At 38.2% G+C, this 136,861-nt stretch overlaps 1 protein-coding gene and 1 long non-coding RNA gene across 2 annotated transcripts; one reads left to right on the top strand and one right to left on the bottom strand.

The window, feature by feature from the left end:
• Positions 1–11,816: 11,816 nt before the first annotated feature.
• Positions 11,817–21,001, bottom strand: LOC142161132 (uncharacterized). The gene is made up of 3 exons (XR_012693353.1): positions 20,597–21,001; positions 17,216–17,716; positions 11,817–11,921 (listed from the first exon to the last, which is right to left on the bottom strand). It is a non-coding gene; the product is annotated as an uncharacterized LOC142161132 (long non-coding RNA).
• Positions 21,002–24,402: 3,401 nt separating this feature from the next.
• Positions 24,403–108,290, top strand: HTR7 (5-hydroxytryptamine receptor 7). The gene is made up of 3 exons (XM_075216420.1): positions 24,403–25,588; positions 95,623–96,372; positions 108,031–108,290. Exons 1-3 carry the CDS (start codon positions 25,062–25,064, stop codon positions 108,089–108,091), a joined length of 1,338 nt encoding a protein of 445 aa, XP_075072521.1. The 5' UTR covers positions 24,403–25,061; the 3' UTR covers positions 108,092–108,290.
• Positions 108,291–136,861: the final 28,571 nt, after the last annotated feature.

The raw sequence follows: 136,861 nt of genomic DNA, 5'->3' as shown, positions 1-136,861 counted from the left end.
TTATGGTGTATTAGTGAGTCTAGTAAATAATGCTCACTGAAGAATTAGACCAATCAAAGTGCATTGAATGTAAAGAGGCAAGTCAGCAAGCATCAACAAATGTCACATAGGGATGGCCTCATAAAAGGAGCTTACAGACCCTCCGACACTCATTCTTCCTCGATTTCACTAGGGGACAACACCTGTGGATGTCCACTGGGATGGTGACTACCTGCAGCCCAGACTACTCTCATATGTGCACTGTATTTGCTACGTAGCTGTGTACTGTAGCATTGCTTGCCTCATTTTTACACATTTTACACTAACTACAACCTACAGATCACTACCAAACATTAATATTTTCTTTATTTTCATTATGACCATTACCTATCTAGATGTAGAAGTACACAAGTAATTGATTATGACCACACTTGGTGCAAAACACCTTTTGTTTATATACTTTCATGATTAGTGCTATGTAAGAGTACAAATAACCAGGAAAACGCTGTGATACCAACTGGTGTATTTCTTAAAATGCATCTATGCGTTGCCAAGAAACGTATAAAGAAGCTTATTTATAACTGGACATAACTCCATTTGGCATAAATACATGCATTTTTTTATTGTGCATTTGTAACAAAATGTATCCTTATTTAGAGCTGAGCGAATCTTAGACCTGCGGCCCCTTGCTCCTGGAGAGGCAGAAGGGAGGTAGGCAAGTGTAAGTAGACTACAGTACGGGTGTATACATGTAAGTGGAGCACGCCCCCTGGAGATGTGTGCTAATTAGATATAGCTTAATGTCCAGATACGCTTCTTAGAGGTGTATCTTTTCCAGGTATTGGAGGCTTGGTGTAAAGACATGTGAAGATGATGATGACGCCTGCAGCAATATCTAGCTGCTTTTAATTGGCTGTTTGAATACTGACAGATTTCTTATTTGTTATTTCTACTAGTCAGTACTACTGAACTAAAGAAGATCACTCTTGGATTTTTATAGCAGTAGTTAACGAATGTGCGGGTGTTTGTAATTAATGATATTTTATAAGAAAATATGCATTTTATTGCATTTTATACTAACACTGTCAACACACTGTTCTCTCTTGTGGATCTGACAATTCATGACATACTATTGTGTAACAATAGGGTATTGTAATGTTTGCATTACATATAAACAATGTAAATACACTATTCTCTCATGTATATAACACTACATTGCATTGTGGGAATGCAACTTTCACATTTATAAAAAACACCTAAATACGCTATTCTCTGTTGTGTAAGTGATATACCTGTATAATATGCCAGTATTTCTTAATTTTACAGAGACAATTTTTTATGAAAATATTGAGCATTATGTGTATTTCCCTAATTTAAATTATGTTAGTTGATTTACCGTGGTGGTGTATCCATTTATAAGAGCCGCCTTTTATGACATAATTGAGGCAATGGTGCAGACAGCGAGAACACCAATGCGCGTTTTGCTAAGGACTGTTTTGCTAAGGACTGTGACTAAGCAGACCTTAGTGGAACGAGCGTCTGCATTCTTGCTGTCTGTGACTAAGCAGACCTTAGAGAAACGCTTGTCGACGTCCTCGCTGTCTGCACCATTGTCTCAATTATATGATAAAAGGTGGCTCTTATACATGGATTATAGTAGCTCCAATAACGCCACAGTTAGTTTGGAGCCAGGATTAGGCAAATTCATTTTAGATTACTTAGAAGACTTGTTTGGTGCAGACATCAGTTTTAAACTCACTTTTTGTTTATGCACTTACACACACATTTTTCCTATATTTCGATAATTTTAAATATCGGATTTTAATGAACACTTAATAAAGGTTAAATTTTAATTCAAAGATACTCCCTTTAATTTAACATATCTATACTACAGAGTTGATAGTGCACTTGGGTTGGCAAAATTCTTCTTTCTTTCTCTTTTCATTTTGAACAAGTGTAAGGTTGCACCTCAACTCTCTACAATTAGTGCAATGGCATTTTTTCGCGTTTCCTTTAACTTTACTTAATTTCCAAGCTATATTATTTCAAGTTGTGGCCATCTATTTGCAGTATTATTAGTCATTTCCATTTGAACTACTGCAAGAACGTAAATTCCTAAATAATTTGAAGGGGTAATGAACAGATGTGGAGGTGTTTGTATTTCATTACATTTTAAATGAAAAATGCCATTTTCACATATATTAATAACTGTTAATATATTCTATTGTTTGAATAGGAGACTTCATTACACTATTATGCTGTATACATAAAGGGTAATGTGCCATTTGTAATTACTAATAATACTGTCAATCCAAATCTCTTACACACACATTTACTGACCTATGCCTAGTATAAGTACTAATGTTTTTGAGCTAAATGTATCGTTCTTGGTTCCGACTCAACAAGCACATGTAAGTTAAAAAAAAAATTGCATATGTCTTTCCTTACATTTGTTCACAGTGCAAATGCATCAGCCCTATGCAAAGGGTGCCATATGGCCCATTAAAACCCGGGTCAAGCCAGGGAAGCTGCTAAAGCAGACCCATATATGTTTTGTTATTTTAGGTCCAAGAAGGACCAATATCATATGTCTGTTTTTTTAACAACAAGAAATACTCTGGAGCCTTCTGTTCCTCTGGCGCAGGAACATTCACTCCTTAAGAAACAGGGGACCAAATGGCCTCTCCTAGATTGCTTCTAGGTTTTCTCCTTTGGAGAGCAAGTGGAAAAGAACCTTCTTTGAGAAGGCCCTTGGAGATCTAGGATGTAAACTCTCTTTCTCATGCCTTTCACCCCTATATCCAAAGAGGACGTTATTTAAATGTTCCAGAACAACAGAAGACAGGCTCCTGCCACAGAAGAAGCCTGTCTTGCTTTCTGTTTCTCATGTGGTTTAGGCCCCAGGTGTTTAGATGCCCAAGTATGTTTTCCTCTCTGGTATCTACCTTGTGGAGTGGAGGAATGACCTCATGCCATTTACTGGAAGTGTGTAAAGTACACCATCATTGGACTCTGGAGCAGTGGAAATGCGCTTTCTGGAGTGGGAAATCATGTTTCAAAATCTGGCAGTCTGATGGGTGAATCATGGTTTAGTGGATGACTGGAGAATGTTTCCTACTGGAATGCGTACTGCCAACTGTTTTAATCAATTGGCTTGGGCCTCTAAGTTCCAGTGAAAGGGATTTTTAATGTTACAGCATACAATTACATTCTAGAGAATTGGGAGCTTACTTTGTGGCAACAGTTTGGGCAAGACCCTTTCCTGTTTCATGATGACAATGCCCCCATGCACAAAGCGAGGTCCATAGAAAAATGGATTCCTGAGAGGGGTGTGAAAGAACTTGATTTGCTTGCACAGAGCCCTGACCTCAACCCAATCAAACACCTTTGACATTACTTGGAATGCAGAACGCAAACTGGACCTTATTGCCCCACATCAGTGCCTGACCTCACTAATGCTCTTGTGGCTGAATGAATGCAAATCCTCACAGACATATTCCAAAATGTAGTGAAAAGCTTTCCCAGGAGAGTGAAGGCTGTTATAGCAACAAATGAGGTGAACGCAACTCAATATTTATTCCTATGGTTTTAAAATGAGATGTTTAACAAGCACATATGGATGTTATTTTTAGGTGTCCACATAGGTTTGGCCATGTAGTGTATGTTCATAGTTCTCAGTATATGTTCACATTTCTCAGATAAAGATATCACACCTTTCTCCACCTTACAACAAACATCAAAAAAATGTTACACTAACAATAAAAATCAATAAAACCTGACTATAAAATAAGTTACATTAAAAAACTTGTTTTTGTAAGTAGTGTATTTGTATAGCATACATGCCATTTGATCAACTTAAGATAACTTGTGTTTAAAGGACTGCCTAAGGCCTATGGACAAGATATACAATTCTTAAAACTTTGAAATGTTTTACTAAGAACTGTGACATTCAATGACTCAAAGTAGCTATATATTGTTTGCGGAATCATTAATCTTCAAGCACAATATATAAAATGTAAGGCATATTTACATTTCATACATTAGATAAATTCCTAGCAGAACATAAGTTGTACAATGTAGTAAATGCTTAAAATAACATCATTACAGTTTATTCAGTAATCAATCATTTATTTTCTGGTTTTCACAAAAATGCAACTGGACAGGTTCACAGATATAAGCTAGTTCATATAAAATGTGATATCTCACCATGTGGGTCAGAAAATTCCAGTATTGCCAGAACATCTAAACTGGTAAGGTGTATATTTCATTTGGGACTATATTACTACCTGAAAACTCCACAACTTGGTAGTTTACTGATTCACATGTCTCTTTCAACAAAATTGCTCTGTGCATTAAATTCTAAACACTAGTACTGTTGGATGTGACTAATGTAATGTATAGGGTTGCATATGGAAAACAAGTCAATTTTTGTTCAGATTTTTGAGCTCATTTCGGACACAGTTTAGATAGGCTCCAGTGAATATGGGGAGATTCCATGTGACTTTCTCTATGACAATGGATGAATTTGTTGAGGCTTTGTGCATTTGGACAACACTTTATTTGTAAATAGCATCATGGACTAAGGAAAGGTTTGGAGACCTGTGTTAGGATTAAGGGTTAGAAATTGCCTGAGTAAATAGCCCAAATAAAGGTCATTCACTGGCCTTGATATTAAAAAAGGGTGTTTGCATGTGACGGTGAACGCAGCTGTACACCCCAAAAAAACAAAACATTTTCTAATCTTTTCTATTTTTCAATACTTGTCAATTTTTCAACGGTCATGTAGTGATGTCTATATAAAAAAAGGGTGTTTGTGTATGAGGGTTTTTCTGGGCATTTTCGACATTCAGCGACTACCTGTAAAACATTGCAATGGCTGCAAAAAAATGTCATCTGCCATGCCACCAAATGAAGCAAGCCCATTAGATAAATTAAACAACAAGGTGCAAGAGATATAAATGTTGATATGCTATGCACACACTAAATTTGGAACGTTAGACAGCAAGCATCGTAGACAGTGAAGAGGCAGTAACAGTCAGAAGTCATTTGATGCACAGAGGCATCAGTAGATATTTAGACAATAGATACCAAATTGTAAAGCACTAGGTAATTTGCTGTCACTATATAAATAAATGATGATAATAGACAAAGGGGGCCTGCACTCATACCAAACACTTCAAAGACTAGTACCATGCACTTCTTGATGGGCAGAGTATTTATCGTTAGCCAAGGTTGGAGCTTTCTTTTTGTTTTCATCAATGATTGTTATTGTCATTTTTCAAAGACATATAAGGGGCTACAGAAAGCAAAACGGGAGATAAAACAAGGAGTACAAGCTTTCAAATACCTTGCTACTATAAAACTAAATTTTGATGATGATAGAAGAAGGTTGCCTGCACCCATACTTCAAAACTGCAAAGACTATGTGCACAATACATTTTGAATGTTACATGGCATCCATCATAGAGAAGCTACAGTAACAGGCAGAGGTCATTAGATGGACAGTGGTTTGAATGAATAGAATTAGACATTTATTAAAGTAAATAGACAAAGGTGGCTTTCACTGATACCACAGATTTAAAAGACTAGTACTATGCACTTCTTGATGGGCAGAGCATTCATCATCAGCCAAGGTTGGATCTTTCAAATATCTTACCGCTATATAAATAAATGTTATGATGATAGATGCAGGTAGCTTGCACAAATACCAAAAAGTTCAAAGACTAGTACTATGTACTTCTCAATGAGCAGAGCATTCATTATTAGCTAAGAATGGAGCTATGAGTAAAGTATATCTGTGCCGTAATCCTGCCTTTATTAATCAAGCAAGAGAACTCTCATATATATACCCTCATATATATATAACATGTAAATCTACATCCAACCATATGCAGTTTAAGATTAAAATGTCAATCTTGATTCTTCCTTTTGGCTAAGCTCAAGTGTAGTATCTGACCTAGTATGATTGGTTTTGGATGCCCTGAATGAGCGGGTCCCATATATCTGATGCTGGAAGACCAGTGGTATTTGGAGCCCCAGGTGTCTGTGCCTCTGTGGGTCAGGACCTGTAGGTTACCTGATAATGTAGTGGTGGTGGGACTGGAATCCTCACCTTGCACAACCCCGGGGTAAAGGGGACTGTCCGGGACTTGCAGTGGAGGTGGCCCCCTAGACCCCTGTATATAAATGTGGAATGTATAAATAATATATATATATATATATATATATATACATATATATATATATATATGCAGACAAGTCCATAAATATTGGGACATCGACACAATTCTCATATTTTGGGCTCTATACACCACCACAATGGATTTGAAATGAAACTAACAAGATGTGCTAAAACTGCAGACTTTCAGCTTTAATTTGTGGGAATTTACATCCAAATCAGGTCATCCATCATATCTGCATCTTTACATGTATTCATTGCCAGGGCCCCAAAATTTGCCCTCTTCATTTCTCAAAGTGTGAACTTTCAATTATATTGTCAATCCTTTTTTTCTGCATCAATGTGAGTTTCATACATACTCACTTGTGTGGGAAGGGGAACTATTGGTCTATCTGAACTGTCTGTTTTACATATTTCTTACACTTTACTAAAATAACATATATATATATACACACACATATATATGTATATGTATATATATATATATATATATATATATATATATATATATATATATATATGTTATATTAGTAAAGTGTAAGAAATATGTAAAACAGACAGTTCAGATAGACCAATAGTTGAGTATCACATTCAAGGTATGTGTAAGCATACTTAAACCCGTGTCCTTAGAAACCACTGTGAAACCAGAAATTATCTAACGCTGAGCGGCAATTACATTACTAAACACCAGATTCTCAGCGAGCAACCAATCTGGATAAATATGTGCCACTTCTAAAATCACAGTCTGAAGCACGGCTGTCAAATCAGCATGAAGTTTTTTGGGAGACAACAACAACTAGAAGTGCACCTAGATTTGATAGAAGGTACAAAGAACCAAGATCCAAGTTCTAGTGGGGTAAAGGGGGAGGGTGGGAGTTGACAGCTGGTCCCAGTCCATGGACAGTGTATAACATCACATACTGTCCAACAGCCAAGGCTGAGATAAAGAAGGGTCTGCTTAAGGAGGGGGCGGTCCACAGTGTTAAAGGTCACAGAGTGGTCCAAGAGAATGAGCAGGGAGAAGTGAACCCTGAATTTGGCCAACAGGAAGTCATTAGTAACATTGGCATGGGCAGTTTCAGTGAAGAGGAGGGGGCAGAATCCAGATTGGAAGGGATCGAGGAGGGAGTTAACAGAGAGGTGACTGATGAGGCGGTTGCAGACAATCCACTCGAGTAATTTGGAGGAAAAGGGGAGAAGTGATATGGGGCGGTAGTTAGCGAGAAAGGTGGGGTCATGTTTGGGTTTCTTAAGAATAGGGATCATAAGGGTGTGTTTAAAGGAAGAGGGGACAATGCCAGGAGTGAGTGACAAATTGAAGAGGTGTGCAATGTGGGAGCAGTCAGTTGGGGAGACGGAATGATAGAGGTGAGAAGGGATAGGATCCAGTTGGCAGATAGATGGGGAAGAGGAAAGAATCAGATAGTGGACTTCATCACCCATTGTAGAGTGGAAGGAGCACCAGAGTTGGTTGTTGGAGGAAGGTGGAACGATGATGGTGGCTGGAGGGTGAGACGAGGTGATGTCAAGTCTGATAGCCTCAATTGTAGAGGAGAAAAAGGAGGCGAAGTCGGTGTCAGAAAGAGAGAGCAGGATGGGGGATAGAGGACAGAGTTAAATGTGGAAAAGAGGTGACTGGGATTGGATGACTGAGAAAAAATTATGGACTTAAACAAGGATTGTTTGACAAGGGAGAGAGAGCAGAACTGTAGGAGGAGAGGATAAACTTAAAGTGAAGAAAATCGGCCAGCTAGCGAAATTTCCTCCAGAGGCATTCAGCGCTACTAGTGTACATCTGAAGGAAGTGAGTGAAATTAGAGTGCCATGGTTAGAGTAGGAAACAGCGATGGTGGACAGAAGAGGCAGGGGCTAAAGCATCCAGAGCAGTAGTGAGGGAGAGGTTGTAGAGAGAGGTCGTCTGGTCAGGGCAGACCAGAGTATAAAGAGGGGGGAGGGGGAGAGAAGAGTTACAAGAGAAGAGGAGAAAGAGGTAGGGTCCAGAGCATCAAGGTCGCGCCTAGTGAGTGTGGATTTAGGTGGGGGGGGGGGAATCAGACGAGGATAACAGATTGAAGGAGGAGAGCACTTGAAAAATCTATTCCGAGTGCAACGTACGTCGGATAAGTGACGTCACGTATGACATCACAACCCGGAAGTGAGGCCAGTAAATGGCAGTGCTGCTAGTGCTCCCTGATAATTGCTTGCTATATATTTATATCAATATTCGCTTGATTATGTGTTAGATTATGAATTTAGTTCCTTATTAGGCTTAGTATAAATATGGCCAGCTGATGCTCCATTCATAATGTATTATAGGTAGATATTTAGCCACAGGACTGATATTCCTTGGGATAACCAGTTAAAGGTTAATATAACATGAGACTGCCTCATCCAGCATGGAATGTATTAACATTCACGTGAAAAATAATATCTCTAGCACATTTAACGGCTATCTATTTAACATCAGCAAAGAATAACAACAGATACTTTTTGCTGCAACTGCAGTACTCTTTGAGAACTATATTGGTCTCAGTAAAATAAATATAGAAGGGATTAAGAAATTATATATGCCCTAAATATATCTAGCAAGCGTTCTGGGGAGTGCATATTTGAATAAATCCTTTGTAATCAAGTGTAACTAATGATAGTCAATCAAATTTGTTTCGGGTTGGAAGATACCTGGAACATGTGAAAATATTATGAGTGTATGTGTAATTAAGAGTGACACCAAAACACAAACAGCTGAATATTTTAATATAACGGCTCATGAATTCTATCATAGTTATACAAGTAGCAAACAAACAACATAGGTATATACTAATAAAAGTAACAAATTTTGTCACAATATCAGTGCTTATTATTAAAGATTTTACTCACTGGTTCCACCTAGGGATTGATCAGTTTTATATACACATACATTTTCTCTGTTATCACTCACTTCTCTCTATGTTTTAATATTTCACCGCTGTGGAGTAAGGGCAAGTATATGCTAGGAGAATAATCATTAATTGTTTTTAATAAAACAAATAATAAAGGTGTAAAACAATGTATTTTATAATGTCGCTAATAGGATAGGAGAGCCTTCTTGAGTCCACATCTTATCTCCCCTTTTTCATATTTGCTAGTGGGAAGAGCACCCCCTCACCTATACTAATACAATAAGAATATAGGGATGAGGATAGTCATGACCCTGTGCGGATTTTCTCTTTGTTTTTCTTATGAAAGTATAGGATGACACCTGGGGCTAGATTTACTAAGCTGCGGGTTTGAAAAAGTGGGGATGTTGCCTATAGCAACCAATCAGATTCTAGCTGTCATTTTGTAGAAGCTACTAAATAAATGAAAGCTAAAATCTGATTGGTTGCTATAGGCAACATCCCCACTTTTTCAAACCCGCAGCTTAGTAAATCTAGCCCCTGATCTCTTCCAGCTTAGAGCTGGTACAGTAATCAAGTCCTTTGTGGAGAGGAAATCTATGTGCGCCCCTACAAAATATACCTCTTACTCCCCTATATTCCATTTCAATAATCTTGCTAAATTAATTCTCATTCTCTCACTGCTCTGCAAATGCAATTGGTGCACCTACGCCGTACTTTATAAACAATACCCTCACTCTGCTCCCCTTCCCATATGGTCCAATATAAATTTCTATTTCTCTGCAAACACTGTGTTGCTCCATAAACACATACACTTTGGCGGACATCAAGACACAGAGCGCCACCAATAAGAATTTAGCATGTGTGCTTCGGAAATTAGTCACTTAATGCCTTTTTATACAAGGATAGCTGTATGTGCTACCATGATACACTAAAATGCAAATAGGATAATACATTAAAAATAACTTTTTTTTCAGAATCAGGGGATCTGCTTTCTATTGTAGTGATAAAAAAAAAATCTTCTTTTGTCCAATTTAACAAGAAATGGTAGCGGTGCACATCAGTAACGTTGAGTTCCCCTCTGGCTGGCAGCAGTAAGAGGAGTCTTAACAATCGCCAGTCCATTGTATAGTCCCTTGATGCATGGGTGAGCCAGCTTGCAAGCCATTCACACTGGAACTGGAAACCCAGACTTGAGCTTTAAGTTCCAGGTTAAAATACACAAATAATAAAGTTAGAAAAATAAATAAATTTAAAAAGATTATTTATTTAAAAAAATATATAAAATATATTTAACTAATAGAGCTTTTTTTCACTTGGTGCAGTTCTGCTATCGCCATCTTGAGAAGGTGATAGCGATAAGGAGTACAGTGGCTGTACATGTAGCGCGGCTGTACGTGATAAATAGATTTCCCCATATTTCGCCTGGGGAAGCTTCACTAGAACAACCCTAAATCCAGCAAAAACTTCCGTTTCTGCCAGATCCAGGGCTTTTCATATATTAAGAGGTAAGACCCTAAAAGTGTCTAAAATCTGAAAAATTTTATATTTTCAAAACTTACATTTATATTTATTTCTTGGAGTAAAACAGTGCTTTTGCTGTCTGACTATTAGCAGCAGAATCCAAAAAACAAACAGATTTCTTTCCTTTAAAATTGAAAGTTTTTCTAGTGAAAGTAATCTTGTGTGGGGCAGTGACAATGAAATAATTTTGAAAAACAAAAAATGGATGTTTGCGTGTGAGATTCAGCAGCAGCTGCACCCCCCCCCCCCCCCAAAAAAAATCCTATATATTATTATTTTCTAATATTTTCTATTTTTCAATACTTCCATTTTGTAAGGGTCATTCAGTGAAATTTATATTTAAAAAAGGATGTTTGTGAGGGTCAGCTCGCAGCTGCACACCCCCACAAAATGCTATATATTCTAATCTTTTTTATTTTTCTGTTTTTAAATACTTATCCATTTTGAAAGGGTCATTCAGTGAAATCTATATTCAAAAAAGAGCGTCTGTGTGTGATGTTTTTTTCTGGGCATATTCGACAATCAGTGATTGCATGTAGAACATTGCAGCGGCTGCAAAAAAAAAATGCCATCTGCCATGCCACCAACTGAAGCAATCCTTACATTTGGAACATTACACAGCATGCATCATGGAGAGTGAAGAGGCAGTAACAATGAGATGTCATTAGATGGACAGAGGCATCAGTAGATATTTAGACAAAATACCAAAATTACCAAATTGTAAAGAGGTACCTAATTTGCTGTCGCTATATAAATAAATGAAGATGCTGAGCGATGAAGGTGGGCTGCAAATATTCAAAGATTAGGCACAGAATACATTGCCAGAGCATTCATCAGTTTCCAAGAGCAGGGCTTTTCTTACCTTGCCACTATATAAATAAATGAAGATGCAGAGAGACGAAGGTGGTCTGTAGCCATACTAAAAGACTTGAAAGTCTGCGCATACAATACAATACATTGCCAGAGTATTCATTGGTAGCCAAGAGCAGGGATTTCCTTACCTTGTTTTATTTATATGCTATGTGCCATAAAGCAGCTCTTCTGAATCAAACCAGGGCACTCAGATATATTTATGGAGAGGGAGGGCTGAAAAATCATTCCCCTAGGGGAAACTTTATCCAACCCTGGAGTAAAATGGACTGCCTGAGACTTGCAGCGGAGGTGGTCCCCAAGACCCTAACCCTAACCCCTAATCCCTAACCCTAAATCTAACCCTAATCCCTAATCCCTAACCCCTACAAAATAATACTTACATTAGACGAATGACAGCGGAGTCCGTGCATCTGCGCTTTAAGAGGAGTCGTGTTTTCAATTGACCACATTTACAACAGTCGGCAACAGATCCGGTCGTGAAATGAGTGCATCTGTGTAATCATAAGTCAATTTTTGTTTAATGCCGGGGTATGAGTATTCGTATTTTCCACTTCATTCTAGTCACTGTCGGGGTAGTCAGTATCGTGAAACTGACTACCACCACTGCACAGCGTGCATGGCAAACACAAGCACAAATGGGATTTCATTTATACATATCAATTACAAATTAACTAAGGGAATGAAAATAACTGATTAACAATAGATGGCAAATGTTTAATTCAGGGGGACAAAACCATTTTTTGGGCAGTGGAATACTTTCTTTATTTGAAGGGATCACAATAAAGCTTAACTCACTTACATATGTATAATATGTAGCATATATTATGTCCTGCCTCTCAACATTATAAAAAAACATTGTGCCACCAGAAGAGATGTGACCATCTCATTTTCACAATTGCCTACCCGTCCCCATCCTAAGACAATTTCCTCCTCATGCAGGAGCTTGCTGCCTGCGGGTGCACACACTATGTGCAGGTCCGTGACGGCTGAGAGGTGGCCACTCTGATTGTGTTTTAAACACAAACTCTGCCTTTCTGTCTCTTCTGACATGGACTTGCCCATAGTGTGCGACTGCAGGCAGCCCACTACTGATAGTAGTGAAAGGCAGAGCAGGGACTAAATTGCCCCCCCCCCCTAAAAAAAATCCAGATCCGCACCTGGGCTCCACTCCATTTCACTCCACCTCTATCGACTCTATTTTTTACCCTAATCCTTTTACTGTTACCTCTCATAAGTTTGGCCCTCACAAGTATGTGGATCTAATTATTAACAAATATTTAAACTGTAAAGGATCTTTTGTCAATCCATCCACATAGACCCCACAGCTCAATGGACTTTTCAAACTAGGTCAGCCTGACTGACTTTTCTCATTATAATGTTCGTTTGCAAGAAATGTGTCCCAGACCTAATCCCCAGACACCCACATAAAACTATGGTCTAACTCACTGGTTCCCAACCCGTAGTATGCGTACCCCCGGGAGTATGTGCAGGGCGATTCAGGGGTATGGCAAAAATAATAATAGCGTTGAACCTGCCCCGCCCACTATTGGTATGACATATATAATAAGTAATGGCGTTGGACTGGCTCCGCCCACTTCTTTATGAGGGCTGTGAGCATCTGGTGACCTTGTCTAACCTTTTTCTAAACACAGAGAGCTGAAACGCGGCTGCGGCTTTCTGGAACAGCGCTGTTAAGTTGTTGCCGTTCAGTCATGTGAGATCATGTTGGGTCATGACTGTCCCACCCATGGAGGAGGAGCTGCCGATGTCCAGTCGCCCAGATGAGCTGCACGAAGGATGCAGGAGCCATGGTTGTGCAAGTAAGTAAAGCACGCAGCTTGTAATTTAAACAGAAACTAATGAGGGGAGAGGCATGAGAGATGGCTGAGACAGAAGGCATGAGGGATGGCTGAGACAAAAGGCATGAGGGATGGTTGAAACAGGATGGATGAGGGATGGCTGGGACAGGAGGGATGAGGGATGGCTGAGACAGGAGGGATGAGGGATTGTTGAGACAAAAGGCATGAAGGATTGTTGAGACAAAAGGCATGAGGGATGGCTGAGACAGGAGGCATGAGGGATGGCTGAGACAGGAGGGATGAGGGATGGCTGAGACAGGAGGGATGAGGGATGGCTGAGACAGGAGGGTTGAGGGATGGCTGAGACAGGATGGATGAGGGATGGCTGAGACAGGAGGCATGAGGGATGGCTGAGACAGGAGGGATGAGGGATGGCTGAGACAGGAGGGATGAGGGATGGCTGAGACAGGAGGGATGAGGGATGGCTGAGACAAAAGGCATGAGGGATGGCTGAGACAGGATGGATGAGGGATGGCTGAGACAGGAGGCATGAGGGATGGCTGAGACAGGAGGGATGAGGGATGGCTGAGACAGGAGGGATGAGGGATGGCTGAGACAAAAGGCATGAGGGATGGCTGAGACAGGATGGATGAGGGATGGCTGAGACAGGAGGCATGAGGGATGGCTGAGACAGGAGGGATGAGGATGGCTGAGACAGGAGGGATGAGGGATGGCTGAGACAGGAGGGATGAGGGATGGCTGAGACAGGAGGGATGAGGGATGGCTGAGACAGGAGGGATGAGAGATGGCTGAGACAGGATGGATGAGAGATGGCTGGGACAGGAGGCATGAGAGATGGTTGAGACAGGAGGGATGAGGGATGGCTGATACATGAGGCATGAGGGATTGCTGAGAAAGAACGGATGAGGGATGGTTGAGAAAGGAGGGATGAGGGATGGCTGATACATGAGGCATGAGGGATGGCTGAGACATGAGGGATGAGGCATGAAGGATGACTGATCTCACTAACAATGTTTCAATCGGCTAGTATAGAATATTGTAAAATTAAATCTATGGTTTGTACTTTTAGTGTAGTAATTTTTCTTTTCCAAATTATTTCCTCCTTTACACTGTTATACATTAAGATAGGCATTGAACAAAAGTGTCAGTATCTAAAAACAGCTATTGTAAAAACAAGGGGTACAATTTATAGAAATGGGTTCAAAGGGGTACACAAGTTGAAAAAGGTTGGGAACCACTGGTCTAATTTGAAAGAAAAATCCAAGAGCTTCTTGGAAGTGTGAAATAGAACCAAGCCAGAGACACCCATGGGCAAGTCTTTGGGCTACCCACATAGTTTCTAGGTGATAGCTACAGAGGCATTTACCTGTAGTTGAGCACTACTGCTAACATCCAGTTATGCTGTAACAGTGAAAATTGCAGAAGGAAGGAAGTCCTCTGGTGAAGTAGTTAAAATAGGAGGAAACCTACCCCCCTTTAAGGTTAGTAGTGCCAGAGCGGTGTCTAACAGACACAATAGCATACGCATGGTGTGCAGTAACTGACACAGCCACTTCTGTCACCAATACTTGTAATGTGGTGAGAATTGGTCTCAGACATTGTTTCAAATATCAACCATTGTCCTTAAAACTACCTGCTAGGTGTAGTAATGCACCATTGCTTGCCACACTAAGCCCATTCACTATTGTGAAGTCAAACAATCACAACAGCCACAGGTAGTGCTGCTCTTGGTGGCATCAGCAGAAGGTGCTAGCGCTACAGCTGTCTGATCTGCATATCTGAGGTCACCGAAAACAGGGGCTGGAGGAGCAGATGGCCGAGGGCTGAAAGCTATTATTCAGCCTCCTCCTCATTCTTATTATAATTTTTTAAACACATTTCTATAAAAAAAATAATGCAAAAACATCAAAACCAATTATGGAAAAAATGCCAAAAGAAATCTAACAAACAAGAACTATAAAGAAACTCCCAAATATAATAATTTTCAAGCATGCTCATATGCTTACATCGAATGTGTTCTATTGCCTGTTGATTGAAGATGGGTGACAGGAAATTAGTAGAGATCAATGATTTGGGGTGAATAACCCATTAATTAATTAATTAATTAATTAATAGAACCTAAAAATTCCCCAAAGGTTCATTACCTCGATTCACAAATTTTGAATTTAAATTTAGCTGAATCTGGGGTTTCATACACCTGAAACAAGAGTTTCTGATCAACCTAAATGGAGTGAATGGGTTAAAATGACTAGATTGAGTATGACTATAAATATATGAGGAACATTTATTAAATTGTTTCTGTGATAGATGAAATGACATCCAACAATCTTAATATTTAAAATAACGAGGAAGGAAGTCATGGTAATCTCACAGACACAGAGAAATAATTGTCATGTAGGAATCCGTGGTCCATGCAGAAAAGATTGATGACAAACAAGGTGCAGCAGAGAAGTTTTATGACATTTATTCATCTCTACAGTACTTTCAAAAGTATTACTGTACTTGGTTGTATACGCCTTTGTAGTACAAATGAAGATCAGTAGCTCAATGTGATGCTTTGTACCAAATATGCAACATTTTCAAGACCAAAATTATTCAATTTTAAATGTAATTATTTTATTTGTATGGCACGTGAGACAAATACAAAATATTACACTTACTGTATATCATGTTTTTTATATTTTTATCTAATTTATATTTCTTTTATAGCCTAATATACAAAGACAGGTTAAATTTGTATATAAATTCAGTCTGTAAATTTGATGTAAACAAATTGAAATGCTTTTGTGATATAATGTAATATTGTTTTTTTTTTGTTTAAAAACTTTATTTGCAAGTGTTACTTTCTTACTGATTTTTAATAGTTAAGAGTGAAGGCCAATGCCTATGGAGTGGTGTAAAACACACCAAAACTGGACTGTTGAGCATTAGAAACGTGTTCTGTGGAGTGATGAATCACACTTCTCTGTTTGGCAGTCAGATGGGTGAGTCTGGGTTTGACGATGCTGGTAGAACGTTACCTGCCTGATTGCATTATGGTATGGGGTAGTGTTTCAGGGTTTGGGCTAGGCCCCTTATCTCCAGTGAAGGGCAATCTAATGCTTCAGCATACTAAGTAATTTTGGACAATGTTATGCTTCCAACTTTGTGGCAACAGTTTGGGGAAGGCCCTTTTGTATTCCAACATGACTATGCCCCAGTGCGCAAAGTAAGGACTACAAAGACATGGTTTAATGAGTTCGGAGTTGAAGAACTTGACTGGCCCGCACAGATCCCTGAACTCACCCCCATCAAACCCCTTTGGGATGAACTGGAATGGAGATTGTGAGCCAAGACTTCTCATTCAAATTCAGTGCCTGACCTCATAAATGCTCTGCAGAATGAATGGCACAAATTCCCTCAGAAACAAACTTCTCGAAAACCTTCCTTTAATGGGAGACTGACTCTTGGATCCTGAAACGGAAAATTCCTAAACCAAGTACTAAACCCACCTATAGCCCGGGAGACCATGTCCTAATCACTGGACTTTACTGTGAAAGTTACCTTTTCACTGACTATGAGATGTTCACTGTCCTCTAGGACCGATTGACACTCCAGTCCAGCAAGGGCCAATCAGGAACAGCAAAATGCACAGTGTAGAGTCCCCACCTGGAACCATCAGCATTCACTGCTAAAATTTAGGACAAGTTCTACCAACACTCCACGGAACACACCAACCCAAATTAGAACCACCGGACTACCCGTCGGAACTAAAAAAATAGGCACCCATCACTGGACCTCAACAAAGGGATTGTGCTGCACTGCCAACTTCGAACCCTATCACCAATCCTCTGAATCCGGTGAACTCCTCAGGGGACTAATAGGCCAAGTGGCTTAACTTTGACCTTAGAGAAAATTGGGCGGGGAACCTACCATTACTTAACAGGGTCCAATCAAAGGATGAGGTGAGTCCACAAGGGCCTTACCTGGCTCCAGCCATCTCTAGTGATGGTCTCGGTGCTCCTACAGCTGCCTTCCACACTGCCGATGTCCTCAATTCTCTGTCGCCAACCCTTCAGCTCTTATCCCCCCTGTCAACTTCCACTGTTATCCATTCCTCCTGGCTCCGCCGTCGAACTACCAATGATCTTAGGTGCAATGGTTTATATAGCAGCCATTGCGCCAATGCTATGCAGAGACACTGTGAATCCTGATTAGCTTGCTGCAGCGCCAAAAATTTGAACGGTCACAGGTGAGCCCTGATTGGCTCACCTTGCCAGCCACTGTTTGGCTGGTGGCGAATCATTGCTAATTTGCCTTCGCCAGCGCCTGGCAGGGAAGAACCGAAAAACTTACCATTGATGGATCAGTTAAGTCTTCTAGGCTTCTTTTTCTTTTCTTCTCTGTCTTCATGGGCTCTGGGAAATGCCTCTTCACAATAGTATATGGGTACATGATCTGCCATGTGAAAATCTTAGGATTCTATGCTAGATCAGTGACAAATTTAAAGATTATAAAAAATTTGAATGAAAGCAGCTACATTGGTTAACAAACCATAATAATAATCATCATCATATTATTAGTTATCTGCTAGTTTTTGTTTTTTTGGGAAGGCTATCTGATTAACATACGTTTATTACCCTGGAACTGTGGTATCACTTAACTAACATTGGAGGTACCATGTGACATAATACGCGTGTGCAGTATGGGCTCAGCCAGAACTACAATTGAGAACTACAACTCCCAACATGCTTGTGTTAGGGAGACAGTGGTCATTGGCAGAGTGGAGGGGGCAGAAAGGAGTCTAGGTAGAGATGAGGATAGAGATATAAAGTGGGGGGTTGGTTGAGAGCTTTGTAGGTGAGGGTGGGGAGTTTAAATTTAACTCTGTAGGCCACAGAGAGCCAATATAGTGACTGGCAGAAAGAAACAGTAGAGGTAGGGTCGTAGGAGAGAAAAATAAGGTGGGCAGCAGAATTGAGGAGGCGAGAGCTTGGGAGGTACGAGGGAAGGAGGTTACAGTAATAATGGTGAGAGATTACAAGGAAATGAATAAGAGTTTTGGTTTCCATGGTGAGAAAGACATGGATATTTAATATATTTTGTATATGGAGGTAGCAGGATTTTGAGAGGGATTTAATAGGAAGCTTGAAGGAAAGAGAGGAGTCGAGGATGACCAGGGGCGCACGCAGGGGGGGTTTCTGGGTCTCCAGAAACCCCTCCCCTCCGCTAACAAAGTGCCCCACATAGCGGCACTGTACTATATAGCAGCCGCGGCGCTGTCAAAGAAGCTTCTGCGGCGGTGCTGTATTGTATACAGTACCGCCGCGGATGCTTCTTTGACAGCGCCGCGGCTGCTGTATAGTACAGTGCAGCCGAAACGGAGATGCTGTGCATGCGCAGCGCTCTCTCGCGGTTTTTGTTTTTTTGTGTTTTTTTGGGGGGGGGAGGGGAGGGGGCGGGGGGACCCAAAGCAATGAAGTGGACGGACAAAGAAGAGGGTAGGGTTATTGGAAGAGCCAGAGAGGGAGGTGAAGCGATTATTTCAGTCTTGGATATATTAAGATTTATAAAGCAATGGGACAGCTAAGATGAGAAGACTGACAAATAGCATGAGACAGACATAAGAGAAGGGGAGAGGTCAATGAAGGAAAGGTGGATTTAGCTGTCATCTGCATGCAGGTGATACTGGAGACCAAATGAGCTGATGAGATCAACAAGGGAGGAGGTGTCAAGGAAGAAGTGCAAGGGGACAAGAATGGATAGATGGTAACTCCAACGGGTAAGGGAAGAGGTGACTGACAGGTGAAGCCTACTCACACATCTTTAGAACAGTTTCTCAATGGGATCTGTTACAGGTAATACACCTGAGGCTGCAGTCTGTTGAGCTGTGTGTCTGTGTTTGTGTTCCAATCTATACAGCACATATCAACAGGCAAGCTTGCAAATCTGTCCATCACTCTCTGCCTGTTAGATATGCTTGTCTTCCCTAAAATGACAAGGTGTTGAAGAAACTACAGTTACTTTAGGTATATTATTCAGCTCAAAGTCTTCAATATGTACAGTATTATAAAAAATGGCAAAAGAGTCTCTTATATGGGGGCCACTCCCCTTATTCTTATTAATTAGACATAATTTATTGATAAAAGTAAATCTTTAATATTACAAAAAAAATAAAGCACAAAATATTATTAAAACCAGATAGAGGTAATGTGAAAAAACAAAGAAGGTAGAAAAGTAATTATTTAAAATGTTGTGTGAAAACAACAAAATGAAAATTCCTTGACTATGTATTTATCGACATTCAAGAATAATTAGATGCCTAACGTATGCCTAATGTGCTGATGTAATTAAACTAATAGTTGGATCTGTATAGGATTACCAGATATAATATACTGTATTCCAGGGACTATGGTTCTGGCTGCTTAGAACGCTGTTAAATGAGAAAGTGGTTCACTAGTATTAACTATATGGAATGTAATATAATTGTAGCAAAGTGTTGTTACATGTCTCTGAATTAAGCTGGAATCTGATACATTCTTGCCATTATTAGTAAGCTACAGTTTTAAGGAGCGTGACAGAGCTGTCACTTTTATGCTTAAGCTGTTGCTTGTATAATTGGTATCCATTTTGATGTTTGAACACAACATTTTAAATAATTACTTTTCTACCTTCTTTGTTTTTTCACATTACCTCTAACTGGTTTTAATAATATTTCGCCGATCACAATGTTTGTGTATTCATTTTTATGTAATAATAACGGTTTATGTTTTAACAATAAATTACGTCTAATTAATAAGAATAAGAGGATTGCCCCATATAAGAGACTATTTTGCCCTTTTTTCCAATTATGAAATGTTTCTATCCTCTAGGGGAGCACCCTCTGCTCAAACGAACTATGAACTCTAAAAGGAACATTTCTCATTCTGAGCAGTATATTCTCTCTATTGTGTCAGTGTCCCCCTTCTAAATGTTGAACATAACTTGTGCAGCAAATTCTTTTTCTTTTCCCTTTTCCTTTCATATGACAATAGATACAGTATGTCAATGTGAAATAGTACCATGATCTGCTAATTATGTGTTGAATATCAATGCTCGATGTCCTGAGTCTTCTGAGACAACCTGTTTTGCCCCATCTTCCTCCTCTTCCCTCACACAGATGTAGGTAGAATTAATAATTGTATAAATGTAATAAACAAACAAACAAACAAACCTCACAAGCATCTATTTTGGTTGGTTCTCTTTAATGTGACCCAGCCTGTTAGCAGCTGCCATCCCGCTCACTAACTCAGTTCTCTCACTACTACTTGTCACAGATGCTGGAGGCAAGCGGTGACACATCAGGCAATTACTGGATAATTACTCACCTTTTCTTGCATCTCTGTATAAGGAGGTGGACAGGGAGGTGGTGAGGGCAGAATTGAACTTTTATGGAACAAAAGCCTTCGCCAGTACTTCTATTTCCGCCGTTACCATTGTCATTATCATACATTGACCTGCCGATGGTATCTAGTAGCTCGTGGAACTAAAGTGACTGCCTCGATCAGTAGCTTTCTGGGCTGCAGATGCAGCACTGGCTTTTGACGAAACTGTACGCAGGCAGCACAAGCTTTTACTAAGTAGGAGCAAGAAGTCGAGGCACCAGCAGGGGCGGGCTGGACCGGGGGGCAGGGGGGCAGCAGGCTCCCGGGCCGCTCAGTCTAACGGCTGTTCGGGCCGGCCGCCTCCCCCCGTCCCCCCCGTAGATGCAAAAAATGCGGCCGCATCAGTGAACAGGCAGCCGCATCAAATGACACGCGATCGGGAGAGGGAGAGATTAGGGGTTGGGAGCTGCAAGGGGAGATCAGGGTTAGAAAAAGTGCATTTGCCTGTGTATTGACCTGCATAGAAGCACCCTCAGTGACATTTGAGTAATTGTTTGTCCTATAGTTGTTTCTGCTATTATGGGTACCACCATTCCCAGCTACTGCGCAGAGCCCAAGTAGAGCTAAAACTGGCCCTGGACAAGTCATTCAGTTTATGTTTGATACTGGTCATTATGTGCAATTAATAATGCAAACTAATTTCATTATTACAACCTACTTTTACAGATAACAAGCTACCTGTGCTAATGAATGGGCTAATTCAACTTATCTCTCTTCAAATTTCACAGTGATTAGGAGGGAGACTTGCTATCAGAGTTTAGTGTTCATGTACATAAAACTGAATAGTGTTATTAAGGATAGATTGAAAGGATTGATGTATGTAGTTTCCCTTCTATAAATGTAATGTTTCTATTCAAACATATGTGGTGGGATTCAGGAAGGCATAAAGCAATGTCTAGCCCCTGATGCAGAGATTATATTTAATAACATTAACATTGACATAGCGACCTTCCAAAGTAATTTATAAGTTAGTTCAATGTTAACATCCTGTTCCTATGAACATGTTTCTATGTTCCTAGTACATCCCTTGCTCACAAATTTATTCTGTGTCACATGATCTTATTGTTTTTAAAGAAATTTACATAATTTATGCTAGATAGTTTTACAGTGCTAGTTTTATGATGGGTCAAAAATCTAGAATTTACATTTTCATAGACAATCCCTAAAACAGATATATTTTATGCATAGTTTACCTTGCCTATTTGTTAGTCAAAGCTGTTTTTATATATGTGCATCATCTGTACTCTGACATGAGGCTCGTTCACGTTAAGGCTAATTATTCTGGTCTTAAATTGTCCTGCCCACATGTCATGTCTCTCCTGAACTTCACTTATTTGCACCACTGGGAAAAGTCTAAGCTAAGCTTATACAGGCAAAGATTTCTATGCATGTACTTAGAAGGAAGTAGAATGTATGAACCTTATTTAATAAAGAGGTGTGTTACACACAAAATTTAAGCAAAGGGACCCTATTCAATTCAACGAATGACATCCTGCTTAGTGCATGAAAAAATGTTTTACATGCAAACTCCATAGAATTTCACGCTTTTATGATGCAATGAGTAGGTCTGTATTTACTTACCTGTCCTTCTCAAAGCATAGAAACTGCATGGCCTTAGTGTATATGCGGATAAAAAAATAGGAGATACTGACATCATGAGTTTCAGATCAAATGCAAAGTGCAAAGCTGACACCTTAGTGTAATGTGTCTAAAATGGTAAGAACTAGACAGATGGAACCGGGGCTGCTACAGAGAACATATTTTTTCTGTGTAGTCTAAATTTAGTTTTCACCTAATATTCTGATAATTCCTATAAACATAGACGTCTTGAAATATTGTAACTTACAAATCAATTCAAAATAGTTAGAACAAAGTTATATATATATATATATATATATATATATATATATATATATATATATTTGATCAAATGGTTTATATTGGGTTTTATAATGAAATATATAATATCCATATTGAGCGGTTTAACATGCTGAGCCTGGATAATTGGAGTTAAAAATGAGTGCACCATTTCTGTGATATATTATGCTTATGTCTATCATATTCTTATTAGTCTTGTGAGCTTCACCAAACAAACTCAAAACTGTGTTCATCTTGTCTGCCAGTGGATAGTTGCCCCACTGAAACAAGCCAGGTCAGCCAGTAGCTGGCTAAAGTTAATCAGACATTTTAATGGTTATTACAATAATAATGTGAAGTTAGTAACATAGGACATAAACATTTTAAATATATTACAGATAAGTAAGAAATTCTTTTCGTAGGTGAATATGTAAAAACACATACTGAGGGTGAAATGTATCAAATTGCTGTTTTTCGTGCCGTTTTAAAACCGCCACAGATAGCATGCAGTTTAATCCATCAGAGATGAGAGACCTCTCCTGATTGGCCGTCTGTCTATCAAGTATTTTATTATTATTATTATTAATATTTATTTATAAGGCGCCACAAGGCATCCGCAGCGCCGTACAGAGACAAACAAAATTACAATACAATGGGAGACAGCACAGTACAGTAAACAGTAAGCACAGCAACTCAGTAAGCTCAATGCACAGCTAGAGAGGGCGGGGAAGGGGGAGGGAGGATCCGCAAACGACGGGGCCCAAGAAGGAGGGCGCGGAAGACAGGGGGGAGGGGGGAGCAAGAGTGGACGTGGGGTGGAAGACCCTCGAGGAGGAGGGCTAAGTAGCTGGAGAGCAGAGTTAGAAGTGGTGGAAACAGGAGAAGAGATGGCCCTGCTCAGAGGAGCGTACAATCTAAGGGATATAGTAGGCAGGCTTATCAGAATTAACACATTTTATGATAGGAGCTCTTCCAGAGCACTCCGCTATGTCTCTATTGTTTTTTTTATTTGTTTACCTATGGATTACTATGGAAAAAGGAAATAAGATAGGCAAGTATTTAAAAATACCACTGCACTACAGAAAACATAGTAGCACAAAAATAATACAGAACATACAGGGGGCACACTTATTTAAGATTTATTGAAAGGGGGCAATCCCACACAGAAGACATTTTTTATTTAAATAGCAAGCTAAGTACCTATTAAGCATGCCTATGATAGTCATTTTGTTTCTTAGCTATCCTACTGCAAATCATTATAATTTTTTCAAAAACTCTCTGGTTGGCAAAAAGAAATGGCTGCCAGATAGAGACACAGACACAGGTTCACAGCACTCAGTAAGTCATGTGATGGCATGGCATGGCAGGGGGGGGAGAATGAGGATGTTACAATGTAGACAAAGATTAGAGGGCATTCAAAAACCTATTTGCTCATTATATCATGTGCCATGTGACTGTGGTTGCCATGGTAGTCCAGAATCATAAATCATTAATAGCAGCCTCAAGAAAAAAACATGTGGGAATGGTAAATATTATCAGTCTTCTTTTAGCCTGCCACAGTGATTTATGTTAAAAAAAAAAAAACACCTATTTTTTTCATGGGATTGCTGCTTTAAGTTCTCATGAAAATGATTCTGCGTACCCAGTATTACTGCAAATCACCAAATATTGTGAAACGACAAGTGCCTACTTGTCCTTCCAGCCAGAGGTTGGGACTTTTAGTTTCACAACAGCTAGAGAGCCGCTGGTTATCATACTTCAGCTGTAGTCTATAGGAGGAAGAATAATGTCTGCCTTATTTGCTTCTTTTGATTCAGTGGTCTTATTAATAGGACATAAAGCATAAAGATATTCAGAAAAGTCCTCAATCCTTTTGGCTTTTAAGATTTGAATAGCCAACAGTACATAGTCTGTCCACTAGATGTCACCATTATAATGACAAATTCTAGCGTCTGAACTACATTGCAGTATGATGGAAAGGATAGATTGGATGCTTTTAGCTTCAGTACAGAAACTGCATACACTGCCTTTGAGGTGCTGTGAAGACATGAAAGGACTCAGGAAATCACTACAATCACAGGGCAACCAGAAGTGAATGCTTTTTGTCAGACTTGAGATAGCGTCACAAGATGAAGGATTAATAATCAGCGCTCTCAGGATAACTACTCTAAATTTCTGGAACTTAAGTAAGATGTATATTTTGCTTTACTGCTTGGATGACTGGATGAGAATATATTATATGGATTCACCACTTAAATGACCAACTAAGGTATACTGAGCACCTTCAGTTCTGGACCACAGAAGAATGGCCACAAAGAATCAGTACCTGAGTATTTAAGGGAAGTTGGGATCACTAAGACTGACTATGAGACAACACTAAAGGTTAGTTGTTTGACCATGAATGTATATCCATCTAGCAAGCCTATATCATCTACTCAAATTGCAGATGTGACTGAGAAATGACATGCCTTGTGGTTCAATCACAGTCCCTATAACATAACTGCTGGACCCAAAGTGTTTGGGGGTCTACACATGGGCTACACAAACCACAATGGTCATCGTTATCAACAGCAGCCACATATACAATGACATCAGGTCCTATGTTATAGAAGATTTGCAGGACCTCAGCACCACTATAATGATTTCTGGTTCTTTAAACCCTCCTCTACTGAAGATTATCCAAGATGCCACCACTAACAATCCTCTGCCCACCTCTAGCTTTCTAAGTGAAAATGACACCCGGTGTGGTGAACAGATCCTTAATTATGGTCACATTGAAAAAGTAGTTATAGGAGCCATCCTGTCTCTGATCACCTTGCTGACCATCGCAGGGAATTGCCTGGTTGTCATATCTGTTTGTTTTGTGAAGAAACTTAGGCAGCCTTCAAACTATCTGATTGTATCCTTGGCTTTGGCTGACCTGTCTGTAGCCATAGCTGTCATGCCTTTTGTCAGTGTCACTGACCTCATTGGGGGGAAATGGATTTTTGGACATGTCTTTTGTAATGTCTTTATAGCCATGGATGTGATGTGCTGTACAGCCTCTATTATGACATTATGTGTCATTAGCATTGACAGGTAAGACGGATGCATTTATATTATCTCTATTTTATGTTGTTCAATGTGCAAGTTGTATTCAAGAACTTTATCACAAATATTTCAGTCTCATATAATAAGCCTAGAAATCAATTAATAATGAAAACTTTCTGTAATTTCCCCTTTGAATAAAAAATTCTGCAAACTTCAAAAATGAACCTTCCACTTTAATAATGTCACCAGAGTTCACTTTTTTTGGTGTGTAAGTGTTTTAAGTTTTTTTTCTACTTAGCAAATAGACAATATAATTTGGATAGCAGAGCACCTGTTTTGTGCATTTAATGCAATATATATATATATATATATATATATATATATATATATATATATATATATATATATTTGCACCCAGTACCTATGGCTTATGCTGGTTGTTGTGGTTAAGCTGCATGTTTTAATGTTACATACAGGGAAACTTCTTTCTTGGTTATTGATCCCCTAACGTTTCAGTGTACAGTGCAGTTATAGATTTAACTACTAATTTAAGTCACAACATATTTTCAGCACATGTAAAAATGTATTAAAAAATTATGGATACTCTTCTCTGCAGTTGATAGAAGAAAAAATTATGTATAACAATAATAATAATAATAATAATAATAATAATAATAATAACAACAACAACAACACTATGAATAATTGGTTCTGCATAATGTTATTACTATTTTAATTACCACATAAAAATTATATATGATGAAAAGACAGGTGATAATGCATTATTTTATGCTATATGGGATTAAAAAAGAATTAAAACCACTGTAATGTGTTTATTGCTTTATTGTTGCAACTACAAATTCTAACCTATGCTATGGCTTGTAGATTAGGATTATTATTATTATTATTATTATTATTATTATTATTATTCATTTCTAATGAGGTATAATGAAAAACCATATACTGAGAGCTTTCTAGTGCCACCTAGTGGCTTAATGATAAATCGTTTTAAAACCAAATGCAACTGACTGACATTGGACTGTTTTTATTCAAAACCAAGAGCTGTATAGAATACAAAGCAGTTTACAAATAAATATGATTGCATATCGGATATTATTACATAGTGTGTATTCAATCATCATCTTGAAACTAACTTTAATATATGTACAATTGCTTCCCTATGTACTCTCTGTGCAAAAGTGCATGAAAACATATTAATCCTATATTATTGCTATTATTATCTTTTATTCATAAAGTGCCAACATATTCCACAGTGTTATAAAGTGTGAAACTAAAACAAACATTGGTTGCAGTACAGGAACATTACATGAAACAAATGGAGTGAGAGCTTTGGTATCAAGAGCTTACAATCTAGTATGGAAGAAATACAATTTATACAAGGAGCAAAAGTCCAGGTGCAAAGTAATAGACAAATCATCTACTAGCATACTATCCTACTGCTGTGTATGTGTTATAGTATAGTTTCATGGGGGAAAGGGGAGTTCATTTCTTTGAAGTTAACAAGCAAATATCAAATATAAAATGTAAACTCATTTTATGTGTATTCACTTAGAATAATTGTATTAAGTTATTCTGCACACTGAATAAGTTTATCTCTCTGTGCCTATATATTATTAATTTGAGCTTTAGCTTTCATATTTCTTCTCCAACCCAATCAAATTAAAGCATACTTGCCTACTCTCCCGGAATTCTCGGGAGGCTCCTGAATTTCGGGGAGTCCTCTCGGACTCCCGGAAGAGTAGGCAAACCTCCCACATTCGCCAAAATAAATGGCATTGAATGTGGGGGCGGGAATGAATTTCTGCATTTTATAGTAGGGCGGGACTATAGTGACGCAACGACGGCACCAAGCCCCCTCCTACCCCCATGTCACATGACTTCTCCGCCGGATCTCCCGAGGGAGAAATTGAAAAGATTGTCATGCATGAATTAAAGAGTATGTGTTGCCTACACATATCACAAAGGAGGAAGTCATTTGTGGGCTGAATTCATTATTATGAGAATTCAGCTATCAGTTCAGTAAGAAACAGTGACATAACCACACACATACTTGAGGAAATGTGCAACACGTATCAACATTCTGGTCTTACACTGCTGTGTCTGGATGAGCCATGCAGCACACTACAAGGTGCAGTCCTACCCTCTGCTCTAGGGAGATGCCTCCCCACCTAGAAGTATACCTAAGTAAGTGCTGAAGAGGTACACTACGCAGAACTGTGACTATCCCACCAGATTCCAGCCTTCTCCCACATAAGTACTTTTCTGCTTTCAGCTAAACACTATTCAGTTTAGCCTAATTTAAGTCTTACAAATGAAAATATGAATCAAGTCACTTTAATAGCCACTCTTTGTTAGTACTGGGTGGGACCCTCCTTCATCCCCAGAACAGCCTGGATTCTTTGGGGCATAGATTTAACAAGGTGTTGAAAACATTTCTTAGAGTTTCTGGTTCATGTTGACATAATGGCATTATACAAATCTCCTGTTCCATCACATCCCAAATGTGCTCTATTGGATTGTGATCTAGTGCCTGTGGAGGCCATTGGAGTACACTGAACTCATTGTCATGTTAATGGAACCAGATTGAAATGACGTGTGCTTTGTGATATTGCGCGTTATCCTGCTGGAAGTAGCCCTTAGAAAATGGGTAGACCATGGCTATAAAGGAATGCACCTGGTCAGCAACAATACTCAGGTAGGCTGTGACATTTAAACACTGCTCAACTGGTAATAAAGGGCCTAATATCCCATACCATTACACCACTGCCATCAGTCTGCACAGTTGACACAAGGCAGGATTGATCCATGGATTCATGTTGCTTACGCCAAATTCTGAAACTATCATCTGCATGTCACAGCAGAAATTTGTCAGATCAGACTTTTTTTTTTAATTATCTTCCACTGACCAGTTTTGGTGAGCCTGTGCCAACTGTAGACTGCATTTCCTCTTCTTATCTGACAGGAGTGGAACCCGGTGGGGGTCTTCTGCTGCTGTAGCCCATCCACTTCAAGGTTGGATGTGCTGTGCATTCAGAAATGCTCTTCTGCATACCATTGTAGTAAAGCATGGTTGTCTATTTGAGTTACTATTGCCTTTCTGTCAGCATGATCCACTCTGGTCATTCTACTCTGACTTCTCCTTTGACCTCTCGCTATAACAAGGCGTTTTCACCCACATAACTTGTATGTGAAAACCCCAGATGGTCATCAACTCCTGAGATACTCAAATCACTGTGGGCCTGAATCATTAAGGCAAGCAAAGCAAAAAAAAGGAGTAACTTTGCACCTTGGCAAAACCTTGTTGCATTGGAGTGGGAGGTAAATTTAAATGTGGGGACAGATTTATAGTTGGGATAAGGCATGTCCTAGATCAGCTTTAAATTTCAGTGTAAAAATAAAGCTAACAAGTATCTGTGTGCTACATGAAAAAGAAGCCAGTATTTTCCTTACATGCAAAATAGTAAACTAATTTGCACCCCTTGCATTGTAACATGGTTAGTCCCTCCGCATTGCAAGGAATGCTTTTAAAAGTATGTATTTTTAACACCTGCTAACAGACAAAAGGTAAATTCAGGACAAATGAAGTCCCACCCCAAACTGGCCATGGCCCAATTCTCACAACCACACCCACTCTTTCAATGGTTCCGCAAATCAGGATAGTTCCGCCAAAATCAGGGCGATTGGCAGGTGCAATTTTAGTAATAACTCTCAGACATCATCATTTATTTATATAGCTCCACTGATTCCTCAGTGCTGTAAAGAACTCATTCACATCAGTCCCTGCCTCATTGGAGCTTACAGTCTAAATTCCCTAACATACACACAGACAGAGAGAGAGAGAGAGAGAGAGACTAGGGTCAATTTTGATAGCAGCCAATTAACCTACTAGTCCTATGTTTTTTTTGGAGTGTGGGAGGAAACTGGAGCACCCGGAGGAAACTGGAGCACCCAGAGGAAACCCATGAAAACACGGGGAGAACATACAAACTCCACACAGATAAGGCCATGGTCGGGGATTGAACTCATGACCCCAGTGCTGTGAGGCAGAAGTGCTAACCACTTAGCCACCTTGCTGCCCCATGGGAGTACTTCATCTTTATTGAATCAGAAGATATTTTAAAAAAGAAAATGTAAAATATACAATTGTTTAAAATTAAATTAAATTAAAAAGAATTTAGGAATCATTTACTAACATTTAGAGCCTGAGTCATTAAGGAGGGCAAAGCAAAAAAAAAAAGAGTGTTTTGTCCTGGACAAACTATGTTACAATACAAGGGGTGCAAATGAGTTCATTATTTTGTACATAAATTAAATACTGGCTGTTTTTTTCATGTAGCACACAAATATTTGATATCTTTATTTTTAAACTGAAATGTAAAGCTGATCTAGTACACGATCTACCCCAAATATAAAACTGTCCCCACATGTTAAATTTACCTCCCCCTTCAATGCAACAAGGTTTTGCCCAGGGGCAAAGTTACTCCTTTTTTATGCTTTCCTTAATGACTCAGGCCCTCAGACTCTAAGGGGCATATTTACTAAACTTCGGGTGTTAAAAAGTGTAGATGTTGCCTATAGTAACCAACCTGATCAGAAGCGGAACTAGTGAGCTGAGAGCCCTGGTGCAGGGAAGCGGGGAGAGGGGAATCCACAGCTCGCTAGTTCCCGGTGCAGAGGGCCCCATTATCTTCATGGGCCCCAGTGCACCGCTCCTGCTGCACCAATGGTAGTTCTGCCACTGAATCGGATTCTAGTTATCATTCATGTGGTACATTCTACAAAATGACAGCTAGAATCTGATTGGTTGCTATAGGCATCATCTCCTCTTTTTCAAACCAGCAGGTTAGTAAATATACCCCTAAATTTGCACTGAAACATGGTAATCCATCATGAAATAGATTTTATGTGTTTAGTGCAAACTACAGAATGAAAACACATGTCCGATTATTGTTATGATTTAATGCAAGTTTTGCAACTAAATGCAAAATGTTAGCAGATGCAAAGTGCTGTCGTTTGTCATCAGCTTATTTACTTCAATCTTACTTATCCATGTAATTGACTGTATATAATGAGTCATTTTATTTTCATTTTTTTCATTTTTAGTTTTCACTAACCTGATTGCTTTTCTCAAATGTTTATTCCCGTCTTCCTCACCCTGGCAAGTTGCCCCTTATCCCTTCTGTCTTCAACAAATCAAATGCTTGTCTCTTTCCATCAAGTTCTTCCACCCATCTATTTATTTAGTGTCATGGCTTTTAAATTTGCTTTCTTCTCTGGTTATTATTGAGGGGAATGAACTGAGAAGAGTATGTGTCTATTTGCATGCATTCTGATATTCATCCCAATCTAATATTACATGATTTGTTTAATTTGTTTGTTGTCTTCGACATTTTTAACAATAGTTTTCTAAGACATTCATTTTCCCAAATTTATTATAATATCCTATTCTGGATGCCTTAGGACATATTTGTATTTTATTGAACTTAAGTTGCTTTGTGCCTCATTTCTTCGGTGACAACACTAGTTCCTAATAAATTGAGATGGAATATTGGCCCGGGCAACAAAATTGCTGCCTTCACTGTGTTTACACATCAAGTACACTTTATGAAATAAATGCATGTTTAGAAGAAACCTTTAAGGTGCTACTTATGTGGGTGAGAATAATATTTGAACTTACTTAGACCTTTTACTATAAATGGAAATATGTTAATTCAATGCATCTATTAGTGCAACATAACCTAATACAGTAGTCATTACAGAAAACAGAAAGGTTTTTTGTCTAGTGAAATATGAGTGTTAAAATGATTTGTTATATTGGAAAAATATTATTATTGGTTTATTATCTGACTTACATCCATTACATAAGGCAGTATAATGACATTTGTAAAGAGTCAATGCAGGGCAATAATGTGATATATTGTATCACAATGACACAGAAACATTGGGAAAATGTGTGCCAGGGGAGCCCCCTCAAGATAAAGGCCTTGGGCACCCCAAAAATCTTGCCCTGGATCTGATTAATGATAGACTTTCAGTCGCAAAGATTGTGCTGTCTGACATATATTTAGCTTACTTTGGTTTGTCACAGGTTTAGAATGTGTTTATTTTATATTCATCTGATTAGATATTTTTTCAATGCCTTACTATCCTTCTATGTGATTTATTGGTAATTATTTGTGCAACTGTGCAATGTATTTATTTTCTTATAACAAACTCAACTCAGCATTGAGTTTGCCTACATGCCTTTCAGCATCAGAGAATAAATACAAAGGTCTCAATCCATAAATCACTGTCAGCTTTAGCTATACTGCATCAATGTAGTGCCTAATTATTATACTTCTAAACAGCCTATTGCAACATTACAGATGCAGTATTATCAAAGACCTACTTCTTAAAGTTCACTTGTCATCTAGATGCAGTAAAGGCAGACATTTTTGGCTGAACCAATATTAATGCCTTGTCTTGATGCTGTGTCAAGACTGAATATTGGTCCAACTTACTGTGTGTATGTGGCAGCTACAATATAAAAATATGCATCAGTTTCTAGTGCATAGTTGCACGAATTTCTGAGAGTCTTCCTGGACTCTCGGGAGGGCAGGCAATTCTCCCTGATCCTGGCCGTCTGTGTAAACTAAACAGATGGGGCGGGGCCTAGTGACATCATGGACGAGTCATTGTGGCCCCACCCGCTGTTTTTATTGGTCCAGAGTAGTGATGTCTGTTTTGGGGGCGTGGCTAATGACACGATTCTTAGAGCCCCGTCCCCACACACACCCCTCCACCCTAGACCTCCCAGGAATCATCTTGCCCATGTTGGCAAGTATGTTCTAGTTTATATTAGTTTTTTTTAATAGTCTACATACCTCCCAGCATTTAAAATGACTAAGTTGAGACACAGCCATGCCACCTCTGAGATGAGATGTGGACTTGTTACTTTATGATTGTGTCTGCATTATAATGTGCATGTCCATGCACCCTGGGTGTTGTGTATAGTGCTTCTGAAGTGCTAGGCTGCCCCAATCCCCCTCCTTAAATCCTTGTGAATGGGAACACGATTCCCAACTTCCCATAAATTGGGACAAATTTGCTGACCACAGGATTGCTAAATAGTCCCCTCAAATTGGGACAGTTGGGAGACCATTCTCTAGAGACCACAGAATATAAGTCCAGAAATATTTGCTGTTTACCTATATATTCATTTTATTTTATACATTAATTATAAGTTAAATAAACTTATAAACATTTAACCGTAGGCTCGGATAGGGCTGAATAATTCCATGTATTTTCTGAGTATACTTGTCATATATGCATTCTAGCCAGCTACACTTGTAGGGTTGGGGGAAAAAGGACAGCACAGAAAGTGGCTTTTGGGTAAAAAAAAATATCCCTGCTCTGCTGATCACATGCATGCAGATCTGGTCAAATATTCGTTTTTTGTTTTTTTTTCAAAGTGCGTGACTGACTATATCCTATATGATCAATCCCTGATCTTATTAATTATTTCATTCAGAAGGACAGATCTACAGGTCAGTCCTATTTGTATGTACGGTCATCAGATGACCCAGATGAGGTGGGGAGTGTATGTAATGCAATCTGGTTAGGCAGTCCAAAGCCTGAATGACCATTTCTGTATCAGGATTCCTAGCAATGATAGCTAGAATAAATCAGGAAGTGACAATTGGTAACACAGTTCGTAGAGGCCGTAGAGAGTAGCCGAATACCAGACCTAACTTAGAGGCTGGAGAAGCAGAGAAGACTGAAGTCACAGGATGTGCCATGGTGTCAGGATACCTAGTATACTCTAGAGGCATGAGGCACGAGGTACTGATTGAACCACGGATGGCAGGATACCTGGTTTACTCAGGAGGGATGAGGTACTGGATAAACCACAGTTGTCAGGATTTGAGGTTTGGCAGGAGTCACAAGGCACTGGATAGATATGTGAGTGTCAGAGTAGAGGAGGTTCAAACAAGCCAAATGATCAAAAGTCATGAGAGCAACAATGGTACCAGGGAAATAGCTGGAACGTAGTCAAGGTTTGGGTCAGAAGATAAGTAGAAAAACCAAGGAACAAGCAGGGGTCGATATCAGGAAGTCAGTCTGAAACAGGACACAATATACTCTGAAAAATCATCATCAGCAGGCAAGACAACAATGAACTGCCATAGGTTAGAGGGAGAGGCAGTCTTATAAAGGCAGTGAACAGGTGTTGGTGCTGATCAGGGAAGGAGGTAACTCCTACTCGTGAGGTGAATTGTACAATGGTAAGACAGCAGCACCTCTGTTGGTAGGGAGGTACTGCAGGCCAGATACGCATAATGACAAAGTTCAAACATATTTCTAGCAGACAGGAGCTGCAGGAGGCAAGCAGCATACCTATGAAAGATGCTGCAGTACAGTCGGAGACAGATTGTGATATTCTGGGAAAAATAGTCATTCAGATGTGAGGCTAAAATTGTGACAGACCTGTTGTGCAGAGATTAGTATGAGCATATGGAATGCAATGCATGCAGCCAACATCACAGGCTTACAAATGATTTCAATTCAAAACTGCAGGGAGTGAGAATCAGAGAGTGTGACCACAAGGGGAATGCAATATTGGGTTATTTGATTTTAGACTTTTTTTACACACACTAAAGATTATAAACAAACCTAAAAATATGGAGGAATACAAAGCATTTCAATTTGTGCAATTGTGCCTAATTGTCCGTCTAACCACAACAAACTGCTCACATTCAGGATTTTGGAACTACCTCAAAAAATCAGTCTGCACCTATTTTTGAGGGATTACATTTTCTGCTTAAAATGTGCATTGTGGAAAGAGTAAGAAATGTAACTTGAAATCCAGCTTTCTGTCACTTTAGGACTGTCTACTTCTATCATTATTATTACCGTTCATTTATATAGCACCACTATATTACGCAGCGCTGTACAGAAAATATATGTCATGTACATCAGTCCCTGCCCTATTGAAACTTACAGTTCTTACCACACACACACACACACACACTAGGGTCCATTTTAGTCAGCAGCAAATTAACCTTCCAATATGTTTTTTGGAGTGTAGGAAGAAACTGAAGCATCCTGAGGAAATCCAAGGAAACATGGGTAGAGCATACAAGCTGCACACATATAGGGCCAAGGTCAGGAATCTAACTCATGACCTCAGCACAGTGAGACAGCATTGCTAACTACTGTGAGCCATATTTATGTATCGATCTATCTATCTATCTATCTATCTATCTATCTAGTTCATTCTCAGTGGTGTAATGGGGTGCTATAGAACACTGTAATTTTTGGGCTGCTGCCACCACAACTTTACTATACTAGAGAATTGTTGCAGAGAGGAAAACAGCACTTCCATTAGAAATTACTGTTATTATCTTGTAGGTCTCTGTATCGGTGGCAGTCATATTCCCGATAATGATAAGGCCGACAGTTATTTTCCCGACATAAAAAAAACAATGCTTAGATGCCTGACAATAAATAAATATAAACTGACCTTCAAAATGACACGTAAAGTTTCCGACAATGTTCAGCTAAATTCCGAAAACAACAAATCCTGGCACGCCGTTTTGACGTAATTTAAAATGAAGGCCGTCATATTAGCGGTTTTAAAGCAGCAATGCCAGTCCCGCCGCCTAACTCATCTAAGCTAAGTGTTAGTATTAGGGTTAGGGTTAGATTTAGGGTTAGGGTTAGGTTTAGGGTTAGGGATAGGTTTAGGGTTAGGGTTAGGTTTAGGGTTAGGGTTAGGTTTAGGGTTAGGGATAGGCCGCGGGACTTAGCATTGCCGCTTTAAAATCATTAATATGACGATCACAATTTTAACTGATGTCAAAACGTAGTGTTGGGATTTCTTGCTTTCAGAATTTAGCTGAACACCGTTGTTTACTTTACGTGTCATTTTTAAGATCAGTCTATATTCACTGTCGGGCATGTAAGCATTGTTTTTTTATGTTGGGAAACTGTTGGCCATATCATTACCCGGTAAGTGTAGCCAACCCCTCCGTTTTTCGTCCTGCACTGAACGCAGATTGGCTCCTGGAGTTCTGTGTGGGAAGGAGGTGGAGTTCTATCAACCAATAATAGTGCAGGCTGATGTAAATTCTGTTACCATGCAGGTGCATCTCTTCTCTGCTCCATCTCTTCTGCTAGACCCCTCAGAAACATATTGTACAGAATTGCTGCCTTAAGCCTCTTTCCCTTAGAATAAATACCTTCTTAAAAGGCTTTAAACTCTTGAATCCCTAATTGTTTACAGCTGCTCTGTATGTTGGAGTTTTAAAAATAATTAATGATCTTTAATCTATACAAATATCACAGCATTTAAAATAAATAGTCAATTTATTTTGTCCTTCAAACAAAAGAGTACAGTTATCTCTGACACATGTTTTGCCATGTGTATTATTATTAAATGCATATAATGTTGCATATTCTGCAATGTTTTGCAAAGGCTTGGTAAATATAATAATAAGGAAGTACAGGCACAAATGGTGGAGATACTTGTTAGGTCATATTTAATGACAAAGTGCAAGAAGTACACTTTTAGTAACCCATAGCAACCAATCAAATATTAGTTTTCATTAGTCTGTTTATACTAAGAGCTGCGGGTGTGAAGTAATGCCTAATATATAGATGTCTCCTAGTGATGTTTGGAGAAATAGAAAATAATAGAGATTTGGGAGACTGAACTACATAACATATAAATAGTATTGGGAAAACAGCATTGGACAGAAGTGTTAGGACTCAGGAGGGATGTCTGTAAGGAAGAGAAGTTGGAGAAGAGTCTAAATCGGATACAAAGCAGTGATAGGCCATCTGTAACACTTAAGGGACTGCACAGAACAACACTCTAACCTTCAATCGCACTGCACATTACCCTCAATCTTAGTAACAAGTTAAAACAACACAATTAAAGAAAGAGATACATATCTCTGATAATATCAGCAGGTGTTGTAAACCCATGTTACAAGCTATAACAAAAACAATCTGACAATAAGGCAGGAAGAAGCTGGTAGCCGCCGGTGATGGATCTGTGGGTTCGCATGCAGCCAGTTAGCCTCCACTTATATAAAGGGACAATGAAGGGATTAACATGTCATAAAGTGTCCACGGGGATTAAGCACTAAGTACTTTTATATAAGGATTCATATTTAGATGGGTAACCATATTTGTACTTACAAATGAGATTCAGCTTCATTTCAAATTGTGAACCATTTTTCCTCATATTCACCATTGAATTAACTTTGAACTACCTGATTTAGGTGGTGATCCAGATCAATTTGGAAATGATAGTTTAATTAAATTGAACAAGCAAATAGAATAATCTGAATTAATATAAACTTGGCCCCATCTTTATTTATTCAAATCAATTGTCTTTCTGTAGGGTAGAACTTACCGTATTAAAGGTAATACTACTAACGCCACGTTAATCCTAGACTAACGTGACCGAATTGAATCTGGCTCATAGATCATATAGCTTTTATTATGTATATTTTTGCTTGGTTTTTTTTGTTATGTCCTTTGTCTGGCATAAAACTACAAAAATGTACAATTTACAACACAAAAATAAGTGCCAAATTAATTGCTCTAATTAACATTATGGACTTTAATGAAATGAAATTACATGCAATTCATGTCTGAACGCAAATAACACGACTGTCTACAACTTGAGATGCGGAACTGGAAGGGGCGGTTTACGTAGGCCATGTACATTAAGGGTGTGCCGACGCTTATATGACCGTTTCAATGCCTGTGTTTCTTGTAAGTACGCCTGGTTCAGCCGTCTCATTTGCACCAACTACAGGGCTGGTGTAAGTGGTGACTATTAGTGATGACTCACACGGTACAGTCTTTGTATTACAAACTACATGTATGCGTGCCAGTAGCTAGCACAGAACATCGGTATGCAAGGAAGATTGACTATATATACGTATTGTATGTACAGTAGGCATTAAAAGCATCTGGATTTATGTATTTAATGTAATAAAAAATATATACAGTATATTTCTTAAAAATGTATTTCCATTAATGATTATACTGTTAAGGCTTGTTAATTTATTTTATAATGTCAATTTTTTTTTCTGTATTCTGATGTGACCTTTTGTAACACATGCAGCAAGTTGCATTCGAACATGAATCACGCCCTGTATGTATATTTAATGGCTATTTTATTACTATCACATTGGGAATTGCAGCAGACCTAACCATAGTAATAAATATGGGCTTCCAGCCTATTCATACTACTTAGAAGGGAGTAAATCAAAGTACCTTAGTCCTATTAAGGAGCAGAAAATTCACATAATGACTACATTAAGAAGCAAATGATAACAAAGTCATGTAAATTGAGCTACAAAAACAAGTTAAAACATTATGGGCAATAGTAATGCCCACTAATAAATATAACACATCTATACCAAACAATCACCAATGGTAGCAGTAAATAGGGTAATGTACAAGAGCCTATACATATTCTAGTATTAACCCCTTAATGGATATATAGTAATACCACATACTTATTACGCTGTATTTAAGTTCAACAATTGACTTCAGCTATGATTTTATTGATTTCTAAGCTTAGGGGTATTGCATTTAACCACAGACCCTACAGATAGAAATAAATGTTTAAATTGGAAGTAGTGTTTGATAATAATTAAAGTAGAAAAAATATTTAAAAATAGATCAAACTTCCAATGAAGGACAAATACAGTATATAATAGTCATGCACAAGTTTCACAAATTTGAAAATAAAAAGTAGCAGTATAGAGACTATTAATTGTATAGAATAACAAAGGTCAATTTTGTATTTAAGTGTTATTTTACTGTAGCTGATAATTTTCTCTAAGAATTCCAATAATATAAAGGGATATGTATTTCATTATACTGCTAAACGGGAAAAAAGGGTGAGTTTAATCAAATCATGGTAAAATGGTAAACTTTTGTCTGGTTATCAAGGTGAAAAATTAAGAGGTTTGTTTTGTTTCATATCACTATAAGCCTTGGTCTATAGTGGGATCATCCTAAGCACTGACAATGGAGTTCTTCAGTAAATGGCCTGCAGCTATAGCACATCAAACGTCTCCTTAAATGAGGAAGTACTTCTCGCTGCTAAAATGTGGCCTTTTGGGATTCCTTCTAACATTTAAGTAAACAGAAAACTAGCATGCTCCATGTTGTTCCTGTCTGTTGGGTTTCTGAAAAGATCAGTACAGAGCATACACCATTTTACAGAGACTAGCACATCCAAAGTTTACGCTTTCGGTAGAATAGTCACATTTAAATTTGATAGTCTTTTGTTTGCACGTCACCTTTGTTATAGCACAAGCGTTGTTCCAAAGATTGAAAAGCCAATGTGTATTTTGATCGTTATAATAGCGTGATTGTTTTACATGGTGTACATGAGCTCTATGTCTATATAAATTATTATAAAAGTAGAAGTTTGAGATGCCATTTCTATCAGGGCTGTTTTTTTGTTGCCATAAGATATTAATATTAATAGTCACCAATAGCCATAACGATAATTCCAGTGTAGTTTATGAGCATTATTTCTCTGATGATTGCATGTAAATGCAGTTAGAATAAAAAACATTAACAATTCATTATCAACAAATGACCAGATGTAAAGCATTTTGCAGCATTCCTGATAATGATCCAATCAATTTTAATGGGCTTATTGTTGGGTATCACACTCATTTTGGGGCCAAGCCTACGGGAATATTAGGCAATTATTCACACAATCTCTGATGTTATCACATTGTGGAAAGCTTACGAAACAAAAAAAAGTTATTTTTACATGGGTAGCTGATAATAATAGCACCTATAGTATTAATAAAAGTAAATCAAACCACTTGTAAACATTAAAGGTGCAGCATTCTAAAGCGATATTGATGACATAAACATTTGATGCAAATATCTATACACATAATCATCCAAATCAGAGAGAGTATGAAGAATAGGAGAAATATTCAATATATGATTAATATATATCTTAAGCAGTCCTATTTATCATATGGAATATGGAGAGAAATAATAGATAAACTAATAATAAGTTACATGGACATGTTGTAAAAATTACAAAAAAAGAAAAATACATTGCATATTGTTTTCCATCATTTTGAATGCCTGAATAAAATTGCTATAATCATTATCATCATTTGTTGATAGAAGGCCACAAGTACCGTAGCGCTGGGCAATCATCTTACATCTATGATATACATAAATATAATAAACATAATAACCAATACATAATTACAATTGTGTGTTCTGTGCTGAGCAAATTAATAAAAATAACGATACAATCACAGCAGCTGTATTATACGAGGGGTTGATGCAGGGGCGGGCTGGGCCGGGGGGCAGGGGGGCATCGCCCCCCCGGGCCACTCACTGCTGTTAGGGCCATCCGGTAGGCCGGCCGGCCGCCCCCGGATGCAATTTCTGCTGATTTTTACCCGTGTCATGTGATGCGGCCGCCTGTGCACCCGCCGGGCTGATATCTGCCAGCCCGCGCCTGGGTTGATGCCAAACCCTCTTAAAAGTAAAACAATCAAAAACACATGACAGCGCTAAAAATCCAATATGGTAAATAAATACCAAAAATTGTTTTAAACTCTCTGGGGCATATTCAATTAGATTTCCGGTCCGCGGTAACGCGCATTACTGTGAAAAGTGCGCAGTATTGACAGTAATATGGTACTGCAATAATGTGGATTTTCCTACGCAACCCTAAGGGGTGCGCATGAAAATCCACGTCATTGCGGTACCGCGAATTGACTTTGCGGCCTGTTCCGGTGCATTATCACATATTGAATATAACATAATTGAATATGCCAGTCTATGGCAGACGTTTTCAAATAAAAACTACATATACTACCTGTATATGTATTTTTTTATGACTGTGTATCATTTAATATTTGTATCGGATAACTACTCCCAGTTTTTATTTGAATACTTCTGCTATAGAGAGTTTAAAACAATTTTTGGTATTTTTTTTACCACAGTGGAGTTTTAGTGCTATCATGTGCTTTTGAGAAATACAATTAAGCATAATAACACAAATGTAGATAGTCATCAGCTAACAATTAAAGCTAGTACAATTACAGCTAGTACGGATGAATGAACAAACAGAAAACTCTGCTTTAGATGTAACATTGAGGTTGTAAAGGGTGGACAGACATAAGACATAGGGTAGAAAGGACCCTGCCCATGACAGCATACATTCTAGACACTACATTATACACTAAAGACATATGTTTTATAAAAAATAGAAATGTGTCACAAAGAATTACAATTGTTATAAAGTACATTTTAGGTTGTTATTTAAACCTTCAGGTTTGAGAGTTTCCAGTTTACAAAAAATGCACAATAACATCTTTTTCTGAGTCTTTTAGAATTTATAACCTATTAGAGTGATATGTTCTATTGGGGTAACTTTGAGACAGTTTGAATTGTGTTTATGAAAAAGACTGAAAAAGATGCTTATATACACGATAGTGCTTATATAGTTGGTTCCCAAACTGTGTTCCATGGTTAAATGAGGCGCCAAGTCTGAGAGGTGCTCCACTCTGCCTTCCATTCCCTGCTTGTCCACCAGCTGACCAAGAAAAAAAACAAACCAATAGGGTGGCTCCCGGGACCGGGCATCGTCCTCTCTCCTCCCTGTTCCCTTCTCACTGACTGTTGGGCATGATGTCATCATGTCCGACATTTTCATTGAGGAGCGGTGCAGAGAGGAGCCAGAAGTTACGCTTTAAGAAAGAAAGCAGAAGAAAAATAAGAAAATAGAAGAAAGAAGGTCAAGTAAAAAGTAAGTAAAGGAATGGAGAGACAACACTGTGATGAAAGAGGCAGTGTGATAAAGGCACAATGTAATAAAAGGGAAACTAATGAAAGGGAAACTGTGATGGCGAAGCAAAAGCATGATGGAGGGCAAAGTGTGATGATGAAGGGGCAGAGTGTTATGGTGAAGGGGCATAGTGTGAGGATGAAAGGGCACAGTGTGATGGTAAAGGGGCAGAGTGTGATGATGAAGAAACACAGTGTGATAATGGAGTACAGTGTGATTGTGGAGAGGAACAGTGTGATGATGAAGAGGCACAGAGTGCAGGGTGATGAAGGAGGGTGCAAAGTGATGAAGGAGGGTACAATGTGATGCAGGGGGACAGTGGGATGAGGGTGACAATGTGAAAAGGGGCATAGTGTGAAAAGGGGCAGAGTGTGATAATATGACCCAGTGTGACAAGAAGGCCCAGTGTGCTAAAGCACAGCGAATCCTTGGTTTATTTGCGACAACATATCTATGTGCAGCTGAATTTTTGGTTGTTTCTGTAATAAAAAGCAAGTACCGTTCAAAAAAATCAATGTGGAATGGGAAATAAGGGTGGCAGTGTCCAAGCTGATCCCAAGGTTTCAAAAGTTGTGTAGTGCAAACCAAGTGCACATATGCCATTAATAAATAAGTTTGGTATTTTTATAACATTCTTTAAGAACCAAGCACATTTTTGTACATATTTCTGCTTTTTTGGTTTGATTGTATTCATGTTAATGAGTGCTGTTAATTGTTCTTTAAAAGAAATATAATTGAAAAAAAAATATAAAAATATTTTTTTCCCTTGGATTTATGTGCATTATTTTTTCATAGAACTTAATAAGTACTTCTGTCCTGACCTAAATACTTAGTACATTATTTTGATCCAACAACTTAAAAAATGTGACTGCTTGGTAATTATTTTGGCTTAGGGATGCCTTGAAATTTTTTTGGAGAAACTAAGGTGGCTGGAACTGAGAAAGTTTGGGAACCACTAGCTAAAATACAATATAAAGTCGCTATCCCTTGTGTTGACCCAACCTATTTCTTAAATGTTTAGATTTGTGTTTTTTTATACCCTATGTAAAGCAATGTACAGCTTATAAGGAATTTTTTAAAAGTGGAAAACAGAGGAAAATTAATGTACAGTACTCAGGAAACAGAAGAAATTTTTTTTTTCTCTTTTAAAAGATGTGTCATACTGTCAGGATCTGCTTTCGCTTCTACTGCAGCATCGCTTCAGCATGCTGCTTTGTCTTGGCAGCTCCTGTCTCTTGGACTACTCTGGACTTGATATTATTTGAATGTACCCTGCAGTACCACTGAACCACCAGAGGTGCTGCTATTGTGCCTTGCCTTTTCTCTTACTAGCAGGGGTTAACTTGTTGCACCTGCTAATTATTTACACCTGTTATTTCCTTATTTATGCCTCCCTCCCTCAGTCCCCCTTTGCTGGTCATTGATGTTGCTGTTCCTGACATTGTTGTTCTCATTTGTTACTCCTGTTACCACTACTGCTCCCTGGGACTACTGCAAGCTGCTAGCCAACATACTGGTTTCTTTCCACTCAGCCTGTTCACCTGTACCAGCCGTATTCTAGTTGTTATCTGATTTCAGCCTCACCCTGAGATCCATTGTTCAGTGTCTGCAATATTTGGTTTCTACCATTTTCTGCACTATCTAGATCATATTTGCTCAATAAATGTTATATGCTTTCAACATACTCTGGGCTCCATAGCTGTCATTTACAGCTCTCAGCATAGTAGTGTGACACATATGTTTGGAGTATTTTATACAAAGTACAAAACAGTAAACTTGTGGTATGCAATATATATGACTACAGGCATAATTCAGATCATTAGTCTGTATGATAGCACAACTACAGTCTTATACATTTTGACACTATTTGTTATAATCATAGACATGTAGACATTTGATTTATTTATTAACATCCCAAATTGTCATATAAATATTTGGAAATGAAAAACGAAATGAAAAAATATGGCTCAAGCCTTTAGGCTACACACACTACTTTAGTTTCTGAGCAGGTTAATTTGCTATTGGCCTTCCGTCTCTTGTTGATATGCTTGGCTTCCTACATTTGATTTGTAGGCGCGTAAATATCAATTTTCCATGAGCTGTCTTTTCCCCTAAGGAATTATCTATACAGGACTTGAAAGTTCCCTCATCGAAAGTAACAGAAGGCAAAATGTTCCTTAAGCTGGGAACACACTCCAGAAAATTACTGCAGATGCTATTTCTGTAACGATTCTACTGACGACTAAAACTCCAGATGAGCATGCAGATTTATGTGTACATACCAACAGGATTCACCTTCAGATCTGTGCTCTTAATCTCTCATAACCATCTGCTGAAAATCATAACTTTGCACACTCTAGAGATATCTACCTACACTGCTGGAGTGTATGTGAGTGCATACACATTTCCACATTTGCCTGACATCGTTCTGTCGTTGATTGTGATTCTTAGGAAGTTCATAAAAGCAATACAATAGATACAATGTGCTTTGGTACAATAAAACATTACTGTTGGAGCGTACACACTAATGTGATATCTTACCAAGCAGTCATTTATCATATGATCGGTAGGACAATTGGATGAAAAACTTATAGTGTACACCCAGCTTAACACGTGTATGTTATCCCATATATGTTTAAAAATTTAAAAATGAGTGCATTGATTTATTGTTTTTATTTGCATGTGTTACATTTCCTTGCTGTCCATTTGAATAACTCATGAATGGGTGGTTAAAGTACATATAACGAGTTATAATTTCATCTACCTTTATAAATATGGCCATTATAAATGTCTGTTTGAGGCTGTAGAATTGGAGGATCAGTATGAATAGAGGAGGCCTTGTATGTTTATTACTTGATAGTAGATCACAACTGAAACACTAACATTTTTGCATATATAGTCTCATGCGCTATATTTTATAGTTTACAGCTACTCAATTGCAAAATATGTAAGGTTCCTCATAGGTTATGGAGTACTGTACCATATAACCCCCAGCCAAATGTCACTTCAGTGCTATGTGCAATCAGCAGCAGGAAATCTCACTGGAGGTTGGGTGCTGATACCAAATCACAGCTCTTCTGCAAGGTTTTACAATTGTAAAAGTGCCTTATACCCGCCGAGTGAGAACATATTTTACTGTAGCTATAATTAGTAGCTCCTGGAGAAAGGTACAGTCAGGGTGCAAAAACACTATGAAATCATATTGGAGAGTGCATGAAAGAAGACGACAAATGACATGGGAAGCAAAGAAAGGCAAAATGGACAAGAGGCATGAGGGGAGTATAGTACAAGGACACATATTGGTCACAGGGTCCGCGGAAAGCCGGGTAAGCAAGGCGTGGGGTCGCCGTGCCTTAGAAGCGCTTCCCCCGCCTGCTTTCCCCGCTTCTCCACTGGCCCAGCAAAAAACATATAAGTGAACAACAAACAACAATAAACCCAACAAAAAACAAATGATTTCTATGTGTGGCCCCTGGGGCCCTCCTTTCTGCTCCCTGCTCACTAACAGTGTCGGGCGTGACATCATCACGCCCAACAATGTCAATGAGGAGCCACACGAAGCAGCACCGAAGACAAGAAGACAGAAGAGAAAGAAAAGAGGACAGAAGAAGTGAAGATCTTATAAATGTGAGTAAAGAACGGAGGGGACAGTGTAGTAAAGGGTAAACAGCGTGATGAAGTCATGAAATCATGTTTATGTAAATATGTTTAGATAAAAATGTCTTTTTAAAAGTCTGTTTTGTACAGTTAGTGATATTCTAAGCTACATTATTCAGGAAATAAATATCACTTTTCTGTAAATATAAATTACATATTTGAGAGATAAATAACATCTCAAAGATTACATGTCATTCAAATGTAACATGATATTGGCATCTTTTAGACTTGATGTAATATAAGGTTTTGGTCATTTATATGCAAATATTGTTACAGGACCATTTGAAGTGGGCATTCTGGGCCCACTTAGTCTACCAAAGGAGAGGACTTAACTGAACATCTTTGTCAGCCTAGATAGACAAGAGGTGTGTCATTTTAAAGATTGTAATCTCCACTTTCAACTGAAGGTGATCACAAGGTTTCCAAGAGTAAAATATTTGCACTTCCAGATGTCCAAGGGTGAAAGAACCCTAGGAGCCTTGGTGAGCAGCATAGAAAACTTAAATCTATGGGCTGAGCCAGGTTACAGGAAGTAGTAATGTATGAGGTGGCAATGTGCAAGAAATGGTCATCAATCTGCTCCTGTGGCCAGGGCCGCTAATCAGGGGGGTAAGGGTTATACAAATGTAAAGGACCCGCCCTGAATAGGAGGCACGTCATGACATGCCAGCCCTGCTTCCTTTACGTTCTTTTAAATTATTTTCATGATTTTGTCTGCTCTGGCGATGCAGAGGCTACTAGACACTGATAGCGCTCAGTGTGATGATGATGCTATCCTGTGACACACTCCCAGTCCATCAGTAACTGGGAGCCGTCACATGATGTCAAAAGAGAGAGCAGGAGAGTTAGATCGGACGCAGAGAAACAAGGTATGTGAGCTAGAGAGGGGTTTAATCTGCAGTACATTACACTAATAATAACAGAGTGACAGACAGCTGACTAGTGCCACCAATCTTTATCAAATTACTATCACATACCAGTAAACATATTTTTGGACTTGCTGTCTAAAATACTGGATTCCCTACTTTATTGTAGAGAACACGTGTTGGTCTCATACACCTTTCATGTATTTCTCAATGCCAGTTATTGACGCACATCTGCAAGTACTTGTCTGTGAGGTGCACACAAGATCAACTACATTCCATGTACTGTATTTTGTGTCTTCTACTTAAACAACCAACTATCTTTCCACTTTAACCTCATCAACAGGTTTATTACTGCAAAGTAAACTGACTGCAAACTCAATGATCATGTTATTGATCGAGCAGTGCTAGAACTCAGTACTCAATCTTTGTGTTACAAGCTGCGGCTCCACTGCTGACCGCTGACTGTGACTCACTTCTGGCTGCCTCTGGCGTCCTGGCCATCACCATGATGAATGGGACGTCACTTCCGCCCACACAGCTGTCACCAGGACAACAGTCGGGACACTTCTATCCCTCACCTGCCGCGGCCCGGCTAAACTGACAGCTGGGCACGTGCGCAATAGGCAACAATTAACATCCTTCTGGGCTGATTTATGCATGTGTGGGTTGCTTATTGTGATTGTGCCATCTGTGTATAAAAGGCAGGGAGGACTTAGCCTCCCTGCCAGTTATAGTTCTCAGTTGCTGTTTGCTAACCTGCTCCTGTGCCTTGAACCTGTTTGCTGTTTGGATTGCTCGTGTATGACCCGTGGCTTTGTTTACTGGACTTTGCCTGTTGCCCTGACCACTGCTTTGTTCCTGGACCTTCCCTGTTTGCTGCCAGCCCTGACCTTTTACCTGTTCCTGACCACGGTACCTGCTTCGGACCCTTGACCACGGCTTGTTTTTTGACCATGCTTCATTTACTGGCTCCTGCTGCTCTATGCTGCGCTACGTTCATAAACTTGTACTACTCTGAGTGTAAGACCTGGGGGCATCCGAGTACCTGTGAGTACGTCAAGCTCTACGGGAAAGGCAGATGCTATAGGTGAAGACCTCTCCATCTTGTTCTACAAGTTCATGATAGTAGCCGTTAGCTGTAACACTTTGCTGCCTAGTGGAGCTAATCTAGCAGTTGTGACCTGTAGACATCTCACTGTGAAGCCAAACTTCCTTCCGGGATTCCTGCTGGCATGCCTATTCGTCAATGCACATTGCCTTGTCCTTATAGTTTTGCTCATGCCATGTGAATGCAAATCATACACTTTTCTGCACTGCAAAGGATATTCATACCTCTCTTGCCACATCATCTTTCGGGTTAAAGTGCAGTTTCACCAACAGGATGTGCACTGGTTATGTCAATCTTTTGCATTAAAATTCATCCTCATTGCTCTGGAGATATACAAATTTGTCATGGTTTCAGCCAATACTCTATTCAATTTAAATTACACTTAGACATTTGTGCTTCTGTCTAAGCAAAAGTAACATTTAATGTGAATCAAGTCTGAAGTCTGTAAGAAATTTTAACAAGTAATGCAATCGATTAATATTTGCCTGTGCTTAAATGGTGCTTCAACCTAGTAGTATGTGCTAGCTGCAACTGGCCATCTTGATGGTATTTAATTTCTGACATACTTACTCTTGCAGAGGGCAAGAGTAGGTATGTCAGAGATTAAATATAACAAAAGCTGAACAGTAGGATCTAGAGCCAGATCTAGCAATCTGCACAGAGGGTCTCCCATCCACTTTCTTTGAATGTGGGGTCTTCCTCTTAGAGTTGATGCATTTTCATTTTTGGAGCCTATTATACCTTTGGATTCTTAAGACCCACCTGTGACAGGAAGGACTGCCTATGCCATCCTGTCTGTTGTTGCTGGGAACCGGCTGAGTTTATTTTGCCACCGTCCTCTTTCGTTATTCAGAATATGCCCCTCCTGCCGCAGTAGGAGGAGCCTGCTACCACCACTGCTCCTTTTTGGTGCCCAGAACCACGTTTCTTCTGGTTAACTGTTGCTGCTAGTGTACTCCCATGCTGCTACACTTGGGCTGGTACCCCTGACCGTTTACTGTGGAGAGCTGGATCCAAACCTCAGAAACAGCCGTAGAACGGATTAGATTTAGGGTCTAATCTGTAGGTCACAGTATTACAGCAATATTGAAGAAGTTGTCAAGCAGGGTCTTGAAGCAAAAAGTGATGTTTATTTCACTCAAGGACAGTTCCACTAATTAAAATTATCAGTGGTTAGGTCAGACGGAACATCAGAATGATACATTTCAGTTTACAACGGCTCCCTTTTTATACTATTTTTGACACAGCCTTACAGGCTATTTTTAGAATCAGGATGTAACCTGTTTGCCAAAGCATAGATTTACATGCATTGCAAAGCTAACAATATTTACGCTTATCTGTGATATCTTGAAACCTTGCTGTGATATCCTGCATCTTAATTTGGACACAGTGGACATCTGACAGCAAGTCTAATTACATCTTCCTATGACCCTCACACTTCAAAAGGTCTAATTAGCATGAGTCCAACAGGTTGCATAATACACATTTCCTCCAAAGAAAATAATTCCCCAAGAAATGTTGTAAACCCAAAACAAGACATTTCCTTACACCAAGATATACACAAGGCTTCCTAAACAAAGGCTTATTGTATCAGATATATACAATCAGAGATAAGGCATTTCCTCTAGAAAAGTTAAAACAGAAAAAAATAATTTTCTCCCACTGGTCTCAGAAATTAAAGATTTCCCTTACCAATATATAGACATATAAAAAATCAGTGCATGTGCAATTATAGAAATAAGCGTCCTGCACTATTTCCTTTAAATACATTTATACCAGAAGTTATTTATAAGTGATCCAGTTGCACCACCCCATCATGTCTTTTTTATACAGAACATGTTTGTCAACCTCTAAATAAAGTTAGTGACGGATTTATAAAATGTACTGCCTGTAAACAATTTTACTGTCATGTTATAGCAAAGTTTCTCCAAAAGTGAAAGTAGCAGCAGCATCTAAAGAAGAAGGGAAATCAGAGATGTAAGAAAAGCAGCTACAAGCATTCAATGTCTAAAAATCATTACTTATATCACTATGCAGTAATCGGTACTTACATATGTTGTAATGTCTGGAACGGGGGTAGTCATTAGTGCAATGACTACATTTCTGGCAACAGTGCAATGGAAAAATGGCATTAAGCTTGCTCTATAATGTTTTTTACAAAGGGTTTGACATAGAGCCAGCAGGTCCTTGCATTGCCCCCTTAATACTAGTCATGTAACTGTCGCCATTTGAAGTGACGTCAATCTGACTGATTGGCATTTGTTCTCCCGTGGCGTTGATAGAAGGGTTGCCGGAATTGTTCTCTGTCACTTTTTCACTAAGACAGTGTAACAGGATGGACCGCCTTTGCCACTCTATTGTGTTGCTGGGGACCGGTTGGGCTTGCCTTGCCACTGTCCCCTTTCTTTTGCCCAAATGCTCCCTCTAACCGCAGTAGGAGTGGTTAAAGCTGCTGCCACCACTGGACTCCTTATCAGTATCCCGAACCACGTCCTTCTGGGTAACTGTCGCTACTAGTGTACCCCCTTGATGGTACATCTAGGCTGGTACCCCTGCCTCCTGCCTTCGGATCAGGGTTGCTGTGGATGTTTCCCCCCTGGCCTATCACACTGGCCAGAGTTGCAGGTAGCATGCAAAACGTTGGTACTGGAATATTGGGTCCAAACCTCAGAACAGCCGGAAAACCAATTAGATTTGGGTCTAATCTGCAGGTCACATGAATTACAGCAGGAAAGAAGTTGTCAAAGCAGGATCTTGATGCAAGTTATGTTTATTAGCTCAAGTGTCCTATTTAGGGCATATACATATGCCAGTCTGTGGTACTAGCAATCTTTCCAGAAGTACAGATGGTATGATACATTACATGGTTAAACAGGGTCGTTTTTATACACATTCTGACACACATGTGGACAGGGGATAATCCAGTGCCTTCCCAGCTGGCACCGCAACGTCTGATCAGATAATTTAACATAAGGATATAATCTAATCTTGCAGCTAACACAATTTAACTTCCATGTCAACCTGATTTCCTCAGATTTGCTGTCGACATGGTTAGGTTTCCTGTCTGTCTACCAAGACATGCACACAGGTAACGATCCCCTGTCAGCCTTCACGACAAAGCAGGTGTTTGTCACTTCACATAAAAAGACTTACTTAGCATTTCCTGCTCTAAGCAAAACAGACTTCCTCTAGCAAATTTCCAAACCCAAATAATGACATGCTGTCTCTGAAGTTACAAATCAATACCTCAGAAATGAATGCATTTCCTATACAGAAATACAACACAATATAATAAAATAAGTACATTTCCAATACACAGTACCCAGAATAAGCACATTTGCAAGCGATATAAATTGGCACACTGTGCTTATAATTTAAATATATTATTAAAATAAGTTATTTATAAGTGATCCAGCCACAGTCAGTATTTCCTATGTGTCTAAATTACAGCAATCTGCATTTTTTTGTTGCACTAACTGGTCTCGGAAATTTAGTAATCGCTATTGCGTACCCCACCCACCTGGAAACTGCAGATTTTAAATGAGCTATATTTTTTGATAGTGATGGATGAAAATGTCACTAATTTTTTTCGGACTATCTGTGAATTTACCAATAGTTGTCAATCATGCTTTAGACCTCTGTCACAAAGTAGAGGATAGTGAAACAACCAGGCATTATCAGTTTGGCACCTCTCTCTTCACCTCTCTAACCTTGAATTTTCATATTTAGGCTCAGGAAAAAGGATCTGTTGCATTTATTTAACTTAAGAAAGCAACTAAAACATGATTATTTCTCAGTTTCCATGCAAACATCCTATCTTAAAATCTATCCCACTAGACCTAAGTATCAATGTAATAGATAGACAAAATATGTATATACTGTGGGTGGAGAATTGACAGGAGACCCCACAGGGAAAACAAGCCTACCTACAAAACTCTACAGTGCTGTTCAAACAAAGCTCGGCACATTATAAATATATAAGAGCGCATGCTGTTAAATGTATTCAAAATGATCAATCTTTAACCAACAGGATAAGAAATAGTTCTTATTAAGGATTTTTTCCCTTATTGCTGCTAGGATATGCAATTCTCAAGAGTTTGTACTAGTAGATTATATTCCCATTTCATTATATTGCAGCTAATTAAAATTATGCTATTAATGAGTTATTCAATAATTGCACTATATCAGTCTATAGCCAGCATAAAACTACTATTATTATTTAAAAATTATTATTGACTTTGATATAATTGTATGCTGGGTATAGTATGATAGTACAATAATTGAATCATCAGTGATATTGGTGTACAAATGTTTTGAATCTGGAACATCATTAATAGCACCATTATAGAGTTGCAATTAAATAAAATATATACATTTATATAATGATTTGATGTGATTTCTCATACTTGTACAATGGAACCAAAGTTGAAACATGAAGAAATTATAACTTAATGGGAAAAACCAAAACATACCTTGATAATAAATGTGCGCTACCAAATTTTTCCAACATTTCATTATTCTCCTAACTACTGTACTGTATATGTAACTATAATAGTCTGGGTCAGATTTAGCATTAGGCAGAGTTGGCTTGTGCCTAGAGAGGCAGATTAGGAGGTGGCTCTTTCCCTACTCAGCACATACTGTATGTTAAACTAATTTTCTTTCATGATCAAACAAAATTACTAAAAATATCTGACTTATGTTTAATTTAGAGATTAATTAAGGAGAGTATTGACAGTATGTTATTTGAAAAATTGTGGGTGATGGTTTGGTAAGGCAATGGTTCTAAATGATGTGTGTCTGTTGCCTCCATTAAAATCAGTCAAATTTATTTTTTAATATTGAACAAGGACTGCAGCACGGTGGCTTAGTGGTTAACACTTCTGCCTCACAGTGCTGGGGTCATGAGTTCAATTCCCGACCATGGCCTTATCTGTGTGGAGTTTGTATGTTCTCCCCATGTTTGCGTGGGTTTCCTCCAGGTGCTCCGGTTTCCTCCCACACTCCAAAAACATACTAGTAGGTTAATTGGCTGCTATCAAAATTGACCCTAGTCTGTCTGTGTGTGTGTGTATGTGTGTGTGTATATGTTAGGGGATTTAGACTATAAGCTCCAATGGGGCAGGGATTGATGTGAATGAGTTCTCTGTACAGCGCTGCGGAATCAGTGGCGATATATAAATAAATGGTGATGATGATGATGGAGTGCCTTTTATTTTACTTATTACAGCAAACATAATGGTATTTTGCTATTACAAATGAATCACAAACTATATTTGTTATAAAGTTGATCCCTTGGGATCTGTTTCTGTGATTTGAACTGTGATGATACCTGCAAACATGGGTCCATCAAACATAGACACAGCTTACAGTTGCAATGGCAACTAAGAAAAAGCAAAAAAAAAAAAAAAAGGAAACTACTTTTTTTTAGTAAACAATAACAATTAAGAGTCTAATTTAAAGTTAGACTTAAGTTCAAATGTGGGCTGAAAAAAATCCACTTTGTTTTACTGCACATGTGCAATAAAATTAAGTAGAATTTAAAATTGAAACAAACTTTTTTCTTGTAGCCCACCTACAACCTGACGGTTGGATAAAGGGTGTGCAAGGACAAGGTATGTACCGCAGGGACGTGTACACATAAATGTAGCAAGCTTCTTGAAGATGTGGCTCAGTTCGGGCAGGCTGCACCTCCAGCTACTCCTCTTAGAAGGTCTATCTGTCTCCCGAAAACCGGCGTGTAAAAATAAGTGCTGATGATGAGGACACTAATAACAATAATTAAACAGTTACAAAAAGTGTGTTCCCCTTAAAATAAGTAACTAACACCAGTGATATAGTCTAGGCTGCTAAAAGCTAAATCAGGGGGACAATGACCCTGTTTCCTCTCTGTGGAAGTGTCAGCAACCAGCACTAGGCTATGCCAGGATTGGCTGGTCACAGTCTAAAAGTCAGACCTGCAGAGTGGAGTCCTCTTACCATTATGTGAAACCAACCGCAGCCTAGTAAGTAAGGCCATTCCTAGTGTAAACCGGCTGTTATGATTTGCCACTGGGACTGTTTTGGACGCTATTGTTTATTTTACCCTGCAGTACCTGTGAAACACCAGAGGTGCTGCTGTTCTGTCTTTTCCACTACCAGGGTTTAACTAGCACAGCTAGTTAATCATCCACACCTGAGTGTCGTGTATATATATATATATATATATATATATATATATATATATATATATGCCTGAGCCTGTTTATGTTTGTACCTTGGATCATTGCCTGCTTTCTCTGTTTCTATGGATATCCATGCTTAGCCAGTTCCTGCTTCCTTGTACAGTGCTTTATAAATTGCCTGTATCTCTCCTGGATGTAACCTGGCAATTGCATTGATCCTGCTAATCTACTATACCTAAAAATCTGTTTATACTCTGACCCGGTCTGTGTTCATTGCATCACCTGTATAGTTGTTTTCATTGCAATAAACAGTTCAATGTTTTCATCATATGTCTGGTTCCATGGCTATAATTTCAAGACCTAGTTTGTGGAACAGTTTTATAACACCAGCCTCATTAGGAGTAACACTGGAGTTCTTCCTGGCATGCCTTTGGTGGTGGATGCTGGGAAAGCAATGTATTGTCCAAAATTATTAAGTACTATAATGGAACTACCCAGAAAGCCCTGGCAACCGTTGACTGCTTGGGTATGTAGCACTACAAATGCATGTATGCCCTGGCAGCTAGAAGATGTAGTTCCATAAAAGTACCTAATAATAAAAAAACACACAGAAATATTTTCGCACTTTGAAATAAATACTTCACAAAATCCAACTTTGTCGGCACAAGCTCACAGTGATGTAACAAAATATCTACACTCTTTAAATTATCTAAATATCTTTGCAGAATTGCAGTCTACTCTAAATGAGGCCCTAACTTTTTTTTTACTGGTCCAACACATTTCTGAATTGGTATTAATTAAATTTGGAATGTTCTGTACTATAGTTCAAAGTGATGTTTTATTATTTCTACAATGAGAGGAAATATTTTGGGCATTTCCAAGCACTAATTAAATGAAATGATTAATGCGCATTTACCTGCTCTGCTTCTAGCTTTGACAGCTTTAAACTAACACTGGCTTATAATTGTCTCTCGTTCATTTTTCATTGAAGGTCTGCAATATGTCTGGTACAGTGCAGTATCCATATAAAAGTATACATGAAAGATAACTGCATTAAAAGTGTGGTTGCCACAGGTTACCTAAGCCTACTGCCTACTTTAATATGTTTAGGCAGAACCATTTCAAGCCTTTGCTGGATTGCTTCCCGCAAACACTTCTGCTTTACTGTTGTGGTTTTCAGGTTGATGGTGACAGATCAATTGTAAAGCGCTACGGAATAAGCTGGCGCTATATAAATAAATGTTGATGATGATGAGGGATAAGGGGAAGATACCTTGCAGTATCTCCTGCAACTGAGCACACCTCGGTAAAGAAAGTAATATAGCATCTTAACATAGTGTGATTGCTGGCAGTAAATATATATATATATATATATATATATATATATAGTAACAAAGGGAGGCATTAAGCTGGCAATATGCAGAGAAAGCATGGAAGTAGAGTAAAACATTTGTGCAGTAATGCACCTAGGTTGATGACTTATGTCTGACAAACGATAGTTTAAAGTTTGGTTAACTTGCACGGTTTGAAATGTTCCTCCTCAGCGTAAACAGACAGGGTGTGTCTGTCTTAGTGCAAACAGAACCACTGATAGGAGTTTCCTCTTAGAGGGAAGGTGGGTGTGTCACCTGCCCATCAAGCTAAGGCTGGGGGAGGAGTATCATGTATTAAAGCTTGCTTGTTTCATTTGTCCAGGGAGACCAATGCTGGGGAAGCTGGCAGGTCTTGAGAGAGCTGGTCTATGTCTAGCTAGTGTTTAGGGTCTCCAGAATTGCTGTGAAATCTGTAAAGTGTCAAAACATTTACCATCCTGACAATAAAACTACATAAAAAGTAAGAAGTTGTTTGCGTGTGCTTCAGCAGTAGCGGGCTCTTGCCACTATATATATATATATATATATATATATATATATATATATATATATATATATTCTATTTGAACAATTGAGGATAGATATATATATATATATATATATATATTTATATATATATATATATATATATATATATATATATATATATATATATATATATATATATATATATATCCTCAATTGTTCAAATAGAATGAACAGACCAGCACCAGCAAGCCATAGTACAAAGATACTGACAAATGTTAATAGATACACACATATTTATTATAAATTACAAAAAACATTGTTGATAAAAATATAAAATAAAATATATAAAATGACTGGGCAAATATATGTGGCCACACCTTTATGTACAAAAAGCAATTGCTTTCATATAACAAACTTTGAAACAGTCAATCAGTTCTGTAAGTGTAATCAAATATAGAGAGTATTCTGCTCCCAAGGATAGTTCACTTGTACAGACCTCCAAAAGAGATTGCAAGAATAAATATAGAAATTTTCAGTTCTGTTTATGTCTAAATTTTCAATCCACAATCTCCATATCTTTGAGTATAGGACTTAGTCTTAGCTGCTTCAGTTGTCTTCCTATGCAATCGATTCCTTTCAGGACTCTTCGTTTTACCTCCCCTATTGTCCGGGGGACACACACAAATGGCCGTGTATTGAATTCAGGAAAGATCAGAAGTAGTCAGTATAATCCTGTACAGTTTTCTTGTGCCGTTAGAAGTAAAGGCTTCAGCCGTATGTAAGTTGTATGGGCTTGCCTTCATAACAAGGATCATTCCATATAGTGCAAACAACTGTAATAAATTTCATTCATGCTCAACGTGGAGTAGTGTGTGGCATAAGGGTGATTTGAAGATATAAAGTAGTTGAAATACAGATCCTACGTGTTTCACCAATTGGCTTCCTCAGGGATAGTATGTGATATGCGTCTGATATGGGTCTGTCAGTGTCTGTCCATCCCATCTGAGGCTTCCTGCTGTGCTCTTATGAACTTGAAAATAAATCTCAGCTGGATCTTATTATTTTCAAAAAATATGTGTTATGGCCATACTATTATTATTATTATTATTATTATTATTGTAGCATGGTAAGGCGCCACAATGCTCCACACAGCCATACAGTAAGGAAAACAGGACATACATAAAATAGGGACATACAAGGCAGACATGAAAACATAGGGTATGGAGGACCCTGCTTATTAGAGACCTTACAGTCTAAAGTGAAATAGGGCACAGCTGAAATAAGAGGAGCAAATGTGGCTTAGAGTGGCTATTGGGATGGTTTTGAGGGTGTATTAGTATTAATAGTATTATCGGTTTTAAGGTAAACTTAAAAAAGAAATGGGTTTTCAGAAGTTGTCTAAAGAATTGAAAGCTGTGGGAAAGCCTAATTGGACATGGTGGGGAATTCCATAAATGGGGAGCAGCACAGAAAAAGTCTTGTAGGTGGAAGTGAGAGGTGTTTACCAGAGATGAAAGGGGGCACAGGTCAGTGGTAGATCTAAGAGGGATGGAGGGACAATATTTTGATTTTTGATGTATTGAGCGGTAGTGTTCTTGAGCGTTTTGTAGGTCTGCTCACGTTTTATGAGCAATATGAATTGGATTCTGGAGAGCACAGTGTAGGGATTTGCAAGTGGTGCAGCAGATTTGGAGTGGTGAGAGAGGAAGATCTGTCTTGAAGTAGCATTTAGTATGGACTGAAGTGTGGATATATGAATGTTGGGAATGTCAGATAGCAGGAGGTTGCAGTAGTCAAGATGGGAGATTATGAGAGAATGGATAAAAGTTTTGGTAGCATGTTGAGTAAGAAAAGGCCATATTCTGGCAATGTTTTTAAGGTGGAGTCGACAGGACTGGGAGAGCATCTGGATGTGAAGAATAAAGCAGAGGGCGGAGTCAAGTGTGACAGCAAGGCAGCGTGTTCGAGATTTTGCAGTAAGTAGATCATCAATCACTTTTGTCAGAGCAGTTTCAGTGGAATGTCGGAGGTGAGAAGAGAGAAAGTGATACAGGTGTTTGTACACTAAGCGCTCATGTAGTTTGGAGGCAAAGGGGAGGAGAGGAATAGGGAGGTAGTTGGAGAGAAGCTACATTGAGAGATGGTTTATTTATAATGGGGGAGCTGAGCATATGTTTAAAGGAGGAAGAAAATGTGCAGTAGACAGGTTGAAGAGTTGAGCTAGAGGTGAGCATGCAGTGAAGGAGAGGAAGCGGAGAAGTAGGGAGGGAATAGGGTTGAGGTGACAGTTTGTAGGATGAGATGAGTGTAGAGCTTTCTTCAGTTACTGGAGAGAATGAATTAAGGGTAGAATAGGGAGTGTAGGTGAAGATGGGTAGAGTTGGTGGAATGTGAATTTGATAATTGGATGCTGGACTATGTACTAATAATAAGGAGGTTGATGATGATGGTGTTGACACAGGTGAGGACTGCAGTTGCCTATCCATTTGGCTGGTAGCTGATGCTAGGCTGCTTGCTACTGTACATAATTTGCCATGTTTGGAAACATGAATTGAATGAATTCTCTGCTAGCAGGAAGGAGGTGCCTAGATGATCAGCGTTCTTACCTCTACTTATTTTGGCCTGACAAAGGCTACAAATGCCTGGACAAATGTTGTCTGGGTTGGGATAGAAATATTTCCAAATACAAGAGGTGCTTTTTTTCGTCTTATGGTCCGATATGACAATGCGCTTATCATGAGCATGAGGTGGTACCACTGGAGGCTGCTTTACTTCAACACAATCCTCCTCCTCCTCCTCATTATCCTGTTCATTTCATTAATTTTCAAATCCACAATCATCCCCCTCATCCTCTTGCACATTAGTAAGTTCCAAAGTAGAATCCCCAATTTTTATGTGTAAATCATCATCAATACTTATACTGCTACTACCCATCCTCACATTTCCGAATGGTTGAGGACTTTTCGAAAGGAGGCTGCTGTATAATGAAAGTGTTGGAATCTGAACCCCCAGACTCACATATAGTACTCATGGATACCCTCCTTAAACTCTCTTGTTTTTCAGCCTCAGTGCTATTTTCAGGCACTGGCTTGGCTGTTTTGGAGGTGACAGTAACAGACCTACACTCTGAGTGACAAAGTGATGCATGGGTGGTTAAGTAGGATGCACAACCATGTGGGGCACTCTGTTTTAGAATGGCCATTCTAGTACGTATACCAGTATCAGCAGGAGCAGGACCCCTGCTAGCAAATTGGGAATATAAATCTGAGCCTTGTCTTGCCACTGTGGTTGATGTATGGAATGTTAGCTATTTTTCTTTTTTGAGCAAATCATCATATTCATCAGAAAATGTCTCTTACTCCTGATCCTTATATCAAGAGCTGATGTTTTCTTTTAGATTTAATTTAACAAATAATATTGTTTAGATTTTGAGGATGCTTTCATCACTTTCTACCCGCATTATCTTTTTTACAAGTAGAGGTTTGTAACAGTAACAGTACTACTACTGCCAGTACTGGTACTGTGATTCAACTGATCTGTACGGTGTAATCTATGGTTGCCAAGAGGAATAATGCTACTTGAACAGGTTGGAGCTACCAGTGGAATGCCCAATGAGATAGGGAAAGGAGGGAATGTTATCTTACAGTTCTTATGACACTGCTTCACAATATACTTCTAACTTACAAAATGTATTCTTATTTGTTAACAAACATTTTATTTGGGGGTTGTGCTGTGCTAAATCAAAGACAAGAACACCCTGTTTACTTTTTTGGGGTGTGCAGCTGCATTGACCCTAACATGCAAAGTCCCCTTTTATTCTATAGATGTAACTGAATGACCCTTTAATAATTGACACGTTTTGAAAAATAGAAAACATTAGAATATAGAATAGAGTTTTTGGACGGATTCTGCCGCATTGACACTCACAGGCAAATACCCATTTTTAATATAGATGTCACTAAATTACTTTTTACATATTGATAAGTAATGAAAAGTAGAAATATTAGAATAGAGAACAGAGGTTTTTGACGGGTTCTGCTGCTGACTCTGACATGCAAACACTGCTTTTAATATAGATGTCACTGAATGACTGTCACGGGCACTAGGAGTCTTTACCCAGGGATCACCAGGTGATAGGCTTACCAGAGCAGTATAGGTGGTAATATGGTACTCTGGTAGCAGGGTGATCACGGAACAGGAAATAGCAGATGATGAGATGCTCAGGAAAGTCTATGACTAGCAGCACTGGCAATATGGAGGTAGTAATACACGAGGAACTGTATGGACAAAGGACACGTGAAGGTAGTCAGTGGTCTGCGGTAGCAAGTTGTACCACTGCTATAGTGAGGAGGAATGTCCAACAGAAACGAGGGGGTGATGAGAGTCAGCGGTCTGCGGATAGCAAGTTGTACCGCTGTCTGAGTGAAGGAATAGAATCCAAGTGGAGGTATCCGGGGAGTCAGTGGTCTGCGTTAGCAAGTTGTACCACTGCTATGTGAGAGGATACTGGAATAGGTGAAACTGGAAACAGGGGTCAGTGGTCTGCCACCAGCAAGTTGTACCACTGAATATATATGTGAGGAGGTGCACGGGGAGAGACTGCAACACAAGATATACACGGGCACCTTGACTTTGATCCACAGTAATATGCACAATATAATTGTATAGATGACTGAACAACACTGCCAATATAGAAAGTCTCTAGAAGGAATCCAGCACGAGATAACACAGTCAATGATGGCAATAGACTCAGCGGATAGCACACTCCAGAGAAGAACCAACACAGTCCAGCAAGGTATGCAATACACAGCACAGTCAATGGGAAGTATGCATACCGTGGTTCAGGAGAAGGCAGTCAGACAGGAGTGCAGAGATACCTGAACGGCAGGAGGCCGGCAGGATGCAAAGTCCCTGGATGGGTGAAGCGGTGGTCTAGCAGGTGCAGCGCACAGGTAGGTAGACCAGCAGGGAACACAGGAAGGCGTGGAGAGCGGATCAGCAGTAGATGGATGAGTAGCGCTGAGGAGTAACAGCAGCGGGTCTCTGCGGGAACACAGAGGTAGCCAATAGCAACCAGCAGGTGCAGTAACGATGGGACACGGGAGAGCAGAGTTGAACTGGAACTGTTGATCACGGAGAATAGCGGGTAGCAATAGTGGCAGCAGACTCAAGGAAACACGGAAGAGTTGACAAGGACTGAAGACTGAAGCGCACAGAGGCAGCGGATAGGAATCAGCCAAACAGTCACGATGAAACACAGACGGGTTGCAGGTTGAAGACTGTAGTGCACGGAGGCAGCGGATAGGAATCAGCTAGCAGTCACGATGATGAAACACAGACGAGTTGCAGGTTGAAGACTGTAGTGCACGGAGGCAGCGGATAGGAATCAGCTAGCAGTCACGATGATGAAACACAGACGAGTTGCAGGTTGAAGACTGTAGTGCACGGAGGCAGCGGATAGGAATCAGCTGGCAGTCACAATCATGAACAGGTGAGTGGATGTGAATGAAAGACTGTAGTGCACGGAGGCAGCGGATAGGCATCAGCTAACAGTCCCAATAATACATGGTAGAGTTGAAGTGGTTAGAAGACTGTAGTGCACGGAGGCAGCAGATAGGAATCAGCTCACAGTCACGATGATACAGTAGATGGTAGAAGTGGTATGGGAACCACAGTAGTAGAAGTGGTTTGGAAACCACAGAGGTAGAAGTGGTTTGGAAACCACAGGAATCAGCTGGGCTGAATAAACGAGGAAACACAGGAACACCTTCAGAGACTCATGGGGAATGAGACTCCAAGATCAGGCCACGTGGTGTTGACCACAGGTGCTTATTATAGGGAGGTTGCCTGATCTGCCAATTAAGTTAAAGGAACATACACTGAAGGTTTAGAAAGGGCTGCGCATGCGCAGTCCCTCAGGATGGAGGACGACCACGGTTCCTAAATGTCCGGGAAGAAGCACTCACAGTCCGGTGAGTGACAGTACCCCCCCTTTTAAAGGTGGGCACAGAACGCCTGGAACCGGGCTTGTCCGGATTTTTGGAATAAAACTTCTTCAGAAGGGCAGGAGCATTAAGATCTTCAGCTTTGATCCATGAACGCTCTTCAGGACCAAAGCCCTTCCAATGAACGAGGAAACGGAGGACTCCTCGCGAAATTTTTGCATCCAATACCTCAGTAATCTCGAAATCCTCCTCCTGATGAACTTGAACTGGCTGCGGTGCTGAGGGAGGAGTCGAGAAACGGTTGATGATGAGAGGTTTGAGCAAGGACACATGGAAGGCATTGGAAATCCGAAGATTCTTAGGAAGAAGAAGTTTAACACATACTGGATTGATAACTTGAATGATCCTATATGGACCAATAAAACGAGGGGCGAATTTCATAGATGGAACCTTCAAACGAATATTTTTGGTAGATAACCAGACACGATCTCCAATTTTTAGTGGTGGAATAGCCCGCCTCTTCTTATCTGCGAAAGACTTATATTTGTTAGATGTCTTCTTTAAACAGGTTTTGACCTGAGACCAGATATTTTTGAAGGTCTGACAAGCAGTCTCCACAGCAGGAACTTGGGTGGGCGGGAGGGCAGGAAATTCCGGAAAAGACGGATGGTGACCGTAGACCACAAAGAATGGAGTTTTGGATGATGACTCATGGTACATGTTGTTATGGGCGAATTCAGCCCAAGGGAGCAATTCTACCCAGTTGTCTTGGTTGGCTGAAGAGAACATCCTAATAAAAGTCTCAAGATCTTGATTGACTCGTTCCGTTTGTCCGTTAGATTGCGGATGGTAAGACAATGAGAGTGCTAATCGTATGCCCAAGGTTTTACAAAGGGCCCGCCAGAATCTGGAAACGAATTGTACTCCTCTATCTGACACAATCTCAGACGGACATCCATGGATGCGGAAGATTTCTTTAATGAAATGTTCAGCCAGAGTAGACGAGGAAGGTAAACCGGACAGAGGGACGAAATGAGCCATCTTCGAAAATCTGTCTACCACTACCCAAATAGTATTGTGATTCTTACTTGGTGGCAAATCAGTAACGAAATCCATACTAATATGGGTCCAAGGCTTGGACGGAATGGGTAGTGGTCGCAGCAACCCTGCTGGAGTTCTGCGGGAGGATTTGAACTGAGAACATAAATCACAGGAAGCAATAAACTCTTTGACGTCTCTCCTCATTGAAGGCCACCAGTAACTTCGAGAGAGAATCTCAAAGGTCTTGTGTTCACCGGCGTGTCCAGAAAAACGAGAGGCATGGAACCACGAAAGGATTTTCCTCCTCAGAGTAGGAGGCACGAGGGTCTTCCCAAATGGTAGCATTTTGGTGGATGAAGCAGCCAGAGAAATACATTTGGGGTCTAGAATAGCATGGTTGGGAACCTCTTCTACATCAGAGGACGTCACAAAAGCTCGAGATAGAGCGTCAGCTTTCTTGTTCTTAGCGGCTGGTTTGAAGGTTATAATTAATTCAAAACGGGAAAAGAAAAGAGACCATCTTGCTTGACGAGGGTTCAAGCATTGGGCAGATTGCAAATATGACAAGTTCTTATGATCCGTGAAGATCGTCACCGGATGGCGAGCTCCTTCCAACAAGTATCTCCATTCCTCTAATGCAGCTTTGATGGCCAGCAACTCCTTGTCCCCGATAGTATAATTTTTCTCTGCGGGCAGAAGACCCCGAGAGTAGAAGGCACAAGGATGTAATTTTTGTTGCTCCGAGCGTTGGGAGAGAATAGCTCCTAAGCCCACATTAGAGGCATCTACTTCTAGGAAGAAGGGGAGTGTCACATCAGGCTGTCGAAGAATGGGAGCAGACGAGAAGGACTCTTTGAGAATTTGAAAGGCTTGGAGAGCCTCAGATGACCATTGCTTAGTATTAGCCCCTTTCCGAGTTAGGGCCACAATAGGAGATGCAATGGATGAAAAGTCTTGAATGAAGTCTATAGTAATTGGCAAAACCTAAAAAACGCTGGATGGCACGAAGAGTAGTTGGCTGAGGCCAATGTAGTACAGCATTTACTTTGTCTGGATCCATCTTCAGGCCAACTCTGGAAACTATATACCCCAAGAATGGAATCTGGGGTAACTCGAATGAACATTTTTCCAATTTACAGAACAATGAGTTTTTCCGTAGTCTGGAGAGGACCTCTGCCACATGTTGGTGATGAGAAGGCAGGTCCTGTGAGAAGATCAATATGTCGTCCAGGTAGACAACGACACATACATATAATAAGTCCCGAAAGATCTCATTGATGAAACCCTGGAAAACAGCGGGGGCATTACACAGCCCGAAGGGCATTACTAAATATTCGTAATGCCCATCTCTGGTGTTGAACGCGGTCTTCCATTCGTCACCGGAACGGATTCTAATTAAATTGTAGGCACCACGAAGATCCAACTTAGTAAATATCCGAGCTCCCTTGATGCGATCAAATAGCTCAGTGATCAGCGGAATGGGATACCGATTCTTGATAGTAATGGCGTTGAGACCACGAAAATCTATACAAGGGCGTAATGATCCATCCTTCTTTTTGACGAAGAAGAACCCAGCTCCAGCGGGAGAGGTGGAAGGTCGGATGAACCCACGCTGGAGATTCTCCTGTATGTACTCAGATGTGGCTTGAGTTTCAGGTAACGAGAGAGGATAGACCCGACCCCTGGGAGGAGTCTTGCCAGGTAGAAGGTCGATCGGACAATCCCAAGAACGATGAGGAGGAAGACGTTCAGACTGAGCTTTATCAAACACATCGGCAAATGAAGCATACTGAGGAGGGAGTCCCGGGGAGGAAGATGAGATGGAAGATTGCTGTACTTTAAGAGGAATAACTTGAGAGAGACAACAATGGTGACATTCAGACCCCCAAGACGTAACTTGAGGGGTGCGCCAGTCAATCTGGGGAGAGTGACACTGAAGCCATGGAAGGCCTAAGACAATCGGACTTGTCGTAACTGGAAGAATTAAAAACGAAATTTCTTCATGGTGTAGTACACCAATCTGAAGGGTTACTGGAGACGTACTCTGGGTGATGAGACCATTGATGAGGCGTGATCCATCTATAGCCGTCACAGTAATGGGTGTTTTTAAAGTGATCACTGGTAGGGACCATTGATTCACTAGTGATTTAGAAATGAAATTTCCTGCTGCTCCGGAATCAATCAATGCCTGTGACTCAAAGGATTTGGTAGCAAAGGAAATCGTAACATCAAAAGCGCAGACTTTAGATTTCATAGACAATGGAGAGGACTCCAGGGACCCTAACTTCACCTCTCCAGAACTAGTTAGGGCCTGGCATTTCCCGATCTCTTAGGGCAAGAGCTGAGCATATGCGTGGAATCAGCACAATAGATACAGAGTCTATTCTTTACTCTTCGTTTCCTCTCCTCTGAAGATAATTTGGAACGTCCTATCTCCATGGGAATCACAGAGGATGGAGCTGGACGAAATTGAGGGTTTAAACGAAGAGGTGCTTTAACAGCCGTTGTTTTCTCAGACTCTCTTTCACGAAATCTCATATCTACACGATGGCAAAGAGAGATCAAATCTTCTAGTGACGAAGGAAGCTCTTGGGTAGTCAGTGCATCTTTAATTTTATCGGAGAGCCCCTGCCAGAAGGCGGCAACTAATGCTTCAGTGTTCCACTGAAGTTCAGAGGCTAAGATCCTAAATTGAATGACATACTGTCCTACTGTATGGGAGCCTTGTCGCAAACGAAGAATGCTGGAAGCAGCGGAGGTCACACGACCTGGTTCATCGAACACACTTCGGAACGTGGAAATGAATTTGGCACTATCTTGTAGAATTGGATCGTTTCTTTCCCACAGAGGGGAGGCCCAAGCCAGGGCTTGTCCAGAAAACAATGAGATAAGATAGGCCACTCTGGAACGATGGGTAGAAAAATTTTGAGGTTGGAGTTCAAAATGGACTGAACATTGGTTAAGGAAACCTCTACAAGTTTTGGGGTCCCCGTCGTATTTTGACGGAGTAGGCAGGTGAAGCGTAGGAGCTGTAGACACCTGGGATGGCACTGGGGAAACGGAGGAAAGCACAGGAGCTTCAATATTAGCTGTAACAGTCTGTCCAGATGTTCCTTGGGAGGTCAACGATTGGTAACATTGAAGTAACAGCTGTTGGCGAGCATCCTGTTGCTCCACACGGCTGACCAGATGCTGCAGCATCTCTTTAGCGGTAGGTTCCGAATCTGGGTCTGTCATGGCCTGATCTTACTGTCACGGGCACTAGGAGTCTTTACCCAGGGATCACCAGGTGATAGGCTTACCAGAGCAGTATAGGTGGTAATATGGTACTCTGGTAGCAGGGTGATCACGGAACAGGAAATAGCAGATGATGAGATGCTCAGGAAAGTCTATGACTAGCAGCACTGGCAATATGGAGGTAGTAATACACGAGGAACTGTATGGACAAAGGACACGTGAAGGTAGTCAGTGGTCTGCGGTAGCAAGTTGTACCACTGCTATAGTGAGGAGGAATGTCCAACAGAAACGAGGGGGTGATGAGAGTCAGCGGTCTGCGGATAGCAAGTTGTACCGCTGTCTGAGTGAAGGAATAGAATCCAAGTGGAGGTATCCGGGGAGTCAGTGGTCTGCGTTAGCAAGTTGTACCACTGCTATGTGAGAGGATACTGGAATAGGTGAAACTGGAAACAGGGGTCAGTGGTCTGCCACCAGCAAGTTGTACCACTGAATATATATGTGAGGAGGTGCACGGGGAGAGACTGCAACACAAGATATACACGGGCACCTTGACTTTGATCCACAGTAATATGCACAATATAATTGTATAGATGACTGAACAACACTGCCAATATAGAAAGTCTCTAGAAGGAATCCAGCACGAGATAACACAGTCAATGATGGCAATAGACTCAGCGGATAGCACACTCCAGAGAAGAACCAACACAGTCCAGCAAGGTATGCAATACACAGCACAGTCAATGGGAAGTATGCATACCGTGGTTCAGGAGAAGGCAGTCAGACAGGAGTGCAGAGATACCTGAACGGCAGGAGGCCGGCAGGATGCAAAGTCCCTGGATGGGTGAAGCGGTGGTCTAGCAGGTGCAGCGCACAGGTAGGTAGACCAGCAGGGAACACAGGAAGGCGTGGAGAGCGGATCAGCAGTAGATGGATGAGTAGCGCTGAGGAGTAACAGCAGCGGGTCTCTGCGGGAACACGGAGGTAGCCAATAGCAACCAGCAGGTGCAGTAACGATGGGACACGGGAGAGCAGAGTTGAACTGGAACTGTTGATCACGGAGAATAGCGGGTAGCAATAGTGGCAGCAGACTCAAGGAAACATGGAAGAGTTGACAAGGACTGAAGACTGAAGCGCACAGAGGCAGCGGATAGGAATCAGCCAAACAGTCACGATGAAACACAGACGGGTTGCAGGTTGAAGACTGTAGTGCACGGAGGCAGCGGATAGGAATCAGCTAGCAGTCACGATGATGAAACACAGACGAGTTGCAGGTTGAAGACTGTAGTGCACGGAGGCAGCGGATAGGAATCAGCTAGCAGTCACGATGATGAAACACAGACGAGTTGCAGGTTGAAGACTGTAGTGCACGGAGGCAGCGGATAGGAATCAGCTGGCAGTCACAATCATGAACAGGTGAGTGGATGTGAATGAAAGACTGTAGTGCACGGAGGCAGCGGATAGGCATCAGCTAACAGTCCCAATAATACATGGTAGAGTTGAAGTGGTTAGAAGACTGTAGTGCACGGAGGCAGCAGATAGGAATCAGCTCACAGTCACGATGATACAGTAGATGGTAGAAGTGGTATGGGAACCACAGTAGTAGAAGTGGTTTGGAAACCACAGAGGTAGAAGTGGTTTGGAAACCACAGGAATCAGCTGGGCTGAATAAACGAGGAAACACAGGAACACCTTCAGAGACTCATGGGGAATGAGACTCCAAGATCAGGCCACGTGGTGTTGACCACAGGTGCTTAATATAGGGAGGTTGCCTGATCTGCCAATTAAGTTAAAGGAACATACACTGAAGGTTTAGAAAGGGCTGCGCATGCGCAGTCCCTCAGGATGGAGGACGACCACGGTTCCTAAATGTCCGGGAAGAAGCACTCACAGTCCGGTGAGTGACAATGACCCTTTACAAATTGACAAGTATTGAAAAATAGAAAAGATTAGAAAGAGAATAGAGTTTTTTGACAAGATCTGCTGCTGACTCTGACAAGCTAAAACCCTTTTTTTTGGACAGGTTCTACTGCTAACCTTGACATGCAAACACCTTTTTTTTTTTAAATATAGATGTCACTGAATGGCCCTTTACAAATTGACACGTATTAAAAAATAGAAAAAAGTTTAGAATATATAGGGGCATAAATACAAAAGAACAGAAGTGTCAAACATAGAGTGAATCTGTAAACCATAAAGTAAGTTACAATTCCATAAAAGTGGCTACATACCAAGGATTAGTAAACAAGGAGCTTATTTTATTAAGGTCCCAGTTCTTCCTCAGTGATTCCTAAGCAGACCGTCAATCCAATAGCATGCTGAAACTCAAGCAAAAATGATTGCCATAGCATAATACGTTTCCAAACCAATGATAACCTCTCAATATATAGTTAAAATATTGTATTACAAATAGACAGCTCATTTAAGCAATTATTGCCAGTACATTATTTAAAAAAATCAATAGCTTATCTGGAAAATAGGTTTCTCAGGCAAATGACCTTCGGAAGAAAACTCTCTGGCCAGGAAAGCACCAATTTAGGCTAAGTACACTGTGAACTCCTGATAATCCCTTGACGAGTTTCGTCTGATGACTTCTTGAAAAGGGTTATGTCCACAAATGAGAGGTCCAAGAGGTACCCCACAAGCCTACAAATGACAATACAGCACCAGCACTCCCCATCAGCTACTGATACCAACATGCCTCTCAAACTAACAACGATGTCACTGAATTACACTTTACAAATTGACAAGTATATATATTTAGCCAGTCATTTTCTGGCTCCCCCATCCTAAGCATGCCTATATCTCTCATAATATCATAAATAACCATGGCCAAAGCTGGGGAGTTATGAAAGGAGTGGCTGACATGAATAAGATTTAGGCCTAAAGATGAGATATGGAGATGATACAAGGGCAAAAACAATGGTACTTTAGTACATGGCAAACTGCACACAGAGTTAAATACACCTTAAGAACTGAGGTGAAGGTATAACGTACCAATATTATATATTTGTCGTAATATTTGTACTACACAATTGTAGAGGGAAAATAAACTTATTCTGTAAATCATTATCCAGCACAAACTAATATAATAAGTCTTGCACTATACCTACAGTGAGAGATTAAGCTATTAACTAAATCCTGTAAAAGACCTTGCAGCAGGGAACAAAACTGTGTCATGACTCTAAACTATAAGAGAGAGATTAGTGGAGGTCTCTAGATAAATATTATTTAACATGGAAAGACAAAAAGCATTTGAAAAATAGAGATACAGAAGTGATATATATTCATTTCTCTGCTGTATACTTACCTTCTTATGTCTTTATAATAAATAGAGCCCTTTTTGCAAGTTGTTCCATGGCAACAAGCCACAGCATAAAAAAGTTAAAAATAAAATAATTGCCTGATTTGGAATATTTTGTTGAGTCTGTGTTTTAGTTAAATCATTCACACATTTGCATTTAAAACATCTGTACCATAATTCTCAGTTACCAGCTGCCATTTGAGTTATTTTTTACAGTGGAAAGCAAAAGTACTCTGTAGTATAACCCTATTTACTACAAATCTAGAATTGTTTCTTGGAAATATTCTTTTTCTATCTATCGCCAATGACCTGTTTTATTAACTATAACAAACCTAATCTTTGAAAATACTGTCGTTTCATTTTGAATATTTGTGTGTATGAAATTCTGAGTAACCATGTTATGTTTACAGCAAACACATAGGTGGAGCAATAAAAGAATACCAGAAAAACAATTTCCTGCCTTATTGCAAAATATGCATAGGCTGAACTCATACAGCCACAACCAAAAATTAAAATATATTATTGAATGCAGAATTTCAAATGAGTGTCATATCTGATTGGCCTTATTTTTTATTTATTAACAATTTCAAATGAACTAAACAATTCAGTATAGCCTGACATCCTCAAAGGTGAAAAAAAATCAGAATTTGGAACAATTTTTTTAAATTAACCTTTTGAACAATAAATTCTAAAAAAAATGCAGAAAATATGAACACATTTACACATTTAAATGGCTTTGTATACAAACATCTTTAATAACTTATTTTGCAGAAAATACATAAAACAAATGGTGCATTATTGTAAATTATTCAACAAGCCTAGCCATAGGAAATTCACTCATCTGCATTGTGTTGCTGTCATTATAGGCACAAGTACATTTGGGTCTGGATAAACTTATTATATTTCCACACTAACGCAGTTTTCCTGGACGTCTTTTAAACCTATACAGTAATTTCCTTGCTCATTGGTACAACATTGTAAATTAAGTTTTTTGCACTTTACTGGCTTTATCTCCAGGTACATGAAAATAGAATTGTATAGAAAGGCTGAAGATTGCCAATGGGAGGATCATAACACAGATTCTAGGATGTAAATAAATTTCTTTACTAAACATATGATTTGCAGACTTGTACGATGTAGAATATAAATATATATGTATATACACACAAAGAAACATAGTAACATAGTTGATGATGTTGCAAAAAGACACCAGTCCATCAAGGTCAACCTATTTTGGATCTCCGGCGATCCTGCACTTATATTTGAAATTGATCCAGAGTAAGCAACCGCCAATCTGTTTCAATTGTGAAAATCCCCCCAGACCCAATATTGCAGTCCTATTTTTACCCTAAATCCACTACTATCCTTCATTTTAATTAACGGTCGTATCCCTGGATACACTTTTCCGCTAAAAATTTGTCTAACCCTTTCTTAAACATATCTATTGAATCTGCCATCACAACCTTCTCTGGCAATTAATTCCATATCTTGACTGCCCTTACTGTAAAGAACCCCTTCCTTTGCTGGTTGTGAAATTTCCTCTCCTCTAACCCTAGGGGAGTGACCGCGTGTCCTGCGTATAGTCCTTGGGGTAAAAAGTTCCCATGAAAGTTCTCTGTATTGACCCTTAATGTATTAGTACATAGTAATCATATCTCCTCTTAGATGCCTCTTTTCTAAAGTAGACATGCCTAAACTGGCTAACCTTTCCTTATAACTTAATGACTCCATACCCTTTATCAATTTTGTCGCCCTTCTCTGAACCCTTTCTAGTTCTCCGGAGGGGTAGTGAAGATGTAGCCGCTCTTCCTGAGCATCAATCATCCCGTGAATGCTCTAGACACACTGGCCCCTCCCTCCTCTTGCGGCACCCGACCCCCACCTCCCCTGATTCGCGGCACCCCTACCCCCCCGCACAATTTTCTGTTGTCCCCCCCTTCTGGGCCCCCTGAGATCCTAGGCAGGTGCCTAAGTTGCCTAGCAGTAAATCCGGCCCTGCTCCCAAATCCTTTTCCATTTTTTATTCTCCTAAATTAATTCCATTTAATTTATAGATTTGCGGTCCTGTTTTTGATCCCTAAATGCATAACCTTACATTTATCTATGTTAAACCTCATATTCCATTTTGCCACCCAATCCTCCAGTTTATTTAAGTCCCTCTGTAGAGAAGCTTCATCCTGCTCTGATTTTATTACCTTACAGAGTTTAGTGTCATCTGCAAAAATAGAAACTTTACTCTCTAAACCATCACCAAGGTCATTAATAAATATATTAAAAAGGAGTGGCCCCAGCACGGAACCTTGAGGTACTTCACTTAAAACTTTTGACCAATTAGAAAATGTTCCATTTATCACAACTCTCTGTTCCCTATTCTCTAACCAGTTTTCGATCCAAGTACAAATGTTGTTTCCTAGACCCAGTTCCCTTATTTTGTAAACCAACCTTTTGTGTGGCAAAGGCCTTTGCAAACTCTAAATAGACTACATCTACTTGCTGTCTTCTTATTGCCCTGTTCTAAGTTCCCACTAACTTCCTCATAAAATCTAATTAGATTAGTTTGACATGACCTGTCCCTCACAAATCCATGTTAATTCCCACTAATAATCTTATTGTGCACCAAGTAATCCTGAATACTATCCCTTTATATACCTTCCAGTAGTTTTCCCACTATTGATGTCAAGCTTACAGGTCTATAATTCCCTGGTTGTGATCTCGTCCCCTTTTTAAACAACGGCACCACATCTGCTATCCGCCAATCCCTTGGTACTGAGCCTGATAATATTGAATCTCTGAAAATTAAGAATAGCGGTCTAGCTATTTCTGAGTTTAGCTCCATAAGGACCCTTGGGTGTATGCCATCTGGACCTGGAGCTTTATTTATTTAATATTCTTCAGTCACCTTTGAACTTCTTCCTCTGACAACCAAGTATTAAGTAATGGTATGGTTTCATTACCATTTTTATGTATTACTCTTACCATTTGTACCTCTTTTGTAAATACTGAAGAAAAGAAAGTGTTTAATACCTCTGCTTTTTCCTTAGTATCATTTATCAATTCACCCATCTCACTTCTTAGGGGTCCTATATTATCTTTTCTAATCCTTTTGCCATTTATAAACTTAAAAAACATTTTGGGGTTTGTCTTACTTTCTTTTGCAACTTGCTTTTCATTTTCTAATTTAGCCAATCTAATTTCGTTTTTGCATGTTTTATTACATTCCTTGTACCTACGGAAGGACTTCTCTGACCCTTCAGACTTAAACAATTTAAATGCATGCTTCTTCCTTTGCATTTCTTCCCTTACCTTTTTTTAGCCACATTTTTTAAACTTAATTCTTTTACATTTATTTCCCATCGGAATGAACTTTTGCGTGTATGTTTCCAACAACATTTTAAAGATATCCCACTTTTCTTCCGTATTTTTTCCTTCAAAAACTTTGTCCCAGTCTATGCACTTTATAGACTCCTTTAGCATATTAAAATTTGCCTTTCTAAAGTTTAAAGTCCTAGTTGATCCCTTATACCATTGCTTCTGGAAACTAATTTCAAATGAGACCATATTATAATCACTGTTTCCCAAGTGCTCCCTTACTTGAATATTTGATATTACGTCTACATTATTTGTTATTACTAGGTGCAGTATAGTCCGGTTCCTAGTTGGTTCCTCTACTAATTGGAACATGTAATGGTCTTTTAGCGTGCTCAGAAACCTATTTCCCCTAGCTGTACTGATGGAGGTATATGTCCCAGGCTGTCTGTCTTGTATGCACTAAACACCCAGGTAGATTGTCTTTTATGGGACACAGCTTCCCAAAGAGTGTATTCAACTTCAGTAAAAACTGGTAAGTGTCCCTGGGGTTGTAAATGGAGAAAGAAAGATGGGCTCAATTTACAAGGCCCAGCCCGGGTCTTTTCTTCTACCAGTCTGACAGCAGACTGATTAGTGGCTGCGCCTGTAAGGTGTATTTAAAACAGGATGTCAAATCAGTCTCTCAGACCTTGGGAGGAGGTTTCTGTTTAATAAAACGGGCTGAGACCAGTTGTACAAAAAACCCTGGACTTGTGTAACTTCTTTGTTCCTGTCCACTGCCATATATATCTCAGATTGATGTCATCATAATGACTAGATATGAACTCTTTTTAATGCTTTCTGTAATCCTTTCAAAATGTTAACATTAGAGATGATCAAACTGGCTGTATATAGTTTCTGTTAAAGTAATAATTGAATTTCTTCAGCAAAAGAAACATTAAGAAGAAAAAAAAAGTATAATTGTTTATTTACAAAATATAAGCTTGCGCTGTGATATAATTATCAGTCCAAATTTCAGTCTCTGAATTTCTGCCCAATCACAGACCAAACAGTTCTTTTATCAGTAACAAAAGTAGGCTGTATTACAGTTCACAAATGTCATATTACAATTGACTGAGACAGCATAAAGGCGTTTCATGGTCCTTTAGACTCTCCTGTATACAAGGGGGATTTTGGAGAAATTCTTAAACAATCTTTGTTCACCAACACTGATTAGAAACATCTGTTCTTCAAATTAACTCTTTCCAGTGCTGCTCACATCTCTGTCCCCAGCTCACACGAACAGATCAAAAAAATAACACATCAAAAGAAATCTATTTGTATATATATTTCTCATTAATATATTGGCTTCATCCAAAAATAACTTTTACAGTTTCTCAAATAGTTTTGTAGAATTAAGCAATTTTTGAATTTTCGATCAATTAAAAAAATGTAGCTAAATTTGAGAAATTCAAACTGGGTTCAACCATTTTTGCTCCATCTGTGCTTGAACTTGTTTGAGGCTGTTCACACATGATCTAACCGGTTTGAACATAATTAACTCAGATCATACACGTGCAAACAGGCTCAAACAAGCTCAAGCTTAAGTATACCTTTTAACTGAGAATGACAAACATTGAATATGAACTTCCAACACGGTAGTGTTCACAGTTCAAATAAAAAAAAACCTTAAACTTCCTGTTTATTATATAAATGATTTAAGATATTTAAAAACACAAATTTTACCATAAATTGGAAGTGAAGAACAAATTTCAAACTAGTGTGAAATTTTTTGCCATCACTACTTAATGTAACAAGGGGAGAGTAGGGTCTGCATATGTCACATATGTCTTCCCCACTCTCCCCTTCTTGAATATGTTCCTACGCCATTCTCTCCTTGTCACATAATGGGGAGAGGAGGGGCATGCATTGCTCTTCTACACAAGTCCAGTAAATTCATAAAACACCTCTGCATAAGGGGCAATGGGCACGTGAAATGCACAATCACTAATTTAGAAGTTATTCACTCACAACACTTAAGGAAGTTCTGACTCCTAATAAAGCCTTTATTGTATTATATGTCTTTTATACAGTAATAGAACTGTGACATATTTAAATTATTGTGACTAGTGATATTATGAAAGATGGTTATTGCTGGTAGGTTTGTTTCTGACATGCAAAAGTGACTTTCAGATATATTTTTTGTACTCTTGAAATTACATTGGGATATCTTAAGAATGGCATCTAAGATCTAGAGTTTTGAGATTGATTTACATATGTTTTTTTTTAGTTTTTAAAGTTATTTTAAATAAATGTGCTGCCATCCAAAACTAATGATATTTAGTGTCAGACCTGAAATGCAATATTATCTATCCTGTGAATGGCTGTCAGGAGCATCTGGTTAAATTCTCTGCTTGTATTCATGTATTACTGGTACATACGCAATACAGATGGAATGGGGCTTCTCCAAGATGAGCTGTCAATCTTGAGATTAAGTGTTATAGAATCATCACACACTAGATCTTTGGAATGACATGATCATTCTCTGAGGTATTATGACATGTAAAAACCCTCAGATGCAATACATTTAAATATAATTCATGACTTGCAATCTCTGTTTTGACCTTTAGAGCATTAATACATTACAACATTTTAAATGTATTTTTTTTTCTTTAACTGTTTGGTAAACTTGTGGATCCTTTGTAAGTTGATTTGTATAAATTTGTTAAATTGGGCATGAAACCTGAAGAGATTCAGTTGAAGATAAATAGATAGTAGGAATCTATTTTATCCTTATAATGCTTACCTTATAAATGCCTATTACTCCAAAAAAATGTCCAATAGTTGTTTTCATAGATTATAAGATTATATGTTATCTTTTCACATCCAGAAAGTTTTCGAACAATCAAGTCTTAAAAACTGATAATTCACGATTTAACTTTCAGTAACGGTGTCAGCTATATACTTGAAAGAAGGCAATGAAACATAGTCATCTCAGATGCAAATTTGAATAAAATACATTTTCAAACCATATATGCAGTCACAGGGCTTCGTTTAAAGTGAAAATAAGATATGTACATCACAAAACACTGTCTAAGAATGAGGTTTCATTCTAGATAAGCCAGTCATCATCATCAACTCGAACTCGATGATGATTAGTACCGAGTTAAATACACTAGTCCAGGGGTGCCGCGGCGCTGTCACTGGGGTGCTGCGGGCCAGACATAGAAAAAAAACCAAACAGAAACTTACCAATCCGCCGGGCGCCGGGACCCAGCAGCCTCCTCTCCCCGCAGCAGCTGTCACTGAATATCAACGTCAGTAACAAGCTGCGGGGAGAGGACGCTGCTGGGTCCCGGCGCCCGGCGGATTGGTAAGTTTCTGTGTTGTTTTTTTTTTATGTCTGGCCCGCGGCAGAGGAGTGACAGGGATCGTGGCAGCGGAGGGTGACAGCGGGGGCAGAGTGAGAGTGACAGCGGGGGTGGAGCAGTGGAGGGGGAGACAGCGTGAGAGGGGCAGTGGAGGGGGAGACAGAGTGAGAGGGGCAGTGGAGGGGGACACAGCGTGAAAGGGGCAGTGGAGGGGGAGACAGCGTGAGAGGGGCAGTGGAGGGGGAGACAGCGTGAGAGGGGCAGTGGAGGGGGACACAGCGTGAGAGGGGCAGTGGAGGGGGAGACAGCGTGAGAGGGGCAGTGGAGGGGGGCAGAGGAGGGACACAGCGTGAGGGGGACAGTGGAGGGGGAGACAGCGTGAGAAGGGGAAGTGGAGGGGGGACACAGCGTGAGAGGGGCAGTGGAGGGGGACACAGCGTGAGAGGGGCAGTGGAGGGGGACACAGCATGAGAGGGGCAGTGGAGGGGGACACAGCGTGAGAGGGGCAGTGGTGGGGGACACAGCATCAGAGGGCAGAGGGGGCAGAGTGCCTGAGGGCAGAGTGTCTGGATGCAGAGGGGGCATTTTTGCATACAACTAAATAAGTATTTCTGTCCTGACCTAAATACTTATTACAATTTTTTGACCCAACTAATTCTAAAACAGGACTGCTCAGTAATTATTTTGGAGGGGTGCCTTGAAAAAATTTGGAGACTCTAAGGGTGCCGTGAACTGCAAAAGTTTGGGAACCACTGCACTAGTCACTTATATCATGTGACCGTAAGTCTTGGTCTAAGATAGTCACAAAGAGGCAGATTTCTTTCACACTTGTCTGCGGTCACATCCACCTCCTGCTGTGTGTTAAAAGGCACAATACTGTTAATATTAAAATGTTTTAATTATGTGCAATCTGGTACCCTGTTGCATACAATTGCATTCTGATTGTAGCCCCAGACTATACTAATAATCAATTATATATATATATATATAATATATATATATATATATATATATTCCAAATTGTGGTCATTCACGACTATCTCGGCATTAGCTTGGGTATCATGTTTGCAGCACTGCAGAGAAAATAAAATGGCAGTCTCAGGTCTTCCAAACCCAGTATCAAAAAACAAGTGTGTTTGACTATGAAATTCAACATTTTGGTGAAAGCCTAGAATTTATTTCAAGACAAATAAACAGTGGCCAGTATCTCTATAAATGCCTTAAAAACTACTTGTCCTAAGCACTTTTCTGAAACTGGTGATCATATACTTCCTCTTGCATCATCACAGAAATCTACTGCTACTGTGTATATATCTAATATATAAAAGCCTAGCGGCGTGTGTTAGTGTGTGTGGAAAAAACTACCGGGTGACAGAGTGCTCAAGCTGCAGCGCCACCTGCTGGGCGGAGTTATATACTACACTGACCTACTAAATTCTTAGCATTATCTAATATATAAAAGCCTAGCGGCGTGTGTGTGTGGCGATGAAGATGACAAGAACCTTTTTAACACCTTAAGTAGCTTGATTTGACTAGAATGCATGAGTATCATGCACGGGTTAAATTGTATATATATATATATATATATATAAATATATATATATATATATATATATGCAAGAAAAAGCATGTGAACCATTTGAAATTACCTGAATGGCTGCATAAATTGGTCGTAAATGTTCATCTACATCAGAAAAATAGATAGACACAGTATGCAAACCCCTAGACTAATGACTTCTGGAAAAGCTAATTGGTATCAGGAGTTAGCTAACTTGGAGTCTGATCAATGAGACAAGAGTGGAGGTGTTGGTTAGGGTTGCCCTGCCCTTCGATAAACATTCACACATTTGGAGTTTGTCTGATGTGAATCATGCCTCGAACAAATGAGATCTCAGAAGACTTAAAATTAAGAATTGCTGACTTGCATAAAGCTGGATAGTGTTACAAAAGTAAAGTTTCATGTTCATCGGTCCATGATAAGATAAATTGTCTATAAATGGAGAAAGTTCAACACTGTTGCACTTCTTGCCAATGTGTATGAAATGCACCAGAGCTTCTGTTCCCTGGTGGTAACCTGAAGTCATCTATTTGGATTTGTATATACAAGCAACTATTACTTTTGATCTGGTATGGTTTTTTCACTTAATCTGGTGAATCGCTGAATAAAATGTTTTAATTTGCACTATGGAGCATCCCCTTTCTATCTTTTATAGATTTCTTTGCAGGAGAAAAAATTGGGCTCTTGCAAGGGGAGGTCACAACTCTTTATTCTTAGATTCTTAGTGCATCTTAATACACTACTATAGTTGGATTGAAAGTCATTTAAAATGAAACTTTATTGTATTTATTAAATATTGATACATACGTTATACAGTATACACTAGTAGAAAGTGAAGAGCATTTTTCATTTATTTCTATAATTCTATTTGCATTTTCTATTTTTTATGGATGATACTTGAGTACTTCTTACAACATGATGTACCGTCCTAAATTTGAAAGATCATATAGTATTTAACTATGATAAACCGATCTATATAGTCTATACACAAAATAAGGTTATATTTTCTTCCTTGTGACTGTAGAGAATTAATATTCTAACTGTAATCTGTTGGCTGTTAATAAAACATTTCAAAGTGACAGTTAATTATTTCCCTCTAAACTTTTAATAGAATTCCAGTTTTATGATAAGAATTCCTATTGTAATTTTGTTTTTTAAAGATAATGTTAGTTTATTTTGTTACATACTATATTTACTTATCTTTTGTTTTTCGTGCCATGCGAGACATACCATATTTGTGGTTACTTACTTTTTTATATAAGCATAATTTACAATTAAAAATGTAATACTAACTTACACAGGAAAAAACAAAAATAATTAACAATGATGGCAAATATATAAAAGAATGACTATATTTCATAGACTGTTTAATCCTAGCTACCAAATGCAAATATCCACTTGTGTAAGTGATACATCGAAAATCATAAATCACTGTGTTAACTGTTTGCTCGTGCAGCTGTTTTTCAGATTAGAGTATCATCATCATCATTTATTTATATAGCGCCAACATATTCCGTAGCGCTTTACAATTGGGGACAAACACAGTAAACTAATAAACAAACTGGGTAAAACAGACAAAGAGGTGAGAAGGTCCTGCTCACATGCTTACAATCTCTGGGACAATGGGCGTTTGATACATGAGGTTAAGTCTACATTTTGCATTTCGGTCCAGCCAGACTGCAAAGTTAAAAGTGACTCATAAACTAAATGATCCTGTCACACAACAATGTTGGTCAGCGGGTAGTTGTCTTGTGTGAAATTGTGTAATGGGTGGTAATATGGTAATGTATGGATTTATCTTTAAATAACAAGCAAAATCTACATAATCCATACATTATGAAATTATAATTAGTAATTGGAAATATTGCTAAATATTGTTCCTCTCACATACGTCTTATTCTATGAATTATCCCACTAAATGCCAACTACTTCAAATTGATCCTAATGTAAAACAATACATATATAGGGAACAAGATGAACCTAATAAATAAATACTTCCCCACAGTTTTGATGATGAAAATGTTATTTAGAGGTCCAATGATGGTATCAATCAAGAGAAGATCAACTAATTGATCCTTCCATAAGATTCCAATAATGGAATAGGTCTTTAATGAGATCTTCAAATGATGTACAGAATCTTCTTGGGTAGTAATAATAGAACTCTTCAATATCAGTCATATAATGTGTGGGCACTTAAAGTACATGTACGACACAGTATTCTTTCTAGATAAAGGTCTCTGCTCTCTCTCAAAGAATAGATGCCAATTTATAGTAAAGAGGAAAGAGGCCCCATATGGTGTATTACCATTTTTAATGGCAATCAAACAAATTAAAAATAAGGATGAGCAGGCTCGGATTCCGCTAATCCGAGCCCACCCGAACAGTGCGGATCCGATGGGATCCGAGCACTGTTCGGGAACTTCCGGGCGCCAAATGAAGCCAAACCGAGGCTATGACATCCAAGTCTCGCGTCGGATCTCGCGAGACTCGGATGTCATAAATACTCACCTTGCGGCCGCCATCTTCATTTCGCCTGACATCAGGGAAGAGGGAGGGTGTGTAGGGTAGTGGTGCTCCTGCGTGATCAGTGCTCTGTCCTTGCTGAGTCCAGTGGTGCTTTAGGCCTGTGTCCAGTGATCTGTCCTTGCTGAGTCCAGTGGTGCTTTTATCCTGTGCTCTGTCCTGCTGAGTCCAGTGGTGCTTTAGTCCTGTGCTTAGTTGTGCTAAGTCCATAAACATTTTATAATTATTGAAATCTCTTCAAAATTACAAAAAACTATTTATTTTAAAAATTATACAAAATTAATAAAAAAAAAATATTTAAGCAGTTCTAAAGAATAGGTACTGCAATCTATATTACATTTAATACGTTCAATTTTTAAGCAGTTCCAGAGAATAGGTACTGCAATCTATATTACATTTAATACGTTCAATTTTTAAGCAGTTCCAGATAATAGGTACTGCAATCTATATTACATTTACTACGTTCATTCTTTAAGCAGTTCCAGAGAATAGGTACTGCAATCTATATTACATTTAATACGTTCAATTTTAAGCAGTTCCAGAGAATAGGTACTGCAATCTATATTACATTTACTACGTTCATTCTTTAAGCAGTTCCAGAGAATAGGTACTGCAATCTATATTACATTTAATACGTTCAATTTTTAAGCAGTGCAAGAGAATAGGTACTGCAATCTATATTACAAGAGAAAGTGAGGGAGGAGCTGGTAAACCATTGCGATTCCACCAAGCATGTAGCTCTTGTGGATGAAGCCCTTCGTACGCTTTGATGATATATTGTGGCCACAGTACCAAATTGGGTACCGGGGCCACTCCACTACGCAGTCCAGATAGATGCGTATCAACTACATTCAGTGTTGGGGCCAAATCCAAAATTAATGAAAAGGACCTGTGATCGTCAAAAACAAGAGGTATTGACGCGCTCGAACTACACCCTGTATATGCTGCAGAGGATGTAGGAGCAGGCTGCTGTGCAGTGGAATTCAGACCCGAAATGATTGTTATTGAATGTTATTGAGGTTAATAATAGCGTAGGAGTGTAAAAAAAACAAAAAAATGGATTTTAGCGCTTTTTATGCTTTTTTAAAAATAAATCAGAACCCAAAACCCTAAATCAGAACCAAAACGTTTCGTCAGGTGTTTTGGCAAAACAAATCAGAACCCAAAACCTCAAGCTAATCAGAACCCAAAACCCAAAACACTAAAAGTGCCCGGTGCACACCCCTAATTAAAAAACATATACATAAAATAAAAATCATCAAATGAAAGGTGGCCTCCTACCAGATTAAGATGGTAATATAGCATAGCAGAGAATATGCAGATCAAAAGCCAAGCAGATTGTGTGTATGGTCAATCAATGAGAGGAGCCACAGTCTTCAGCCAACGAGTTTCAACTTCTCAGTAAGTCTTTTTCAAGGCAGTGCGACTTTCTCTGCTTTCAGTTTTTAAACTAAGAAAAATGGTCAATCACACACTAGATGCTATTGGCCAATTACATGCTAGGTCATATTGAGAAATGGTTCACAGATAATATAAATGCCTAAAAACAACAATCCTTCCTGGTTAAGAGTGCATAGTGCTTACATTAAAATGTTAAAAAGTACATACATTCATGGCCAAAAGTTTTGATAATGACACAAGTATTGCTTTTCACAAAAATTGCTGCATCAGTGTTTTTAGACCCTTTTGTCAGATGTTGCTATGGTATACTGAAGTAAAATTACAATAACTGTCAACAGCTTTTATTGACGATTACATTAAGTTTATGCAAAGAGTCAATATTTGCAGTGTTGACCCTTCTTTTTGAAGACCACTGCAATTCACCCTGGCATGCTGTCAATCAACTTCTGGGCCACAAATTGACTGATAGCCGCCCATTTTTGCCTAATCAATGCATGGAGCTTAACAGAATTTGTGGATTTTTGTTTGCCCACCCGACTCTTGAGGATTGACCACAAGTTCTCAATGGGATTAGGGTCTGGCGAGTTTCCTGGCCATGGACTCAAAATGTCGTTGTTTTGATCCCCGAGCCATAGTTATCACTTTTGCCTTATGGCAAGGTGCTCCATCATTCTGGAAAAGGCATTGTTTGTCACCAAACTGTTCTTGGATGGTTGGGAGAAGTTGATCTTGGATGATGTTTTGGTACCATTCTTTATTCATGGCTGTGTTCTTGGGCAAAATTGTGAGTGAGCCCACTCCCTTGGCTGAGAAGCAACGCCACACATGAATGGTCTCAGGATGCTTTACTGTTGGCATAGCACAGGATTGATGGTACCGCTAACCTTCCTTCTCCAGACAAGTGTTTTACTAGATGCCCCAAACAATCTTAAATGGGATTCATCAGAGAAAATGACTATACCCCAGTCCTCAGCAGTCCAATCCCTGCACCTTCTGCAGAATATCATTCTGTCCCTGATGTTTTTCTGGAGAGAAGTGGCTTCTTGCTGGTCATCCTCCAAAAGTCTTTGCCTCACTGTGCATGCAGATGCACTCACACCTGCCTGCTGCCATTCCTGAGCAAGCTCTGCACTGGTGGTGCCTCGATCCTGCAGCTGAATCGACTTTAGGAGATGGTCCTGGCGCTTGCTGGACATTCTTGGGCACCCTGAAACCTTCACAATTATTGAACCTCTCTCCTTGAAGTTCTTGATGAGCTGATAAATGGTTGATTTAGGTGCAATCTTACTAGCAGGAATATCTTTGCCTGTGAAGCCCTTTTTGTGAAAAGCAATGATGACTACACATGTTTCCTTGCAGATAACCATGGTTAACAGAGGAAGAACAATGATTTCAAGAGCCACCCTCCTGTTAAAGCTTCCAGTCTGTTATTCTAACTCAGTGAGACAGAGTGATCTCCAGCCTTGTCCTCATCAACACTCTCACCTGTGTTAACGAGAGAATCACTGACCTGTCAGCTGGTCCTTTTGTGGCAGGGCTAAAATGCAGTGGAAATGTTGTTTTTGAGATAAAGTTCCTTGTCATGACAAAGAAGGACTTTGAAATTAATTGCATCTCATCAGATCAATCTTAATGACATTCTGGAGTATATGCAAATTTCCATCATAAAAACAGGCAGCAATTTTTGTGAAAACCAATACTTCTCATTCTCAAAACTTTTGGCCATGACTGTATAATTGGTATAAAACAATTATTAGCGCCTGTGTGTAATTTTTGGTGTAGTTGGGATTTTACTACTAGATTAACTAAAGGTTTTATTGTTGACTAAATATCAATATTAGGATGGCGTACATTCAGAATATTATGCAGCATATATTTAACAATATGGGACTGTAATCTTAATAGAAGAGCATGATGACAGTTTTGGTCATCTTTATGCATTACATAATAAGGCTTATGCAATGAATGTATGCAAGCTAAATGTGCTGTAACCCATAGCATCCAGTAATCAATTAGCTATGTTTAATCTGGATACAAAAATCGGACATCTTATTGCTTGTTGTGTATTGCATTATATCATTCCTATTTGCAGCATATTATATAGTAAGCCTCAATGATTTTTTTCACACATCTAAAGTACAGCCTCTAAGATATTAACAAATGTCCAATTAAATATCCATTGTTGTTCTAGACTGCAAGCATTTGTGACTTGTCTCCTACATTTGTATTGGTTTCTAATCTGCTACTATGCTGTAGGAAAGTTAAATGTTTAGCGATAGAATAAATAAAAATAGTGCTCTTTAAAATAAGATGGTATTACAGAGTTTATGACCTGCAAACCTGCTTTGTTCTATGGAAATAGGATAGCTACCTAGCATCAGCTGGTGGGTGAGTAGCAAGCCTCCCAAAATAGTGCTGTGACAAGAAAAGAAAGTGAAAATACATTTACGATACCGCACATGGGAGGTCCACAACCACACACACACATATTTAAGCAAATGCTCATAAATGTGTGCAAGATTATTATTATTATTATTATTATTTATTTATAAGGCACCACAAGGTTTTCGTAGCGCCGAACACAGTACAAACAATGGACAGTACAGGGAATAACAGTACAGAACAATAAACAACTAGTACCAAAACTTCAGAGGCTCCAGGCAAAGCAGATGTAATGGAGAAGGAGCAGAAGAGAAGGTAGAAAGACAGGAGGGAGAAGGGCCCTGCTCATAAGAGCTTACATCCTGAAGGGAGGGGAAAGGAAGGTGGGCGTGCAGGGGACGGGGCTCCAAAAATCGCATCATTTTGGCCCCAAAATGGGGCCAAAGTGGAACTACCACCACCACTGTAGAGGGTGCGGACATGATATGGCTCAGGGGATAGAGTGCAATGCTGAGTAGCCACCTCTGAGGCCTCTTGCTCCCCGTGAGGCCCCTGTTCTGCTGTTTAGAGAGAGACAGTCTTTGTGGATAATGATGGGCAAGGGGGCGATATTATTGTATAATATATATATATATATATATATATATATATATATATATATATATATATACCATATATATATCTATATATATATACATATATTTATCTATCTATCTATCCATCTACCTACATATATATATGTGTGTATATATATATATATATATATATATATATATATAAAAAACATTATATTAAGGGGACACATCTATTTGATTGCTAACAGGCAAAAATTATTTATTACTTATTATTTCATATCGGGGCCCCATTTACACTGCACACATGTGTCACTGCAAGTGCTAGCATGCACTATCATCATTATTTATTTATATAGTGCCACCAATTCTGCAGCGCTGTACAGATAATATTTGTAGTTTACATCAGTCCCTGCCCCATTTGAGCCTACAATCTAAATTCCCTAACCCATATTCACAGACTAGGGTTAATTTGGTCAGCAGTCAATTAACCTACTAGTATGTTTTTGGAGTGAGGAAGAAAACTGGAGCACCCAGAGGAAGCCCACCCAAATATGAGGAGAACATACAAACATGCAGACAAAGGGATAGCATATGGATCACTCTTGATACAATTAGGGACATGTGTTGTTTTGTGGCTATACAGCAGAGTGGTTTTTCACAGAGTTGTTTAAACAGGAGAGGTTCCAATCCAGAGATATTACATTTAAATACAAAATGGTAAAAGTAGTAAAAGAAGGTGTTTGAAAGCTCTACTCTTGGCTCTCCCTGTAAATACTCTACCCAACCCTAAGTGCACAGTACATAAATAGATAAAGGTGCAGGCCACCTTCATCTATTTAGTTTGATCAATGTCTGTATTAATTGCATTAACTAACTGTATGCTCTGTTACATTATTTCTTGATTATCAAGTAGATCACAGAGTAGACAGGTATCATAAAAGTTATCCCATTTACTGAAGGTACTTATGATCTCTTAAGTGCTTTCCTGCAAAGCTGTCAGATCATCTATTGTGTCCCCTAGTCTAGGGATTGTATCTATATCTTGGTGGTACATGCTAAGGCCACCGTAAATGGATGAATGATGTGGAGGTCTTTATCACCTTCTCAGACTCCCAGTCTACAATATGAGAGGAGTCTGACAGACTGTTTTCCTCTGGGGGAATAGTCTGTGATTCATGGTGCAGTGACTCCTCTTGCTGCCAGCTTCATGCAGAATAAGTATGCCAGCTATGGACAGGACTGGGTTGCCTGCTGTGGGTAAGCATAGTTTGCCATCTACAGGCAATACTGTGGAAAATGGTAAATGCAATTGAACAAGTGTCCCTGGGGCAATCATTTAGTAAAACATTTCTAATTGAAACCTTGTGTTTTTGTCTCTGTGACCCCCCTGACCAGGGAGAGGATACGGTGGTTAAGTGACTTCTACTTCTACACTACACATGATCACAAGTGTGCACATGAATGTATGTACAGCCGGCCTGCCACATGTGCAGCATAGAGAAGTGAAAATATCTGTTCTCTATCTCTACTTGCTGCAGCAGTATTTTGGGAGGCTTGGTACCTACCCACCAGCTGTGGCTACCCTCCCGAAGAATAAATAGGGCTACAGAGTAAATAAAATTAATCTGGTCAAACTCACTCATTTAAAACAATAATGCAAAACAGGGCTAGAAATAGAGTAAATAAATTACAAGATACATAAAACAGAGAATATAACCACAATATGCACTGAGAAGACCAACAATGAAAATGTAGTACATTTATTTAATGAATTGAAAACAACACAATTGACAATTTTTTTTATATAGCTCCTATTTATAGTTTTTATAGTGAGAAATGTATCCCTCTTAGATATAATTTGAGCAATATATTTAATGAAAATGAGAAACATTACTGTCCTGAAAAATTATAATTACCAAAAATACACCAAAAGGATTATGTACAAAATGTTGAAATAAAGCTACAATATGTGCACTTGTAATTAATTGAATCACAATAACATGAAAAGAAAACGGAACCAAAACTATGTGATGTATTGGATCTTATTAACATAATTTATATAAAATAAAAATTGTGTTTATACTCTAATAAAAGGAAATCAATGGATAATAATATTGACTGTAAAAACAAATAACATGCTACAGCAAATAAATATGTTAACCCCAAACCCCAGTTCATGAAAGTAAATAATAATAAAAAGCCTGTTTAGTAAATTAATACATTTAATGTAATATAATATAAATAATAATACAGCGAAAACATCACTTAAGAGCCTGAATGGAAAACTAAATAATAAGACTAAAGGTGTTGAAAATACAGAAAGTGCTGTTGCAAATAAATAGTTATGACCTATTTATAACGGTCTACTTGCTATTATCAAAATGACTAGGTAGATAGTGAAATTTATCAGTTAGTCAATTAAATAATAACTGAGAGAAAGAAAGTAAGGAATATACCAGACAACTCTCAGTGGTCCTGTTCTTGATCCGAAATCAGAATATGACTGTCACACATTGCACCAGCTACCTTTCATTCTGGTCACTTTTCTTACCTGTTTCCCTTGGTTCTCACTCCCTGCATTCACTTGCTGGTCTGAACTGAGTATGCGCACACCTGGTGGTAAATGTATCAAGCTGAGAGTTTTCCAGCTGGTTGGTAAAACCAATCAGATTCTAGCTATAATTTATTTAGTACATTCTACAAAATGACAGCTAGAATCTTATTGGTTGCAACATCTCTACTATTCAAACCCGGCGGAAAACTCTCAGATTGATACATTTACACCCTGGTCATTTCAAAACTTCCTGCATTCTCTTGATTGGCTAATTGCCTGTCAGCTCTGTCTATTTAAAGCACCGGCTTCTCTACTAAGATGCCAGATCTTCAGGTCTCCTTACCTGTTAGGACATTGTTCTCTCTGGCTCCCCTCTTCACATCGATATCCTGTGTTATCTGTTCCATGATCAAGACCTGTGGTATTATTGCAAGAACCCCTTGCCATCATTGGTCCGTCCTCAAGCTATTTGCTTTCCAGGGATCTCAGTGCATCAGTTCTCGGCAGTTCACAACCTCTCAGTTGATATCCTATTTTACCTGTTCTATGATCAAGACCTGTGGTATTATTGCAAGAACTTCGTGCCTCATCATCGGTCCCGTCCTCAAGCTACTCGCTTTCTAAAGACCTCAGCTCTTTGGTTCACTGCCGTTCATCTGAACCTCTGCATTGATCGGCCAGCAGTCCTGCTCCACTTCATGGTTCCATCTTACCCTGCTCTAATCCCCCATTAGAGGACTGCGACCTGTGGCTAGAGAGCAGCTAATTCCATATTCCCTTGCGGGTATCCCTGGTGAATACCTCTCTACCGTTAGACTCCGCACTTCTCTGGGGGGTAGTAAGTCTATCTAGAGTGGGGCTTCGAGGTCTACTCCAAACTCGGGCTCTGTGACAATGACAAACAGAAGTACAGGTCAAAGATTAAATGTTTTGATACCCCGATGAAAGGGGCAGATTGGAGACAGAATATGTGTTGGAAACATGGTTCGATATGATGACGCCACTGTCAAACTTGAAGGCTCTGAGAATGTCCCAAATGGTTGCACGAGATGTTGCTACTCTCCCAGAGGTACGGAGTCTAACGGAGAGGGATGTGTTCACCAGTGACTCTCACACGGTCGTATGGACTTAGCGGCTCCCTAACCCCAGGTTGCGGTCCTCCCAGAGGTTGACGAGCGAACCTGAAGAGAAAACCTATTATGCAGGGACGGGAGATACAAGGGAGGAACGGTGGATTGTGAGAGCCATTAGAATCCGGATAACTGAAAGGTGAGATGTTCTGCAATTGTGGTCCATCTTTGTGATCTTTCCTTCTACAATTTGCCCAATTCTAGTATGACAAAGATTTGCCTTAATAGGAGAGAATATTGTAGCAGCAGACCATTTGAGCCTTCAGAGTACCCACTTGATTGAGGAAGTCCCAGACTAGAAAAGTAAGGACAACTATGTGTTTTATCCTGTATTAGTAAACTTCACTCAAATCTGAACTTTAATGTTTATAATATTTGGCAGCTCTTATATTTCTTAGGCTAGGTACACACTACAAAAGCTTTAGACCAATTTGTTATCTCTAGCAATTTTCTAAACAACTGAAGTTCCAATAAGCAAGCAGTTTTACACGATTTTTTACACGATTAGTTTTACACGATTTACTGTCAGATCTGTGCTCTTCACATGTTATAAACATTAGCTGACTCTGCCACTTCAGTGAACTATTGCAATACTCGGACTCTAGTGTCAAAAGTGCTGTAAAGAGAACTCAATGCAAGCAGCTGCCTTGATTTATTTTTCACTTTCCTGTGTTCCCTGTGCAATCAGTTAGCCTGCAGTACTTAAGTTACATAAACAAGCAGCATGTCACCTTCAGACAGAATGGATCTGCACAGCATGAGCTGGAGCTATGTGGGATATTCACACTGCACTGTAGTCGGGAGCAGCTCCTGGTAATCCTCCCACCTTCAGTCATGCAGGATATGGCTCTTCCTCCCACACACAGGTCATTGTTTTACTTAAATGGGCTGAACGGATTTAACCTTTTCAGCTCTATTTGAGCATCTTCTGCTGAAGGCTGCAGCTCCTGTTGTTAATTTATAGAGGACCGGAGGGGGATTGGATCTCATCACTACAATAATTTAGATGTGTAGTGATTTATTTGTCATGTGTGCCTCTCGTGACACAGTTCCAAAGGGATATGAGGAGTTAACAGCTGATGCCAGAACATGCATCTGATTGGCTGGCTGTCAGACCTTCACTCCACATGGATCTGCCCCCCCCCCCATGCTCTCAGCCTGCAGAAACATTTCCTCTCCAGTTATTTAAGGTATGTGTGCCTGTCCCCTCCACTCATCTGTCGTTCCATTTCTGCAGAGTGCATACACACTGCAAAATTGGACCGACATTGTTCCATAACCGAATGACATCTTTTAAGCAGCACGACCAATCAGACCGACCGATTATCTGTACTTTGGAAAGACCATCATTCATTATTCCAGGGTACACACTCATGTGATATCGGGCCAAACAGTCATTTATCATCTGATTGGCTCGATAGCTGGCTGAAAACAGTGTAGTGTGTACCTAGCCTTAGCATTAACTGAATGGTGCTTAATGCTCTCTAAACAGTATAAGCACTACTTCACTAAGTACATTTAATGACCATAAAACACACAACTAAAACAAACCTCGCTACCTAAATCTTTTGAACTTATAACCTCATTAAGCATATAGTACAAACGGTAATATTCTGGAGAAAGAAACAAGTGAATTTCTCTGCTCCAGACCCTCCAGGCATCTTCTTTCTTTGAAAGCCAAATTATCAGTTCTTCCTCAAGTGCCTTGGGCACAAAATTTTACATTCTGCAGGACAATGGTACAATGTGCCTGGAAAATGCTACTGAAATCTTAAAACTGATTATTTCATCTCATAACAAGCACTTGACAAAAGCCTTTTTCTACTATTAAGGTCAGTTCAATTGTAAAATTGATTCTTATCTCTATTATCAGTTGAGAAGTTTTTTTGACAGAAAGTTAATCATGGTTTATTTCAATCAAATAGAGATCATAAAATATATTGCTAAGATGAATAATAAAAATAATGTATTAATAATGGATTATTCAATTGGAAAATCAGACCCCATACATACAATACAGTTGTCATTAACCTAACTGCAATATAAATTGTCCCTGGTTAATTGGAACTATTGAATATAATAGATCAACAAAACAAATGTCAGTCAACATAAAAATATAATGGAGATTGTGACAGAATTCCAACTCAGTGTTTCATTACTTATCTAGTCAAATGTGAGAAATATTTTAAATAAGTTATAGCTTAGATTTCAATATAGCTCCATATGTCATGTGTACTCAATTTGCTCTTGTTGGGATCTTTAGCTGACACGATGTTTGAGAACCTTTAACAATTCTAATCTGTTTCTGATACTGTTACTCTCACTTGGGGGTCAGGAGAGATTCTCCACATGAAGCACAAACAAGTAAGTAGAGTCCAAGGTACCTGGTATACATTTAAATTTTGAATGCCCCCCAAGTCGCCGCCCATTATCTCAAGCTTTATTTTTTTTTATATCAAATAGGTAAATTTGTAAATGACTTTTTAAGAGCATTGTTATTTAATATTTCCCATTGTCTTAAAGATACAAATTGCATTAAGAAAATCATATTGGATAAGTGACAGTAAATATTTGTTCACTGTACATTTCGTGATCCCATGATTAAGGAAAAGAAAGTGTTTATTGAGCATTAGAGGCAAAAGGAGTAAAAATAATATGCTCATTTCTTCCTGGATCAGCTAAGGAAGTTGTTTACAATGATTTTGTTTCAAATTTAACACTGATATTTATTCATAATTATTTTTATGTGTATAATAGATTCCCCACATATTAGACTTATTGGCCTTTATTTAATAAATGGTGTAAAGAGCAATAAACTTCTGTAAAAAAGAAATTATACATCAACTTTAGTCATTTTTTGCCATATTCGTAGCGATTGAAGCCTTAGGTGTTTCTGCATAAACCCCTTAACTTTGTATACAATAAACCTATACACCGTTAGCTAGATATTTTAAAATTTTTAACATTAGGGCCTGAGTCATTAAGGAAAGCAAAGCATAAAAATGGAGTAACTTTGAACCTGGGCAAAACCATGTTGCATTGGAGGGGGAGGTAAATTTAAAATGTGGGGACAGATTTATAGTTGGGGTAGGGCATGTCCTAGATAAACTTCAGTGTAAAATTAAAGCTATCAAGTATTTGTGTGCTAGCTGGAAAAAACAGCCAGTATTTAACTTATGTGCAAAATAATAAACTCATTTGCACCCCTTGCATTGTAACATGGTTTGTCCCAGAGAATATTTACTCCTTTTTTTGCTTACTTTTCCTAATGACTCAGGCCCTTTGTGTGAATGTGTCTAGGGAAACATGATCAGCTTTTGAAAATAAAACTGGGTATTCATTTTACTATTTGTAATATATTTCTATATAATAGTTTGGATTTTTTCCAATGTTTACATTGCCTATTTCCTTTTATTTCATTTTTCTGTCAGCTTCCTTACCTAACCATAGTTATTATCGGATAAAAGTAGCATTACAATAAATCTTTTTTTGCCTTTGTTAGCAGAACAAATACATAAGCAGGTCCCAGCAATACAAATGTACAAAACATAATAATTTGATAAAAATGCTATAATCAAGACATAAAATATACAAATCCAGTGATCTGAAAGAACAGACACTTTAGATGTAAAGATGTAAAGATATAATTTAAGTCCATTTTTGTAAACAAATCATACGGATTTAAAGGGACTATAATTTTTTTTTGTTCTATTACATTTGTCATCCAATCACCTCTTTATCCAGAACTAAAGATACATGAATTTTTATGTTTTGTCTCCCAGAGCAATTTGAGCTATTGATCGAACCAATAGTTTGTCTAATCATTCTCTCCAATCCTTTCTCCCTTTGCTCTATCCACCAAACCAAAGCATTTGAGTTATAACTGAACATGTATTGATATGCACAAGCGCGCTCTAAAGTGTTTGATAAAGATTATAATAATAATTATACACACTTTTGTCATGTCTGACAAAAGAGAAGGTACAAGAACAGTAATAATCTGGTTTACAAACTTTAAAAATGCAGTTTTTATAGGATGTCATATTTATTAGTCATTTATTTATCGTGATCAAACATCCCACATTTAATAGGTTGATTTAAGCCTCCAGAACAGCCACATTGATGAAATTACATAGCATGTTGAGCTGTTTACCTAACATACCTATTGATCTAACTTTCTATCTCTAATATTTATTTACTAATATATTACCTAAAGTATAACATCTTCCCTTTCCTCTATCCCATATTATTTCCTCGATTGACATTGCCTTGTTCCTGTGCCTCCAGCCACAATTTTCTTATATTTTGCAAGAGAGTGCCATATTTTTATTTACACATAGCACATGTGTTTGCTCTGCTACAGGACTTTACGCACAGAACATGTATGTATCTTAAGTTACTGTGGGGCTTGAAACTATTTTGCTGTTTCCTCTCCAACGTTGAGAGATTAATTCTGTTTAGTAAGACTGTTTGTTACACAAATGTAAAAGTTTTAAACAAAGACTCTAATGGAACATAAGTTCTAAAGTCATGGGTGAAAAGAATATTTATAATACTTTGTGTATCAGTGTGTAAGGTTATAGGTCGATATAGAAAGAGACTAGCCTGCACTGAGCCATACCTGTACAGTATTATGGGGCTGTAGTAGCACTGCCATATAACGCTGCATATTGATGCAAAATAATAACACAGTCCTGATCAGCATTTATTCTTACTAGTGTAAATCTGTATGTATCTAGCACAATACATATGTGAGGTATAAGTTTGTAAATGAGTGCATAATTACCATGCTAATTCCCTTGAGAGTCTGTTATTGCTCTCTGATAACACCGAAGGTCCAATGATGAGGCAAATATGCGAATAACCATTTAATATCTACCTTCCCTTCCATTCACAATAAAGATTTTCCACAAAGTCTCACCTAAGATAATATTTATTCTTATTAACAATAGGTATTTTCAGTAACAGTCTTCACACATATAATAACACAGTGTAGAAAGCATAATATATATTACATAAAATACAATGCATTGCCTATCATCTCATTAATGTGATATGTGTCTTTTTTGAGTGTGTGTGTGTGAGCATGTGTGTCTATATTTATATGTTAATAGGACAGACCATATGGCATAGCAAGATGGTGGACAGACAAACACAACATTACAATATGGAGGACAGACAAACACAACATTACAAGATGGAGGACAGACAAACACAACATTACAAGATGAAGGACAGACAAACACAACATTACAAAATGGAGGACAGACAAACACAACATTACAAGATGGTGGACAGACAAACACAACATAACAAGATGGAGGACGGACCGCATTGTCCTGGCGGCCATCTTTAACAAAGCCTCATGTCTTTTACAGTAATAATAACATTACTTAACTTCTCGTACAAGAACCTTTTCTGTCTTAAACTACAAGTCCACAACACATGTCTTTGTCTAGCAGCCATTACACATTATCCTACTTACATATGCCCCATAACCTCCCTTGGGGGCAGGGGAATATCAACAACAAAAGAGCCATTTTCTAATAATTTCCAAACAATCTCACTTAATCACTTTCTCAAGTCACTTTCTAAACAAAGTTATCACTTTTGAATCCCTTACATAGTTCATATTTTGACAAAACATATAAGCTGGTGATACATCAAGGGTGATATTTTTTTTGAGTACCTATACTCACACATTTAAACATCACTGAAATTCAGTTAAATAATGTGCACTCACCTCATTAAAAGAAGGTTCAGGATCAGTTCAGTTTTTAACAGAACAAAATAAAAGGAATATCCAACTCTGTTATTTAATTTGTTTAAATGAGTAACCCATTTAATTTTTTTTTTATCCAACCACCCCCCTCCCTCCTCCAAATTACTAGTACTGAAAATCAGAGTCTGGAAGAGCCTGAGTGCAGCCAGGCTTGTATCTGACAACTTTTCCAGGCTAACACCTAGGGAATGTTTCCAGTTAACTGTAGACAAAAAGATATCATTGATGGAGCTGATTGGATAAGCCACAACAGCTGTCCAATCAGCCTCATTGACAACCGTTTATTGCTGAAAACTTACCATCAATTTTTTTGGCTGCTAGCCTGAGAGGTTTCAGTTGCAGCATGGAACTCTGGATTCCATTTTTTCTGCTAATTGGAGTGATTGGTTAAAAATTATTTTAATTGAAGTTTTCATTTAATGGTAGAGACATTGTACATTTCTCTTCTTGTGATATCCTCCCATATGAATCATGCATTAAATATATATTGATATAGTTTAATTACTTAGTTACTTGCACAGTCTATTACTATTTGTTTTAGCCATGTAAGTATAAATTCCAACTGTCTGCTAATTCTAACTTAAATGATTATTTCTTTTTTAATATATTTACATTTATGCAATGAAAAAACATGTTTTTTTGTCAGTTTATGTAGACAGAATTCTGCATTTGAACATAAATTTTGCATCCAAATACAGTAGCATACATCTTGTATGGTCCTGTTATGAAAGTCATGTTCTCTTTCTGTCTTCTGTGCCCTGAATTGTTGGCCCTAATCCTATGTATTCAGTATTCGGTAATATTTCCTAGCCCTCCCGTGGCTCCCCACTGTCATCATGCAAGACAGAAACAGAAGACAAAAGGTGTATGGTAATGAGCATTTTATTCAGACATGACGTTGATGAATTAGCCAATGTTATACTTGTCAGCTGTGAGAGAATGAATAAATATTAGCAACTTCACACTCAAATTATTAATCGCCAGGGAAAATTACCATACAAAAGTCAAGCTTATATTAACAATCAAATATATTTGGATGAATGGACTTTACTCTCTTGTGTAAAATGAATTTTTATTTTGCTCTTTTAACATTTATAAAATGTTTAAAAGGACATTTAAAGGACTGCTAAACCGGAAATGTAAGCTGGCTTATAAAACTATTACTAATAACATTCATAAGCATAAGTTTCAGTAGCTTAGCAGAATGGAAGATAAATGAGATAAAGATGTGATCAAAGGGAAAGATACATATCCAGAATTCCTGACAGTAATCCCATTGAAGGACACTGAAGGAAGCTTAAAATGGCTAATAACCCTTCCAAACTTTGCTCTGTCTCACTTGCACAGTAAATGCAACAATTAATGTCAGTCATGGTATGGGAACCTTTAAATATACATTTGCAAATGTTTTAGTAATGTTTTATATAAGAAAACTTGTGTTTTGTTTTAGTCATCCTTTAAATAGCAAATATGCAATATATAATACTATATATTATTGTATTTTAGAATATTCATTCTTCGATCACATGTCCATACATGCCCACTTTTAAGATTTCATTTCATGTGACACGGGGTAGGAGGAGGGCGAGTTTAATGTTGCGATTAAGCCCCCCCCTCCATTCACTGCCGTGCATTCCGCCAAATTTCGGGAGTTTTGCCTACTCTTCCGGGAGTCCATGAGGACTCCCCGAAACTCGGGAGCCTCCTGGGGATTCCGGGAGAGTAGGCAGGTATGCACATGTCTAAATGTGATACATAATTGACTACTGTGAAACAACTATACTCCAGTCACTGAGTACTCAAAGCAAATAAGGGCTTAGTCTTAAACAAAAAAAATGTTATATACATTCAAGGAAATTGTGCGGTGATTAAAACAAGAATCTATTTATTTGAAAAAGTTACAAACAAAACCCGTAAATTATTGCATAATGACGTACTGTACATTGTACCCTATAGATGTCAGGCAGAGGTAAAAAAGAGGATACTTGCAGGCTATAAAAATACAACTCATCATAAAAACTGAATATATATACACATATTCTTTATTTATAGGTTGCATAATAAATAACAATAGTAATGAAAACAGTTCACAAAGAACCAGGAAAACAACAAACCAGAGTCAGTCGGCACATCCCCATCCATGATCATTTTAGAGAGGTGTATTATTTTGTTCCAGTAGATCTTAGGGCAGGACCACCATATGTGGAGCCCACACACCAGTGCACCTCCAGCAGATATTATTTGCTGCACACTTTTGGTAGCGGGAAACACAGAAATATAACAGCAGTGGAACGAGTCCTCTAGGATTCCTGAATAGCAAACTGCTACTTAGACAAACTGACTGGAAGAATTACAGTATTCACTGTTTTATTCCAAAATTCAATAAATATGATAAAATACTACTCTACCTATTAATACTTTGCACGCTTGTGTTGTATTTTTACTTCTGCTATAGTTTATAGTGTAAGTCATTTGTGTTCTGCTTATTTTCAGATATCTTGGGATTACCCGACCGCTGACGTACCCAGTGAGGCAGAATGGGAAATGTATGGCCAAAATGATTCTCTGTGTCTGGCTCCTTTCTGCTTCTATCACATTGCCTCCTTTGTTCGGTTGGGCCCAGAATGTCAACGATAACAAAGTTTGCTTAATTAGTCAAGACTTTGGCTACACTATCTACTCTACAGCAGTTGCCTTTTACATTCCAATGTCAGTGATGCTGTTCATGTACTACAGAATCTTCAAAGCCGCTAAGAGGAGTGCAGCAAAGCACAAGTTTGCTGGGTTCCCGCGATCGGAGGAAAGCGAAGGAATGATTACGGCAAATGGAGTTGCAAAAATGCACAAAGAATCAGATGAATGTACAAATTTTTCAAAATTACTTAGACATGACAGGAAAAATATTTCCATTTTTAAAAGAGAACAGAAGGCTGCTACTACCCTGGGGATTATTGTAGGGGCTTTCACTGTATGTTGGCTACCTTTTTTTATACTTTCAACTGCAAGACCTTTTATCTGTGGAACAGAGTGCAGCTGCATTCCATTGTGGATGGAGAGGACATTTTTATGGCTGGGATATGCAAACTCTCTGATAAATCCTTTCATTTATGCCTTTTTTAATAGAGACCTGAGGACAACCTATCGAAATCTGTTACAATGCAGGTACAGAAATATCAACAGGAAGCTGTCAGCTGCAGGGATGCATGAGGCTTTGAAGCTTGCAGAAAGGCCTGATCATACCTTGTAAGAATACAGTTGATGACATATCTTATTACTCATTGTAAAATGTAGCATATATGAATCTTTAATGATGGTTAAGTGCTGTGCTAAATAATACAATCAGTTAGGTTACACTGGTTCCTTCCATGTAATGGAAAAATCAGGAATTGGTTAAAGTGTCCCTGTTGCCCAGATACAGTTAAAGCAGCTTTTATGCAAACCAATATTCAGTATATGAATTTTCTAAGAATTAGTGACTTCACTGAGACTTGAGCCATAGACTGTTAGGATAACAATTGGTTCAACCCACAAAACCACTGCATTCACTGTCTGTAAAATAGGGAATGTGTAGACTTTAAACATGATCCAAGGAACAATTATATACAGCATGGATCACTGTTAACTCTTTTCATCCTGTTGCACCATATGACATGAAGTTTGTTCAGACCACACAAGCCACACCATGATCACCACATCCCACACACTTTGAGAACCCAGATACATCTGAAGTCTATTTTTAGGTATTTAAATATGCAATTGATTTCTAAGTCCATGAAGTTAGAAAGAGGAATACCAATGGTTCCAAAACGATGCTACTAATCCTTGAATTTACTAATACTTACTGTATATAAAAGCATAAAAACTGAACACTCAGGACATGTACATGAAGTGAAAAATGTACCCGCATTATTGGACTGAAACATATATTATATTTATTTATTTATTGCATTTACATCTCTATTTCCCGTTTAAATTTAAAATAGCAACGCATATTTGGAATCGCTATAATTGCAAGAGTGATCTCATTACATCTGGAAGCAAATTAATGGTCTTGAACCAACTGTAAAAGTTACAAAACGTAATGTGTATTGTGTATTTTTTCACTTACAAGATATGTAACCCCTGCTTTTGTCGGGTGTGGAAAATGGTAAGGATCAAGGTGTCTCGTCTTTGTTAGAACAATAGCCCTTCAATGAGATCTATTCTCTAGCATTGTGGCTTGTCTGTTAGATATATCAGCCTGCCAAGGGTCATCTTGGGGAAAGCCCACCTGGCATGCTCTTACCCAAAGGACACACAGGTAAATAGAAAAGTCTGTTGTGTTTATTAAGGGGTTTATTTATGTTGAGGAAACAAATGATCAAAAATGGGATTTATGGAAGGGGAATGTGTGGCAAAAGGGATAATGGGGCTTAAAAGTAAGAATCATCATCATCACCATTTATTTATATAGAATGCGAACAGAACATATCAATTAGCCACAATGTAAGGAAGTGTAAGTCTTTTTTGGGCACATGTGGAGTACTGAATCAGAAAAATACTCATATGCTCAAATGTACATGAGGCCCTTACAAGGCTACTGTATGCTACATACAACAGAAAAACAGAAAATCTGCACAGGGTTAAAGACATTCTCATCCCTATATTGCCACCTCACAAATTAGTGTAGGTGAGGGGTGCTCTTTCAATTAGTAGTAACGGAGAAGGAAAAAGATTAGAATTTGAAATACAAGAAGGCATTACTTATCCAAAAAGACAAATTCCAATTATCTTAAAATACTTAGTATTATAACTTTATTAATTATATCATTAAAACATTAGTTACCCTAAGCAGTTCATTATAGACCCTAGTCCACAACAGTGAAATATTAAAATCATAAATAATAATGTGTAAATAGAAGAAAAATATGTGAATAAAAGACTATACTGAACCCCTAGGTGGGGCCAGTGAGCGAAATCTGAAAAGGATGTAACCTCTTTAAATGGCAGTTATATTGTGACAATAGAGGATATGAATCTCTCTTTTATTACACACACAGATATATTGCATCCATATGTCCAGAATATATTTTGGCCTCATGCAAATTGTATCTTTACACATGTGTTACACGTAAATATATTATGTCCATACAACAAAATAATTTTTTATTTAGGTAATAATGGATATATATAAGTTATGTATAATCCTCACTTGTTGCTTATCTGTCAGTTTAATATATAACAGACTTCTTAGAAAACCCACTTCCAGACCTCATAGTGTTTTATTTAGGGATCATAAAGTATCCCATCCCATTATTAGTATTATACCAGACTCTAATCTACCGTCCAATATAAATTATATTAGTTAGATAGTTCAGATCAAAATGAATTTGAGAGCAGTGGGTTCTTAATCAGTATCCATTATCTATCTTCTGGTAGAAAAACATCTCTCTATCTTATTCCGAGATATCCCACTGTTATATCCCCAAAACCTGCCTATTAGCGTTTAATAATATTACTAAAATGATAGCTCAATGTCTGCAGACTTTATGGACGACTTCAGCTCTCTGATCTTAATGAAATATAGATTATGTTGATCTAATATATGCTGCTATATCTACAATTAACCATGCATCTGTTAGGGAGTACAAGCATCATCGCTGCTTACTGGCCCCACTCCCGGGTTGTGACTTCACTTCTGACGTCAGTTACCTAATGTACGTTTCACTGATCACAGCTTTATCAAGGGAAACAATGCACAGGCAAACTCATTGCCTTTATATTCAAACTCCAACCAATCCAATTGATTAGATTATGATTGACATTACAACCGGCCTATCATATTCACATGTGATCATTTTTTGTGTTCAATTTTAATATGTTCCCATAATTATGGATTGTTCAACATAAATATGAAGTGAAATAAATCAACTCAAACTAATGTGTATAATTCTTATATTTCTCCTTGTGTGTGCAAAAATTAATACTCTACTGCTAAAGAGTGGACCTACTAATACTGTATTATGCGGTTAACTACATAAATCAACTTAATAAATAGGTGAAATAGATTGAACCTAACAATTATGTGTAATTGCTATAAAAATATGTGTGAATAATGCTATAGTGCTACTGAGGATCATAATAACCCCATTTCCAAATTGAATAGATGCCACAGGTCCCATATATAACTCCTTGTATATACTCCTTGTATATATATATATATATATATATATATATATATATATATGTACACACACACACACACATATATATATATATATATATATATATATATATATATTTATATATTATTGTGATAAACGAAAAATAGCATTAACCCATAACTTAGATACTAAGCTATAGTATGTGAGAGTGATTTAAATAATCACTATCCCTTTGTTTATGTGTCTTTTTTAAGAGTCAAATGACCGTAGATGTTTAGAGGGCAGATTTATGCATCTATCCAACATATCAAATTATCAATCTCAGTATTTTTAAATTTATTGCCCATATGTATTATCTATGTGATTAAAATGTCCCATATGTACAATTTGCTTATTGTGAATATCTATAACGGAATCCAAAAAGGGTTAAATTAATTATAATATCTCTATCCTCATGGATGATGTAAATCATTTAAAAAAAATGAAAAGCACATGTACCATAATAATCCTTCAGTACTTGCACCAAGTCAGAAAACTTTACATAGCTGGTGTTTTTATTGAGACCACTTGGTATTAGGAAGTTTAATAAAAATAGCCATTTACTTTCTTTCTGGGGAAGTTATTAATTTCTCCTCCTCTTAACCCTAATTGAATTTTCTCTATTGTGAATGCTGTTAAGTCATGAGCAATCCCTCAATGTTTGGTTAAGAAATGTCTTGCTACAGAAGTAAGTTGTTATAGTTTTTCCTTATCCATCTTTCATTCCTTATTGTACCCACATGTTTAAGAATTCTTTGCTTCAGAGCTCTACTGGTCATGCCTACATATAATTTTTCACATGGGCATCTGAGAGCATAAATTACTCCTTTCGAGTTACAATTGAGGATATGCCAAATCTATCTTGACATTCTGTTGTTTTGGTTATATATTAACAGGTTTTGCAGCACCCACATTTATGTGAGCCAGTAGTTTGAAATGATGTCTTCATTTTCTCCATATAATGACTCTTGACTAGTCTATCTCTTAAATTCTTGGCTCTTTTCCAGGTTAAATGTACCCTTTCATCCAGAATTATTCTTAAGCCACTGTCATAGAATAGAATTGGCCAATGTTTTTGTAGAATTTGACAGATCCCTTTCCACTCACAGCCGAAATCCCCTATAAAACGGATTTTGTTAGATTCGAGCTTTTGCACTGCTGGATATAAGAGGCTGTTATGATTTCTTATTTTAATTTGATTGAATGCTCTTTTGATCATGCACTTACTATACCCTCTCTCCAGTAGTCTGCCTTAAGTTCAGCAGATCTTCTCAAAAAGTCTTGCATATTAGAACAATTGCTTCTGATTCTAAAGAATTAAGAATGTTATTAACTACTGGAGGGAAGTGAAAGCTTTCTTTATGTAAGACTCTATTAGTTGCCATCTTTTTTCTAAAGAGATCCGTTTCATTTCTACCTCTTACTCCCTTCCTCATAGTAATGTTAAGAACGTCTATTTTTTCCAAACTCATTTCATAGGTTCATTTCAAATTGTTTACATTGTTATTAAAGGATGTTAATAAACAATAGACAACATAATTAGAATAAAAACATAAAATGTCCAAGATGATTGACATAATTGGGGAATGGACTTTTCTATCAACACTGTTCTTGTTCTTGCCTTCCCTTTCTGTATATATTCATTTCCGATGGCGATAAACAGCAGAAAAAAACGATCACATGTGAATATGATAGGCTGGTCGTAATGTCAATCATAATCTAATCAATCGGATTGGTTGATCTTGGCTACAAAGGCAAGGAGTTTGCCTGTGCTCTGTTTCCCTTGAAAAAGCTGTGATCATTGAAACGTACGTCACGTAACTGACGTCAGAAGTGACATCACAGTCCAGAAGTGGGGCCAGTAAGCGGCGATGCTGCTTGTACTCCATGGTTAATTGTAGATATTCCAGCATATATTAGATCAACATAATCTATATTTCATTAAGATCACAGCTAACATTTTAATAATATTATTGTTTAAACGCTAATTTTGGGGACATAAGAGTAGGATATCTCAGTATAAGAAAGAGATATGTTTTTCTACCAGAAGATAGATAATGAATACTAATTAAGATCTCCCTGCTTTCAAATTCATTTTGATCTTAACTATCTAACTTATATAATATATATTGGATGGCAGATTAGAGTCTTCAGTCTGGTATAATACTAATAATGGGATGGGATACTTTGTGATCCCTAACTAAAATACTATACATGCGGTCTGGGAGTAGATTATCTAAGAAGTCTGTTATATATTAAACTGGCAGTAAAGCAGCAACTGAGGATTATACATAACCTATATATATATCCATTATTATAGTAAAATATTATTTTGATGTATGGATGTAATATATTTACGTGTGTAACAAATGAGGGATATAAACACATGTTTAAAGATACAATTTGCATGAGGCCAAAGGATATTCTGGACATATGAATGCAATATATCTGTGTGTGTAAAAAAAGAAACATTCAAATACACATAACCAATTCTATTGTTATAATATAACTTTTATTGCTAGGATATAACCTTTAAAGAGGTTAGTCCTTTTCAGACTTCACTCACTCTCCCCACCTAGGGGTTGATAATAGTTTTTTATTCAGATATTTTCCTCTCTTTATATATTCTTATCTATGATTTTAATATTTCACTGTTATGGACTAGGGTCTATACTGAATTGCTTAGGGCAGTGATGGGCAAACCAGTCCTCAAGGGCCATCAACAGTTCATGTTTTTAGGATTTCTTTAATCATGCACAGATTTCTGTCTGTAGAAACAGGTGGGATAATTACTGACACATCCAAATAGATTAACTCAGCTGTGCATGATTAAAGAAATCCTAAAAACATGAACTGGTGATGGCCCTTGAGGATTGGTTTGCCCATCACTGGCTTAGGGTAACAAATGTTTTAATGATATAATAAAGGTATAATACCAAGGAATTTAAGATAATTGGGAATTGTTTTTTTTGGATAAGGAGTGCCTTCTTATATTTCCAATTCTAATCTTTTTCCTTCTCTACTGTATGTTTGGGTAGGTACAACTCCTGAAACTAATTTATTGCTTTAAATCATCCACCTTACATATCCTAAGACAAATGTGTTGACACAATTGCTTTTAAAGAGCAATAAAATGTTTCCTATAAAATCCTATTAAGATATGTTCTGTATATTATAAAATACACGACTGTTTATCATGCTGAAACGACAGCTTAACCAGGAATGAGTGACAGTGCCTAAGGTAAATGGTTAACTCCTGCAAAATAATGCATTTGACCTGACATAGTTAAGCATATGAGATTGACAGCTACGTGATCTCTTCACATTTTAAATGTCACATCATTTTGTAAGAGCTCACTGATGATCACAGCACTTACATCTCTTTTTCCTCCTATTCTTCCATGTGATAGTCTGAGCTTGAATTGAATCTATAAATAAAGAAATAACTACGTGTATCCTGTTTTCCATACTCAGTAGGTATTCTGCTTGATGTGATTTTAGTGTTAAAGGGAGGCAAGTATAATATATTATAATATTTTTCCTGTGCACTTACAATATGCTAATTCTTGTAGATATTTATTTTATGGATGGGTGATTTCCAGATGCATTTTTACTTCTTGCTGGGTACATTGATTTATTCTTATCAAAGAAACCTTTAATTAAAAAAATTATTTAGTTGCTGCGGATATTTCAACAAATTTTGTTTTTTTTTGTGGTTGCTGAATTAAAAAATGAAAGTAGTTTTTTTCTAATTTGCTCTAGTTCTTGAGATAATGGATAACTCAATGAAAAAGGAACTTAGCCATAACGCATGCACATGGAAATCTTCCAAAACATTCTAGAAGGTGATAAACATGAATATACTAGGTGTTCATTCCGCGATCATGCTATTATATTCCCCCTTCATATTTTAGTGATCGGTAACCCAGCCAGCAGTCAGTTGACAGTTGGCAGTCAGATAGTATCAAAACATCATATGATAGTATCATCTGCTTGTGGGATAGTAGTGTGAAGCAAGATCTTTGGAAAACAACGACATGGGGCTAGATTTACTAAGCTGCGGGTTTGAAAAAGTGGGGATATTGTCAATAGCTACCAATCAGATTCTAGCTTTCATTTATTTAGTACATTCAACAAAATGACAGCTAGAATCTGAATGGTTACTATAGGCAACATTCCCACTTTTTCAAACCCGCAGCTTAGTAAATCTAGCCCATGGTCTTCAAAAGAAAACATGACTGTTGATGCAGCGAACATCATTAACGAGCCATTGGTAGACAGGGCAAAAAATCATTTGCACACTCCATAACAAGCTAGGACTAATGAAACAATTTGCTAAGGCATTGGACAAAGATTGGGATTGTTTCAAATATATTTGTAGATTGTTCTCTGGTCTAAGTATGCAAAAACTAAAAGCTGGAATACTTGATGGCCCTCAAATCCGTAAATTTTTCAAGTATTCTAATTTCGCAATGTTTTTGAATGTTGTTGAAGCTTCTGCCTGGTGCAGTTATGTCGCAGTTGTCAAGAACTTCTTGGGTAACCACAAAGCAGACAATTATGAAGAATTGGTGCAAAACATGCTCACAAACTTTAAACATTTGCGTACTAATGTGAGCATAAAGGTGCATTTTCTCATAGCCACTTACACAGATTTCCAGATAATCTTGGTGATTTTATTGAGGAATAAAGGGAGATATAAAGGTGATGCAGGAAAGATATCAAGACAGATGGGGCAGTCACATGGCAGACAACATGATTGTCCTGATGACCCCCATAAAAGGGTTACTATGCATTAACTATAATTATCCAAATCAGCTTACAATGTTTATCTGTTATTATACAGAATAAAATGCCATTATGTATTTCAGGTTTTTACTCTGCTTGGTCATTAATTTTTTTGGTATTTTTATGTTTTCAATGGGGAACCAATTATCTCAAAAATTAGAGCCAATCTAGCAAAACTGATGTTATATTCGGAATCAGCACCACAAAGTTACCCCAAAATCACTCTACTATGATTGCCAATAAAATGTCTGTTGACCAGTGTTATTATTACTTTACAATATTCTTTTTATTTTGCAAACAGTAGTCTTTAGCAAGTGTTTTGAGCTTTTCAGATACCTTCTATGCTTTTTACACAGTTGAAAAAGAAGAAATGTACTTTTGTGCTACTATAAAACATGCTAGTGCTATTTGTCTAGCTTGTTTCACACAGGTGCGAAGTACAGATGACACAGTCTTCATTTACGTTTTAGCTTCACTAGTCTGCAGAATGCAATTCTGCACCCTATTTGTAAGTTAGACAATTTAGCAGTATTTATAGATGTTTATATTGCTCTGTGGTTGGGATGGGAATAAGGAATCGAAGTGGAAGCCTTATGAGCAAAATTCTGTCAAGGAAACTTCCAAGCTCAAATGTAGAAGGAGGTGAATATTCCCTGGAACAGTTTTGGAAAATTTTATCTACATTTTTTACCCATATTAGCTGAATTTCATAGGTTTATAAAGGTGCTAAAATTTTAATCAAGTACAACTGAATTTACAAAAAAAATATGATTATATAATTTCATCCACACTTAACCCAATGTACATCAGCTGACAGCATCATGTTACTTTAAACCTATTTTTAAAGCATTATAAATAGACTTGGTTAATTACATAGTTACATAGTTGATGAGGTTGAAAAAAGACACCAGTCCATCAAGTTCAACCTATTTTGGATCTCCTGCGATCCTGCACTTATAGTTTGTGTTCCTGAATTCAGATGAACATGCAATCTTTTCACTAACCTATTTTATTAATGGCCATATTTTCTAAATCTTCAGTTTTCTTGGCACTTTTTTTCAGTAGTGTTCAGTTATCATTGTAAAACTTTGTAGGACATTCCAATAACCCCAACATAATGCTGTTAAAGTAAAATGATTAATGTTCAAGGGGAAATGCTATATCCTTTAATAAGCAGTAGAATTACGTGGTATGAATGTCCCATTCAGAATTTGATTGGCACTACATTTATTAAGTTGAAGCAAAGACGTTTACAGCCTTAAACAGAGATGCTGATTAAACATATCACATTTTTAGTAAAAATCAGAATGTCAAATGTTCATATGACCTCAAAGGCAAGCACAGGAACGGTTGTACGTACTGAGAATACCCCCTCTAGGTTACATTTACTGATTAATATACAAAGTAAATGATGTGATGGCATCTCCAGCATTGCACCAGCAATTATACTGCAACCTTTTTTTAGGGAAAAGTGAATTCTGAATAATTATATATATATATATATATATATATATATATATATATATTGTACTATATGTAGTATTTCTAGAGTATGACTATTTAGATACCAGACACTTTTGGAATACTCTCTGTAAAAATTCTGGGCTTTCCCCAGAACTTTTATGGTTCTGTTCAGTGATAATAGTTCCTCCTGAGGTGCAGAGCATTCTGTGTCTGTGCAGATCATAAAGTGTGCCATGGCATCCTGGTCTTTAGGCACCACGGGAAGGAGAAGTACTGCATTAATCCCTGACCTCAGGGCTAGAATGCTCCAATGGAATCCATACTTTTGCCACATGGCTGGTGGGGGAAGGAGGTACCAATTTTTCCATAGAATCAGTCAAACCTTCATCCTGAGACTTGGTATTCTTCCTCTCCAGCAGAGGTAGGAACTAAAAGATCATGCCACCTCCACTAAACATGGATAGAAGGCCCCTGAGATGTCCACACTACTGCTCCTAGTCCTCATTAAAAGAGCACACATATGATATAACTTAACAGTGTCTCACACAGAAAAGTGATGTGTCAGAATAGTGGGAGTGAAGAATATAGCAAAGAAATTCTTATAAATATGTAAATGCGGTTATTTCCTTTCTCCACCTTAATGGTGGCATCACACATGTGAAAGGCAGTGTATTTCAGTTAAAGGCATGCAGTGTGTGTGACAGATATCAAGTATATAGTTGGATAGGCAATAGGCAGGTAATTGAAGAGATTCAATTCTGAAGTTATTTTATTAGAAAACATTTTTATTCTTGTGTGACACTACCCTAAGTAGTAATCGAAGAATTGTAGAATCTTCTGAAACGTCTTTCTCCATTCCAACTGTTTCAACTTTTATGACCATTTTCATGTGCTTCAATCTGGTTTGCACAAATTTCACCAAACTGATATTAATCTATGTGGTTAAAAATGACCTCTGAGTTTCTGAATACAAACGTCACTTGAGAGTGGCAGCATGGATTTCTTCCTAACTGTCCAGCTATTCATTATTCTCAGTTGCTGGGCCTCATATTCATATTTATTTTCATATTCATATTTTCATTTTCAAAATAGCTTACGGATTTTTTAATTTTATTACATTTATTTCAGCATAGTTTGGATTTTTGGCATTGGAAAAATCATTTTAGAGTCAATGATGAAAGAATGCAAAATATTTAGATCCACAGAATGTTTCATCGAAGTTTTAACTATTCTGGTAAAGAAGCCCATTTAGGCTCTGCCAGCAGCTTCCTTTAGGGTCCTTTTAACTGAATTCCGTCCTGAACTACTTTCCATAGGAGTAAGAGAATGTCTACAGTAAATTAACAATTGTTTACCCTGTTGCATTTCTATTTAAAAGGGTTTTACTGCTCAAATTTCCAATCTGGCACTCAAACTCGGTGGTAGTCATCATAATGACACTTATTATCCTGACAGCAAGTTTACTGTCCAAAAAAGTCTGGTATCCAGAATACCGATAAAACCAAAATCCAGACTTACCATAATAACATAATAATGACCGTCTATATCAGCGACATGCTTTTGCTATATACCGAATGCTGGCAATGCCGGCAGTTTGCATTTATGTCACTCAGCATAGCGACTCGGACATTTCTGTATTTAAAGCGGCAATGCCAGCAGACAAACACTATTATCTAATTTTAAGTTTAGGTTTAGGGTTAGGGTTAGGGCATTGCCGATTTAAATACAGAAATCTCAAAGTCGCATGCTGAGTGACATAAATACAAACTGACGGCACTGCCAGCATTTGGTATATAGCGCAAGCATGTCGCTGATGTAGACAGTTATTATAATGGTAAGTCTGGATTTTGGTTTTATCTCCATTCTTCATATCAGACTTTTTTTGTCAGTACACTTGCTATCAATATAATAAGTGTCGTAAAATTTTACCCAACCCCTACAACTAACTAGGTCCAGGCACTTGCATATGGCCAGAACCTCTGCCAATCACCTTTGGCTCGAGTTGGGTCTTACTGTAGAAAATAGATCTGATGTAGCAGTTGCAAATGAATGTGGACTTCTCAATAGAGCATCTCCCACTTCTTCAATCCACAGCTTGCTTTCATTAGGTTCTCTCATACCATGGAATGGCCTTAACAGCACCAGAGGTAAGTGATAGAGGTCCTGGATATTAGTGAATGCTGAAACACTGCTATATACAATAAAAGGTGGTGATCAATCTTCTGGGTCCCCCTCCTAAGTACTATTTTTGGGAATGGAGGAGGTTTGGTCACTTTTAAAGTGGAAAACGCCATTTAAATTGAGAGGTTATAAGAATTAATTTTCTCATTAAAATATTTTAAAATTTGAGTTAGAATACTATTTTACATATGAAAACAGCACCAAAAATAACTGTACAATATACAAATTTTACAATATTTTGTCTTTTCCTTTCATTTCACCTTTTCATCTTTTCCTTTCATTTCAGAAAACACTGTTCACGAGAAGATCTCCTACAAGAGCAATTTAACAGCAGACTACGCTCATAATATATTCTACTCCCTTTCTTTGATGGCACCATGATCTTTTTACTTTTTAAATTATATTTTCCACTATATAAGGATACATCCTTCCTACAAAGCCTGGAGAATAAGAACTATGTTGTGTTTAACATTCTAATTTATTATAAATGTTTTTCCTTTGTGGACCTATAACTATGATGTAGCGAATAAAGTTTCTAGCTATAGATATTATTTTCACCCTTGTGTTGCTGTTTATGTTTCCAGAACTACACATTTGGGGCCTGAGTCATTAAGGAGAGCAAAGCATAAAAAAGGAGTAACATTTGCACCTGGGAAAAACCATGTTGCATTGGAGGGGGAGGTAAATTTAAAATGTGGGGCAGATTTATAGTTGGGCTAGGGCATGTCTTAGATCAACTTTAAATTTCAGTGTAATAATATAGCTAGCAAATAATTGTGTGCTAGATGAAAAAACAGCCAGTATTTATCTTATGTGCAAAATAATAAACTAATTTGCACCCCTTGTATTGTAACATGGTTTGTCCCAAAGAACATTTACTCCTTTGTCTGCCTTAATGACTCAGGCCCTTGGTGCGCTAACTTGCTTTAGGAGGTGGTGTTACATATATATATGTGTTATTTATATATATATATATATATATATATATATATATATATATATATATATAATGTTACATTTTGTCATGGGGGTTTTTACTTACAAACTGGCATTGTCTGAGTTTTTAGTCCTTACAAAACATGAGGAATCTGGTTTTGGCTGATTCAGTAAATTTTGTTGAGAACAAAGATCAAACCGGCTACTGATCTCAACACTAGGCAAGCGGTTGTTTCATAAACTGTATGATCATCTTAAAAGTGATGAACAAAATTATAGTCACGAGGAACAAATATACGTTTGTCTCCAAACAACAGACAGCCTGGTTGTATGGTGTGTGAATCACCAAATAGGACAACTAATGATTTTATGCTATTTAAATATGTATTTGTATTAGTTCTTCCTATGCAAAATATTAGAAGACATATGCAAAAATGTGGTAGAAAGAATGTTTTCTGTTCCAAAACACCTTTTGGCAGAATATTTATTTATTTACTTCCTAATCTAGTTCTCTTAAACTTAACTCCAGTTTAAGTGTCACAAAGGAATAATTACAAGATCAGTAGAAGTTCTGTAGACAGATGGCTTTTTTTTAAAACTTTTCTTAATTGTTCATATAAAACATGGTTAAAGTAAATATGGTGAAATATTGTTAGTAGCAGATTTAATTGTACGTGATGTTCCTAAGAACATTGCGAACGTGCTTTTTACCAATATGAATTTTCAACTCTACGGGGTGCACGCAAATATCAGCGTTACTTCTGTAAACAAGATCCGCATGATGTGTCTCACGGCCGTTCTGGAGGGACCTTGCGCAGATTTTTTATTAATTGAATCTGCCCCTTAGAAGGACACTCAGAGAACAATCAGATGTATCAATTCATATTCTAAACTGTTCTAAAAAAATGACAGTTCAAATCTGAATGGTTGCTATAGTCAACACATCCATTTGGTAACCAAACTAGTATATAGCTAGGAGCGCTCTTAATTAGTATGTGTATCGTGGTATACACCAGACCCCACTAGAAATTAAAATCATATAAAAAGAGATAAACATCAACAGGCGCTACATTCAAATTACATACTAACTGTATCATACATAATAATATTGCAGTACTTATAGATACCACAAGTCCCAACTCTTATTCGACTCCACAGATGGTCTTTCACATCATTTGACGATATTAATCAGGTGAAATCACCCATATAAAAAAACCAAGAGAGAATATATAGTGTAGTGTATTTAAACACTTACCATCACCTTCAAACAGATTCAGTTGTTTCTATTCACTCTTTGTCACCACTTGTGAAACAATTCTTCTGGGGATAGAATATCCCTGACACGGTTCACAGAGACCAGATCCTACGGTTTGCCTAGATTTGCACTACTCAAATAAGGCGCAGAGTCTAACGAGGAGACGGTGTTCACCTGTCGCAAGGGAGTTTGGCCCTTGCTGCATCTATCTCGCAGGTCGGGCACTTACCAGGTGAAACCTTTGTAGAGGAACATGCAAAGATGGTCAGCAATGGCAGACAACCGGTTATCACAGGGATGGTGGTAGGAGCACTGTAGGAAGTGTTAGTACAGAAGTCAGCTGGATACGCTGATACGGAGGTGTAGCATAGAAGTAGAGTGTCAGCTCTGCAGACAACTAGTTACCTCTGGAATGGTGGCAGGAGCGCTTTAGGAAGCGTCAGGTCGGAAGTCAGCAGGATACACTGGAATGTAGGTGCAGCCCAAGAATTGAGTGTCAGCTCTGCGAATGACTTGTTTCCACTGGAATGGCGGAAGCGTCAGGTCAGAGTCCACAGGATACACTGTAATGGAGGTGCAGCACAGGAATAGAGTGTTAGCTCTGCGGACAAGGAGGAATGAAGAAGCCACGTTTTAGTACCAGGAGGTAACTAAAAGAACAGGCACCAAACATTCAGGGGAAGTGAATTTTAAAGTTTGGAGCCAATTTGATCGGCCTGCCGGAAGAGGAAGGTAAGATCGCCCAGCGTGTGACAATCCCTTTGTGCATATGCTTACTTTAAATCTAGTTCTTATCTTGCATGTCTACAAATGAAGGTTTCTTCAATTCCATATAGTACATCATACATTTAGTCAATATATACAAGAAAACAATATACACAATACAAGAATGATAAAAACCGTAGATATGACGCTGCCAGTTGTATTAGAATTGGCTGCCTACTGGAGTTAGCAGCTAACAGGGCTGTCAGTAAATTCTTTTCCTGTGGGCACCCATGAACTGTGAGACAAACTCCAATGGTAGCGGATAGTCCAGCAATACAACGGAGAAAAACATCCATTTTGGTAAAAAATGGAAAGAAATGTCCTCTATTGTTTTTTTAATGTTATATTTTCCAATGAGAAAAGTTGCAACATTTCTCAATACCTGTTTAGGCAAAGCGCACAATCCAGTTAATTTCATGAGATTATGCTGCACTTTCCGACTCTCTTGATTAGATTACAGTATAAATGATTTGCGGTCAGAGGTAGGTGTCATGATCAGCATGACCAATAGACAGGTGCTTAATGGAGATAAATTAGTGTTAATACATGTGTTCAAAAGCTACTTGCCTCATTTCAAATTTGTCAGTTCAATTTTGCCTTCAATGTATGTGTATTGGCCATAAAATATATATATTTTTTGTCAGATTTAACCCAAACAATAAACTTTATTTTGTGGGCTTATATTTTATGTAAATAATTTGTATATAAAGAGGCTCACTTAGAGTTGTACATATGTCTGATTTTTGCGTGAGGTATGCAAATCTGTATGGTGCAGGAGCATCAGAATGCGTACACATACGTTCTCATATAGCTTTTTGCATTGACTTTAGTCTCCTGAAGGGGGATTGAGTACATCACAGATATCTCAATTCTTTAATGAGGTGGAAAATAATTGACATTCCAATGCTCTCTCTGATCCTCTGGTTAGGAAGCACATGAGTGCTGGTGCTGGCCCCGTGCCTTGTTCTGGAGTTTCCTTCAGGTATGATGAGCTATTTGAGTTTGATCCAAATTCAAGTCAATCAATATAGCCTTGATCTTGCCTATTGGTTGACTGGAGTTGAGCTGATCCAAGCAATGCCAGTGGAGAGCTATATTTATGAGTTTCACTGACCAGTCTTCAGAGTGGAATACTAGCAGGAGATATAGGGCCTGAGTCATTAAGGAGAGCAAAGCATAAAAAAGGAGTAACTTTGCACCTGGTCAAAACTATGTTGCATTGGAGGAAGAGGTAAATTTAAAATGTGGGGACAGATTTATAGGTGGGGTAGGGCATGTCCTAGAACAACTTTACATTCCAGTGTAAAAATAAAGTTATCAAGTATTGCGTGCTACATGAAAAAACTGCCAGTATTTAACTTATGTGCAAAATAATAAGCTAATTTGCACCCATTGCATTGTAACTTGGTTTGTCCCGGAGAACAGCTGCTCCTTTTATTTTGCCTTACTTTCCTTAATGACTCAGGTCCATGAAATGTATTTGCAGGCAAGCTGGAAAAGTTAATGCACCAAACTGATTCAACCCCGCTTAGAGAGTAGAATGGAAGTCCTATAAGCTGTGTGTGACACCCATGTCTAGTAACACTGACAGCAGACCAGTGACAAGGAGATTACCTTGATGCAGAAGAGAACAGTGTAGAGTTTGAGCTTCAGAGGGACAATTCCCAAGATGAGTGTGTGTCAGCTCTTCTGTGAATGATTATAGTGAATGACTTGAGTATTTATTGAAACTATAAAATTATGCTTTAGGAGTTTAAAAAAGGAGTGCACTGAGATGATCTGGTGGACATACTTTAATATCTGTAGATGTACTGCACCATTGCAAGAGTCAAACTGACTTTTAAACTTGCAAGTGCAAGAGCCCTTTTCCACACTTCAACCCACAGGGCTTGAGAGACAGAGCAAGGTTGCAAGTTGGAGAGCAACTACACCACCCATCTGTGTAAAAGGGGCTACTTTAATATTGAGATTTACACTGTGCTAAGAGACATTTCTCTCAGGCAAGTCAGGCAATTTTACATTTGCAGTGCAAAATGTCCAGGTGCAAATTTATAATTATAGCTGGATTTGATAGTAACTCTAAATGGCCCCCGAGGTGGGATACTAATTATTTTCCAATTTGGGGGTTAATTGAATTGTCTGTTTATTCAAATGAAAGAACATATATATATTAGATATGGAAATGAGAATTTTTTTTTTTTTTTTTTGTAAAGTGAAAATTTCATGAAAATAAGCACCAATCCCAATGCAGGTTCAATATAAATGCTGTTTTGTTTTCGCTGCTCTGTGTTTTATTTTCTGCACTGTCTCAGAAATCCATTCCAGATTTTGCTTAATATTAGAGTTGTTGTGAGCCTGTTGCTGAACAGCCTTACTCACCCTGCTTCCTGATCTGCTTACAAGGATTCCACATTACAGCTGATTACCAGCTCTTGCTAGACTCATCACTGCTCATTACTCAACAGCAGAGCAGTCATCACTCTCTATTCTTTCTACCCAGCAGCTGATCAGTCCCATTTGCTGCTCACATGATTCCTACCCAGCAGCTGATTGGCCAGGATCTACATAAATACATTCATTGCCATTATTGTCTTGCTGGTGTTAGGTTTCCCTAGGCTTGTTCTTGTATCTTTATCTTGAGATTTAATGATCTCCTGCTGCTGGATTCTGTTTACTGGACATTGCTGTTGGATCTCTGCATGCACTTGAGCTGCTGGCCTGTTATTTGACTTTGTGTATCTCTCCTGTCCTCTGACCCCACTTTTCCTATTGACCATTCTCGTTTGTGTCCTATTTGTCTTGTTTTGTCTCCATGTTGCTCCATAGCTGCGAGTCTCCCTGACTCTACCTCACTCACAACCAATAACATCTATACTCTACTGGGATTAAGTCCAGGGGGCATCCGAGTACCAGTGAACAGTGTTTTTTCGGGAAAAACAGCTGCTAAAAGTGAAAAACATCCTGCACCATAGGTTCTTTAGAAAGGTTATTGGTTGCGAATTGTGAGATTCATAACAAATGCCAAATGAAGTCACTGGAGTCATACTGACGTTGATGCTAATGATATTGAATTATATGAAGATTTATATAGAAACTCAACAGATTATGTTCAACTTACTTGTGAAATCTTACATGTTTCCAGAAAATTATGATTTTAAAAAGGATGCAAATGGGCCATGTTACTTTCGATATGTATGGTTAAGCCAAATCCAGACTTAGTTATTTCAAACACCTGAAAGCGGCATTTTGTAAATATTGAGCAAATGTTTCCACAACCTGTTCATCACACAAGGAGACTTTATCACTAGAGATGCTTGAGCTGGACTCATACAGTTTCTTGATGCAGGCTGTTGAATTGGTACAAAAATTAGAATATTCTCAAATTTTAGTTAGAATTAAAAGTTGAGTTTTGACCATGTTGCAAATGGTCAGTCTGCTTCATATATAATAGAGTTGGTTCACACATGTCCAAGCTTAAATGTCTAATTTTTAATGTTTTTTTAATTGCAAACTTTGAATGTGAACATCAAACATTTTATTAATTATAAATATTATTTAAATAGTATTTAAAAATGAAAACAACATTTAAAAACACTAATGTTAATGTGAATGCAAACTTCAAACCCGAAACTGCAAATGTAAGATGCAAATTTTGAACTGTAAATTCGAATAGGGGTCATGTTGGTGGCCATCAAACCAGTGAAATGCTATCAAATTTTGACTCAATTTTTGAAAATCTCTTTATTAATCGCTGCGCCTTTCACAAAGTATAAAGACAATGATAAAAGTGCAAGAAATCACATGACTTGTACGTGGCACAATAATACACAGGTAGATGCAACTAACTTTTTTTCACCAGAAAAAAACTAGAAATTAGCATTGTGTGCCAACTAAACAGTACAGTTAAACATCTGGTAGAGGAAAATCTGAAAAAAATTATTTCCAATTTTGTCAACCATTTTATTCGGTCACAGACATGACTTTGAAAAAAAACAAACAAAACCTGGCAAAATTCATGGCCTTTATCAGTTTTGCATTAAAGATGGATGTATGTTAGGCGAACATTTGAAAACTTCGGTAGCTAATCCTCATTATATACATTTGTCCATGTAAAATACTTGTAAAGACTGCATAAGGGAAGATAATTATTATTATTATTATTATCATTTATTTGTTGGGCGCCACAAGGTTTCTGCAGCGCCGTACATAGTACAAACAGTAGACCATACAGGGTAAAACAGTACAGAACGATAAACACAAAGTACCAATGCTTCAGTAACTCCGGGACAGACCTATGGAGTAAGGACAGAGCAGAAGAACAGGTATGGAGACACGAGGGAAGACGGGCCCTGCTCATACGAGCTTACATCCTAAGGGAGGGTGGACAAATCAGGTAGGAGAGGGAGCTGGTGATGCCAAATAATGTTTCTTCAGCTAACACTGAATGAATTAGATGCTACCTATAATCCCAATAAATTGTTGATCAGAGAACAAAAAAAAAAAGGACGTGGTTAGAGATACGGCGGTTGCTCTGCAATGGCGGGGAAGGTAGGTAGTGAGTAGTAAGAAAATGTAGGTTATTGTTTAGTAATACATTTTTATTTGAGGAACCAGTCATTTATTTAATACAATATTTGAATGCATATGCAGGTCATTTCATCACATTACTGACATTCCTATAGTCATTTTCCACAGCGCTGTCCATTTGTTTTGTAATTACACATTATAAACAGTTTGATTTGGCTTATATCTACACCTATTATTATATGATTTGTTATGTATCTTCTCAGCTTATTATTGTTCCAGAGGTGCCCCTTATTTATTGGTGACAAATAATGATGACAAATTAGAAAATAGTTTAATACAGTCTCTACCCAATATTACAGGAGTTCTTTATATAATTCTAGAATTGTATTATTATTCAGAAAATATTCATCATTGTGTATATCTTATATCTTTGATTCATATATCTTATTAACACATCCGGGATGTCCCCTTTAGCTCTTTAGGGATTTTAATTCTCATAATTATTGTTCTTAGTTTATGGAACATTAAATGATGGTCACCATTCACACCTATCTTGTTGTATGTGTAAAAAAAGAAAAGAAAGTATCACTTGTTACTTTATTAGTTATTGTCTCAGAGAAGTGAGAATAGTGAAGAACACAAAGCTTTATAATTGTTTCCATTTACATATTCCTACAAATCTATGCCTGTATTTCTGTTGTTTGGAAAGTGTGATACACCTTAAAAATTAAATTGTCACAGACAAAAACTATGATAATTGTTTTTTTTTCCCCATTTGAAACATGCATTGGCTCGGACGGCAGCAGTGACACTACAAACCCGGAAGTGGGTGCCGAGTAGCGGCTGTATGCCACAAACCACTTCTGATGTGTTTTCAGCCCAAAACTAATTTGTGTTTGAAACATGTCTTTCTACTGTGTGAATTTGAATTGACTCTCAACAAGCCTTGTGACCTCAGATCATCACTAAAGGGCTTGCCAGAGGAGTGAGGGAATAAGAGAAGAGGGTTTTATAGATTTTAGTAAGTACTTGTTAAATCGGGGTTACTGCAAGTTGTCTTGTGTTTTTTTGTAGTCTTATGACCTATTTGTATATTCTGCTTATTGTTTGTACTATTTTTTACTTTAAGCCCGTCTATGTTTTTTTGTGTGTAACTGGTACTGTAGTTAATTAATGGAGTTTTTGTAATCTGTGTTTTGTGTTAAGGGAGGCTACGGAGAGAGGAATGAGGGAGGCACTGTTGGTGAGAGTGTGGAAGAGGAAGAAAGGGAACCACGAGTGGAAGTGGTAGAGGAGATGCAAAGGGTGGAGAGGAGGCTGGGAGTGATGACAATGGGCAGGTGGCCAAAACTAAGTTGGGTCATAATGTTCAGTCCTCCCATGATAAGAACTGTGTTCTCATCACTAGTTGGCATTTATGATCTGATTTTGGGGAGTCAGGCAGAAAACACGGTACAGATCTGCAAACGCCAGTTGTGGAAAATGGTTTTGCCATGCTGTTAATGCAGTATAGGTGAGTGTGGCACACTGCAAGAAGGGATAACTAGACATAAAAAGGCACCTGAAAGAATAACTTTCTGAAGAAAGGACCGCTGCAGTAACATGAGGTAGCCCCTCTCTTGCTTGTGGAATACCTTTTGTACTTTTGTACTAGAAAGAGCTGAAGTGCATCCTGCCAGTGGAGTTTTCGGAAGGTGTCACTCAGTATGATAGTAACAGGCCTGCAGCAACATGATGGTGAGTATAGATATGATTTTACCCATAAATTTATGTATATTTGTTTGTCTTTGTTTAAACAAGAATAAAACATGTTAAATGTGTAGAAATCAATGTCAACAGGTTGACAAACGTAAGTACAGAAATATGCCATGTATTTGGCATGTGATTACTTCACAGTATATACATTGAAACTGTTTTTACAAATAAAAGTGCAATTGTCTCTTAGTTCATTCAACACATTCTGCACACAAACAACCCCTGCCAACTGCAATGTATCCAACCACAGATGAATAGGCAGCTATAAAAAAGGCAATGATGGCAACATGTGACTAAAACAAGAAATCCTTGCAAATATGTTTATATTTACAGGACCATCATGGCAACATGCTACAGAGACTGGACAGCGGCCAAATTTGGCAGAATCCATCAACGCACCTGCAAAGGGAGATGAGGACACCATTATTACCCTCTATCTTGTTTATATTGATTCTGCACTACCTGCTGCTGATGAATGTCAGACAACTTAACTGTTATTTTATGACATCTACTGATGTTCATTTTAGATGCATCCAAAAATTCAGTAAGATGCATCAAATTAATGCCCATTATAAAGGGGTTTGAAAGGCAACAGAACTCAAAGTAAAGCATAAAATCATTTTGCAAATGTTCTGGAGACAGGCATTACAGGGCTTAACGGGATCTTTCAGGGAATGTAATGCCAATTGTATTGCTGCTGTTTCCCAGCCATGATTTCTTAGCATGACTACCTCTTGTGTCTACTTCCACTGAGAGTAGTGCTGTCAGCTCACCATCAACATCTGTGACAGCTATGCCTCCAAGATAAAGTGTCTGCATCAGGGGATCCCCAAAGTTACCCATCCTCTAAATAAAGTAAGAAAAATAGTTTTATATGTGTTAAAAAATTAATATTGTATTTTTGTGTATTACTTTACAGCACTGGTTAAATATAAAATCTTTCTTAAGAGCACTTAAATGTTAAGTATTTTGAATTATTCTTTCTTTGACCTACCTCCTCCTCCCAGTGTAATATCCACATCTCCTGCTGGTAACAGGTACGCTGCTTCCTTGCTGTCTCCTGGTTTATGAACTGGTAGAGCCAAATTGTGCGTTAGACAGCAAGCAAAATTATATCAGCCATTTTTGCAAGGACATAAAGAAATACATCACCAGATTTATGAGGGCATCTCAACCTGCTCTTTAAAAGAAAAATGAACGCTTCTCAACCTGCTCTTTATAAGAAAAAAAACACACAAAAATGTTTAGGCACTAATAAGTATATTCAGTTGCTGTACTTAATTGCTGTCTAGTAATTATGTAATAAGGTGCCTCACTTAACTGTTGCTCTCTAATAACAGATACTGAGTCTGTTTTAATTATATACCAAGAGCTAACTACATAAAAGAGCACAGGCTAAAGTGATAATGGTATATTATTTATTATGTTATTATAAATCCTCTATAAAAAACATAACCCCCCCATAAGATTCACATATAAAATAACATACAAATCTCCGCGTGTAACCAGCTTGTATCAGATCTCAGATATATAATATACAATACCTAGACACAATCCCTTATGAACCACTCATATATGAGAACACTTTGCCCTTTGATTATAATAGCTGAGAAATAAGAGTAACACTTCAATATGCCTACTGCAACCTCCTCCTCACTGGCCTCCCCCACTCTCATCTTGCTCCCCTTCGATCTGTTCTTAACGCTGCTGCTAGACTTATTTTCCTTTCTCGCCGCTCCTCTTCTGTCTCCCCCCTCTACCTAGCCCTTCACTGGCTCCCATTCCCCTTCAGAATCCTCTTTAAACTCCTCACACTCACATACAAGGCCCTCGCCAACTCCACTGCGCCCTACATCTCCTCCCTCCTCTCTATTCACACTCCATCCCGCCCTCTCCGTTCTGCCTCTGATCGTCGCCTCTCTTCCCCCCTTATTATGTCCTCCCATGCGCGTATCCAAGACTTCGCCCGCGCTGCCCCCCTCCACCGGAACAAGCTCCCTCCCTCCATCAGAACTTCCCCTAATCTGTCCAGTTTTAAACAAGCTTTAAAAACCCACCTTTTTCTTAAAGCCTTTCAGTCTCCCACTTAACTCCCTACCTTTTCTGCTGCCTCTCCTCCTTATTTCCCCTTCCCCGCCCCTGTCCCCCTATTCTCCCTCTCTCCCCTGCATCTCTCTGTCTGTCCACCCCTTCCCTTAGATTGTACGCTCCTCTGAGCAGGGCCATCTCTCCTCCTGTTTCCACCACTTCTAACTCTGCTCTCCAGCTACTTTGCCCTCCTCCTCGAGGACCCTCCTCCCCCCGTCCCCTCTGGGGGTCTCCCTGTCTTCCGCGCCCTCCTTCTTGGGCTCCGTTGTTTGCCGATCCTCCCTCCCCCTTTCCCCGCCCTCTCTAGCTGTGCATTGAGCTTACTGAGTTACTGTGCTTACTGTTTACTGTACTGTGCTGTCTCACCTTGTATTGTAATTTGTTTTGTCCCTGTACGGCGCCACGGACACCTTGTGGCGCCCTATAAATAAAAATTAATAATAAAAAAATAATAATATGCCAAATATGTCACTATTGGGTTCCTAGTTATGCTTCCTTGAAGAAACAGATTTATATATTCCACATAGATTCATTCCCATATATTTGCAATTAGCAACCACTTCAGTAATATGTCCATGATAATCATAAATCCAGATCAGTAGACTCCATAATCATAAAAATATTCTTAATCCAATTCGTTTTAGGTGACAAAGGAAGCCATCTGGAGAGTCCATTAATTGGTTGATAATATAACATGAAATAAACGCTGTACCTTTGAATCCTAATGGAACGTCTCCAGATGAAATGAAGACTGGAACTTCTCTAGTGGGACTGGTTTAAGATAAACAGTAGCTTCTGAGAGTTCAATATATGAGTGGAGATTGTTCAAAAAAACTTGCACACACTAGCGTTACTGACGCGTTTCTCCACCTCTAGGGGGTGGTTTCATCAGAGGTATAAACAAAACATCCCATAGTGCACCTTAAATACCCTTACATGAAACATGTGAGCTAATCACTGACTTATTCCCATTGATCTCCATATTACAGTGTAATCTTATTCCATTACACAATAATTCATTACTTTTGATAAAGTAATCACCAACAACTAAAAATATCAATATACAAAGCTAGTTAATAGAAGACGATAATGATTGAGTCTCATTCTTTAATTCCTAAATGACATCACCAAAGTTCAAACTTAATGCACATACATCCAAATTTAATTTGGTAATTTATCTAATAAAAAGGGAAATATTATCCCCAACCTAATGTGATGTGGTCCTCTGTTACGTCCATTTGTAAACATTATCATATGACCATTATTAGCCAATCAACAAGTTATCATTCACTTAACTACTCTTCACTGCTGGCCAGTTATAGCAGTTTATGCATATAACATTAATATCCTAAAGACTAATCCGAGTAACAAATTCACGGAAATCGGCCAAATTATTATACATACATTTGTTTTTGACCGAATCCAATCAAAATCACATAAAACCCTACCAATGTATAGCAGAGACCAGCAGTACTTTCAATAAAGGAATATTTTGTGTGTGGATTCAACTCAGATGTCATAACCCATATCCTGCTTCCCCTGAAATGATACACAAAATACATATTACATTTTCTAAGAATATGTTGCAGTTGCATGTAAATTTTAGAAAAATAAATGCCCTAAGTAATTGTTTTTACTAGGGATGCTCCGGCTCGGTTTTTTGAAAGCGAAACCCCCAGAACCTAGGCAATCCGAGTACCGAGCCGAGCCAACTTTTGCACATCTTTGGAACTGAAATCAAGGCAAAATATAATTGGCACGTTGACGGATCTCGCAAGTTTTGGCCCTCTATGGAGATTTGGCGCCATTTCACAGACAGACACAGAAGGAGTAGCAGAGGTCTCAGCAGTCTCCAGTGCCGTTGCTCAGTGTCATTGCTCACACAGAACCAGGAGGGGTGTCAGTGTTCTTATCAGTCTCCAGTGACATTGGTCCGTCTCATTCCTCATACAGAAGTAGGAGGTGTGGCAGTGTTCTTATCAGTCTCCAGTGACATTGCTTTGTGCCATTGCTCATGCAGAAATATGAGGGGTCGCAGTGTTCTTATCAGCCTCCAATACCATTGCTCAGTCTCATTGCTCATACAGAAGCAGGAGGTGTGGCAGTGTTCTTATCAGTCTTCAGTCTTCTATTAATGATGTCGGCTGGTTGGTTGCTATAGGCATCATCTCCCCTTTTTCAAACCCGCAGTTTGATAAATTTACCTCTTAGAGTCCATAGATAAAAAGATGTTCATTCCTAGCAGTAATTTTAGTACTTTGTTTTTAAATTTGTTGTATTTAATTAGATTCTTAATCATAGTGAAGGGCAGTACACTACACCTTCCTATGGACAGGTCGATCCTGTTGCATGTGCCGACAACACTGTCATTGCTCTATTTGGTCACACAAGGGGGTGTCTAAATTAGATGAGATCATGCTCTCAGGTTAAATGGCTGGGTCAGTGTGTTAGAGACCACACATAGGCCAATAGCAGTTATCTTCCATTCACATTTTTCTCCATGCCTAATAGTGATCCTACTGATTTAGATAATATCATTACATTATCAATACAGTTGTTTTGAGGTCACAAATGTTTACATTTTTAGTAAATTACCCAGTATTGGCTTTGATATTGAAGACTTTTTGCCGGCTTTATATCTGATGATTCAATTTTTCTAACTAACTTAGTTCTTCATAGTATAGTTCAGGCAAATATGGTATAAAATACGACCAAGGACATATATAAAAATGAAGAGGGAACACTACCTAATAGTGCTATCTATTTCAAAGGTTTAATCTATTGGCACCTACTTATAATGTTGTATAATCTAAACACTTTAAGATTGGTTTTAGTTCATCACAAAAGGCTGAATAAAAGTGAATAAATTAAGCTGAAAAGAATTCCTTCAATATTTTTATTAAGCATTTTTTCATTATTTGTCCAAAAGGTCATTTTTTATCACTTATATGATGAAGGCAGATTTATTGAAACATTTAGTAATTTAGTGCTTCATGATAGCAACTGACTAGCTGAAAAAAGTGATTTAAATGCAAAGCTAATTTTATGATAATAGAAAGAGAAGCTCTTTCTCTGAAAGTCATTCTTTATTTGCTTAGCAGGCTAACAAAAGAAGCAAATGAAGAGAAATAGTAATACTGAATAAATGAATGCTATAGATGTATGTAGGTTTTATTATTACCCTGAAATAACTGATCAAATTCATCGAAATTTTTATAATTGTTTTGAAACCAGCAACAATTTTTCTTTTTCACTGTCAAAATCCCAACTTTCCTTTGGTTTTTTAAAAGCCAAGTCAAATAAATGATACATCCACAAAATATGTAAACAGACTTAGACCTGGTAATTGCAAAGAACTTACTTGAAACAAGAATTAATATTATCATACAGTATTTTGGTAGCCTAATATATGCTTATATGCTGTTCTTTACTTCAGTCCAAATCAATAAATCATCAAATGTATTTCATATATACAATGTAACTAAAGTGCAGTTGAACTAAACCATAGGTTTTCATGTTATTTGAATTGCGGTTTGTAAACAGATCAACTTAAAAAAAAGTCAAAACTGCACAAATGTATTTCATATATACAATGTAACTAAAGTGCAGTTGAACTAAACCATAGGTTTTCATGTTATTTGAATTGCGGTTTGTAAACAGATCAACTTAAAAAAAAGTCAAAACTGCACATCAAATAGCATGAAACTAACCCTTAAGGTTAAAAACTGCATTTGTCGGTTTGTAGACCTTGTTGAGATACAAACTGTGATTTACCAAATGGTGGCTTTCTATACTGGATGGCAAATCACCACTGAATAGTTAAAAAAAGGCCCAGGTGAGATATCTCAGACACCATGATGTTGGAGCTATGTCACCTATCAGAAAGGTTTAAAAACAAATAATAAATTAAAAAGAACCCCCTCAAGTACATAAACTAATCAGTCCAGCCTGTTCAGCATTAGTCTCGGTCATCTAAAAGGTGTCAATTACAGCCAATCATAGAGCTGCCATCCATGATTGGATTTTGCAAGTGGTAGAAGAACCAATTAGAATAGGGAATCTGCTGGACTGTCAAACAGAAGATATACTATATCTTATATAAAGGTTAGGGGGCATTTAGGTAATAGTGACCACAACATGGTAATATTTGACATACCTTTCAATAAAATTTTTTTTACAGAAACTTAAAAAACTATGAATTTTAGGATGAAAAGCTTTAATTAAATGAAACATTTTTAAAAATATATTTAAATAAATACTGTGGCAAGTATATAACATATGACAACGTAATTCTATCAATAAAACATAACCAAAGTTGTTAAATAATAAAGAATTAGAGGAGGAATTGGAAACAAGAGGGCATTTATATTTTTAAAACTTGAAGAAATTGAAAGCTCATTATGGAAATACAAATAATGTAGTTACATTTTCAACATTGAAATCAGGTTAGCAAAGACTAGTTGAAAAAATGTATTGCAAAAGATAACAAATTTAACCACAAAATGTTGCTCAAGTACATAAACAGCAAGAAAACTAAAACATATAACATTGTTGGACACAATAAAGTTGGACACATAAATAAGTATTCACAAAAGAGGAAAATGCCTGAAAATATTTTGTTTATCAACAGCCTACACACATCATTAAATGTTACTTGCCTAAGACAGGTGGGAGTGCCAGGTGGCATTATAACCAAGTTAGTTCAACAGGATTGGCGGAAAGCAGATGTGGTACCAATTTTTGAAAAGGGAACAAAACCGCAAGCCAGGCATTAGAGACCTCTGAGCTTGACTTGTGCAATGGATAAAATATTTTAAGGAATTCTGACAGATGTAATTCTGAAATGTATTGAAGACAATTTTTTTATGTCACAAAACTTACCTGCTCCACATTCTTGTGCTGCCGATTTAATCTGCCTCTGTGTAGAGGTCAGCACTTACTAGTCCGTGCGGTCACATGATCGAGGTTGGGAGGCGGCATATTCAAATATTCAGCTCCCACTATGAAGGAGCGGTTAGAACTGGATTAGATTTTAATAAAGCGGGTGTTCTGTAGCTACAGCCATAATGCACAGAGTAAAGAGGAGGAGGATGACAATTCAGAGAAATCGAGTTTAAATATGGTCTAGTTCAGACCTGTGTAGTTTGTATTTTTGGGAAATACTAGGAAGACCATATATTTTCATATTTGTGTCTTGCATGTCTTTCTGTATACATATACCTTTCATGATTCATGGTGTTATTCACAAGAGCTTTTCATTTCTGTAAATCATGGGCATCCACTGCCATCCACGTGCGGCTATAATAACCTTGGCTAGGCTCGTGAGGGTAAAGATATATGGACAACGAGTTTTAGAGAAACTATCATCCAAGGAAATACCAAATAAACCACCTTTCCTTCTCCGGGCAAGTGTTGTTCCACATGCCCCACACAATCTGAAAGGGGATTAATCAGAGAAAATTATCCTCAGCTGTCAAATCTCTGTACCTTTTGAAGTATATCAAATATTTGAAGTCTGTCCCTAATATTTTTCCTGGAGATAAGTGGCTTCTTTGCTGGCCTTCTTGACACTAGGCCATCCTCCAAAAGTCTTCGCCTCACTGTGCTTGCAGATGCACTCACACCTGCCTGCTGCCATTCCCGAGCAAGCTGTACACTGGTGGTGCCCCGATCCAACAGATGAATCAACTTCAGGAGATGGTCCTGGTGCTTGCTGGAGATTCTTGGGTGCCCTGAAGCCTTCTTTCTTGAAGTTTTTGATGATCCGATAAATAGTTGATTTAAGTACTATCTTGCTAGCAGCAATATTCTTGCCTGTGATGCCCTTTTTGTGCAAAGCAATGATGACTGCACATGTATCCTTGCAGATAACCATGGTTAACAGAGGAAGAACAATGATTTCAAGGACCACCCTCCTTTTAAAGCTTCCAGTCTGTTATTCTAACTCAATCAACATGACAGAGTGATCTCCGGCCTTCTCCTCGTCAACACTCTCACCTGTGTAAACAAGAGAATTACTGACTTGATGTCAGCTGGTCCTTTGTGGCACAGTGGAAATGTTGTTTTTGGGATAAAGTTCATTGTCATGGCAAGGAGGGAGTTTGAAATTAATTGCAATTCATCTGATCACTCTTCATGACATCCTGGAGTATATGCAAATTGCCATCATAAAAACAGAGGCAGCAGACTTTGTGAAAAATAATATTTGTGTCATTCTCAAAACTTTTGGCCATGACTTTACATAGATTGCTGTAACTTTTCTGTTTTTATCAATCTTTTTCAGTTTCTATTCTGAATGGGAAATTTATATACACAAGGAACATAAAATTGTTCAAATCATTACAGTTATTATAAGCTCAGGTGTAGTGTGTGCACTGCAGATATATTTTTTCATAAAGATTTGAGGCTTACCTTCATGTATGTCCCCAGTGACCCCTGAATTAGGACTTATCCATAAACAGTTCCGTGAACAGTTTTTGAGCTGTGCTCCAAGTATAAAGCAACTCGAGAAAAACAGAAAAGAAATAATGTGCAATAGAGGTTGAGATCTTTGTCACACAGCCGTTGCTGTGAACACGAGCAGCAGGGATATAGATGGCTCAGAGCTTTCCACAAGCAAACATATTTTCTATGGTCTTCTCTGAGCCACGTATATATCAACTGTCTGTGTATACAACAGAGGTAGAGTGACATAGAGATCAATCATCATCAGCATTTATTTATATAGTGTAAGCAAATTCCATAGCGCTTAAAATATGTCAATGTATGTCACTCTATTATTCCACCATATTTTTGGAGTTGCATTCCTCTTATGTGGATAAGTCCTTCTCTGTTCCCACTCATACCCTTACAAATTCCTGTGTGCAAGTACATATATATCATATTATTATTATTACTTATTGTTATTAATGATTCGTAAGGCTGCACCACAGCGTGAGACAGTGGGGAAAACAGGACATCCATAAAACGGGGGGACGTACAGGTAGACTAAATAATAGAAGACATGAAAACACAGGTTAGGGAGGGTCCTGCTCATGAGCCATCTTACATTCTAATTTGACCAGGAAACAGCTGAAACAAAATGAGTATGTCTCAGAGTGGATATTAGGACAGTAGTCTGGGTGCTTTAGTGTGGGTATTATAGGTGGGAGTAGGGTAAGCGCTAATAAAAAGGACAAATAAAGGGGTTATCTGAGAACATTTAAAGATTTGAAGTTCGTAGGAGACTCTAATTGGGTGTGGAAGTGAATTCCATAAGTGGGTAATGGCACAGGAGAAGTCTTGTATGTGGGAGTGAGAGGTGGTTACCAGAGGCAAGACTAGGTGCAGGTCAGAGGTAGATCACAGAAGTTGAGAGGAAAATTATTCTGAGATGAGCTTTGAGATACTGGTGGTGATGATGAGGACTTTGCAGCTGCTATGTAGCCCAGAAGAGAACAAGGGCTTGGAGTTGTGTTTCCATCCACTTCCTAGGTCCCTGCTTTGCTCTTCTGAGCATTGAGCTCTGTTTGGTATTTCAGTTCCACTGTCATAATTCTTAAGAATGGAACTGGTATTTCAGTGGAACTGAAATACCAAATGATGCCCTTTTTAAATTTTTAACCACATACTTTTCTAATATGAATGCCAATGAAAAAAAAAATGTTAGCATTCCTTTAAACCATAAATTCCCTATATATGAAATATTCCTTATCTCTCTTTTTGTGCTTTACATTGAAAGCAATGAATGCAATTCGTGTACTTAATACATACTGGAAATATAAACACTTTAAACAACTACACATTATGTAATTTGCCATTCTAAGAAACATAACAAAATTTCCATTGATAAGCATACCAGACGATAAAGTATTTTATAAATAGCAAATATATTTCTTTTACACTGCTCATACACTTAAATGGTTTCTCGTGCAATATAATAGATTTGCGAGTCTAGTTTTACAGTGGTTTAAACAATTAAGTAAGAAACATGGCACTAGGCATATGTTCAAGATTAAAACTTGTGCTCCCCTCTCAAAAAAATTAAATAAACACATATCTCTGCCCTACCGGTGATACTCATAATCACGCCTTACTAAAGTGAGGAATGTGCCTTGTAAGATATTGAATTTCTTTTTTCATGCTATAGTTGAGTCTCTACCTTAGTGATGGACCCCAAAATCAAAAAGAAAGTACATGCTGTGCACACTGTGAGATATCGGCATTTAGTACATTAAAAATATATTATATTGCATTCAACAATTTTTAGGTGAGATAAGTCTCTATTGTACTCTTTGCATTTACTCTACATGAAGCATTCAAAAGAAAAGAAAAAAATAAGATAGCGCTCCCTGCATTAATCATTTCTGTCAATAGTTTGAAAACAAATGGATGGAAATCACTCACAAGCAAAAGTCATTAGCACAGTGCAGATTGTAGTATCAACTGATGCCAGAGAAATTTTACATTTTTTTAATTCTGTAATAGAAGTTCTGTGTAGTATTTTTTTATAATAACATTGTCAGCACTCACCTTAGCCTGCATGACTTCCAAAACCCATTTTTGCAAATTCCTATTTCAGCTTCTCTGCCACACACAGGACTTAGTCCTCCAGAATTCTATTTAAATTACTTACTCTACCTACAATACCTCCCTTTCATATATCTCAAATCTCATATCAAATCTCATATCAAAATACTTTATCTACCTCCGAGCTACGCCTCATTTCGTCTCTGGTAACTACCTTTCACACCCATCTACAAAACTTTTCCCGTGCTGCTACCCACTTATGGAATGGGTGTGGATGTGGAATTACCCACCACACCCAGACTTTCCCACAGTCTTCAAATCTTTAGATGCTCTCTAAATACCTACTCCCGCCAATAATGCTCACACCAATGAACCTTCACACCTCTCTCCACTCTGAGCAACACTTGCTCCCCTTGTTTCAGCTGTGTCCTCTTCCATTTAGAATGTAAGCCCTCTCATGAGCATGGCCCTCTTACCCTTTGTTTTTATATCTGCATTTATGTTGTGTATATTGTATGTCACTGTTTTATTTGTTTGTCCTGTTTTCCATACTTTACGGAGCTGTGGTGTCTTACAAATCTATGATATTGTTATTATTTTTATTACTATTATTACTATTATTATTAATTCCTATGCGATTTATGCAGTGCATTGCAAGCTAGCAAAAACATACATCATCATTTTTTATTTTGGGTACATGTTCTGTGCCATTTCAAAAGGTATAGGCAAAATAATGGTATTTTTAGAAAATGATTGTGAAAAAACAAGGTGTATTTCATGTGGGTATTGCATAAACAAATTACTGATACCGATGTTGAAATATGACCAGCTCAAAAAGTTACAAAACAGGATCAGTATAGGTGTGAGAAAAGTTTCAATGGGTTTAATATTCTCTTAAATTACATATAAAAGTACACATGGTCGCAAAATATATATGACTCCTAAAATAATTAAAACACACTTGCATATTTATATGTAAGAATGGATTGGAAAAGTGCCCAAATCGATACTTAATACTTCAAGTATATGTGGTACAATAAGAAACTCCTCCAGAATACCCAAGATGTGAAGTTAGGAGTTGTCTTTTCCCAATAACAGCAAGTAATGTTCTGAGTCCCATAAGACAGAACTGTCGCCGCTGTCGGAAGAGTAGGGAACCAGGTGTTCGGTAAGCTCCGCCCTAACTATGGAGGGGACGGGGCTTCAACCTGGCGGGGCCTACCGGTGGTTAGCCCGGCTGCTCGGCAGGCCAGTCTAAGGCTGCCCAGAATACCCAGGTTGTTTGGAAAATAATCTAGATATGAAAGTATAAAGTGAATTTTAAATGGCATTCTAAAACCCATATTCTTGTAGTTGTCCAATAGTTCATTCACCATGGACCTGTAGTTGACCTTTTTTCTGTTCCCTAAGAATCCACGCATAGCTGCCTTGAAGGAGGACCAAGCAGCAGACTCAATTTCCCTCAATTTAGCGTTAAATATTTAATCCGTAAGCAGTTTATATTGTGGGCCTACAAATATGCCTTCTTTTAACTTTGCTTCACTTAACTTCGGGAACTTTCTCTCAGATAACTGAAAGCCTGGCCTCCTTTATCCAGAGCTTTCACGAAATTCTTTATTAGGCCCAACTTAAAGTGAAGAGGAAGTAAAATGACGTTTATCTCTCCAGCAACAGATGTTTCTCTCTCTTGCCGCTTCTTCATAATATAATTACTTTTAGTGTCTCTGCTGTCCCATAAACACAGAAAACAGCAGTACTTTGTGAATCCACTTTTCAAACCTCACAGCAGTGCAACTATGTTTAAGTTACCTTAAGATCCTCATACTTGATTCCCTCCAACACAGCCATACTTTCATAAGTTTCTTTCATGTCCACTGAGTAGGCCAAAGGTGCTGAAGGGAGTTTGTTCCCATTATGGATTAATTGTAAGAATATGTATTTTATATAAGAGAAGTGTTTTCATGCATTGTGTAATAGTATTAAAGTAAAGAATTGATCAAAAAAAGAATTATCAGTAGCGTAACAATCAAATTTGTCATGTGTGAGTTTAGAGCATAGTTGCCAACTCCCGGAAACTTGTTTCCGGGAGAGGGGGCGAGACTGGAGGGCGGGAGGGGGCGAGACTGGAGGGCCGGAGGGGGCGGGACAAGGCCATTTGTGTCATTTTGCCCCCCCCCCATGAAAACGTAATTTGCGTTGCGGGGGGCGGGGCAAAAATGACGCGATTGGCCTCGTCCCGCCCCCTCCCGCCCTCCAAAATGACGTGATTCACTGAGAATTCTCGGTGAAATCCGGGATGGGGGAGAAATGCCATCTCCCCCGGGAGCCCGGGAGACTGACTCGAATTTCGGGAGTCTCCCGGACTTTCCGGGAGAGTTGGCAAGTATGGTTTAGACTTGACTTGTTATAAATGATTGATTTAGGGAGTGGTATGATATGACCCAGAAGATTAGTTAAATTATATATATTACATTTTGATTTCTGTGTACTGTGAATGTATACGTTTATAAGATGTGCTGTATGATATTCACAACTGAATGTTATTGTATAATGAATACTTTTCATTGCTATAATAAAAAATATAATATGACACATGTTTTTAGATTGTCTACGTGAATCTATCAGTTTAAATATTACCAGGGAACTATAGGGAGGGTTTTCCTGAATCACCCCTGCTACTTATATTTCAAGTATTTACCCTAAGTGTGTAGACATTCAGGAGACATTCTGCTCGATAATACCTAGTAAAAGAATGTATCTTCAGGAATATTTGAAGATATACTTCACTGCTTTTCTTATCATGGGTGTTTTGTAGTTTCTAGTGATAAGTGATAGGTTTTGTGTCTATACACCAATCAGCCACAAGTGACAAGCGTAAGGATCTGAGCAACTTTGACAAGGGCCAAATTGTGATGGCTAGATGATTGGGTCAGAGCATTTCCAAAATGGCAGGTCTTGTGGAGTGTTACTGGTATGCAGTGGTTAGTACCTACCAAAAGTGGTCCAAGGAAGGACAACCGATGAACCAGCACTCAAGTCTCACTGATGTGCATGGGAAGCGAAGGCTAGCCTGTCTGGTCCAATCCCACAAAAGAGCTGTAGTAGCACAAATTGCTGATAAACGTTAATGCTGGCTATATGATATAAAGGTGTCAGAACACACAGTGTATCGCAGCTTGCTACTTATGGGGCTGCATAGCCGCAGACCAGTCAGAGTGACCATGCTGACCCCTGTCCACAGCCGAAAGCAATTCTAACAGGCATATGAGCACCAGAACTGGACCATGGACCGGAAGAAGGTGGCCTGGCCTGATGAATCATGTTTTCTTTTACATCATGTGGACGTCCTGGTGCATGTATGTCATTTATCTGGTGAAGAGATGAAATCAGGATGCACTATGGGAAGAAGGCAAGCCGACAGAGACAGTGTTATGCACTGGGCAATGGTCTGCTGGGAAACCTTGGGCCCTGGCATACATGTGGATGTCACTTTGACATGTACCACATGGTTGCAGACCAAGTACACCAATTCATGGCACTGATATTCCCTGATGGCAGTGGCTTCTTTTAGCAATATAATGCGCCATGCCAGACTGCAAAAATTGTTTAGGAATGGTTTGAGGAACATGGCAAAGAGTTCAAGGTGTTGAAAATTCTTCAGATTCCCCAGATCTCAATCCGATCGAGCATCTGTGGGATGTGATGGAAAAACAAATCTGAGCCATGTAGGCCCCAACTCGCAATTTACAGGACTTAAAAGATCTGCTGTTAACATCTTGCTGTCAGATATGACAGGACACCTTTAGAGGTCTTGTGTAGTCCATACGTCTAGGGGTCAAAGCCGTTTTGGCGGCACCAAGGGGGCCTTACACAATATTAAGCAGGTAGTTTAAATGCTGTGATCAGTGTATATTATTATGCTACATTTTTTATACCAACATTGGTGGGTACACCAGTTAGCTTCTGAATTATTTGGTATACTTTCTATGTATGACACGACTTACAACTAACTATCTGCTTGTGTGCCAACCCACCTTAGTATCTGTTACAACCAGTTTATATTTGACCACTTCCAAGTTACTTTAATATTATGGATCTGTTTGAAATAAGCTATATCAACCATTGAACTTCAGCTAGACACACAAGATTTGTGACACTTAATTTGTTTTGAGTGTGATGCTTGTAGAAGCAACTCACTGAAGCACCAGATGCTCTATGCCATTAACTTCAAAACAAAGATGAATACACTGAGTCACTAAAGTTCAAATAACTCAATGCATTGTCTGAACTGGTTCAATCAGCTAGCTGAACAACAAAACATGGAACTTATGCGCTCCAAATGTGTATAGGAAAAGATGCAAGCGAGAAAATGCACATTTAGGTGCATATGTTCACTCAGAGGCATGTCAAGATGCGTCCAGGTATAAAATAGTAGCATTTGGACCAGACATATGTCAGAAGCACAAATGTGTATACATATGACATATGATTGTGTAAGGAAAGTAAGGAATTGTGGCCTGACAATGTAATAAGTCATAAATACAAAACAAAAGAGTGTCTTGCAGTTACTATGCTAAAGTGACATTTTGAATATAAAGTATAATTACTTGCAATTATAGATGTGCCCTGGTAGGCCTCTATAACCAGGTAGATGTGCTAGTGTGTCCTACATTTCTCTACTGCCAAGGGATCACATAAGAAATTTCCATTTGTATCCCACATGTTCATGCTGAGTAGTTTGATCATCTGTCTTTTAGAAGAGACTTTTTGGTGGAATCTAGTGTAGCTTTCTATGTATGCATACTTTAAAGCTTACATTTTTGATATATTGTGGCTCTTCATTTGAAGACCATGTTGTGTACAGTCTCTATTTTAGAAATCAGCTTCATGCATTGTTGCTATGCCTTTGAAAAGTTGCTATCATTTACATTATGCTGAGTTGCACATATGTAACTATTTGAAATCTTCCAGTACAATTTATAGCTCGGATCACGGGGGGAAGGGGGGGAGGGCCCTCACGGGGGAATGGAGGCCCCCTTAGCCCAGGGGCCTCCATTCCCTTAATCTGGCACTGCTTATAAGAATGTCTGCCCACTAACACAAATCAATGATGATCAAGTCCGTTTCACAAAATGCATTTTTTTCCCTAAGGTAGCATATATTAAAATCCACAAGATTCTACTCCTAGTTCTAACATGAAATGAAAACTGCATTTGGTTTACATTTCAAGGAGGGATTTGAACACTAAACTACTGCATATAAATCATGTGGCTGATGATGGAGTACAGTGTTTTATCTGGATGAAGAGATACATGCGAAATAAAAGAGCAAGTGGAAGATCCTTTTGAAAGATAAATTACATTTTTTTCAGCATTCATTTTGTAAAACAAATACTGTAGGGTTCACTGAGAGACAGGATATAAAAGCAACTAATGGATGTGACAGTCAAGAATATGACAGTGGTGGAACATTCACTGTCATATTTCCAGTGCACAATGTACTCCTATAGCCAGATTCTTTTCCTGCACAGCTCTTAAATATTTACAGAGAATAAGGTTAGTTTTGTGCAAGATCATTTTTTCTTTTTCAAAACAGATCTATTTGCACCAACATTAATATTCATGTTCTACATTTCAAATTGAAGATAAATATTATGTTTAATTAAAAATGTGCTTCAAGATGAAATGTTTGTTGTGCTCATGTCTGTAAGAATGTGATATATATGCCATGGCTATAATGTATAAACATTTTAACATTGGTCTTACATGAGATGTTTGGGGAAGCAATCACTAACAAGCGACTGTGTCTCTCTGTTCCTTATTTATCTGAATAATTTCATGCGATTTTGATCTGCGATTATATGCCAGTGATAACAGGTGAAAATCTCCTAGTAGACCTATATTATATGAAGTTTTAAAATGTATTTTCCATTACACATCCAGTATCTGCAGCAGTATATGAAAGGAGTGTGCAATACAAATTCTCCATTCATGACAACCTATGATGAACAGTATTTCCTCTATATAATGTTGGAATCCTCCCCCTAATGTAAGCACCATGTATAGTGCATTTTTATGGTCCTGTTTTTGACATATTAAGCGAACATTGGGTTATCTTCTTGTGACTATTCCTGTTGTATGTACATGCATGTAGCATTGTAGAATATTTCTATTTAAATATGGCTTAGACACACATACACAGCTAGTGTAGTAAATTCTCTCAGAGGGCCTCTTTTATATTTAGAGATGAATCCATCTTTTAATAAGAAAATTCTACTGCTCATGCAAAGTAATTATTTTATTTAACACTTTCTATCCTATTAAATATTTTTTATTTCTATTTTTATTTTTTATTTATTTATTTTTTATTTCTTTATATTAATTTTTGCACTTATAATTATATTTATTTTTTATTTTTAATATGTATCTTTTAAAGTTTTTAATTTTCTAGTTATATGTTATAATATAGATATATTTTTTTTCTTATATTTGCATTTTACTTTACTCATTTTAGAATTTTTATCATCAATGTCATTAATTAGTTTATCTCAAATATGCTATATACTACTATTCCCATATCATCCATGATATACTACATATCTAGTTCCGACTATTAACACTTACTCTATATTAGCGACATATCAACACCTAATATGCTCTTCCCCACTAATTAAGCACACACTTATCCACACACACAACTTTCCCTAACACCACTAACATATTGTATTATACACCACATCCCATCATCATGCATATACAGGTGGGGGAAGGATATAATAAAATATCCTTCCCCCACCTTTTATTTACACCTGAATTCTACACCCATGTTACTTTATTCATATATATGTACCACAATTCCATTAAGGCCCTGTTATACTAATTGCCGAAGTCCCAATCCCTCCCACCTCCTCCCACATTCCAACCCCAGCCAATCACTTTAATTCCCTCCAGATGCTCCCTTGTTTCCGTTTGGACATTTTAGCCCATAACAACTACAAAGCCTCAACGATTCTTACTTGAGACTCCACAACCCTGATGTGTCATGTTCACAGGGTGAACATGACACATCACGCCATTAAAAATAAATAAACACTTACCTTAGCACAGCCTGCTCTCATCACTACATCACTGTCAGCCTCCCCTGCGCAAAAGCCTGAAGATACAGCCTGTGAGTTCCACTGGAACAGGAAACTCAGCATGTGGAACGCAAGATCTGTTCCAGCATCACAGAAAGCAGACAAACAACTGCAATAGAGGAGAACACCGGTGACCACCAAGAATCTTTAAGAGCGAATTAACTACACAACTGCTCTTTCCAGAGAAAAGTGCTATTTGACTACACGTATCTTCACCTACTTCCTACCATTAGACAAACACCTGCAAACTAACATCATTCATTTAACCCATATATCTAACCCATCACAACAATTTGCACTCTCACTTATTACTCCAATCATCTTATTTTAGACATTTAGCTTTATATGTGTTTCCAATCTTTACCACACACAGCTCGCAATTTATACTGCAGCTATTTATATCTGGAGCTATTGACATCCAGAGCTATATCTACATTGCTCTATTTACTTACCCTCACTTAAACATTTTACACCACTGCTAAGTCTAGCACGAGCATAATACACCCCATACACCACGAGCTTTAACATTAACGGCCATTAACGAAAGGAATGATAGTAATTCAATTGGAACACTACTTACGCTATAGACATTGACACCTACTCATCTTGAGCTATTACTAGGGCAAGTAAAATACCACACACTAAAGAGCTATAATACACAAAAAAGAGCTACATAGCATTGCAGAAAACCTCAGACCTCAAAAAGATGACCCTCCCCCCCTCTACAGAACTGAAACACCAGAAGCGGAATAAACAACAAAAATACATAAAAGAAAAAGCACCAGTTCTAACCCAAAGGATCCAGCCAGTAGCAACACCCCACCCAATCAACAAGGCCAACATCACGGTGAACACTTACAAGCACCATCAATACCACACAGCAAAAGATACTAAACACTGAGAAATTGCTATATTTTGCGCTACGGAAGACTCCAACACTCAGTTTTGTGTTTGGTCTTATATTAATCCACATTTTACCAGCAAGAATCCGCTATTATCGGAGAAGCAATCGCAATATGTTATGATTAGTATGAGATTGATACTCAATAATACTCTGTGCAGCATATGTTAATAGGTTAGTTTAAACTGCATTTTCTGCAGTTCTCTGAGGCAAAGCACATACACAACTGTTGGATTGAGTTGTCCCCACCTTTGGAGAAGCATTGTTTGAACTGACCTATCACCTGCATTCTACTGAACTATCCTGAACCTTGAACCAATGATAAATGATCTTAGTGTACATTGTGACATCATCATTGCTTTTTTAAAACTCAAAACTGTATAAGACTCAGTATCAAGCTACCTTCACAGGCTTCAGGATTGATGACTGTTACTGGATCCAGTGCGCAGAGTATGTATCAGTTATATTTTGTTATATTGACAATTAAATCTCTGCATTGGAACCACATTATTTGAATCGGACAATCTTTTATTTAAAAACTAAGAGGATTCTACAGAGATAAAAAATAAACAAATTAAAAAGTGTTTTTTTAGTTTTATTTTTCGATTATATGTTATGAATGTCTACTGCCCATAAAAATAAATTTTTACGGTTGCTCCTGATTGCAAACACATGTCCTAGCATACATACTTGTCACTAGCCACCATCACTAGTAATCAGCATTAGACCTGTAGCTGGAGCAAGAGATACAGCTTAAATAGCTTTGCCAGGCCCCTCACCTACAAGCACCGCAGTGGCTTCATTCTATGCAGTTCCATCACTGAAAAATGACTGAATTTATATTAGACATATCTTACCTACACATAACGGAGGCAGACATTTTGTTGCTTGATCCAGTATTAATGAGATTGCAGCCTGTTAATTAATGAAAAGTCAGTGCCCCAATAATGTGACTATTTCCTTGTGAATTGAAAAGCTCCATTCTCATAGAGTTCACATAAGCCCACAAATGTCTATATTCAACTCACAAAAGGGCTGCATTCACTGTGCGTGGGTAACAAAAATCTCAGGTGACAGCTCATTCCCCAGACTATAGTAATATAGATATATTTAGAGATGGGTAACATCACTAAAAAATTATGTTGATTAATTAGGACCGGTATTCTGGGTATTACTATTTCAAGTATCACAATTTATTCCTGTAAGGTATACTATTCAATTCAATGGTTTTAATTAGTCAAAAGGCA

This window comes from Mixophyes fleayi, chromosome 6 (genome assembly GCF_038048845.1).
Source record: "Mixophyes fleayi isolate aMixFle1 chromosome 6, aMixFle1.hap1, whole genome shotgun sequence".
Taxonomy (NCBI): domain Eukaryota; kingdom Metazoa; phylum Chordata; class Amphibia; order Anura; family Limnodynastidae; genus Mixophyes; species Mixophyes fleayi.
This window is presented reverse-complemented; position numbering and strand designations above follow the sequence as displayed.

Excerpts from the sequence above, each read along its gene's own strand:
- HTR7 (XM_075216420.1), top strand. The coding sequence starts at position 25,062 with ATGGTCATCGTTATCAACAGCAGCCACATATACAATGACATCAGGTCC. Across the intron at positions 25,589-95,622 it reads TGTGTCATTAGCATTGACAG|ATATCTTGGGATTACCCGAC; the intron begins GTAAGACGGATG and ends GCTTATTTTCAG. Across the intron at positions 96,373-108,030 it reads GAAAGGCCTGATCATACCTT|AAAACACTGTTCACGAGAAG; the intron begins GTAAGAATACAG and ends CTTTCATTTCAG.